This window comes from Macrotis lagotis, chromosome 1 (assembly GCF_037893015.1).
Source record: "Macrotis lagotis isolate mMagLag1 chromosome 1, bilby.v1.9.chrom.fasta, whole genome shotgun sequence".
In the NCBI taxonomy this organism is placed as follows: Eukaryota; Metazoa; Chordata; class Mammalia; order Peramelemorphia; family Peramelidae; genus Macrotis; species Macrotis lagotis.
Window position 1 is genome coordinate 512,559,659 of NC_133658.1, and position 144,179 is coordinate 512,703,837.

The 144,179-nt window shown below is 35.4% G+C and overlaps 1 long non-coding RNA gene and 1 pseudogene across 2 annotated transcripts; one reads left to right on the forward strand and one right to left on the reverse strand.

Moving 5' to 3' along the window:
- Window positions 1-7,502: 7,502 nt before the first annotated feature.
- Window positions 7,503-67,956, forward strand: LOC141520806 (uncharacterized). Of its 2 annotated transcripts, none has more exons than XR_012477747.1 (3): window positions 7,503-7,611; window positions 17,028-17,117; window positions 67,673-67,956. It is a non-coding gene; the product is annotated as an uncharacterized LOC141520806 (long non-coding RNA). The 2 variants fall into 2 exon arrangements; XR_012477748.1 differs by lacking the exon at window positions 7,503-7,611 and adding an exon at window positions 7,626-7,743.
- Window positions 14,753-15,144, reverse strand: LOC141520800 (ubiquitin-like protein NEDD8 pseudogene; annotated as a pseudogene).
- Window positions 67,957-144,179: the final 76,223 nt, after the last annotated feature.

The window sequence follows — 144,179 nt, forward strand, 5'->3', positions numbered from 1 at the left end:
AGTCAGAGAAATTTGGGGCCTATAAATCCCAAGAAGTCATACTAGACCTTTGGGCAAAACACCCAAAAGTACCAGAAGAAAAGGAGAATGAGAGAAAGAAAGGACTTTACTTAAAGAAAATAAAGGAAAGGTGGTAGCTAGGTGGCACAGAGGATAGAGCACCCACCCTGGAGTCAGGAGGACCTGAATTCAATCCAGTCTCCACACTTACCTAGCAGTGTGACCTTGAGCAAGTCTCTTAATCTCATTGTCTTGCAAAACCAAAAAAAAAAAGTAAAGGAAAAAATGAATATTAAAATTATTCTTTCTGTCAAGTATGTACCAGTATAGTCACTATTCTTCCCAATAAGGTAGGGATCAAGAGGCAACTTATAGAAATATTTAAACAGTAGACCCATAAATACACAATAGCATTTGAACAGCAGAAGGACAAATTAAATTTAATTGCAGTATTGGTTTTTCCCAGGTTTATTTTTCCCATTAGCAAGAATGAGGGGGGAACATATAGAAATGAAATTTTACCAAATACTCATTGGTAGAATGATCTCTGCCAATGGAGATCACTTGAGTTGATTCAGCCAGATTTTTTGCTTCCGAAGCAGTTTCCTGTTCTTAGAATCTATGCCCTTTTTAGTTTGCTTTTTGAAATCTTGCTTAGCTTCCAAGGTCTGTTTTTAATGCCACTTCATCAATGAAATCTTTGAAGAATCATTTATGACCCACTGAAAATAAATGATGGAGTGGGGATGAGAGAGGGGAAATCTATTGCAGGAAATGGGATGTAATGGGATTCCTTGAGCAGCATATTCCCTTGATTAAGCTACAATTCTGTGCTTTTGTACTGGCTGTCCCCATGCATGGATTGCTCTTTTTTACCTCACCTCTGTCTCCTGGCTTCCATCAAGACTTGGCTGAAAGCACACGTGTTTTAAATCAATTCTGCCTAGCTCCCCGCCCCCCCCCACCTTAGTACTATACGGGAAAAGCTGTAAACTAAGATACTTGGTAAATCATCTCTCAAGCTTGAGGGTTTTGTGAGTTATGTTAACAAAAGTAATGAGAGCAGAAAATTAAAATTAAAGAGACAGTTCTTATTAATTTCTTCCCTCAATATTGTTCAGGTTAATAGCAGTCTTGGCTACTTTAGAAATAAGATGATGTCAATATATGACAGTCTTTGTTCGAACAATGCTCATCTACAAGCCAAGTATTAGAGATATAATAACATATCTTAAATTGCAAAAGAGGCTAGCAAAGAAGATGCATTTCACAAAGAACCATCTAAAATAGTAAACAGCATTAGCTCAGCAAAACTGAATTAATAATTCCTATTATACTTAATCCAAAAGAATGAGTGAAAAACAAAGTGTTTTTAGACCGGCAAACAAGCATTGGAGTTGAATAAAACTTTCTTTCTTTTTTATTAGCCCTTTTCAGGATCAGCTGTGTAAGCAACAGAAATTATGTTCCAGGACCTTAATCCAAGTGATTTAGAACAGAGAACAATTTGAAATTGAGATTAAAGGTTTAAGTATATCTCTTCAGGCAATAAAATAGTGCTGAATGTTGATACAAACTATCACAGAATTTAAAAACTATATGGAGCTTTCTAATAAGAGGTACTCCCTTGGGGGATCTCCTGAGCTTTTCACTCCATATTAAAAGTAAACTAGGCAGAAAAAAAACAAACAACAACCTGTCACACTTGGGTTTTGTTTTGTTCTTTAACAGTAAAAACGTTTAAATATTTTCTCCCTGAAATTATATACTGCTGATTGAACATCTGGTTGAGGTATAACATAAGAAGGAAAGTAAAGCAGTCAATGATCATTTCTGATCTCATTTCAGATCCTAACTTTGTTAGCAAAGCAATTATAGTAAGGAGACCCCAAACATGAATTCTCTCGTTTTAGTCACTGGTGAGAGGAGTTATTTCTAAAAGTAAAAATTCAGATAAGTTTTATATATAAGACCAGGACCTCTAAGAAAATCAACAAAGTATTTCTTCTGTCACTCATTCCTACTTGTTTGAAATAATACTACTAGACAAGAATATTGGGGTCCCTTAACCACAACGTTCTAGGAAAAGAGGTTAATATATTCAGATTGATAGAAAGAGGAGAGAAATTATTACAAGAGATTAACTTTTTAAATTAAAGGGAGTAGAAAGTCAGTAAAACCTTTGATTTTTCCAAACCTCAGAAAGTTTTTATTGCCTTTTTTATCTTCTTTATATAGACTAACCTAGCTGGTCTGATGTCTAAATCCTAATGTTGCTGAAGTAACTGGAGTAGGAAAATCTGAGAGAGATAGCTTTGGTTTGTTTTAGGTGACAAAATCACCAGATTCTGACTCAGGGAGGTAAGAAAGGTTTAGACTTTGATTCACAGATTGCACAAAAGATTTATAAATTACTGTGGGAAAGAATCAATAGTTTTGCTTTCACAAGAGTGAGAAAGGGTATTGCCAGAAACTCTGTGAGGATAATACATTACAAAAACCAGGATCCTTGGTCTTTGTGTCAACTCAAGAGATGCCAACATGATTACTTTAAGGACAGAGTTAAGAAAAAAGGAAAAGGTTAAATAATTTTGCATAGGTTGAATAGAGAAGGAAGTAGCTGTTCTTGCTCATTAGTATATTGAGCAAGGTGGGGAGGATGTATGGGGGCTAATGTATCAATTAGATTTGTGACCCCAACCTATGATTGGTGTGAAGGAGCAGGAACCAAGCCTTTGAAAATACATATAACATCTAACATTTGGGGGTTTGGGAGCCCCTCTCCCTTGAGAGAGGTGTGTCTTTTTTAAAGATATCTTAATAAAAACCATTTTAATCACCCTGGACTAAATATTCACTAGCCATTTATAACAATTTGGGGGCTCTTGTGGGAAAGGAAAATGTAAATCTATTTTCCTGAAGAACATAAGAAAATAATGTATGCAAATGACTTGGGTTCAAGCCCACTTTCTTGGTGTTCTTTGCTAGGAAAATATCTCATAGATTCCTGGGAAGATTGGCATGGGTTTGAAGCTGAGAGTGATTAAAATGTTTGGGAGCAAGAACCTTAGTAAAAGGGTTGGGTGGCCAAAGCTGCCGTGGACTGTCTGAGAAGTCCTTCAAGAAGGAGAGGCTAGAGGATGATAGGGTGTCCCAAAGGGAGGGAGGGGGATTTGGAGTCCCTCTCAGGAAGTTCCCCAAAATCCAAAATGCGCAAAAGGGAAGGTTGCAAGCTGGGCACAGGAAGCAGGGAGCTTCATGGCCTGTAGCCAGGAGCTGGCAGCTGGTAGCTGGCAGACAGAAGGTGGAAGGAAGGAAGGAAGCCACCAATTAGATCCAATGTGAGCATGATCCCACAGGGGATATGTATGTTTAGTGTGTGTGGTGTTTCATGTGTGTTTTGTCTTGTGTGCAAGTGGTTTGTGTTAGTTATTTCTGGGTTGGGGGACTTAGCTTAAGTTTTAAACTGAACTGGGAGTTGAGCCCAGGGAGTTTGGGAAGTTAGAGAGGAGGAGGAAGGAAGATCTGCAGGTCTCAGTGTCTCCCTCATGGGGATCAGCCCCTCCCTCACTGATTCTAGCAGTAGTCAAGCTAGTGGATGGATCTGGAGAGAGAGAGAGAGAGAGAGAGAGAGAGAGAGAGAGAGAGAGAGAGAGAGAGAGAGAGAGAGAGAGGGAGGAGGGGGAGGTTCTTAAAGAGAAAAGCTGTGTGGGGGGAAAGTTTAAAAAGGAAGAGAGATAATTTTTTTTTAGTTTTTTGGGGTTTTTTTTTTTGCAAGGCAGTGGGGTTAAATGGCTTGCCCAAGGCCACACAGCTAGATAATTATTAATTGTCTGAGGTCACTTTGACCTCAGGTACATCTGACTCCAGGGCCGGTGCTCTATTCACTGCGCCACATAGCTGCCCCTACAGAGTGAGTTCTTATGTCAGAAGGTGTTCTCTTTGGGTTTATCAAAAGACAGATTATGTATAGGAGTTTCTAGCTATATAAGTGAATTGGGAATATTTTGGAGATATATCTATATGTGATTATATCTATATCTATATCTATATCTATATCTATATCTATATCTATATCTATATCATCTATCTATATCTATATCTATCCTCTATATCTATATCTAATCTATATCAACATATATCAATATCAATATCAATATCTATATCTATATCTATATCTATATCTATATCTAATCTATATCAACATATATCTATCTCTATCTCTATATCTATCTATATCATCATATATATCTATATCTAATCTATATCAACATCTATCTATATCTATATCTATATCTATATATCTATATCTATATATCTATATCTATATCTGCACCTGCATCTACACCTACATCTACACCTACATCTACATCTACATCTACATCTACATCTACATCTACATCTACAGCTACAGCTACAGCTACAGCTACATCTACAGCTACAGCTACAGCTACAGCTACAGCTACAGCTACATCTATCTATATCATCTATATCTATATCTATATCTATATCTATATCTATATCTATATCTATATCTATATCTATATCTATATCTATATCTATATCTATATCTCTGTATCTATATTTATCTATCATCATCTATATCTATATCAACATCTATCTATATCATCTATATCTATATCTATATCTATATCTATATCTATATCTATATCTATATCTATATCTATATCTATATCTATATCTATATCTATATCTATCTACCTACCTATATATTATATATGTCTATATGTCTATATGTCTGTTTATCTATCTATCCATCTATCTATCTATCTATCTATCTATCTATCTATCTATCTATCTATCTATCTATCTATATTCCAAAGCTGTAGTTTTTTGCCTTGAAGTAAAAGCACCATGTAGTATGAGAAAGATAAACACAAGATAATTTGAGGTTTTTCTGTGCAATATCCTGGACAAAGGAGATGTTTATTCGTTGTAAAATAATACTGGCTAGAAGGAGGATTCTCTAGCTAAGGGGAATCTGATACACCATCTTTATATAGAGATAGAGTAGATATGATTTCAGACAAAGGGATATCTCTAGTAAGAGATGGCAGACGAGGCCCGTAGGACCAGTCATAGTTAGAATACCTGGTTTTAGCAAAGACCCAGGAAGGATACTCAGAGCTTTAGGTAGGGGAGTCATTAATTGGCACTCCATTAAGATTATAATTAGAATTTAGTGAATTGTACTCACTGGAAGTTTTTGTTTTTGTTTTTTTTGCAAGGCAGTGGGGTTAAGTGGCTTGCCCAAGGCCATACAGCTACGTAATTATCGTGTCTGAGTCCTGATTTGAACTCAGGTACTCCTGACTCCAGGGCTGTTGCTCTATCTACTGCACCACCTAGCTACACCACTCTCACTGTTTTTAAAGTTTCTGAACTGGAATTTTGAGAATCACTCTAAGGATTTTAGAAGATAGTTGTTAGTATTGTTACATTCTGATAAAATTTGTACAGAATGGGAGGAATTAAATAACTTGGATTGTTAAATTGGTTTGATATCTTAATTAGGTGAAACAACTATTTTAGATTATGGAACTTTTAATCAATTTTCTCTTTTTATGTCAGATACCAGAATGGTCAACAAAAAAGAAATGTTATGTTCTTGGAGTCAAGGAAGCTAATGGGCTAAAGATGTCAGGTGACTGCAGCCAAAGGGGTAGCTTCTCAGTATAGCCTGAGGTTGGACCTTTTGACTTGATTTCCCCAAAATGACATTTGGATAATGTCTCACCTGGAAGAATAAATCTGGCCTAAGACATTTGATGACCTACATGACTTCTGCCTGGCCACTGAGATTCAATACTTATATCTATAAAGGAATTTTCCTTTAATGTCATGGATCTTTATAGCTACTAAGCAAACCAGAAAAAGAAGTTTAGGCGAATTGGATCTAATAGCCAGAGATAGGTCAGGTGTGTGGCTCTGACACCTGCTATCAGCTACATGTTAAGATAGGAATTAAGTTTCCTTAATTTTTATTTAGAGGGTATATTAAGGTAAGATGAAGAATGGGAAATTCTTAGGATAATTGCAGTTTCAAGGCCTAGTTTAAGGAAAAGGAAATTCCATGGTACATTTGGGGATGTTTTGGAAAAATAATTCATTTTGGTTAAGAATGTTTGAGTCATTATTGTAATGAAACCAAAGTTAAGATTGTTTTATTTTTAAACCATATTCTGGGTCCACTTTGAACTAAGATGATTGTTGAATGTATATGTTACAAGCTTAAGTCAATGTGTTAATTCTCATTGGGAGTTCACTCATGTAATAAAACACTAATGAAAGTTTATTGTGTTAAAGTGAAGTTTTTGCGTCAATATGGCAATAAGGCAAAATGTAAATTGTAATAAGCTCCAGAATCTCATTGTTTTGTGATGAACACTTGTTTTGATGTGAGTAAAATGTTAAGCAGTTTCTTTACCAGAAGACAAGGTGTCAACTAGTCACCTAAGCTGGAGAGGACTTTTTGGAACAGATTCAGAAGATGCAGAAGGACATCAGATATCTCCAGGGGAGAAGAGGAGAGGAGAGGAGAGGAGAGGAGAGAAGAGGAGAGGAGAGGAGAGGGGAGGGGAGGGGAGGGGAGGGGAGGGGAGGAGAGGAGAGGAGAGGGGAGGGGAGGGGAGGGGAGGGGAAGGGAGGAAGAGGAAGAGGAAGAGGAAGAGGAAGAGGGACACTGGACTAGTTCATTTCCACTATTTCTTGCCTATGTGTACATTGTATAGTCAGGGGATCTGTTTCTGTAACTTCCCCTTGATTCTGTATGTGTGACACCCCTACCTCTCCTCCTCCTTTTCATAAGGCAGGGTGAAGATGTTCTCTACTGAGAGAAAAGATGGGAGATTATTGGGTGGCATGATTATATCCTACATGAGTCTGTATATCCTCTCAAGGGATAGTCCTCTCTCTAATTTAGGGAGCAGGGTATTAGTATATTAGTGATGGTGGGAGGAGAATCTAGCTGACAGAAGATATTGTCCAGTTTTCTGCTATGGCTAACTTTTGGACTTGCAGTGGTCCACAGCAAGTTTGAGAATTGGCCTTGGGTACCATCCCCTTGAGTCTGGCCTAGATTCTCAGTTTCTAGTCAGAGATGCACTGTGGCACAGGATTCTGATCCAGAGGAGAGAAACACCAGTGGCATATGACTGAGTCAGTTCAGGTTTATTTTATTATTAAATATTTTTATTATAATATTGTTTACACTAATCTGGCCAAGATAGTTTCCTGGGGAGTAGCAAATTTCTGGACATGTCTAGCAGCAGTGTACATATATTCTGGACTGTACAATTTAAAGAGATAGGTGGGCTGAGACTTGTGTGAGATGTAATGATGGTACCTGAATCCCTTGTCGGGATGATTTATGATAAAGGAAATTATGATAATCACCAATCTGACAAGGGTTGGTTAGGGAGTTGTTATCTAGCAGGATGGGAGTTGGGGGCTATGGAACCCCAATTTATATCTTGATTAGATTCTAAACTGTAGTGGAAAAATTACCGATCAGACAGTTTAGGGTCCTGGACATGCTGGCTGCTTAAGGAATGCCAAGAAATCTGTTGATTAGAGAAGGAGGAGTTTGTGGTAAATTGAATCTATCAAGTGTCTGACTAAATATAGATGATAATAGGCAAGTAGTCAGGAAATAAGCAAGGACATCAAGAAGTTGATATGTGTTCCTGAACAAACTGGGTCCATGTCTCTGATAATGAGGAAGTAAGATCTTGATAGATAAAAGTCAGTAGTTATGTCAATAATAAAGATTATGATATGAAGGAGGAATTATTAGGAAGGTGTGGAAAGCACAATTGATAAGAAGAAAAAAAGAGGGAAATTGTGGGAAAGAATCAAGTGTTTTGCTTTCACAAAGATGAGAAAGGGTATTGCCAGAAACTCACAGTTGTCTGTGAGGCTAATACATTACAAAAACCAGCATGCCTGGTCTTTGTGGCAACTCAAGGGATACCAATCTGTTTACAGGAAGGACAGAGTTAAGACAGAAAGAAAAGGCGAAATAAGTTTATAACTTTGCATAGGTTGAATGAGAGTCTGAAAGGAAAGGCAGGAAAGCACTTTATGGAGAGGGAGAGGGAGAGGGAGAGGGAGAGGGAGAGGGAGAGGGAGAGGGGAGAGGGAGAGGGAGAGGGAGAGGGAGAGGGAGAGGGAGAGGGAGAGGGAGAGGGAGAGGGAGAGGGAGAGGGAGAGGGAAAGCCAATTTCAAGTTGGGGCTAGGTTCTTTAATAAGGAAAAGAAAATGAGTTTCTAAGAGGATAATAAGTCACAAGTTAGGTGCTTGAACAAGGTAAAGAAACTGAGTTTTTAAGAAAATAATAAAGTTAAAGAAGAGACAGCTGAGGATGGAATAGATAAGACAATTAATAAAGGGATAAAAGGAAGGGGAAAGGAAGCAGCCAAGAGATGGTGACTGAGCTTAGAACAACTTGGATCCAGCAGCATGGAGCTGGGATCAGATCACCTGGATCCATCAGCATGGAGCTGAGATTACATAGATTTGGCATGGAGAAAGGAAATGGCCCTGCTAAGTCACATAGGAGAAAAGGGAGGGCCAGAGGGTTGGACTCTTTAAATACACTTTAGTTGTGGAAGGAACAAGTTTAAGAAATGGTTATATATCTGGCAGCAGGTAGTATCCACTGCCTATACTCCATATACCACAGTTTATTAAGCCATTACCCAATTGATGGACATTCAATTTCCAATATTTTTGCCACCACAAACAGGGTTGCTATGAATATTTTTGTACAGGTGATGTTTTTACCCTTTTTCATAATCTCTTCAGGGTATAGAACCAGTACTGGTATTGCTGGATCAAAGGGTATGCACATCTTTGTTGCCGTTTGAGCATAATTCCAAATTGCTCTCCAGAAAGGTTGGATGAGTTCACAGCTCCTCCAACAATATATTAGTGTCCCAGATTTCCCACATCCCTTCTAACATTGATCATTGCCCTTTCTGGTCATATTGACAAGTCTGAGAGGTGAGAGGTGATACTTCAGAGATGCTTTAATTTGCATTTCTCTAATAATTAGTGATTTTAGTGCAATTTTTCATATTACTATGAATTGCTTTGATTTTCTCATCTGCAAATTGCCTTTGCATATCCTTTGACCATTTGTCAATTAGGGAATGGCTTGTATTTTTTTGAAAATTTCATTCAATTCTCTGTATATCTTAGAAATGAGTCCTTTGTCACAAATACTAGCTGTAAAAATTGTTTCCCAATTTACAACATTTCTTTTGATCTTGGTTAGTGGTTTTTGTCTGTGCAAAAGCTTTTTAATTTAATGTAATCAGAATTGTCTAGTTTATTTATTTTTTATTTTTTGCAAGGCAAATAGGGTTAAGTGGCTTGCCCAAGGCCACACAGCTAGGTAATTATTAAGTGTCTGAGACCAGATTTGAACCCAGGTAGTCCTGACTCCAGGGTCGGTGCTTTATTCACTACGCCACCTAGCTGCCCCTGTCTAGTTTATTTTTAATGGGGTTCTCCGTCACTTCCTTGGTCATAAACTGCTTCTCTTTCCATAGATCTGACAGGTAAACTATTCCTTGATCTCCTAGTTTGCTTATAATATTGTATTTTATGTCTAGATCCTGTCTCCATTTTGATCTTATCTTGGTATAGGGTGTGAGGTATTGGTCTAATCCAAGTTTCTTCCATACTAGTTTCCAATTTTCCCAACAGTTTTTTATCTAAGAGAGAGTTTTTATCCCAATAGTTCTTTGAGATTATCAAACAGCAGATTACTATAATCAATTCCTGCTATTGCTCCTAGTCTATTCTACTGATCCATCACTTTATTTCTTAGCCAATACCAGACAGTTTTCATGACTGATCTTTATAATATAATTTTAGATCTGGTAGGGCTAAGCCACTTTCTTATACTTTTTTTTCATTAAATCCCTGGAGATTATTGACTTTTTATTTCTCCATATGAATTTACTTACAATTTTTTCTAACTCATTAAAGTAATTTTTTAGAAATTTTGATTGGTAGGGCACTAAACAGGTAGTTTAGTTTTGGTAGAATTGTCATATTTATTATATTTCCTTGGCCTATCCTTGAGCAGTTGATATATGCCTAGTTATTTAAATCAGATTTTATTTGTTTGAGAAGTGTTTTGTAATTGTTTTCAAAAATTTTCTGAGTCTGCCTTGACAGATAGACTCCCAGGTATTTTATATTGTCTGAGGTTACTTTGAATGGGATTTCTCTTTCTAGCTCTTTCTGCTGCATCTTGCTAGTCATATATAGAAATCTTGAGGATTTATGAAAGTTTATTTTATATCCTGTGACTTTGCTAAAGTTGCTAATTATTTATAGTAGTATTTTAGATGATTTTTTGGGATTTTCTAGGTATACTATCATGTCATTTGCAAAGAGTGAGAGTTTTATTTCTTCCTTCACTATTCTAATTCCTTTGATGTCTTTTTCTGAAGCTAACATTTTACTGAAGCTAACATTTCTAATATGATATTGAATAATAGTGATCTTATTATGAATGCCTCTAGACTCTCCCCATTGAAAATAATGCTTGTTGATGGTTTCAGATAGATACCATCTATTATTCTAAGGAACAGTCCATTTATTCCTACACTGTCTAGTGTTTTTAGTAGGAATGGGTGCTGTATTTTGTCAAAAGCTTTTTCAGCATGTATTGATATAATCATGATTTCTGTTAGGTTTGTTATTGATATAATTAATTATACTGACAGGTTTCCAATATTGAACCAACCCTGCATTCCTGGGATAAATCCTACTTGGTCAAAATTTATTATCCAAGTGATAATTTGTTGTAGTCATTTTGCTAATATTTTACTTAAGATTTTTGCATCTATATTCATCAGGGAGATAGGTCTATAATTTTCTTTGTTTTAACTCTTCCTGGTTTATGTATCAGCACCATATTGGTGTCATAGAAAGAGTCTTCTGTTTTTGCAAAGTTTATATAGAATTGGAACCAGTTGTTCCTTAATTGTTTGATAGAATTCACTTGTGAATCCATCAGGTCCTGGAGATTTTTTATTAGGGATTTCAATAATGGCTTGCTGAATTTCTTTTTCTGAGATAGGGTTATTTAGATATTTAATTTCCTTTTCATTTAACCTGGGCAACTTATATCTTTATAAATATTCATCCATTTCATTTAGATTATCAAATTTATTAGCATAGAGTTGGGCAAAATAATCCTGAATTATTAGTTTAATTTCCTCCTCATTGGTGGTGAGTTCACCTTTTTCATTTATGATACTAGCAATTTGGCTTTCTTCTTTCTTTTTTTTAAATCAAATTGACCAAAGGTTTATCAATTTCATTGTTTTTTCATAAAACAAGTTCTTGGTTTTATTTATTAGTTCTATGGTTTTCTTGCTTTCGATTTTATTAATTTCTCCTTTAATTTTTAGAATTTCTAATTTGGTATTTATTTGGGAATTTTTAATTTGTTCTTTCTCTAATTTTTTAGTTGCATATTTAGTTCATTGATTTCCTCTTTCTCTAATTTATTCATATAAGCATTTAAAGATATAATGTATTCCCTGAAAGCCACTTTGAGTGTACCCCATAGGTTTTGGTATGTTGTCCCATTATTGTCATTCTCTAGCATGAAATGGTTAATTATTTCAATAATTTGTTGTTTGATCCACTCATTCTTTAAAATGAGGTTATTTAGCTTCCAATTAGTTTTGTGTCTATATCTCCCTGGCCCAATATTACATATGATTTTTATTTCATTATGATCTGAGAAAGATGTATTCACTATTTCTGCCTTTCTGCAACTGACTATTAGGTTTTTATGCCCTAGTACATGGTCAATTTTTGTGAAAGTGCCATGTACTGCAGAAATGAAAGTGTATTCCTTTCCATCCCCATTCAATTTCCTTCATAAGTCTATCATGACATCTAACAATCTATTTACCTTCTTAACTTCCTTCTTGCTTATTTTATGGCTAGATTTATCTAAATCTGAGAGCAGAAGGTTGAGTTCTCCCACTAGTAGAGTTTTGCTTTCTATATCTTCTGTTAACTCCTTCAACTTCTCCTCTAAGAAATTGGATGCTCTACCATTGGGTGCATACATATTTAGTATTGAAATTACTTTATTGTCTACTGTATCCTTTAGGAGGATATATTTTTCTTCCTTATCTTTTTTAGTGATATCTATTTTTGCAGCTGCTTTGTCTGAGATAAGAATTGCTACCCCTTCTTTTTTCACTTCAGGTGAAACAAAATATATTTTTGCTTCAACCTTTTACCTTTACTCTATATGTATCTCTCTGCTTAAAATGAGTTTCTTGTAGCAGCATATTGTAGGATTCTGGTTTTTAATCCAGTCTGCTATTCGCTTATGCTTTAAGGGAGAATTCATCCCATTCACATTCAAGGTTATAATTATTAACTCTTTATTGCCCTCCATGTTATCTTCCCTCTGTTTGTATTTTTCCTCTTTTTTCCCTTTATCCATATTCCCTGGTATTTTGTTTCTGAAAATGATCACATTCAGCGTGTTTTCCCTCTTATATCAACCCTGCTCCCTTTGCTTTCCCCTTTCCCTTTGTCCCTTCCTCCTTTCCTTCCTTCTGTTGGTTCCCCCTTTCCTCCCCATCCCCTTTTCACCCTTTAACACTTTAAAAGTAAGATAAGTTTCTTAACTTGAGTGTATGTTAACTTTAAGCCAATCTAATGAGAGTAAGGTTCAGGCAGTTCTCACCTCCTCCCTTATTCCCCTCTATTGCAATAAGTCCTTTGTACCTCTTATTGTAATGAAATGTACCCCATTCAGTATTCTCCATCCTCTCATCTCTTTACTGTCCTCCTCCTCCTTTGACAGGAGGTATTGTTTTTAAATCATTCTATCTGAGTCACAGAAAGGTCATGAGTGTCCATCACCTCTGCCTAAGTATATTCTCTTTATTAGAATTACAATTATTGAGTTATTAGAGTCTTTCTCCCAGGTAAGCTTATAGCAAGTTTCATCTTATTGGAATGCAGTTTCTTGAATAAGATGTGAGTATTCATCTCTTCTAGCTAATTAAATTCTTTCTAATAGAGTTACAGTTGTCTAGAATTATTAGTCTTTCTCCCAGGTAGGGGATATAGTCAGTTTCATCTTATTTGATAACAGTTTTTTTCTCCCTCTCCCTCCCCCATTTTATCTTACCTTTTCATGTGTCTCTTGAGTCTTCTTTTTGAAGTCCAAATTTTCTATTATGCTCTGGTCTTTTCATCAGGAAAAGTTGGAAGTCTCATATTTCATTAAGTGTCCATCTTTTGCCCCAGAAGAGAGGGCTCAGTTTTGCCAGATAATGTATTTTTTCTTAGGTTTTTGCAAGGCAAATGGGGTTAAGTGGCTTGCCCAAGGCCACACAGCTAGGTAATTATTAAGTGTCTGAGACTGGATTTGAACCCAGGTACTCCTGACTCCAGGGCTGGTGCTTTATCCGCTGTGCCACCTAGCCGCCCCTTGGATAATGGATTCTTGACTGCATTCCAAGCTCCCTTGCTTTTCTGAATATTGCATTCCATATCTTTCGATCCCTTAATGTTGATGCTGTGTAATCCTGACTGTGGCTCCTTGATATCTAAATTATCTGTTTCTGGCTACTTCCAGGATTTTCTCTTTTATCTGATAGCTCTGGAATTTGGCTATATCATTCCTTGGTGTTTTCATTTTGGGATCCCATTCCAGAGGGGATCAATATATTCTTTTAATAGCTATTTTGCCCTCTTCCATGATATCAGGGCAATTTTCCATTACTAAATCCTGTAATATGCAAGCCACCTTAACCCCACTGCCCTTCAAAAACCAAAAGAAAAAAGAAAAAAAAGACCTAAAATAAAATAAAATAGTAACAATAGTAGGGGTGGCTGGGTGGCAGACAGAGCATTTACCTGTGAGCCAGGATCACCTGGCCTCAGACACACAATGATCACCCTGCTATGCGGCCCCAGGCAGGCCACCCAGCCCCATTTGCCCTGCACCCTACCCCAAATAATAATAATAATAAAAAATGTGCTTGAGTCTTTGTTCCAACACCAACAACTCTGTTTTGGGTGGATCACATTCTTTATGATAAGTCCATGGCAAAAGTTACTTCCATATTTTTCCACCATTGCCATTGCAATTTTCCTGTAGTAATTCTTTGAAAATGATGTCAAGGCTCTTTTCCTGATCATGACTTTCAAGTATCCCAATAATTTTTAAATTATCTTTCCTAAGTCTGTTTTCCATGTCAGTTGTTTTTTCAATGAGATATTTCACATTTTCTTCTAATTTTTTATTTTTTTGGTTTTGAGGTATTGATTCCCGATTTCTGGTAAATTCATCAATCTCCCTGAATTCTCTTCTTTGTCTGAAGGATTTATTCTCCTCAGAGAGCTTTCTTATCTCTTTTTCCATCTGGCCAATTTGAGCAATTGAAGTTTTGAGAGAATTGTTTTCTTTTCCCATTTGTCTGATTGTATTTTCCTAGGATTTGTTTTCTTGTTGTAAGGTGTTAATCTTCTCTTGCATTTTTTTTCTCAAATTTTCCAAATTTTCAAATTGATTTTTAAACTCCTTCCTGATTTTTTTTTGAGGCTGGGAAACATCTTTATTAGCAACCAGGGCACAGACATGAGGGAAAGGGTGGGCGAGACTACAAACTAAAAACCAACAGCTAGTAAGGAGCCCCACAGGCCCAGAGGGCTTGATTCTGGGGTCCTCACAGACTTCCCAGCAACAGACAGAAACACCTGGGCATCTGTCCTGGGGAGGAAGTGGTGGTTCTCTTGTTCCAGGAAGTGGAAGGGTGTATGGTGCATCATTATGAGTGATGGGGTAAGGGGATAAAGTAAGGGGGAAATCCATCACCGCCCAAGGCCACCACCCCCATGAAGATCCAAAACCAAATGAAGGACTGAGCCCCCTTGGATCTTGTAATCAGCAGCTGTCTTCTCATCATTCATCTGTTTGCCATTGTAAATGAGTCCCTGCTGCTGTGGAGGAATTCCTTCTTTGTCTTCTACTTGCTCTTTGATTCGTTCCACCTTATCTGTGGGTTCAATGTCGATCTCAATTTCCTTTCCTGTCAGTGTCTTCACTTTGATCAGCATCTTCCCCCAGTAGCCAAGCCTCTTCTCCTTCCTGATTTCTTCAAGGAAGTCTTTCTGTGCTGGTGACTAAATAATGTTCTCCTCAGAGGTTCTATGTCTCTTTGAGTTAGGGTCTTTTCCTTCTAGTATTTTTTTCTATGCCCCCCCCACTTCTGGCCTTTCTTCATTTTCCTAAGATCTTGTGTTGGGGGTGAAGCTGGTTTACAGAGGTTTGGTGTTGGGATCCCTAGAAGCTTTACTCACTGGGTTTAGTAACTCCACGTGGGCCAGCCAGTAGGGGGATGCTAAAGGCTTTGTTCAATGAATGTAATATCTCCTCCTGGCCAGTAGGGGTGTTAGAGGTTTGAATTTATCTCTAGCCCTTCCAGTAAGTCTCAGACCATCAGTCCCACTGCCCCATCTCCACTTTCTGGTTGCTTTTTGGAGCGGTTCCCAAAGCAAAAGCCTCTGGGCCTGATCTTAGGCTATTCCGACTCTCACCCTGCCCCCACTGGCTGTCTGCTCTCTGTGCTGGGCACACCCAGGATCCCTGAAGACAGACCTTGAGGTAGGTGTTGTTCTCCTAGCTTCTCTTTCTTGATTTTGTGGATCAGATTTCCATTAAGAAGTTTATTTCATATTATATATGAAGGAAGATCAGGAAACCTTAGTACAGGGCGTGGCTTCCCTTGGACATCTTCTTTTCTCTATCCTGTCTGGAAGTGTATGATTCTCTTTTTTAAAGAGATTTCTTTCAAAAAGAAAATATCAATGGTAGCTAGGTAGTATAGCAGGTAGAACACCTGTCCTGGAATCAGGAGGATCTGAGTTCAAATGTGCCATAGACACTTACCACTTTTGTGATCCTGGGCAAGTGAATTAACCCCTAAAAAATAAAAGAAAGTAATAGGCTGTACCACACAGTATATATTTGAATATATGTGTACCTATATGATAGGGTTCCTTCATCTCTCCCTCTGATGATGGAGGGTGACCATTATTTATGGAGGTGGCCTAGGGCAAACACTTTTCTTTCATCAGTACCAGAACACAAATTCCAGATTCCGTCTGACTAGGGCAGAGAATTATGGCATTAAAATGTCTCTCATTTGGTACACTGCTTTTGAATGTAGCCTACAGTCATAAGCTGTTGGTTGTAGTAGGGAAACTGTTATATATCACTAAGATTGTGTTCTAGTAAAACATCCATTACCTTTCAGATAAACTCCCAACCCATGCTGACCTCATGATTTAATTCCAATATCAATCTCCCAGCAAACAGATAAATATGACAAAAATGTTCAATGCTGAAAATCATATAGAAAGATGGAAACACTACTACCTTTGCTGGAGTTGTGAATTGGTACAACCAGTCTGGAAAATAATTTGAAATTAAGTGAAGAAACGTGTGTGTGTGTGTGTGTGTGTGTGTGTGTGTGTGTGTGTATAAATTATGTGAAAATATATCTCTATCTCTATCATCTATCTCTTTATCTCTATATCAATCTATATTATATATCTATATCTAATATATATCTTTATCTCTGTCTCTATCTCTATCTCTCTATCTCTATCTCTGTCTATCTTTATATAATTATCTCTCTCTCTCTCTATATATATATATATATATATGTATATATATATATATGTATATATATATATGTATATACACATATGCCCTTTGACCAAGGAATCTCACTACTAAGCTTATACTTTAAGGAAGTCAGTGAAAATAAAAAAGGTCCTTTACCCTAGGTAATTATATAATGAACTTTTAATATCTACATGATTTCCTCTCCACCTTTAGGGAGTTTATTTTAACTTAGGTATTTATAGATACAGTCATAATCCTCTAATTATGTAAGATAGGCTCTCTGTGTAATTTGACATTTATATCTATCTCTAGAGAACTTCTGGTCCCTCTTGTGATTGAGGAAGAATTCAGTTTATTAGCAACTTCTTGTTAATGAAATAACGGAGATTGGAAGAAAGGAAGGTAAAGAAATAATCATTTATTACTTAAGTAATTTGATAGTCAAAGGGAACACAAATTTTATTTCGTTTCTTCACATAATTCCAAATTACTTTTCCAACTGATTGGACCAATTTACAACTCTATCAACAATATAAGTCTTTCTGTCTTCCCACAAGATTTCCTACTTTGATCATCTTTGTTATATATATTTGCCCATTTTCTGGGAGATTGATATTAGAATAAAATCATGAGTCAGGCATGGCTAAATAGTTTATCTGAGAGGTAATGGATATCTTACTAGAATGCTATCTCAAAGGGTGAGTGATATATAACAGCCTCCCACCACCAACCAAAAGTTGTAATGTATACCTATGATGTGCCAATCATTGTGGTAAGCACTTCACAAATATATTATTTGGTCTTCATATCAATCCTGGGAATTTTGTGTAAATATTACTATCCCCATTTTATAGTTGAGAAAACTGAGAAAAACAGACATTAAAGTGACCTGCCTTGGGTGACACATCAAATTATATTATGCTTGTGAATAGAAAGATAAGGGAGCAGAAGTTGGGTAGAGAAACAAGAATCTTCCTTGAAATCTTCCTTCTCTGTCCCACTCAGCCTTACTTTTTGTTTTTCAGGAGTGTGCTCCAACTTCTCAAGTTACTGTCTTGTAAACTTGATAATTTATAGATGACCCTTGGGGTATGGCTAAATTTTCTCAGCCTAGTCAAACATTCTTTTACAATTGTTTACTGTTATTCTTCTTTAAATTGTTTATAATTCTAGTTGGGACTTTTTAAAATTAATCTAAGTCTTTTGATAGAAGCTGATTAATAAGTATCTTAACATTTTAAGTAGGGAAAAGTTGAGTAAATCACCTTACCTTTATCGAGTAAAGAACTAGAGACAAAAATAGATGCCCATAGTTGGGGCATGGTTAAGCAGATGATGGTACAAGAATAATGGAACATTGTTGTTCTATAAGGAATAATATATATATATATATATATATATATATATATATATATATACACACACACACACATATATATATTATATATATATATATGTATGTATGTATGTATGTATGTATGTATGTATAGAAAGTGTGGTAAGCAGAATCAGGATAATAATATACATAACAAAAACTAACAAGGTTAAAAATGCTGGTTTTATCAATATGCCTCCAAACTCTGGCCAGAGCCTCATAGGTCATATAACACCTTCTATTCATTCTTTCCTTTCCTTTCCTTTGCTTTCCTTTGCTTTCCTTTGCTTTCCTTTGCTTTCCTTTGCTTTCCTCCTCTCCTCTCCTCTCCTCTCCTCTCCTCTCCTCTCCTCTCCTCTCCTCTCCTCTCCTCTCCTCTCCTCTCCTCTCCTCTCCTCTCCTCTCCTCTCCTCTCCTCTCCTCTCCTCTCCTCTCATTTCCTTGCATTTTTCTTTCTCTGTCCTTTCTCTATCTCTTTTTTGTGTATCTATCATCTATCTATCTATCTATCTATCTATCTATCTATCTATCTATCTATCTATCTATCTATCTATCTATCATCTATCTATCTCTATCTGTCTATCTATCTGGGATAAAAATCCACTTAAAATATATAGAGACTCCTCTGAGCCAAAAAAAAAATCATTTTGGCTTTTCCTGAGAAAAGGGCACACTCCAGGTCTCACAAAGGTAGTGAAGATCTAGGAGCTCCCCTGAACTGACAGTCAAGTAAGATTGCATGGCCTAAAGCAACCCCTCTTCCTTCCTATCATCCCTCTCACTGGTTAATCTTCAGAGTTCATTCTACTTGTGAAAATCTACCCCAGCAACAAAGAATGAAAGGTTTTCATAAAATATTACCTCACCATCCAGATGGTGAGAATGACCTTCAGGATTATCACTATCTTATTGAAGTAATGCAACTTGAATTGGGACACAAGGTCTAGGAATACTCTACTTATCAAACAATAGGAATCTTATGAGCTTCGTTGGAATGCAAGGTTTTTCTCATGGGAACAATCTACTGTTCTCCCAGTTAAGATAGTTTTATCATCAAATAGGTGACTAACTAAAAACGCAAGGTCTCTCTGGAAATAGTCTACTGCCCCCCCCCCAACAGAATTGGGGGGGGGTTCCTGGCTTGGAATACAAGGTCTCTCTCCCTTTTTCTTCTAAAAATAGTCTAAGAGTAATAGTCTCTTTGTTTTAATTATTTTTAACCCTGAGAGGACTTAACTAGGAATATTATTTCTTAAGAGGGAATATCCCACTTATATCTATCTAAAGATAATTTTATATTTCTTGATCTATCATGTACACCTTTCAATGACAGAGTCTGGCTAACAGGTATCTATTGTTTATTATAAATATGAATTTTTATAATGCCCCTTTCACATTTAAAAGTAGAAAGATAGAAAGTAGTGACTTGCAAGAAGTTGATAAACATTGTTGACTTACTATTTTTTAAACTTTAAAATGGTCCATTAATGATACTAAGTTTGCTTTTTCCATTCATGCAGTGAGCTTTTGAGAGCCCCAAATTAACCATTCTCTCACAGTCAGAGATCCTGAAATTTTACCCTAAAGAGAATTAATCTCATTCCTTACAGAGATATGCCCAAATGTTAGTAAACTAGCATTTTTTAGGTTGTAGTATTTTCCTGGGACTGTGCTGTGGGTATGAGTGTGAAATATGTCCTCCAGACAAAACACTATGACATGTGATAACTGAAAACAAGCACTGGTTATAAGTTATCACTTCACCTTGCTCACCAAGTAGCAGGACAAGTTGAGCAGTAGGCAAGAAGACTGACATGTATGCAGATATATGAAGAATATCAGTGATAAATGTTAACTATTTTGATACTATTTTAAACCAGAGCCAATATCACCAGTATGTTTTGCACTTCATGCTTCTTTCTCTTTTGTATTTTTTGGATTGGACCAAGTTCCAGTATAAAGGGGATATTTTTAAAGGGTCATATTTTTTTTCTCCCTTTCATTAAATAGTAGTGAATTCTCAACCTCCTTTCACATAAGTCCCCAAATTCCAACAATAGCAACAACTTCATAGCTGTTATTTTATTTTAATGCTCACTGATTCATACTAATAAATATTTTAAGCATTTAAAAATGCTTGACTTAGGCAGAAATTAATATTTTTTTCTATCACATAAGAAGTTAAATCATGTTTTCCTTGAATAAATGTGAAGGAAAAATATTGTTATTCTTTAATATTTAACAAAAATGGTATTCTTTTTTTCTAAACCTTTTAAAATGCATCTATTGCTATTTAATTTATAGATCCTTAATGTTGATTATTGTTCTAATACTGAGGCAATTTAATATTTTATGTCAATATTTAATAATTATAGTGGTCTAGCTTTTCTGTTTATTTTTAAGAGATTTAGAAAACAGAATCATATTTACTTTATAGAAAATAATTAGGTGGTAAATTGGTCCTTATTTGGAGCCAAGTTTGTTCTTTGTATTTTGGCAACATTCTTTTCAATTTCTTAAAATATTTTTACTTAAAGTTTTGAGTTAAAATTTTTATCTCTTCCCCTCCCCAAATATAGGTTATACATGTGCAATTATATAAACATTTCAATAATAATCTTGTATAAGAAGACTAAATAAAAGAAAAAAAGAAAGTGAATAATAACATGCTTTTGTCTATATTCCATCAATATTGGTTCTTTCTCTGGAGACAGTATACTTAGTCATGAGTCCTTTGGGATTGTCTCGGATCAATGTATTGCTGAGAATAGCTAAGTCATTCACAATTCTTAATCACACATTATTGCTGTTCCTGTGTACTGTATTACTCTCAATCTGCTTACTTCACCATTCATCAATTTTTATAAGTCTTTCTAGGTTTTTCTGAAATCAGCCTGATTGTCATTTTTAATAGCACAATAATAATATTCATTAAAATCATATTCCACAGCTTGATTAGCCATTCCCCAATTGATGGACATACCTTTGGTTTACTATTCTTAGCTATCACAAAAATAAGTGCTACAAATATTTATGTACAGATAAGTCCTTCCCCTTTTTTGGGATGTCTTTGAGATAAAAACTTAGCAATGCCATTGAGGGATCAAAGGGTATACACAGGAAAACCAATCATTTTTTAAAAAGAATTTTAATACATTTCTTCAGACTTATGGTAAAACAACAAAAATTTTCAATTAATTTCATGAAGTCATAAATGACCAATTCTGGTTTCAAAGAAGCCCCATCTTCTTTACAGATCTTTTTTTTCTCTCTTTGCCTTTTCCCTTAAGAAATAAGGTGATTAGGGCAGCTAGGTTGGTGCAGTGGATAAAGCACTGGCCCTGGAGTCATGACTACTAGAAGGACATATTCTTCTTTTCCAACTCATATATTTAAGATCATATATTTAGTTACAAAAGGATTTGGAACTTGTTAAATAAAGGGGACTGGACTAGGTAATTTAGAGATGAAATGACTCCCCCCCCCCCCCAGGTTTTCTAGCGTTGATGAATGTTGTAACTTTGTGGTCTGGGAAAAGTTTTGCAAAATGTGCTCTCAAATTAATTTGAGAGAATCTTAATGGGGTGGGAGTGAGGGAATCCCAGAATACCATGAGGTTAAGAGAAATACATTGTCATTCCCAAAGATATTAAAAGGGAAGAGGGAGGACCTATCTATACAACAAATATATATAGCAGCTATTTCTGTGATGGCAAAGGACTAGAAATTGAAGTGATACCCATCAATCGTGGAATGGCTGAACAAGCTGTTTGTTATATATGATCATGATGGAGTAGTATTGTGCCATAAAAAATTGATCAGTAGAATAGGTTCAGACAAACCTGGGAAGATATACATGAACTGGTGCAAAGAGAAGTGAGCAGAACTAGAACACTATATAAAGTAATAGCATCATAATGATCAGTTGTGAATTACTTGGCTATTCTGAGCAATGCATTGATCCAAGACAATTCCAATTGTAAAGAAAAGTGTTATCTACTTCTAGAGGAAGAACTGACTGAAGCTAAATACTGTTTGAAGCATAATATTTTCATTTTCTGAATTTTTTTTGAGTTTTTTTCCCTTTCTGTCTGTGTCTTCTTTTACAACATGACCAAAATGGTAATTTGTTTTGCATCAGTGAACATGTATAATCTATAACAAATTGCTTCCTGTCTCAGGGGGGGAGGTGGGGGAGGGAGAGAGAAAAGGACTTGGAAAATGAATGCTAAAATATCTTTATATGTAAATGGGGGAAAATAAATATTATTTTTTAAAAGAAAGATAAGAAAAGAAAAAGTCGACAAAGAAATTTACCTGAGATATGAATACTGAAGATGTATATCATCTGATTACTTATTCTAAATCATTTATTCTTGCTAGTTAGGTACTAAATTCAGTTCTTTTACTAAAGTATAAGTATTACCAATGGACTTTAAATTCAGAAAAATAGGGGCAAAGCCTCTGTTGCCAATTACAAATTAAGGTCTCAAGTCCATGTCCTCTAATTCCTTAATACCTTTTTGCCATTGAAGAGATTAATTCCTTTTGCTGCTGTTTTCCTGTTTCAATGTAGGAAAAAGCTAATCCTAAGGTGCCTAGTAAAATACTTATAATAAAAATAGCCTCTAATATAAATCTTCTTGGTTTGTTTGAGGTTTTTTTTTTTGGTTACTGTTCTTTTTGGAGATTTGGCATCATCCTATAAAGATAAAATTATGACAGCATTGGGAATCTTGAGTTCTGGTCCCAGTTGCCACTTTGGGGAGATTATTTCCCCTCTCTGGGCCTCAGTTTCCTGACCAGTTAAGTGAGAGACCTAGATTTAAGCTACTGAGATTTCTTCAGCCTGAGAGATGCTTCTCTCACTATTCACAGGGTGTGGGACTGTGATGCTATTGGGATTTTTTTTTTTATATTCTTGATTTGATTCTGTTAGAGTGGTGGTCTGAGATTCCCAGTTATATTGCTATAATTCTTTTCTGGGTTAGGGTCTTATCCAGAGATACATATACTATAATTTATTGTTGAATTGAATTGAATGTTCCTTGCTACAAAAACTAAGCCTGTGTCCAGAAGAAGCCAACCATGTATAACTTGGAAAAAAAGATTTAGGGAGAGGGGAAAATGGAAGGAAGTATCTAAACATTTAAGTTATAAGCATCCCAAGCCCATATAGCTATATTCTTCCCAGCTCAAATCTTTAGTTAGCCTACTCAACAGTGAGACCTGATTATGTCAAACTACTTTTTCCTCTATCCATATACAAGTCTACTTCAAAGCCAACTCCACACTGGGGTAAAGGCCACAGGTCCACTTGCCTTGTCATTTCTCCCAAAATGCAATATGAAAGTTGACTGAAAGGCAAGAGGTCATAGTGATTCAAAGTCAGTTCCTATAGCAACTAGAAAGTACTTCTTTCTTTTAGAGCCTGAACAGCCTGACAATATTTTTCCTCAAATAGAAAATGGCATATTGTTTAGGTGGCATATATGGTAAGACAGTCAGCAATGCTCTTTTTCTCACATTAAACTTAGTTTGTACAATGTGCAAATACAAAGATTGCAAAATGTCTTGAATGCATCCTTAAGTAGCAATAGGACAGAATATAGGGATTTTATACTCATATAACCTTGAGAGTTACCGTATAACTGAAAATAAGTAACTTAGGAAAATGGTCAGGTGATCTGCATCTGAGACTTGAGTACCATCAAATGAGGTTAAGCCTCTAAATGCTTTCTGGTGATTATGACCCTCTTTCCCCCCCTTTTTTTGCAAGGTAATGTGGTTAAGTGACTTGCCCAAGGTCATACAGGTAATCATTAAGTCTGGATTTGAACTCAGGTACTTCTGACTCCAGGGCTGATACTCTATCCAATGCCCCTGATTATGACCCTTTGCGGCAGAAGAATAAACTATTTAAAGGATTGAGCTTCAAATGCTTCATAGTTATAATCTTAACTGAGAACTCCTACCTGTAAGTGCTTTGATTTTATTTTTTGCTATTCTTATAAATGCAACTGCCATGGATACCATCATGAACCAAAATAAACCCTAATAGGAGAGATGTAATATATAAGAACATGCACATCACCCTGGTCCTCTTTAACTTGGCACCCGCACACTTGGAGCTACAGGAAACGGGGGAGGAATCACTTGATACAATGAGACAGCTCTCATTGGATCTACCCTTAAACGTTCAATTGCTTTTTACCAAAATCCTCAAAAAACATCTGACTAGAATGTATGTAGAGCAACAGGTTGTAATCTTCCTGGAGAAAAACCCCTGTTTTGAGTATTCCAGTCCCAGATTAGCCTAAGTTAGTCAATATACATTTATAAAATGCCTCCTTACCAGGTCCTGTGCTAAGCACTGGTAACACAAAAAGAAGCAAAAACAGTCCCTACCCTCAAGGAGAACCCAGACTAATGAAGGAGACAGCTTGCAAAAGAGCATAACTATATTTAGACAGATAGATAGATAGATGAATATATAGATCAATCGATAGATAGATAGACAAGCAAGCAATAGTCAAAGGACTTGCTATTTTTTTAAACTTAATTGAAAAAGCAAACATCTCTTTAATATATTATAAAAAAAGGTGATTTCATGGGAAAACAGAAATCTGTTAGGTACAACTTGCTATTCCTTTTAAATAATTAGTAATTTTCATTAAAATTTCTTTTCTTTTTTCTCACCACCACACCTTCCCCCCTGCCCCTAGATATTAGACACACACACATACATATATAATATGTGTATTATATATGTATATAATATATAAAATTGTTTTAGTATATAAATAATAGAAGCACTAGAATTAAGAGGTATTTGAAAACACTTCCTGTAAAAATTGGGTATTTAGTTGGGACTAACAGAAAAGCAAGGATGCCAGTAAGTGAAGATAAGGAAGGATATTCTAGATATGGGGTGAGGGTGGGAAGGGGTCACAGTCTGAAAAAATGCTCAGAGATAGAGATGGAGTGTCTTATTCATGGAATAACCAAAAGGCCAATATCACTGGATTGAATAGTACATAGCAGAGAGAATAAATCTATAAGAATGCTGAGAGAGAAGATTTTGTATTTGCTTTGTGTGTGTGTGTGTGTTTGTGTTTGTGTGTGTGTGTGTGTGTGTGTGTGTGTGTGTGAGAGAGAGAGAGAGAGAGAGAGAGAGAGAGAGAGAGAGAGAGAGAGAGAGAGAGAGAGAGAGAGAGAGAGAAATTTAGGGGCTGGAAGAAGGAAGGGAGAAAGCTGGAGCAGGTGGACCATCAGCATAGTCCAAGTATGAGCTGATGAGAGCTTGCACTACCATGATGGCATTGTCAGAGAAGGGAATGTATTTGAAATATCTTGCAAAAACTCTGACAACAATTTAAATATGGAGGGAGGGGGAGGTTTGAAAGACAGTCCAAGATGACAACTGAATTATGAGCCCAAGAGACTCAGAATATGGTGTTGCTCTCCATAGCAATATGGAAGATAGAAAGTAGGGGGTATTTAGGGAGTAAAATAATGAACTTGTTTTTTGTCTGCTATATAGACAGCTTGAGATGACTGAAAGTCAATTGGAGCTGTGAGATTGGAGAATCTCTCAACAGAGAGGTTATATTATGATATAGAGATTTAAGAATTGTTGGTATAGAGACAGTAATTAAATCCATGGGAGGCAATGAGAGTATCAAGTTGATGCTGGTCCTTCATTTTTGATGTCTTGATTTACTCCTCATTTTCAGATAAAATATAATACTCATGGAGGCTGTCTTTCTATCTGGCAATATGTAGGCTATAAATTAAAGATAAATGTGGTTCCAAGGTTTCCAGTCTTTCAATAATACAATTATTCATTTTACCCAGGGATGACATTGAGAAAGGGAAGTATATTTGAGCAATCAATAAATTATCTAAATTTAATATTAAATATTTGTTAGTATGGAATATATAAACTCCCATATATATTTAAATCAACTCTGGAGTCCTATCTCCATGCACAGATCATGTTCTCCCTCTGCATTACTGAACAGTCTTCTTTAGTTGCTGTGGTTAAAAAAAAATCTCAGATTTGCAAAAGTTGAGGCATTCATGTCAGCAAGGAGAGGGTCTAACAAATATTTACTTGACCATTGACTCTCCCAGTTGTTGCTACATTCTTCATCTAGGAATTACTTTACATCTACTTCATGTTATATATATGCATTTTGCATCTCATGCCCTAGGAAGAATTAGTTCTCATGAGAATAGGGATTATTCCTTTTTGTATATCTAGCAGAGTGCCTTGTACAAGGAAGGCATTTTGTCAATGTCTGAATAAATTTTCTCTTTGTAGGACTTTCCAGAGTTAGTACTTTGCTTAGTGAAGCCCTTAGGAAACCAGGCTCATTCAGGTCATGAAGCAGAAAAGCTAAGAACAGGAGCACAGATAGTTGTATGAATATGAAATTCAGAGCAGAGGGAGAAATTACACTTCACAGAATTATTCTTTTGATAGTCTACTATCCATTTGAGCAATGCTTTGAAAAGCTATGTCTTCTAGATTATCAAAAACATTAAGAGAAGTTCTAAGCTTACATTGTTCAGTCCTCAGCAGAAAAATTTATTTAAAAAAATACAATTCAACAAGTATAGTCTCTGGAATGTGTTAAGCACTAGCTAAACATATTCCCACTCTCAAGAGTTTACTACATTCTAAACACAAAAATAAAGAGAGGATAAGGAAAATTATACATAAACATATAGATACTCTAAACATGATGTATCCTAGAGACTCTAGGAAGGAATGGATGAATAGAGAAGGCCATAAAGCAGGTGATGTCTGAACTGAGCCTTGAAGCAGGAAAACAAAAGAAAGATCACATGTATTTTAGGCATGATAGGAGACTTGGGCAAATGAGCAGAAATGGGGGGGGGTTAGGAAACAATTAGATATTGTATATCATTTTTTCTCAATGAGAAGCATGTCATCAGGAAGGTGATGCCATGATATTTAAGTGAATTTGATTTAAGTGAGGGAGAGCTGTGTAAAGTCACTAGCCTCATGTTCTCCTCCAGAGCCATCTAGGTTCAATTTTTATGGAATGTAAGAACATTCAAAGAGAACTGAAAACTGGAGCTGGACGATGTAGAATTGTAAAAACCAGATTTATAGGATTTGCAATTTATTCCAGAGAGACTAGAAAGACTGAAGACTTTTTAATGTGGAAGTAAGAACACAGTCAGACTAATATCTGAAGAAATTACTTTGGCCATATGAAAAAAGATTAAAGCACTGAATGATGGGAAGAAAGGAGACAAATTATGGGTCTATTAGGATTGTCTAGTTCAGAGATGATGATAGCCTGAAATAAGATAGTGGTTATGTGAGTGCAAGAAAGGATCATATGCAAGTTGATTTTTTTTTGAGCTGTGGGGTATGGGGTGGGGAAGGTATAACCTAAAGGACTCTTAAACTTTTAAAAATCAAGCAATAACCAAAGGTTGTGAACTAGAAGGACAGAGGGGGAAGGCTCAAGGAACTTAGTTTTTTAATTTGAGTTTGAGGGAAATTCAAGAGAATACATTTAACAGAAGTTAGAGATGGAGGACTGGAATGCAGGATAGGAATTAGATTTTGCATCTAGATTTTATGTTATCTGGGAATAGATGATGAACCCATGGAAGTGTATGGAAGCACTAAGGGGGAAACATCATGACCAGGAAAAAAAGGAGAGGTAAGGACACTCTCATTTAATGGATAGGAAATGGAGTGCAAACCAGTCTAGAATCATACAGACCAGTCAGACAAAAAGGGAGAAGAAAGATTGAACAGTATCTGAGAAGCCTAGAGAAGAAAGGCGATCCAGGAAGGAAGGGTGCTCAATGATATTGAAAGCTATGAAGCAGTTAAAGATGAAAGCAGAAGATTAATGGAATTCATAGTTGAAAAGAAAATTGTTATTGTTGGGAAGAACAAGTTCTATAGAGAGGGGTAGGAGTCAGACTACAAGGGATGGACAAATGACCAGTAAGTCAACAAACATTTTTAATTGCTTACTAGAGGTTAGATACTGGGGTAAGCCCTGGAGATACAAAGATTATACAAATATTAATATACAAATATTAAGAGCATTCCTTGTCCTAAAAGAGCCCACAGTCTAATGAGAGATAATAGGGCAATATAGTTATCCCTTCCACATCTCAGGGGTTAGGAATGCCTCTATAGTCTGGAAAATTCATGTAAAATTTTTTGGCCCAGGCTTTGTACCAGAGAAGAAGTCTGGATTTTTTTCTTTTTATTTTATGGAGTGTTATTATTATATAACACACACATATAGTATATCTGTATATCTGTATATCTGTATCTATCTATCTATCTATCTATCTATCTATCTATCTATCTATCATCTATCTATCTATCATTAATGTATTTCTGAGTTCCTAAACTTTTCTGTGTCATCTACTGGCCTTCACAGGTCATCTGCAGTTTCTGCAAAACTCTAAAATATTTCCATTTATTTTCTTATGCCAATCCATGACATTGAAACTGTGATGGGGAAAGCTGTGATATGGAAGGGATAACTGTACTTAAATAACTATGTATTTATCAATCACATAAAACTGTTCCTCCTTCTCCCAGCCACAAGAACCAAGATTGAAATAAGGGACATTAAGCTGTCAAAAGTGATAGTACCAGGATTATTCAAATAACCAAGAATGAGAGATGCGAACTAGCTAGAGAGGGCTGAACTCTGTGATTTTGAAGTGACAAATAGCACATTGATAGCCTCATGTTGGATTATGTGGCAGCAGTATAATACTAATGGCTCATATTTACATAATTATTTGTACAACATAGTCCTTGCCAGCCCCTCAAGATGGTATCTGGTATAAGCAGAAAGGAGAAAACTTCTAATTTAATATTTCTTAGGAGACATTTCTTTTCCCCCCCAAAAGTTCATCTATTTTATTTTTTTAATATTCATCTATATGGATATGTATAATTTAAGTTCCAAAATTTCCTTCCAAACTCCTTTCCCACCCCTCTCCCCTCAGAGGCTAACAGTGAGGTTAGCATTGTACGTACTTTTTTTTTTAGGTTTTTGGCAAGGTGAATGGGATCAAGTGGCTTGCCCAAGGCTACATAGCTAGGTAATTATTAAGTGTCTGAGGCCGGATTTGAACTCAGGTACTCCTGACTGCAGGGCCGGTGCTCTGTGCCACCTAGCTGTCCCAATATACATATTTTTGATAAACATGTTTACAGATTAGTCATTTTTGATATGAGGTATTAGGATTAAGGGAAAGAGATACATAAGAGATAATTTTTATGAAGTGTTCATCATATTTTTAAGGTTTTTGTTTTGTTTTGTTTTGTTTTTCTTCCTATGGATGGAGACAGCATTATCCTTAGTCAGCCTAATAGAGCTGTCCTAGCTCTCTCAACAGCTGAGAGAAACTGCTCTACCAAGGCTGATCATCTCACAATGTTGTTGTTAATGTGTACATCATTCTCTTGGTTCTTCTCCTTTTGCTCAGCATCAGATCCCATAAGTCATTCTATACTTCTCCAGAGTCTGATCATTTGTGGTTTCTTATAGAACAATAATATTCCATAATTTGTTTAACCATTCCCTAATTGATGGGCATCCCCTCAATTTCCAATTCTTTGCCACTACAAAAAAAGAGTTGCTATGAATATTTTGGAACATGTAGGACTTTTGCCATTTTTTATGATTTTTTTTTATAATTTCTTCTGGATATAGACCTAGAATTGGAATTGCTGGGTCAAAGGGTATGAACAGTTTTTATTGCTCTTTGATTATAGTTCCATATTGCTCTTTAGAAAGGATAGATCTGTTCACAACTCCACCAGCAGTGCATCAGTGTCCTGATCCTTCCACAACCTCTCCAACATTCATCATTTTCCCTTTTTCTCATCTTAATCAGTCTAATAGGTATAATATGGTACCCCACTACTGTTTAATTTACATTTCTCTAATCAATAATGACTTGGAGCATTTTTTCATATGATTATATATAGCTTTAATTACTTCATTTGAAAACTGTCTGTTAATTTCCTTTGACCATTTATCAATTACAGAAATGACTTGTAACCTTATGAATTTGATACAATTTGATACAATTTTGATACAATTTTAGAAATGACACTTTTATTGGAACTCCTAGTTGTGAAAATGGTTTCCCAGCTTTCAGCTTTCCTTTTAATTTTGGCATCATTGATTTTATTAGTGCAAAATCTTTTTAATTTAATATAGTCAAAATCATTCATTTTGCAGTTTCTAAAGTACTCTAATTTGTGTTTGGTCATAAATTTGTCCCCTTTTCCATAGATCTGAAAGATAGAGAATTTCTTGATCTATTAATTTATCTATGATGTCACCCTGTATCCATTTTGACCTATTTTGGTATAGGGTGTGAAATATGGGTCTTTACCTAGTTTTTGCTGCACTATTTTCCAGTTTTTCCAACAATTTTTGTCAGATAATGAGTTCTTATCCTGGAAGCTGATGTCTTTGAGTTTGTCAAACACAGATTGCTGTAGACATCTACTGCAGTTTCTTTTGAACCTATCCTAATCCACCAATCCACTACTCTATTTCTTAACCAGTACCAGGCAGTTTTGATGACTGCTGCTTTATAGAATAGTTTTAAATCTGGTAAAATTTGATCACCTTCCTTTACATTATTCTTGCCCTCTTGTTTCTCCACATGAATTTTGTTACTATTTTTCTACCTCAGTAAAATAGTTATTTGGTAGTTTGATTAGTATGGCACAGAATAAGTAATTTAATTTGGATAAAATTGTCATTTTTATTATGTTGACCTAATCATGTGCATTTGACCTTTCCCCAATTATTTAGATCTAACTTTATTTGAGTGAGAAATGCTTTATAATTGTGTTTGAACAATTTTGTCTTGGTAGATAAATTACCAAGTATTTAATGCTGTCTTTAGTTACTTTAAATGGAATTTCTCTTTCTATCTCTTGCTCTTGGACTTTGTTGTATGTATATATATATATATGTACATATATATGTACATATATATATATATATATATATATATATATATATATATATATATGAATGCTGATGGTTTGTGTGGGTTTATTTTATATCTTGCTACTTTTCTGAATTTGTTGATTGTTTCAAGAAGTTTTTAGATGATTTTCTTGGACTCTCCAAGTATACCATAAAATCATCTGCAAAGAATTAAAACTTTGCTTCCTCTTTGCCAATTCTGATTGCTTCAATTTCTTTTTTCTTCTCTAATTGTTAGTATTTCTAATACTATATTGAAGAGTAATGGTGATAATGGGCATCCTTGTTTCACCCTTGATTTTATTTCAATGTTCTGAGTTTATCTCCATTACATATAATATTTTTGATGGCTTTAGATAGATACTATTTATTATTTAAGGAAAACTCTTTTATTCCGAAACATTCTAATGTTTTTAATCTTAGGAGACATTTCACTTTCTGAAATACCATAATATCTTGACAGACTTCAGACCTGAATGTTTTTGGATTAATTTGGAAAATTTTCTGTTATTCCTAGTTTGAGATTTATTGTTCTCTTTTAGTAGTTCTCTTTTATGCTTTCACAGGTAAATATGGCTTCTTATTTGGTATGAGGCTTACAGAACAGAGCAGTCAACTGTATCAGGTTAGAGAAGGATTTTTAATAACATCAGCTCCTTCACTACCAATATCCAGCTATATTCTTGATAGGTTAGCAAAGATTTTTAACTTGGTCTATGAACTTAAAAAAACCCAGTATAATTGATTTCCTAAAATTTTATAGATTTTTTTTTCATTTTAAACATTATTCTGAGAGGGATTCAATAATACAAAAACTGGTTAAGAACCCAGGGTTTAGTCTAGTTAACAATGGCAGTAGAGAGGTCAGAAATTTTTTACTAATATTGAGTTCTATTCTTTACCACTTTGTGTCTTGTTTTTTCTTCTCATTTTATTCTTTCAGCAAATTCTTAATTTGATTTGGAATTTCTTCATTTACCTTTTTTTTCTTCTCAAAGCTATTTCTCAGAGTTCAGTTTTGAACAGTGGAATCCAGGTATATTAATGATGTTTTTGGCATATCTTCTCAATTATTTGCAGCATTCCTCAATAATCTGTTGAGTTTTCCTAGTTACCTTTTAAATTAATCTTTTCTTCCTTGGCTAGTGCTTTAGATAGAGGATTGGTCAGGGAGTCAGAAAGACCTGAGTTCAAATCCTACCTCAGACACATACTAGCAGTTTGACATTGGACAGTCATAATTTCAATTTGCCTCAGTTTCCTCACCTATAACTGTAATAGATTATCATTCATCTTTGTTTGCTTATCTCACATTTAGTCTATAGTTTGATTTTCTAAAACAAGTCAAGTTTTCTTTCTTCATATTCTGCCTTTTTTTAACCCATCTTTTTTTAAAAAGAACACTTAATTTTTCCTGATAACCTGAAGAGGTTGAACTGATGGTTCTCTATTCCTTTTACCTTCCCTTCTAGGAGAGAAGTACCCATATTTTGAGCTTACAAGGAGGCTACATGGTTTGAATAGAAAAGACAACATGACCCTCTATAGGATCATCTTTCTTTGCCTCCATACTTGCCTCAAGTGAAATTCTCCATCTTTAGTTCTTTTATCTTCTCAATTAGGCCCAGACTCAAAACTAGGGTGAATAGCACTCTATAGAGTATACCTGTTCCAACCTATCTAGGGGTTCATTACATGATCATCATATCACCATATATGTACTAGCACTACATTTATCCCTTCATGACATGGTCTTTGGTGTTCAGATTTCTAAAAATCAGAAGCTTTTAAGATGATAGGAGGGGCAAGTAGGTGGTGTAGTGGAGAGCACCAGCCCTGGAGTCAGGAGGACATGAGTTCAAATGTGACCTCAGACACTTAATAATTGTCTAGGTTGTATGACCTTGGGCAAGTTACTTAACCCCATTGTTTTAAATAAAAAAAATTTAAAAAAGATGATAGGGACGTCCATGACATATGTATATATTTATGTGTGTATATATGTGCATAAATATATATATATATATGCATATACATATATTGTCTAATGCAATCAAAGAAATAGAATCAAACATAAAGAAAAATATGGACCTGTAATTTCTTTGTGTTGAAAGCTCCTTTATTAAAGAATATCTATAACTTATCTGTGGCTTATAGTTTTATAAATGATAACAAGAGGTCAAGCCACTAGTAACATAGCTAGTGATGTATATATCACAGACAAGATTTGAACTTAAAACTTACTGACTCTACACTAGGCTTTTTCTGATAAATAAAACTTAGTCTTCATTAGCTTGTGCCTCTGGCATTTTCTGAAGATACTTTGCTTGTACTGTCCTTTTGCCTGGAAGAAAATTGATCTGATAATTTACCATCAGGAGGTGCTGGTGACTGATAAAGCTGAATATGTTTTTTCTAGGATATATAGTTCCCTTAGGCTATTTTAAACTAGAGATAACATTAAGTCAATCTCTCTTGGTTGACTTTTCAGGCACATGACTGTCTCCTTATAACAAAGAATAGATATTTTCTTTTTTAAAAAAATCTGTAAAGTCTTTTGGGGGGAGGGTTAATTTTAATTTCCTAGCAGGTCTAATTACATTTTCCAAGTAGGCAGTCTTTACAAATGAACTATGATATACAGACTATTAGATTATCAACATGGTTAAGCTATATGTATTTAGGGCTATGTAGTTTTTGCTGAGACTACTGCTAGACAATACAGCTAAAGCTGTATGCTTTATCTAGTGAATGTAAAAATAAAGGGACATGTAACTTTGCAAAAATCAAGAAGAATATTCTCCTCACAATTCCTTAGATTAGGAAAAAATTGATCTCTAAATTCCCAGAAAGAAGAACTTAACAAAATCTACCAATTCAAAAAGTCATGTTTTCTTATTCTGTATTTTTGAGATGACTATTGAAATCATCTGAATGATCCAAAAATAATTTGGGCAGATTTTTTACCCTTACTTTTTTCTGCTTTTTGGTATATCTCATGCCCAATATGTAGAAGGCACTTAATAAATACTTATTTTTTGAGTAAACTATGTTGTTCCAGACATAGTAGAAAGTAGATAATTTAAGCTTGCTTGATAAGTAAAAACTTGTTTTGGGGAGAGAAAGTTAATTAGACCTGAAATGGTAGATGTAGTGTTCCTGTCAAGGAAAGGATTCTTGAGTTTCTAAGAAGCAAAGTAAGTTCAGTAGAAGCATAGTGAGTGCTAAAGGATGATGACAACCCATATCTGAAGATGTTAAGGTGAATTAGATTAGCATATCCCTTTCTGTAATATAAGGGAGTAATAAGTGCTCATAGGTATGGAATCAATAGAATTTTCTCATCCAAACTGACCTAATATAATGTTATTAGGAAGGAAATATTCTAATGTACAACTTAACTCAAACAGACTTTTGGGTACTTTAATACATTATTTTCCACCCTTAGTGAATTCACCCTATTATCAAGTTTAGGTCTTATGGAAGGTCTTTTACTTCAATGGTTATGCAAAAGCTTACTTATGTAAGCTTATACCAGCTTGGTGGTAAAAAGTAATGGAGGGGGGCAGCTAGGTGGTAAGGTGGATAGATTACCAGCACTTAGCTGTATGACCTTTGGCAAATCACTTATTCCCATTACCCTGCCCCCAACCCCCCCAAATATAATGGAGCACCTCAAATTTAGGATCAGCAGGGGGTTATTAACAAATAAATTTCTGTTTTCTTCCCTGGTACCTTTTCCACTCTTTCCACTGTTAATACTACATTGATTAGATTGTAAAGAGTTCCATTTTGCCATCTAAGTGGTGAACTTTACCTAGAGGAGACAGCAGACAGACTTGGGATAGAAGCAATAAGGCATTCCAAGCTTATGACACTTTTTGTCTTAAAGCTTAGAAACTTGTTGATAACAAGAATGGAAAGGAGTTCCAGGAAGTTCAGACAGCTGCACTTTCTTCGATCTTCCTTTCCTTTGAAGAAACTTGGCACCTCTCTCCAAGCTATAAATTGTTTTAACTGATAGCATTTTTTTTTTTTTGGTGTGCTTGGATATGTAGAAACTTCTGTGAAACTTAGGTGAGGGAGACTATGAATCTGAAATTCTTTCCTCAGTGTTCCCAAGAAAGGCTTGTTCTTAGACATAATTTTGTATTATAGGATATTTCCTTAATATACATTTAAAAATCAAAAGAATTTCAGATTCACATGTGGTCTTTTTTTGTATTAATTGGAATCCATAAGTTTGTAATATAAAAATAATACCTAAGAAGATGGGAAAGAAAATGATTAAGTCTGGATCCAAAGTCTGTCTACCTATCTTAAGTGTCTCTGGTTAGTTGATTTCTACTCTGAGACTACCATAGGTGCCCTGAAAAAAAAAAACACTACAAAACAAATTATTTTAGGGAGTAGATGATAAACAGTTTTAACTGGTGTCTCTTGCTTATTTAATTCATCATGCTATGGTAGTTAAGTACCTGGTTTAGATGGTCTCTGTAGAAGACTAACAGGAGGTATGCTATATTTCCTTCAGCGGAGTGAGATAAAGCTTCTGGTTTGTTCTTTTCAACTCTAGAGTATTTGGGGATATTCTTGAAGGTTGGAAAAAGGAGGGGGATGGAATTAGAGTTGAGGCTACAAAACTCAGGGTTGAGGAGAAACAGATTTATTTTTATCGCTAGTGGAACAATAATCTTGGAGAGCTGTTTAGTTGTATTTATGTATTTTTTCTTAAAAATTTAATAACAACCCAAATTGAAGTATCTAATAAAAATGACACTTTAGGTTACAAACAAACTATGTCATAAAAGGCAGTTTTTTGAGGTATTTTACAACTGTCATGGGCTATTAGTAAAATGCTCTGCTACAAAGTAGAGTGGTCAACTTTTTAATATCTGGAGAGTCATTGCTTTTGAACACTGGGCTTGTAATATAAATAAAGTTCAAACCAATTTGAACTCCCTTAGTAGAGGAAAACAAAACAAACTCTCAAACATTAGGCTAAATTATCAAGGCAAGGTAAGCTATGGAATCCTTCTTGGAGATTTTAAAGATAAAGATAGGTTTTTGGTTTTTTTGGTCACAGATGGTCAATGTGGCTATGCCTAAAGGCAGAGGCAGAATGACTTTCAGCCTCTTCACCTCAGCAGTAATAAATGTTTGAGCTGTTATGATATGGTACAGTATTTCTAAACAGACCTTTCATAAACCTGTTGAAAGTCTCATATGTTACAAAACAATGGCAGACTTCATAAAACCAACTTTTCCAGAAAGAAAACTGCCTAGAGGAATTTTTGTTTTGCTGAGACTTGGATGTTCTGATATTGTTTCCTCCTTCCCACAGAGATTAAAGGCAATCCATGCTTAAGCCATTGGGGAATATTGTTTGGAAAATAATTTGTGTGTTTTGTGTCTGTGTTTGTGTGTGTGTGTGTGTGTGTGTGTGTGTGTGCATGCTCAAGCTTAAATTGTGTGACAGCATAAAAAAGCTGAAATAAAGTACAGTCTGTTTCTTTCTAATCTTATATCTAATGGCAAACTACTGTGTCAACCAATTTACTTTGGAAGATTAACTATACTGCAGTGTTTTTATAGTTACATTATGTAACTTTCTGAAAGTTTAATGCTGTATTTGTACTTTCTTAGACCCAATTCTCATCCTTCTCTCATCATTTCTTGACTCTAATTTCTCTTAACATATATTGAATCTTCTCAATATCACATTCTTATGCATTACTCCTGGAAGTCCTCCTTTAATAGCTGTTTATTAAGAAATAAAGCTGTGGTGTTTGCTTTACTGATGTCCCCAGGAGTAAAAGGGCAGTGATCCTTATAAAGAACCAGGTTCTAGACACTACAACCTATGAGGAAGGGAAGATGAATCCCCTACCCTAAAGTGAATGGGGAAGAGCTCTTTGCCTATAAGAAATGAAATCATGGGATCAGGACTCCAACAACTTTGCCATAAATGTAAATGTTTGGTGCTTTGACTTCTAGAGTGGAGGCAACAGAGTGGACCATCTTGAGGATGAGGTCCATCCTTCTATTTGTAGTATGTACATTGGTTAGAAAGTTGTGAATTGAATTGAACTAAGATATATTTGTATGAGAGTGGATAGGTCTCATATTCTATTGCTTTCTTCACCCCAAGGAAAAAAGTCACAAATCTTCAGAATCAAGGAAAGGGCAAAGTTGCCACTTCTTTTCTGGATCTTAAATTGGGGTGTTGTGGAGGCAGATTGGACAGCTTTTGAGAGTCAATTACTAAAATTTCAGTTTGAGCATTGTTTTGTTGATTTATGAAATTTCAGTGATCTAGAAAATGTTAATACAAATTAAACTTAAAAGTGTATCTTGCATTTTTTAAAAGAGAGCTGGTTGTCAAACATTTACCAGCATATCGCTGATCATAAACCAAATTACATAGGCAGTATATGCTTCTTGGCAGTTACAAATTTATCTTAAAGATAATATCAAAAGGGGGGGGGAGGAGGTGAGGTAGAATCAGTATGTCTAGTGGAATGCCTTTTATTTTGTGGGAAAGAGTTGGATACAAAAATTCTTATCCTTATTATTTTCCAGGTTTTTCAGAAATAGTTAGAAGCTGCAGGGATATAATTGATTATATATATACCCTACCCTGATCTCTACTCTCAAACTTCATTTCCAATTCAAAAGCATTTATTAATCACTTAAGAGGTAAAATGTCCTGTTTAGACACTGAACAGTAAAGATAAAAATCATTATATGCTCTTTGAAATCAGGGCAGATAAGGCATAGGCACTAATAGTAACTGACATTTATCTAGCTTTCCCAGTAGACTGGAAACTTAAGAGGGTTTTTCACAGGCAAGCCAGTAAATGCCTAAAGCAATAGGCTTTTGATGACCATAAACAGAAAGGTTTAAGGACTAAGAAACAATAAAGAATCAGTAGAGGTTTTAGAGAAGAGATTACCATTGGGTTTCTTTCATCAGAAAGAGAAATTTACAATCAGATCTTGGTTGCTAGATCCTAGGTGTGATGATCTTCAGGGCACAGTGGGAGGAGGTATGTGTTTAGTTGTGATCTCACAAGAGGTTTTTCCTTAAACTTGTCACACCCAAGGGTTTTGTTTTGTTTTGTTTTGTTTTTTAGGGGGAAGGTGTTGTTTTTGATTTTTTTTTTCTGGTGACTAGTTCTCATCTCACCTAGGCAGAAAGTACAGGTGCCACACATAGACCAGTCCCAATGCTGATCAAGGTACTGTTATAAGCACTTAACAAATATCTCACTGGTTCCTTACAACAAACTTGTGAAATTTTTTTAATAAAGGGGGAAACTGAGACATATTGAAGTTAAGTAACTTGCCCAAAGTCACACAGCTAGTTTCTGGTGCCAAATTTGAGCTCTGGTCTTTCTGATTTGGGTCCTCCACTCTATCCACAGCACCACTTGGCTGACAAAGTGCTCTAAAAAACAGATCACTGGGGCAGCTGGGTGGCACAGTGGATAGAGCACTGACCTTGGAGTCAGGAGGACTTCAGACACTTAATAATTACCTAGCTAATTACCTAGCTATGTGACCATGACACTTGACCCCATTGCCTTAAATAAACAAAAATTTAAAAAATCACTTTCAGGTTTTTGTGGGGAGGGAAAATTGAGCAAGACTTCATGGAACTTATGGAACTAAGTTCAGCCTTGCAGGAAAAACATTCTAGAATGAGGTGTGGCAGGCACACATTTCAGGCATGCCAACGACTGATGGTCCAGAGGGAACAGGAAGGCAGAAATGTAAAATGTAAGAATGAATAGCCAAATTGGAAAATTCTCATGAAATTCTAAAAATCCATGAGATTAGGGACTGAAAAATTATGTTGGAATCAGTTTGTGGAGCACCTTAAATGAAAATCTGGGGAGTTTGTAGTTACCATAAAGGCACATGCCCAGAATCCCATCAATGAAACAAAGAGGAAGCTCTTACAGATCCAGTAGGATTAATAGCTTGTATTTATATAGGGCTTTAAAGCTTGCAAAGCACTTTAGCTTTCTCTTCCCAACAACCCTGGCAAGTAGGTATTATTATAGAATAATCCAGGACAGTTCTAAGACTCATGATGGAAAATGCTCTCCACATTTAGATAAATAACTGATGGAGTCTGAAGACAGATTGAGGTATATAAATTTCATTTTCTTTGGGGTTTTTTGTGTTTTTTCCATTTGATATTTTTTCTTCTTTCACAACATGACTAATGGGGTAATAGGTTTAACATGATTGCACATGTATAATCCATTTCAGATTGTTTATCTTTGAGAGGGATTGGAGGGGGAAGGGGGAGGAGAGGGAGGGAGAAAAATTTGAAATTAAAAATCTTTTAAAAAAATGAATGTCGAGGTGGCTAGGTGGCACAGTGGATAAAGCACCAGCCCTGGAGTCAGGAGTACCTGGGTTCAAATCCGGTCTCAGATACTTTCTAATTACCTAGCTGTGTGGCCTTGGGCAAGCTACTTAACCCCGTTTGCCTAGCAAAAACCTAAAAAAAACCCCCAAAAAATGAATGTTGGGGCAGCTAGGTGGTGCAGTGGATAAAGCAGTGGCCCTGGAGTCCGGAGTACCTGAGTTCAAATCCTACCTCAGACACTTAATAATTACCTAGCTGTGTGGCCTTGGGCAAGCCACTTAACCCTGTTTGCCTTGCAAAAACCTAAAAAAAATGAATGTCGAAAGTGGTCAAAGGATATACAAAGTCAATTTACAGATGAGGAAATCAAAGTGATCCATAGTCATATGAAAAATTGTTCTAAATCACTAATTATTAGAGAAATGCAAATTAAAGCATCTCTATGGTACCACCTCACATCTCTCAGACTGGCCAATATGACCAGAAAGGACAATGATCAATATTGGAAAGGATATGGGAAATCTGGGACACTAATACATTGTTGGTGGAGCTATGAACTCATCCAACCTTTCTGGAGAGCAATTTGGAATAAGCCCAAAGGGCAACATACTTTGAAGAGATGATGAAAAAGGGTAAAAACATCACATGTGCAAAAATATTCATAGCAGCCTGTTTGTGGTGGCAAAGAATTAGAAATTAAGTGATGTCTTTCAATAGGGGAATGGTTGAACAGATTGTGGGATGTTTGTGTGTGTATGTGTGTGTATGTGTGTGTGTGTGTGTGTGTGTGTGTGTGTGTGTGTGTGTGTGTGATGGAGCACTATTGTTCTTTTAGAAACCAGGAGGGATGGGAATTCAGCAAAGCCTGGGGGGATTTACATGAACTGATGCTGAGTGAAATGAACAGAACCAGAAGAACATTGTATGCCATAACAGCAACATGGGGGTGATTATCAACCTAAATGGACTTGCTCATTCTATCAGTGCAACAATCAGACACAATTTTGGGCTATCTGTGTTGGAAAGTACCATCTGTATCTAGAGAAAGAATTTTGGAGTTTGAACAAATACCAAAGATTATTACCTTTAATTTTTAAAAAAAAATTGTCTTATGTAAATTTTAAGTCCACCAGAGAAGTTGCTTCAATATTTTCCCCACAGTTGCTATCACTAGCTGTACCTCCACTCTATTCCTCCCCACTCTCATTTATTCTATTCTCTCTCTCCTTTCATCCTGACCCTGTCCAAAAGTGTGTCTTCCCTCTCTTCTATCACCTATTCTCACCTTTCCTTCTCCCATTCCCCCTTATCCTATCCCTTCTCATTTTTCTCTAGGGTAAGATAGATTTCCTCACCCTATTAAGTGTTTATGTTATTTCCTCTGTGAGCCATTTCTGATGAGAAAGAAAGTTCACTCATCCTTCTTTTCCTTCCTCCCAGTTCTTTCCTTTATCACCCATTGACTCCATCTTTTTACTATATTATACCATTATATTCTGCTCCTTCCTGTGCCTTGTCTATATATGCTCCTTCTAACAGCTCTTATAAATGAGAAAGTTGATATGAGTTATCAGTATCTTCTTCCCATGCAGGAATACAAACAGTTCAACATCATTAAGTTCCTCATAGTTAGTTCTTCTCATCCACCCTCTCTGTGGCTCACTTGAGTCCTGTATTTGGAGATCAAACTTTCTGTTCAGCTTTGGCTGTTTGAAGGAAAGTTTGAAAATTCCCTGTTTCATTGAAAGTCCATCTTTTCCCCTGAAAGAGGATGTTTAGTTTGGTGGGCAGTTAATTCTTGGTTGTAAACCAAGATCTTTTGCTTTCCAGAATATCATATTCCAATCCCTATGAGCCCTTAATGTAGATACTGCCAGATCCTATATAATCCTGACTATGGAGCCTCGGTAGTTGAATTGTTTGCTTCTGGAAGGTTTTAGAATTTTCTTTTTGATTTAGGAGTTTTGGAATTTGGCTATAATATTCCTGGAAGTTTTTCTTTTGGGATCTCTTTCAGGAGTTGACTGGTGAATTTCCTCAGTTTTTATTTTACCCTCTGTTTCTAGGATCTCAGGGAAATTTTGTTGTATCATTTCTTGAAAAATGAAGTCTAGGCTCTTTTCCTGTTTGTGGCTTTCAGATAGCCCAATAACTTTTAAATTATTTCTTCTGGATCTGTTTTTGAGGCCAGTTGTTTTTCCAGTGAGATATTTCACATTTTTTTCTAATTTTTTGGCTATTTTGTAAGAGTTTTATTTCTTCCTGATTTCTTGCAAAGTCATCAGCTTCCTTTAGTTCCATTCTGCATTTGAACGACTGATATTCTTCAGAGAGATTTTTTTATTTCCTTTTCTAGCTGGCCAATTCTGATGTTTAAGGCATTCTTCTCATTTGTCTTTTTTAGGTGTTTTTTTTTTTTTTTTTGCAAGGCAATGGGGTTAAGTGGCTTCCCCAAGGCCACACAACTAGGTAATTGTTAAGTGTCTGAGATTGTATTTTTAACTTAGGTCCTCCTGACTCCAGGGCTGGTGCTCTAACCACTGTACTACCTAGCCACCCCCCCAATTTGTCTTTTTTTTGCTTTTTCCATTAGGCTTAAACTGGTTTTTTAACCTATTATTTTCTTCAGTATTTTTTTGTATTTCTTTCACCAAGTTGTTGATTTGTTTTTCATGATTTTTCTGCATTGCTCTCATTTCTCCTCCCAATTTTTCCTCCACCTCCTTTAATTACTTTTCAAAGTCTTTTCTGAGTCCATCCACAATCTGAGCCCATTTTCTATTTCTCTTGGAGGTTTTAGATACAGAAGCTTTGATTTTTGTCATCATCTGAGTATGTGTTTTGATCTTCCATGGGACTAAAGTAATTTTCTATGGTCAGATTCTTCTTCTTCTGTTGTTTACTCATTTCCTCAGCCCAAGACTAATTTACAGCACTTCCAAGACTTTGGGGTATTTTTTGGGGGCGACACCCTACTGGGACTTTTATTCCTCCATGTTCTTATGCTTTCTTGCCTGTGCTTTGATATACAACACTCCCCTCTGCCCTGGAGTTGTAAGGAGGAGCACTGCTGGGGTATCTTAGTATGGAAGCCCAAATTGCAACCTGGATCTGAGTGTGGGCAAACAGCAGAGTCCTACCCCAAGGGAGAGCTGAGAAATTTCTGCAGTCTTCCCTGAACCCCTTACCATCTGTGGGCTGTGCTCTGGAGGTGCAGGCTGGTTTCTCCTGATTCTTGCTGCAGGTTCTGCAGCCTGTGCTCCCTCGCTCCACACTCATTCAGGTGTAGCAGAATTCTCTCCCCAGCCCTTCAAGCTGTTCTGAGGCTGTACTGCAACCAGTGATTTTTCAAACTCCTGATCCTAGTGAAACACACCTTTCCCAGGAAACATCTAAGTTATCTTGGACTGGGAAAATGTATTACTCAGTTTTTCTGTGGGTTTTGCCCCTCTAAATTTTGGCTACAGTCATAATTTGTTGGCTTTTTGAGTTTTTGGGGGAAAGTAATTCCTGGGAAATGCTATCTTCATGCTGCCATCCTGGCTCCACCCCTTCTATTATGTAATTTTGCTATCTCTCATACTTTATTTTTTTCCTTTAAGGATATGATTCCTCTCTCATCACATTCAATTTAGATCAATATATACCATGGAATCAATGTAAAGACTAACAGACTGACTTCTGTGGGGGGAGGGGGAGGGAAGTGAGATTGGGGAAAAATTGTAAAACTCAAAATAAATAAATAAACCTTTTAAAAAAGAAAGTATCAAGTGAGGCCAGCTTTGAGAGGTAAAGACTAAACTGATTTTATTCTTTTTTTTCCCTAGGTTTTTGCAAGCAAATGGGGTTAAGTGGCTTGCCTAAGTCCACACAGCTAGGTAGTTATTAAGTGTCTGATGCTGGATTTGAACTCAGGTACTTCTGACTCTAGGGTCAGTGCTCTATCCACTGTGCCACCTAGCCACTCCTAACTGCTTTTATTATAAAAAAATGAATGTCAAATGAGACATTTAGATGGTACAGAAGACTTTTTTCAAAGAGTATTTTCACCTTCCTTACATATTGAGAAACTTTTGGTCTCAGTTTCCCTATCTTCTAGCCAACTCATGTACTCCAGAGAGAGAGAGATACAAAAGGACACTTCAATTCCCTTTGATGCATCTCTACCTACTCTTTACCTATACTTCAGGAATCAAAGTCCCAAATTAACCACCTTGGCTGTTTTGTCCTGGCAGGAACCTTTGGCCTTGTCTCACTACCACAAATCTGATTTCTGTCTCTCTCCCTCTTTCCCCCATTTCATAACTTGGAAGCCTTCATCAAATTAATACTACTATTACTATTAGAAAGATTATGTTAATTTATTCCCATGACTGAAATCATCACCTGGTAATTTTCCAAACCAAAATACCTTTTCCTGGTCTAGACTCCCATCTGCTTCCCCCAACTCAGTGGTTGGCATATCATAAACACTTAAATAAATGAGTTTTTTATTTGCTCATTGCTTTTGCAATTTTTAAAATTTACTTTGAAAAAAGCATTAGGGAAGAGATGGAGGAATTGAACTAGACAAGTTAAACATTTCTGATTTCTTATGGTATGATTTTGAGAAATTGAGCATTAGAAGCAAAAGAAGCACAATGAGACTTTCTGCATGCATGGGGTGCAATTTGTCAGTGATAAAACAAGATTAAAATGAACAGTGTAGCAGTATATTCCGCTGAGGGTACCTAGTTTAGACCAGTTGCTGAGGAGAGCAAATTTAAGATGAGGTCAGTGCTCTTTGGGGTTTTATAGACTAGTGGAAGAGGCAGGACAAGACATGATTTCTGGGATACACAGAAAAGGAAAAATGCATGATTGCCCCCAAATTTATTCTATTATTGTCTTATTCTTCTATAACCTTAGTTTTAACTATCTCTTTCTTCCCCAAATTAGTCAACTTTTCCTGTCTGGAATAGAGTACTCAGGATTTACATTTTATTTTTCTGTTTGGGTCAAAATTTTATGATTCATATTTTTAAAATATTTCTAAAAATTTTAATTTAATATTTTATTTAAATTTAATGAATAACATTTAAATCATTTTAAAATCTTTAATTTTTATTTTATTTTTAAAATTATTATAAATTATAACAAATTCTATTAGTTATATAAATGAATAATTTAATTTAAATGTTTAAGATTCTTTTTAAAATGTTTAAATTTGGGGGCAGCTAGGTGGTGCAGTGGAGTCAGGAGTCCCTGAGTTCAAATCTGACCTCAGATATTTAATTATCTAGCTGTGTGATTTAATTATCTAGCTGTCACTTAAGTCACTTAACTCCATTGCCTTAAATAAATAAAATTTCAAAAATTTAAATTGAACTATTTTGATATGCAAATATAATGGAATTTAGCCAAATGAGAGGAAGAAAGTATTAGGAAGTTTTTGTTTCTTTCTTTGTCTTGTTTTCTCTTGCTTCAATGGACCAAAGATTAGAACAGCAGATAGCATACTCTTCTATAGTGAAATGTTTCTATCTAGATCTTAAAATCACTAAATCAATAGAAATGAAACTTCTGAGATGAAATAAGCATTTTGCAATATCAGTCCTCCAAAACAGTCTCTGATTATGACTTCTCTTTGTTGACTTCCTCTGTGACTATTTTATTCTTAATTTGATCCTAGAAACAAAAGTTTGAAGGCTAGAGGGGACTTCTATGGGATAATGAATAGTCAGGCAAATGGTTGTTCCATAAAATGAGGGCAATATTAATGAGTTGTGATTGTTGTGATTGGTCTGGTTTTTGTAAAATTTCTGAATCTTCTTCTTCTTTCCCTTTATCCAAATGGTATCATAAAAGTCTTCAATTATGTGTCCCACTACTATAAGCCTAAATATATTCGTGAGATAGTGGAAATCCAATATTTGTATATCACCCAAGGTAAGACTAATACTGTAGCTAGCATATCTGATTTTCCCTCTGACCTTGGTTATTAGTTTGCATATAATAGAAAAATGAGTGCCATGGTAAAGAGAACTAGGAAGTTCATCATGAAAATATGTTTTTGGGCATTATGATCAGATCCAACCTATCATGCCACACTTTATACTTTGCAATTCTTCTTTTCTTATCCTCTTCCTTAGACTGAAGATGTTGTATAGACAGACAAAGGGAGCCAAATATATATGAGCAAAGAATATTTTGGATAGGGGTTATGAGACCTAGGTCATAGAGTAGACAGAGATATAGAATTTCTATCAGGAATGCTTTCCAAAGGTAGATGAACCAGGAGTTGTACTCTGGATTTCATGGAGGAGGCTATATAAATTAAACAAAATTCCCCCAAAATATGATTTTAGATATCCTATAATCTGGGGGGGGGGAATTGTATAACGTCTGTTTATTTATTAGGTATTCTTGATTTTATTCTTCAGACATCTCATAACATCCTAGTGAATGGAAGGAAGGACTTCAAAACCATCTGCCATTTTAGGTGTAATGCTCTATAAGACACCTGTCTATCCTTGGCAGATTTTAGATTCAGAGAACCTGAATTCAGATACTACCTGAATACATATGTTGTATCACAATGGGCTTGACTATCTAGGCCCGTTTTCACATCTATGAAAAAGAAGAGGTTGCTCTCTGAGGTCCCTCCTTCCTTTTGATATGATCCTAAGCTGACACTGAACTAGGATGGAAGATTGCCTTTTTCAATGTAACAGCGCCCCCTGGTGGCTATCTGCTCCAGGCTATCTGCCCATATATAGTTTTTGCAAATTAACATCTGCAAGCATAAATTACTTAAATTTAATTAGTTGCCTAAATAGACAATTGCCTAAATTTAAAATCATTAGATCAGAGGAATTGAACAATGACATTTTGTTCATTTGCTGCTGTTTGCCAACAATAAATAATTGAGAAGTTATTATTCTCATTTCTGTTTTCTGGTCTTTTCATTCAATTTTTTTTCCATTCAGAGAAAATGCATTTAAAATTTTCGGTATGATTCGTTTCTGGCCCCTCCTTCTGGTTGTTGCTGTTGTTGAATTATTTTAGTCGTGTCCAATTCTCCAATGATTCCAATTTGTGGGTAACTTCTGATTATCTTATAAATTAATCATTCAAAGCCTTCATCACCACCTCACATACAATGTCTTTTATTTAGTTGGTCCAATTCAGGAGCTTTTCCTACTCTTTGTTTTCTCTAGTTCCACTTTCACATCCTTTATAAGTACTCAGTGAGGATTGTGTTGTAATATAATTGTGGTGGCTCCACTTTCCATGATGATGAGATTTGTCATAATCTTTGAGGATCTTTTCCTTCCTTGTCTTTCTGTTTCTTAATATAATGTCTTTAGAAGTGCCTTTCCTTTGCCAAGTGCAGTGATTGGTAAAGGGAATAAAAGTAGATAAACTAAATTTGGGATGATTTTGGTTATTTGGATCTCTTTCTAAACTGTGTTTAAAGTGATTTTAAACCTTATCATGGCAGAGATATTAGAGTGGTCCACTTTTTCCTTATCTAGCTAATTTTAAAGATGAGGAAACTGAGGCAAATAGTGCTAAATAACTTGTCCAGGAACACACAATTAGAAAATATCTGAGGCTGCACTTGATCCCAAAAGATGCTTTCTATCCATTTTGTCACCTGCTTGCCCTTCATTTATTTAGCCTCCATTACTGCTTAACTATTTTATGAAGTAATAATGCTTATAATCTTTTGCAATTCTTCTTAAGATTTTACACACAAGCTCATACTCTAAACCTTTGACTTTCTTATCTCCTTAACTAGATAGGTATTTGTTGATTAGAGAATTTTTAGATTCTTTTGATCTCCTGGTTATAATAATCAAAGGTTAAACTCTCCATAAAGTAATTGTTTTTGACATCAATTACTTAAATAAGTCAGGTTGGAATTCTATTCATTGAAGTTAATATTTTTCTAACTGTATAATCAATCAGATGGCCATCCAAATTTACAAAGATAGTTGATTTAAAATAAATGTATTTTTTTATTTTTATTTTTTTAATTTATTTTTTATTCTCATTTTGTACAAATTTTTTTTACATTAATAAAATATACTTGTTTACAAGCAAACAAAATACCCCTCCCCCCATGAATATAGATAGACTTGCTTGGGCAAAAAAGTAAAGGGGAGAGAAAAAAAATTAAAATTAAAAAAAATGGAAGAAGCACCAGCCCTGGAGCCACGAGCACCCGAGTCCATATCCAGCCTCGTAAAACCAATAATCACCCAGCCATGTGACATGCAAGCCACCCGATCCCCACTGCCCTGCAAAAACCAAAAAGAAGAAAAGAAAAGACCCAAAATAAAATAAAATAGTAATAATAGTAGGGGTGGCTGGGTGGCAGACAGAGCATTGGCCCTTGAGCCAGGAGCACCCAGGTCCCAATCCGGCCCCAGACACCCACAGATCACCCTGCTATGTGGCCCCAGGCAGGCCACCCAGCCCCACCTGCCCTACACCCTCCCCCAAATAATAACAAAAAATGTGCTTCAGTCTTTGTTCCAACACCATCAACTCTGTCGTGAGTGGATCACATTCTTTATGATAAGTCCATCACAAAAGTTACTTCCATATTTTTTCAACATTGCCATTGCTGATCGCAACTCCCTCCTTTCGTATTTCTCCACTACCATGTACTATATTTTCTCTCTCCTTTCACTCTGACTCTGCTGTAGGGTCGCTGAGTGGTGCAGCAGACAGATCCCTGGTCCTGGGGCCAAGAAGCCCTGAGCCCCCATACCACCCCTTAGGCCCAGAATCCACCTGGCCCTATGGTCCTGGGCAGGCCATCCAATCCCATCCCCTTGCAAGAAGTAAAAAAGAAAATGTGTTATATCTGACCACTGTTCCCCCATGGTCCATCCTCTCCTCCTTTATTCACATCCACACCCCTTACCCCTGCTCCCCACCTCCTTCTTACTCCAGTTGTCTATACCCCATTGAGTATATTTGCTGTTTCCTCTCCTAGCCATCTCTGATGAGAGCAAAGGTTTCCCTCATTCCCCCTTGCCTTCCCCCCCTTCCATATCATTGCAATAGCTCATTGTAATAAAACAATCTTATTATGTGAAATATTTTGGACTATTCCCCCTCTCCTTTTTCTTTCTCCCATTCCATTTCCCTTTTTTTCCTATTGACTCCATTTTTACACCATATTTTATCTTCGAATTCAGCTTTCTCCTGTGCTTCAACTATAAAAGCTCCCTCTACCTGCTCTATTAACTGAGATGGTTCATATGAATATTATCAGTATCATTTTTCTATACATGCAGTTCATCTTCATTAAGTCCCTCATATTTTCCCCCTGTCCTCCAATCTCCATGCTTCACCTGAGTCCTGTATCTGAAGATCAAACCTTCTGTTCAGCTCTGGCCATTCCAAAGGAACCTTTGAAATTCCCCTGGTTCATTGAAAGTCCATCTTTTTCCCTGGAAGAGGACATTCAGCCTTGCTGGGTAGTTCATTCTTGGCTGCATTCTAAGCTCTTTTCCCTTCCGGTATATTGTATTCCAAGCCCTACGAGCTTCCAATGTAGTTGCTGCTAAATCCTTTGTGATCCTGACTTCAGCTCCACAGTATTTGAATTGTGTCCTTCTGGCTGCTTGTAATATTTTCTTTTTGACTTGGGAGTTCTGGAACTTTTCTATAATATTCCTGGGGGTTGGTTTTTTGGGATCTCTTTCTCGGGGGAATCGGTGGTTTCTCTCCATTTTTATTTTGCCCTCTGCTTCTAGAATATCAGGGCAATTTTCCTGTAGTAATTCTTTGAAAATGATGTCAAGGCTCTTTTCCTGATCATGACTTTCAGGTATTCCAATAATTTTCAAATTATCTTTCCTAAGTCTGTTTTCCATATCAGTTTTTTTTTTCAATGAGATAGTTCACATTTTCTTCTAATTTTTCATTTTTTTGGTTTTGAAGTATTGATTCCTGATTTCTGGTAAATTCATCAATCTCCCTGAATTCTATTCTTTGTCTGAAGGATTTGTTCTCCTCAGAGAGTTTTCTTGTCTCTTTTTTCATCTGGCCAATTTTGCTTTTTAAAGCATTCTTCTCCTCAATAACCTTTTGAACTATTTTATCCATTTGACCTAAGCTGGTTTTTTGCATGCTATTTTCTTCAGCATTTTTTTTGGATTTCCTTGACTAACCTGCTGACTTCATTTTCATGTTTTTCCTGCATCTCTCTCCTTTATTTTCCCAGTTTTTCTTCCAACTCCCTCATTTGATTTTCAAAGTCTTTTTTGAGCTCTATCATAGCCTGTGCCCAATTTCTGTTTTTCTTGGAGTCTTTAGATGCAGGAGCTTGTGCTTCCTCATCTTTAGACTGAGTATTTTGATCCTTCTTGGGCTCATTTGCAAAATATTTCTCAATGGTCTTCCTCTTGTTTCTTTGCTTGTTCATTTTCCCAGCCTAAGCCTGTTTTTTGGGGTGCTTCCTGAGCTTTTGGAACACTCCCACAAGGGTCTCAGTGTGTGAGGTTCTGTCCTCCCTCCTGGTCTGTGAATGAACATAAGCTCCCCCCTCTGCCACAGGGCTGAGGTGGGGGGGCCCTGTTTTTCTATGGGGGGGCCTAGACTGGGATCAGGATCTGAATGTGGTCAGAGCCCCAGAGTCCTGTTCCAAGGGCAGAGGACAGAGCTCTGCAGTCTCTCTCTCTTCACTCCCCTCCCTCAGCTCAATGGGCTCATGCCCTGGGGGCTCCTGCTTATGGGGGCTGCCTGCTTCTGTTTCCAGGTCTGGACTGCCCAAAGACCAAGCTGCTTGCTGTGTGCCCTGAGGGCTGGGCTCCAGGTGCTCACTCTAGCAGAGGTCCCCACTGTTCCCCCCCACTTTGTGCCAGTGCTCCCCGGGGTGCAGCTCAGGTGACTGCCCCGCTGCTGTGAGCCTCGGCTCCCAGTGCCCTGGGGCTGCCTCTGGGAGGCTGAACTTCTTTGGCTGTGGCGGGCCACCCCTCTGGCAGGCCGCCCCTCCGATCCCGGGGAGCAGAGCCTTTCTGCTCTTTCCAGGTTTCCTTGTGTAGGAGAACTGCCTCAATGGGTCACTTTGTGGGTTCTGTCTCTCGAAAGTTTAGTTAGAGTCCTTAGTTTATGAGTTTTTATCAGAGAGCTCCTAAGACTCGATCCCTTCATGTCGCCATCTTACGTATTGTTTTTAAAATAGCATTTCTTTTCTTCTGCAAAGGTTCAAATTCTTTTTTTTTTACTTAAAAGCATAAATTAAAAAATTTTTAAATAGTTATTCTTTTTCCAAAACAGAGTCTTGAAGGTACCTATTTGTATTTGGATTGGGGCAATCAGTGAATTATTCCTTTGTGGTATTTCTTCAATTTTTTTCTATTGTATTTCACTTAAGTACTTTATTTTATTTATCATCCCTGCCTAGGTTAGTTAGGAATATAGCAAAGATACTAGCAATTGAATTCATCAAATAAGTCTTCTGAATTCTAATTATGAAGATATTGTCATTAGTCAACTCATTTATCTCATTTTAACTTATAAAGCACAGTTTAATATTCATTTAACTCTAAGTTTTTAATTTATATTTTACAAGTGAGGAAACTGACTCTGGTATCCAAAATCTTACAAGTAACAATAGGCAGAATTTGAAGACCTACATTTGAATCTAGACTCAAAGTTCTGTCTTCTTTTAATAGAGTTCACCATCAAGTTTTTTAGTTTTGTTATATTAGTATAAGAGAGGTTATTGAAAGTAAAAAAGAGACTATTGAAGCAGATTGACAAGGATTTGGTTACTTCTCTTTATTTAAAAAGTCTTTTTTGTTTCTGAGGTTTTTGCAAGGCAAATGGGGTTAAGTGGCTTGCTCAAGGCCACAAAGCCAGGTAATGATTAAGTGTCTGAGACTGGATTTGAACCCAGCTACTCCTGACTCCAGGGCCAGTGCTTTATCCACTGTACCACCTAGCTGCTCCTAAAAAGTCTTTTACTATGTATGTTGCATTCAGTAAATATTTGCATCTCATCTTCCTTAACACTATTCCTGAGTTAATATACTCTTTTATTCCAGAGTTTTGAGTTTTGACCTGTGTCTTGCCATGTAAAGTGTGGAAATAATTTTGATACTCCTCAATTTAATCAATATTTACTCAGTTCATTGTGATTTAATGAGTATCTGTGATTGTATTAGTGAATAAAGTATAATACACTTAAGTTTGATTTAGTTAATGCTGTAAGACTAATTCATTTAGGTTGCAATTAACCTATCATATACTGATGATAATATAATCTTTATTGGATTTATAGGTTGGATTTATACTGTATTAGGCCTATAATAAGGACTTATATTAACTTGAATTATGAATTTGCTGTATTAGCCATACTTCTACCCTGATTCCTAAGTGAATTATGCTAAAGAAAACCCCACAATTTCCTTGTCCTCATGTCATAATGTTCTTAAACCCCAGAATATTGGGGACTAAATATAGTAAGTTCGTGTGGATAGTCCAAAATGCTGCTGGCAAAGTAGTAGAGATTGATGCACATCTCCCTTAATCAAGAGTAGAAGTTTGCTGCTTCTGAACATGACTGATCGTGAATTATAATGCCTAATTTTATTTTTAGTACCCTCTGAAGAACTATAGCAACCCCCAATCAATGAGCAGAAGGATCTTTGATCATGAGAAAGGTCTTGGATTCCAATTGCTTAGGGATCACCAATGTTCCTAATAAATTTATTGTGTATGGACCTCTGCCTCAGTTTGTCTTTGTTGTAGCCTTGAATTTTTTCTGTCTAAGGAAAGGAATCCTCAATATTCCTACTCTATATGTATATGGAAAAAACACAAATGGATTATCCAGTAATGCTCATCTACTATGTGACATTATTAAGATAAGAGAACTAGATTCCTACTACTATTTCTACTATGGTAGAAATATGAATGCTGGTACATCTAAAAGATTCTTCTGATACTATAGAAGGCTGTTATCCAGAAATTAAGATCATTATATGCATCTGTATATTTTTGCATATGCACACACACAGAAATATATATATATTATATAATGTAAAATATTTTTTAAAATGTTCAATAAGAAGAAACATCAAAGTTTAGAAAAAAATTTGGGAAGTCAGGAAAATAAGTTCCTAACTTCAGGCCCAATACTCTATCTATTACACCACTACACCACTTAGCTGACCCCCTACATTTGGTTATTTCTTTCCCTAAAAACAAGTAAGAGTCCTTAAGACTTGAATCATGGCGCTAAAACTTAGCCCAAAGTCTCCTTTGATGAAACTGCTTGGTTGTCTCTGGTTGAATTGACCTGGCTTCCCACATGGAGTTGGAACCCTTCAAGATTTCCCAAGTTATCATCTCCCCCCCACCACCTCAGTTCTAGGGATTGCAGGATCCTTGTTGAAAATTCTTTCTGTACTGTGGTTAAGTAAACTTCCTTTTTCTAATTGTTGACTACTAGTATCTCATTTCATTCCAGTACCAAGTTCAAATTAACAATGTACTGACTTAAGTCAAACTGGTTGATTCTAGGTGCTGATTTTTGCTGTGTATTGATATTGTTAAAATATTTTGCAGACACCCTGTTTTCCAGACCTAAGGTCCAGCAAGTAGACTGTACTTGGCATAACAATAATCCTCTGCACCGTGGAATGATCTCACCCTCTGGCAAAGTGTATTTCTTGGATCAGCACCAGGTGCTCACTGAAGGATTTAACTCCCTGTGTTTTCCTGGGCTGATCATTATGTTCCCAATTCCTTTTCCTTGTAACTGCTAGATATAGTTACTCCTATACTGTCACAGACTTTGTTTCTGTGCCCGCAGAGTAATCATGTCTCCTAAGACTAGAGACAGTGAATATTTCCATGGGATTCAAGAACACCTGTATTATTTCAAAGAAACGTTTACCATAATCCAGAATCTAAGAGTGATTATATTATAGTCCAGTGCAGTGTACATATAAGATCTGTCTTTGTTTTAGCACATTAAGTCCTCCTCCTTTAAAGGGGGCGCTTCTGCCTACAGGTGTCATTTTCCTCATTCTGAAATTAATTAAACTTCTGTTTGTGTCCTGATGCTCCTGTCTCTAGCTCCAATCATCCCCAATTTAGAGAAGGATCCTATCCTGTAGATAATATCAACCTTCCTGACTATTCTGATTAAAGTTTTATATAGTAATTACCTTAAAGTAAACACAATGAGGAAGGATGAAAGGAGAGTTTTCCTTTTTGTTCTTGTTTCCTCCATACATTTTCAATGGGGTTCAAAGCAGGGTATTGAATTGTATTTATCTTTGATTCTTAGACAAATCTGTTAACCTTTCATGACAGGTAGCAAGGTGTGAGTTGATATCTCAGTATTGTACCTAGATATGAGAAGTTCTGTAATTTCAGAACAGTGCTACTTTCTAGCAGATGAACATATTTATCATATTTTAGCATTATTTCTATGGGGACAAGATTTTCAGGTCTAATAAAAACAAAAACAAACAACCAAAAATGTCCCCATTAGAGTGAATATTAAAGATGCCCATATAGGTCTCACCTAGATTTCTTCTGACAGTGGCTCTGGTATAGTTTTGAGTTAAAGAGTTTTATCATTAAGATACTACTTTACATGGGGCAGATAGGTGACACAGTGAATAGAGCACAGGCCTTGGAATTAGGAGTACCTGAGTTCAAATTCAACCTAAGACACTTTATAAGTGCCTAGCTGTGTGAACTTGGGCAAGTCACTTAACCCCATTACCTTAAATAAAAATAAAATTTAAAAGAAGATACTCCTTTACATTTGTCTTCTTAAAAATATTGCACCCATCTAATGAATTCTAACATTATTGTAGGGTTATAAGATACTGGTCTAAATCTATATTCTGCTTAGTGTTTCTAGCACTTTCCTAGCAGCTTTTATTGAGATTCAGCATATGTCTTTGGCTCATAAATAGCCTACAGGACATCATAAAAGCACTTTGCATTATTACTTGCATAAAAACTTAATTTCATCTGTATTCTTACTGTGCCAAAAATCTTGCATCTCTCTAAGCTTCACTTGATGGAATTAAATGCTTCCTTTTTAGAACTGAATAAACTATCCTGCTGACAAACCCTGTGGAGTTCTCATTTTTTCATTTAGCAACTTCTGTATTTTCCCATAATTGTCATGAAACCAGGCAAGTGTTCTATCCCAGATAAACAAATGCAGTACTGTTCACCAGGTCTCTGAAAGTTGACCACTCCTTTGCTCCTCCACTGTTGCCAACTGTGTGTTGGCTCAACTTTCCTGTAGTTTTTGTTAGCATTTTATTTAATAATTTTATAGTGGTATTTACTTGATATTTTCTTTCTTTGTTTCCTCTTTTAATTGGAATACTAGCATCATATTCATAGGAGTTTGGTAAGGTGTCCTTTTTCTATTTTTGCAAAGATATCATATTGCTTAGACTTTCTTGTCTTTTAAATATTTGGTAGAATTGGCTTTTAATTTCAACTTGCCCTATTTCCCCCTACCCCTCTTTGGAAGTTCATTTAGAACTTACACATCTTTTCATTCTAAAAACCAGTCATTTTGTTTCCATCCCTTGATTGGGAAATAGAAAATATTTACCTTTTCCATTTAAGTATTCTGTTTTCTTGGCATGTTATTGGATATAATCATTCTTGGTTTTATTTATTTCCTATTCATTCTCCAAATTGTCTTTTTCCTTTTTAAAAATAACTTCCCTTTTTTGGTACCAGATTGGTTTGCTTGTTGTGGATATTATAAAACATTTATTACAAAAGTTTATCTAATTTAATCAATAGAAAATATACATGAGATATGGACATGCTCTCAATCAGTTTGGCATTTTGATCACTGGATGAAATCAAATACTTACATAGGAAGATTTGTTGAAACAGAACATATGTCAGTTAACAGCAAACTAGTTTGAATATTCTAGCAAGAAACCATACTAGGGATGATTGAAGAAATTGCCCTTGTGGGGAGGAGGAAGATTGTATTTTCCCTCCTCTTCTCCCTGTCCTGAAGATGCTCTTATGACTTTGAATGGTTAGAAGATTTGAGCTTCATATCAGTGGCATCAGCAATGGTTGGTAGAAGTGCCTACATCTGGATCTGAGAGACAACAACATTCTAGATACTTTTGAGCAAAAGCAGCTTCAGGAATCCTAAAATCTTGAAAGGTACCTGTTCTCAAAAGTACACCAGAGAAAAACTAATGGAAACTCCATGAGGGCTTCCTGAAGGAAGATAAAGAATTCAATTAACCAGGAGCTGTCTCATGTCCTTATTAAACTTGAATCTATTTGTTATATAACTGTGGAAGAATGAATCCTAGAATTTGTTAAAGTGGAGAGGATTATTTTATACCCATTTCCCCTGCTATTTCTATCCAGTAAACATCCTTTCTACAAATTATTAATTGATAATTAAGTCAGTAGCCCACAGTAGGGACTCAAGAGCTATACTAGAAAATTCCTGTTCTCCCTTCAGTTAACTTTAGAACCTTCAGGAGAGAGGGAGCTATACTCATATGTATCTGGGAATCTGCCCTATTCATTTGGAGATGGAAAAGTAGCCCTAGAGAGAATCCATACATTTTATTGAAATCTTTTCACTCTTCTTTCACTTTTATCAACTCATCTGAGACCCATCCTTTTCATGAAGAAGAAAAATAGAAGGAAAGGGGAGGGAAACAATTCAACAAAACCAACCAAAACATCAAATAAGGCTAACAGTGATTTACAATAAAGTCACCTTCCCTTGTAATGAAGGGAGAGAGGTACATTCTGCTATATGTTTTGTGGGATGGAGCTTGATTGTTTTAATTGCAGTGTTTAGATTTTGGTTTTTGTCCTTCCCATTTATAGTTATATCTCTTGGTTCTGTGTGTCTCATTCCTAGAAATAAATTTGTGAGGAAAGTAATGTTGGATTGAAGCAGCATATGATAGAAGTTATTCTGTATCCCAAGTCATATAGCAGTCTCAACTCCTCCCAGTATGATCTGAATCTTCTCAAGATCATGCCAGTTTATCTCTCTTGCCCTTTCTTAAGGGCAAGGATATTATTCATGGAGGCACAGCATTGTCATAGAAGAAGCTTCCTAATGCACACAGACTTCTTTCATTTGGGCCCCACTTCTATACAATATCCCAGTTCCCCACATCAGATATACCCTCTTCTCCATGTTGGTGCTTCTTATTGGCAAGAACTTGTCTTTTCTATGCCTCCATCCCTGTCCCTCTCCTCCCCATGATCTTTCATCCTTCCATTTTCCCCCTTTTGCTGGACTACCAGAATGATTATCCATTTACTGTTCACTTTTGTTTTTAGGTGTATAGCATCTCCACTCTACATCTACTTCATAAAACATTAAGTCCCCTGTAGGGCACCAGTACATTTATTTCATTGTGTATCAGCTTAACTTTTAATATTCCCTTAAATTATTAGCCTCATATATGTTTTTAGTCTAAAATATTTTTATTATGGGACTGTTTTAACTGAACCCTATAATTTTCTTAATTATTATTTTCTTTCATTTATAATAGTTATTGTTTCAGTTTGTTCTTTGACCCACTCATTATTTATGTTCAAAGAGTAAATCTCCATTTCATTATGAATTAGTTTATTATTTCCTATTTTTAAAATTTTTTTCTTGCTTTATAGTCTATAAGGATATGTTTCACATTTGGCAGTCGGTTTTCCAGAGATGCCTAACTAAATTTAGAAATATATATGTATGTGTGTGTATGTATATTTTCCTTAAGCTTTACAATTATTAAAGTTTAATAATCTCTCTCTCTCTCTCCCTCCCTTCTTCTCTCTTTCCCCCTCTCTCTCTCCTTCTTGCCTCTTCCCCTCTCTTTCTCTCTCTTTTAAAACAAGATTGCATATTAGAATTTGGACTTTAGAGATCATCTTGTCACAGTTGATGTAAAAATTGTTTTTATGAATAAAATTTACATTTGTATTTGAATCCTAACACATTTTCTTATAAAATTTGGAGGATTTTTTTCCCCTCTCTTTTTCTTTTGAATCTCAAAACCATCTCCTTTAGTCTTTATTTTTACCTAGTCCTCGGTGATTGAATAGACAATATCTCAGGCAAACAAATAATTGTTGATTTACTGTATTTTTAAGGTTAAAATAATTTCCTTAGGAATACATAATTGTGCTTCACATTTGTTGTTAAGTGATTATAGTTTCCAAAACAACCCCTGGTTTGAGACAATGAGAGACATTTATCCATATAAGCATGTAAAGGGGGAAAAAAGTAAGTTTTTATTAAAAGCTGCCAAAATTGTTTTTAGATCTCTTAGATTTCCTTTACTACTTCATGTAGTCATTTTAGAAACACAGATGAAGAAAGTGCTACTGTTCCAATGGATGGATTCTGTTTTTGTGCCACTCCATTTGGGAATTTAGAAATTCCTCAATTATTATAAACCTGAATAAGTGTTGGAAAAATATTCTGTTTTTTTAAGGCAAATCAGGATTAAGTGACTTGCCTACTATCTTACAGCTATAAGGTTGGATTTGAACTCATGTTCTCTGGACTTCAGAGTCAGTGCCCTTGTCCCTACTCTGAATTCTCTGAAAGTTCTTGTCTATTATGTTCACAGGAATGTTTCAGATAAAGCACAAGGCTGTCCAGCCCTAGACTCAGTAAGAACTATATAGCCCTGGATACATATCATTTATGTGGGTAACGTTCTGATAACCCACATCTATATGCCATATTATGAATTGCCTACTTGGAATATATAATTAATTAGAAATGCTAATTAATTAGTATAGTTCCTTGAAGACTTGAGCTAGGGAATAATAATAATATTGATAAACCTCATGCAATTTATTTTTTTAAAAAGGAAATATCTTCTTTGTTTTAAAAGGGATTGAGGTGCCACAAGAGAGACTAGCTTAATGATAATGTCTTTATTTTAAGATAGCATAGAGGAAATAAGTGTCCTAGGTTGAACTTTGAATCCTAAAACAAATCAAAACCAAGTGATGAGGAATAAAGCATCTTTAATTGAGATAACAGGGTAGCAAACTTGCTACTCTGCAGGATATCCAGTGGATGCCAAGCAAAGAGACTCATGAAAAAAATTTTATAGTCTTAGAAGAAGAGAGGGAGGAGATAAATGAAATAGCAAGGCCTGGTCATGAGTCCCTTGGCAATCCAGGCAAGGAAAATCACTTCATTCTGGTTGTTTTACCCTTTTTATCATGAATCCTGTTGGAAAGGGGGCAAGGGCATCCTGAGATGCCTGAGATCCTGCTCCATCTAGATTCATTTACAAGGCAAAATCTCAAGGTAGGGTGCTTGGGGGTGCCTAACTCAGTAAACCCTAATTGTTATTGGCTTGCTGGGAGTGCTACTGACATTCTGACATTGGCAGTGTCACTTAGGAAGTAGTAGATAACATTATATTTGATATTAACTATTTCTGTCCTTAATAGTAACAATTTTCTGTTAAACTCAAGCTTTTATCAGCCACCAGCACCTCCTGGTGAGTTATCAGTGAGTTATCCAAGAAATATGCCAAAGACACTTTATCTACTGCCTAATTTAGTGAAATGCAAAATATATTTATCAGAAGTGGCCTGGTGTTGTGTAAGGAAGATTTAGGTTCAAGTCTTGCCTTTGACATATCAGAAGTCTGGATTTTTAAAAAAGCTTTCTTCTGTGCTTAAGTCTAGAAAACAATAAAACAAGTATTAATTTCCAAGGTATAAGTGCTCATACTAGAAATTCTGCCTGAGTTGGCTGCAGCACACTCATGGCAATTCTCTTTCTTTGCAATTCATTTTTCCCTTTAACACAAATAAATAAGGCACCTTAGAAGCTTCTAGGTTTTATTTTAAGTCTAGATAAAAGATTGACAAAAAGAGGCAAATGTAGTAGTACCAGTAGTTTGATAATAAGTGTCTAGCTAGATGAACTAATATGGTCAACCAGGCAACTTATACAACTCATCACAGTTTTAGTTATGCATCACCACTGTAGTCTACAGAGAATAAAAGACTGAGGATTTCACTACCAACAAGTAAGGAAGGAAAGAAGAATTTTGAGTGTCTGCTACACAGTAGATGCTTAATAAATGTTGATTGAAATGACCTTACACAAGATATCCACAGTGTTTGTCTTTCTGTATGTGCCCCCAATATGGGTTGGTTTCTCCTATAAGGGAAGGTAGAAGAAACAGAGCAGTAGCATTTCAACATCTCCAAGGAAGTTTATCAGGTATTTTATCAGGAAGAATGAAGTCTTCCCTAAAAAACTGGGGAGCAGCATCAGGGGTTTACCTCTACCCTATTCCCCCTTCACTGGAGTCTAGAGAATCTCTGCTTTTTCCCCAGAAGAGATAAATATCAGAGGACTAGCTAGAAGCTTCTTTTTTTAATTGATGTAGCTCCTAACCCACTGTTACTGTCCTCAAGGGAGGCTTAACCCAAGAATCACTCCTTAAGTCCTTTCAACTCTGGACTTAACAGCTGGAATATGATTTTTTTAAAACATCAATGACTTTGTCCCCTATTTATTTATCCTACAAATTGGAATCTTCCAGAAAACTAAGAACTCAATATTTTCACCCTAAAACCTCCCCTATTTCAAACTTCCTACTTGTGTTTATAATGCCACAATTCCTCCAGTCTTCTAGGTTTGGAAATTCAGCACCATCCTGGACTTCTCACTCCCTCCCCATCCTAGTCCAGTGCCAAATCTTGTTATCTCTACCTCCACAATTTCTCTTGCATTTGACCCCTTCTCTCTACTCTCATAAGTATCACTTTTATTCAAGCAATTGTCACCTCTCACTAGATTATAGAAATGGCCTCCTAACTGATCTCCCTGCTCCACCTCTTAGCAATCAAGTCCATCCTTCACATTGCTGCCAAGATATTTTTCCTTAAAAATGTATTTGATCATGTGATTTCCCATTCAGTCAACTCCAGTGTTTCCCTAATGCTCCCTGTTCTCACACTCTTAAGCTAATTAAACTCTTACCCTCCAGATTCAATTTACCTATAGTTTTAAGTTATGGCTCAAAGTTTCCCCCCTTAAAAAGGGGAAGTTGAAAACTATCATTATTTTATATGAAAAGCTTATGGGTTCAGGTATTTTCCCCTTACATACAGAATAAGTACAAAAAGACAAAAATGACTTACAAACATAAATTTATTAGTGACACTTAAATAGAATCAATAGCAGTGGTAACTGCTGTTATAACTATCCAAGACTTTTATACTTAAACTCTAAATGCAAATCAGTTGGGATTTATGTTTCTTCTTGGCTTTATACCATCCAAATAGCCCCTGGTACATGTCTTCTAATAAACTGGGGCAGGCTTGGGTCAGTTCTTTCATTGAATGACTGTCATATTTATTAGAATAGTTGAGTAATTTCTGGAGACTTCTCCCTTTGTTTCCATTTAGCTCCAACCACAGGGGAAAAAAGACTTTTAAGAGTCATGACTTTGCAGGGAGGCTAGGTGGCACAATGGATAGAATCATGACTTTGGAAATTCATAAAGTTGTTGGGGACTCTATGATAAATTAAAAATCTAAAATCAAGTTTGGATGAACCCCAAAGTAGAAAAAACAGCCAGAGGCCTAAGTGCAAGCTCAATTAATTGTGTACCTCTGCATTAGCTGCCATATGGATGAGGTCACCATGTTGCCAGATGGGAGAATGCCTAAAGCTTTCCAATTCCTCATTGGAAATTTGAGTTAAATGAGGTCACCTGGAGAATTGAAAGAAGGGGAAATCCAGCTGAAGCTGGCTCTTCTTTTAACTGGTGGTATCTAATCCTATCATCTGCTGCCACCCACCAGGAAAAAAGAAATAAAAGAATATTTGGGTATTTCTGGGTCAATGCAAAATCATGAATATTTTCAGAGCTTGGTCATTATATGTCTGGAAGCTGCCAGTAGCAACCTTATTTTCCGTGCATCCAAATGCTGAGTCACCCTGTCCTTAGAGCTCCTAGCAATTTTCAGAGGAAATCCAGGTTCACACTTCCTAGGAAGGCTTATGACCTATAGAAGCTAATTTAACCTCCACTATAGTTAGCATAAAAAATTGTAGAAATTGATGAACATTTTGAAGGAAAACTGTCCCTTGACTTTTGTGATCCTGTGCTAGAGTTTGTTTTCTGTAGTCTTTCATGCCTATTCAGGGTTTGGACACCAGATGGCATTAGTATGCCATAACATTCTGTTTTAAACTGCAAGGCATATGGTTTCCTTGAGATGCAAAATGGTGGATCTCAAAAATCACTATAATTTAATCACATTTGTACACCACATCATACTTTTTAATTTATTACAAAGGCAGTTAAATTTAAGCAAAGCTGAAAAAAAAGCATCTGACTATTTTGTGAATTTGCTTTGAAAAAGTTGCTTTAAGGAATTTTTTTATTAAATCTTTTCACATTAATATGGCATTGTGGGGATACTATCAGATTGGGGGTTACAAAGCCTCCAATATAATCCTGATTTTGATGTGTATTAGACCTGCTTCAAGGATTTGGAACTATACCAGCTGGAGGATGTCAATCACTTAAGTTCTCTGTATTTATCTGGCCTCAGACCATGTTTCACCCTCATCCAAAGGAACACTATAGTACAGTGGGGACCGATATATCACCATTAGTGTCATTGTACCTCTGTCTCCCTACTGGAGATCTTTCTTTACCCTGACTCAGGGTGAGTTATATTCATTTTGAGGGTGAGCCAGGATGGTGCTACCTAGATTGGAGATTGAATGCCACCTTGTTTCTCATATCTCACTCCAGACTATGTTTTATTTTACGTCTATGAAGAGAAAAAGGGGTCAATTAAGATATATTGACTAGATGTTGCATACATATAATCCTTATTGCTGTAAGACTAAAACTAGAGGGTGATTTGGATTCAGGAGATTTGAGCTACAATAGGAAGTAACTCCCTATAAGGTCCTCACTAAGCTTGTCATCAAAACAGTAAGCAAAAGAAGTGGAAGAAGGAAAGAGGTGTGAATCACCTGAATCTTACTTTCATCAGATTTTACTCAAAGAGGGATTAACACACACACACTCAGTTGAGTTTAGAAACTTATCTTACTTTCCATATATTAAGAGGGGAAAGGTAGAGTAAGGGAAGGAAGAAGGGGAAAAGGGAAAGAGGAGATAAAAAGGAGGAGGTTGGATAGAAGGAGGTAAACACACTGAAGGAGGGGGTATTCAGAAGCAACATACTGAGGAGTAGGGTTAAGGTGAAAAAAGGGGAAAATTACAAACAGAGAGGAGATAACATGGAGGGTAATAGTAATTATACCTTTGAATGTGAATGGGATGAATTCTCCTATAAAACAGAAGCAGATAGCAGAGTAGATTAAAAACCAGAATTTTATAATATGTTGCTCTCAAGAAACACATCTGAAGCAGAGAGATACATATAGAGTTAAAGTAAAAGCCTGGAGTACAATATATTATGGTTCAGCTGAAGTGAAAAAAGCAGTGATAACAGTCCTTATTTCAGATAGAAAAATAGATCTCCTTAAAAGAGATGAGGAAGGAAACTATATCCTCCTAAAAGATACCATAGACAATGAAGTAATTTCAATACTGAATATGCATACACAAAGTGATATCCAAATTCTTAGAGAAGAAGATGAATGAATTACAGGAAGACATAGATAGCAAAGTCCTATTGATGGGAGACCTTAACCTCCCTCTCTCAGAATTAGATAAATCTAAGCATAAAATTAACAAGAAGGAAGTTAAGGAAGTGAATATAATTTTAGAAAACTTAGATTATGATAGACCACTAGAGAAAACTGAACAGGGATAGAAAGGAATATAGTTTTTTTTTTTTCAGCAGTACATGGCATCTAACAAAAATTGACCATGTATTAGGTCATAAAGTTTCTTGCCAGTCAGCAATGAGATCAGACCAGTGAAGAGATGCTATACTTTCAACCCTGGCTCTAACATGACCTAGTCTTGGGGGGAAAAAATTAGGAAACATTGGTTTGATACTAAGGACAGGTAGACTCAGTGATGAGTTTTCTTCCACTGTTCTTATCCATTTCTACTTTTGAGAAGGTCAATTATGAGCATCATAGATAGTTCCTTGAATTCAGAAAGGATCACTTCTGGCCTTCTCATAATTTTGGATTTTTATTTATTTATTTTTAATTTTGGAATTTTTTAAGACAGCAAAGCATTAACTTGTATGAATATATTGCTTTCTCTATCTAAACCTGATATCTGATTGAATTTTTTCTTGTTTTTTTCCTTGCCACGATTTCTTCCTATAACTGGTTTATCAGTGGAGTGAATCAAGATACATTGTCAACAGGTTCCTGTAGTTCCTAGCTACTTTAACCTAGCAAAGTTCTATTTGGTAAAACCTCAAAGTTACAATAGCCCTTATTCAAGACATTGGCATAGTGTAATAGGACAAGCCAGGCTCAGCTGATGCCTCAGGTTCAAGAATGTAATGAAATGATACAGTACATATAAAGTTTTTTTATACTTAAACTCTAAGAAAGGCCTTCAAAAAGAAGGAAAAGTTATTTTTTTTTTTTAGGTTTTTACAAGGCAAATGGGGTTAAGTGGCTTGCCCAAGGCCACACAGCTAGGTAATTATTAAGTGTCTGAGACCAGATTTGAACCCAGATACTCCTGACTCCAAGGCCGGTGCTTTATCCACTATGCCACCTAGCCATCCCAGGAAAAGTTATTAATCAAGAATACCATCCTGATTTAGCAATTACAATTCTTGGTGTTGGCTACGATAGTGATCTTCTGGTCCAAAGCTCAGGGAAAACCCTAAGACCTTGGTTTTTCTGTTCAGGCAACTAAGAAATTATGTCAGTGGTCCAAAACTAATCTGGTATTAAGGAAATTTTCAGGACTTTTTAGGAAAAAAATGAGATTAATTTTCATGAATTAGGACTTTAGAGAAAAATTGACAACTCATTGGAAGAGAACTCTGGTGGATATTTAAGAGTATGCTGAGGAGTATAGTAAAAGGCTCTTTAAAAAATAAGCATGATGTTTAAGTTTAATATGCATTACTAAAGTTTTCTCCATCACTTTGTCAAGTCTAGACAATCAACCAAAAGAATCTAAGCCTGATTTGTAGTACTTGCCATTTTTTTCAAGTGTAAATGCCCTCGCTGGCAATCTATTTAGCAACTCTTGTACTAGTAAGAGCTGTCTCCAGTGCATCTCTTTGTTATTTCTCCTGTCATAGGTAGGAAATGGAAATGGAGATGAAGAATTTAATACATATGAGTTACCACTACACATAATCCCCCCCTCATTCACTTAAGCATGCATTTAGGATGCATGTCCCCTTTAGGATGTTTGCCCCTTTGCTTGATCCCATCCCTTCTTTCAAGGTCTTTTGTGAACTCTCAGTTTCTCATTAGTCACTAGTGTTTATGTTGCATTTAATGGCTCTGATGCTGTGTGTTTTTGGAGAGAAGTGGTGCTATAAGAAAAGTCACCTTTATGAGGTCAAGCCTCTCATTTTTGTATGTTGTGAGAGTAAAGAGAACTGTCATGTTTTACCAAATAATAAAATGACATACTAATGAAGAATAGGTGGCAAATTGCCAATGAAAAATATCATTATTTGTCCTTGCTGCCTGCCTTCTTGCCCTCCACCCCAAAGAAATTATTATTCATCTGTGTAACAATCTCCAGTTCTGTTTAGTGGGACAGAAGTCATTTGTCAGCAGCCAACCAAGGTTATTAAAAAAACCTAAAGCTTATTAAGTATGATCTGCTCCATGGATTATATCCTCATTGAAAAAGATGCTGAGCCAAAAGTTATAGCTCCATGCTTAAGTATTTTACAATTATCCTCTTGGAACTCTCTTAATTATGGACTTCTGTTTTTCTCTTGGATGTCACATTGGCAATAATGGATTTTCTTACAAATATATTCATCTGAGATTTAAAAAATTCTTACATATGAAACTAAGACTAGGTGAGCAAAATATAGAAAAGAGACTTCAATCCTATAAATGTTGGTGCCTGAAAAAATTCTAAAGTTGACTTTATTTCAATTTGGGAAAAGTCACTGACTATGTGGCATAATTAGTTCCATCTCCTGGTTGAATTAGTAACCAGAGAAAAATTATCCAGGCTGAAATAACACTGGGAAAAACCCATTCCTCAGGGGCTTAAATTCTTTTACTTGCTTAGAATTGACTCACTAGTTTCCCCCCCCCCCCCAGAATCAGGGTGAATTCATTTCCAATGTCACTATTTGCTATTTGGAGGATGGGGGAGGGAAATTACATAAATGTTTAAGGTTGGGAAAGACCTAATGCTTAAATTAAATGGCCTTTGAAATGAACTATTGCATGTCTGGCTTTAAAAAAAAGGCAACAAAAATTATTGTCCAATTTTCAGATTTGTTCACAGAATATTACTGGGTTCCAGTTTTCTCATTATCATGAATAACAGAGGTAAATTATCATTGTTATATTTTTACTTTGTGAAATAATTCATTGGATTCCTGCCAAAGAATAAGAGATCTGAGCTTTCCTGGGTAATCTTTCTTGAGATACCTTAAAGGCAGAGACTATGTCGTTTAGTTTACCCTTTTAACCCTTATTGTTATAGTGATTAATCAATCAACAAACATTTCTCAGCATATCATGTAGCTGGCATTACAAATCTTTCTCTACCCAGTTTATAGTTTTGTTTTTTTTTTAGTTTTTGAGAAGGGTAATTTGAATAATTCCACCACGCTATCAAGTGAATGGGAGGTGAGATAACAACCAGGGAGAGAATGGGGTGCTTAAAATAAATGGTATTATGAAAGAAACTAAATATAGTGAAGTACAGTTATCAAAATGTCAAAAAAAAATCACAAAAAATCAAGTTCATGGACTCAGATTAAGCTTCTCTACTTTTACACCCAGGGGAAAGCATAGATTCAAGCAGGAGCCACATATGACCCAGACATTAGGATAAAAGTATATAGATGGAAGTAGAGCTAGTCTTTTTGTGTGTGAGGATGGGAATTTTGATATTTTCTACTTCTACAACCATGGGCAAATAACTTAATTTTCTGAATTGAAAATAACTTTCTTTTTCTTTTTTTTTCATTTTTTTGCAAGGCAAATGGGGTTAAGTGACTTGCCCAAGGCCACATAGCTAGGTAATTATTAAGTGTCTGAGGCCAGCCAGGTTTGAACTCAGGTACTCCTGACTCTAGGGCCCATGCTCTATCCACTGCACTACCTAGCCACCTGAAAGTAACTTTCTTAAGTCTTATCTATTACCAAATTCTAGATTTGCTGTTGTAGTTGTCTAGTCATTTCAGTAGCACCCAACTCTTGGTGATCTCTTTGGAATTTTCTTGGCAAATATACTGGAGTGGTTTGCCATTTCATTTTCCAGCTCATTTTACAAATGAACTGAGGGCTAAAAATTACTTGACCAGGGTCACACAACTAGCAAGTACCTGAGGCTAGATTTGAACTCAGGAAGATTAGTCTTAATGATTCAAAACTCAGTACTCAATCCATGACACCACCTGGTTACCCCAGATAATTTATAATTAGTTTTTTCAACCTAGGTGCTGACCTAACATGGCCTATTATTCTAATTAAATCCTGAATCTTGTGCTGAGTTAAGAAACTGCTTAGGTGATGATATATATTTGACAAGACAAGGCTTCCCCCTCTCTTCCTGCAGCTTTTTGAAATTAGTCATTATTAAGGGCTTTAATACTGGGAAGTTTATGTACTTTAAATTTAAGACATATTTGGAAATCATTTGATCATAGGATTTAGAACTAGAAGGGCCCTTGGAGATTTTTTAGTCCAACCTCTTCGTTTTAGAGATTAGGAAATTGAAGCCTTTATAGCAAGGTGACTTGTCCAAGGTCATTCAACCAGGGTTTGAGTGGTGCCTTGAACTGCTCTTCCTACCGTAACAGACTTCCTTGTGGTTGGTTCAAACCCCTTCCTTCAACAGATGGGAATATTAAACCCCAAGAGAACAGGTGACTTGATCCAGATCAAAACTGAGACTAGATGATTTGTTTCCTAACCCCTTGGATAATGAGTGCCCTTTCTAACAGTGATTTGGGTGATGCACAGACAAAGTTATTTCTTGGTCTAATTTGAACTAATTTTTTCCTCTTCTAGGTAGAATGGAAAACTGGAAAAGCATCTCTCCTTTTTTTCTCTGCTGAGATCATTCTTCCTGGGACTTATCAATACAGAATAAAGCTTTCTGATGGACATATAATCAGTTTAATGGGAAGAGTCTGTTATTATCAGATGAACAAATAACTAACAGAAAAGTGAGACTCCATCAAGATAGGATGGTTAGTACCTAAAGAAAGACATATCTTATCTATGATATGAACTCCAATTAGAGAAGGGTAAGTTTGGATGTTACCCTGAGGAGGCACCCTAGAGAAATTCAACAATGTCATCTTTGGGTATCACATTATGCTGCAAGGCCCACTGGTGTTAAGTACCACAACTTTTGGATACTAACACATTGTTCTCACCTCCCTTTTCTACCTGCCTCACATTAAGGTTCCTTGTTAAAAACCTTATTTTCTCCTCAGGCAAAAAAATAACATGAACCATTTTGGATAGAAAATAAGGTGCAAAGAGTGACACTTAGAAGTAGAGGGTTTAAAAAAAGGAAAAAAAGCAAAGAGTTAAACTGGGGCCTGAGGATGTCAGTATTCTGCAGTTCTCAGTAAACAGATTTGATGTTCCTCTGATTTGCTCAGATAATTCACTGCAGCACAGCCTAAATTCTCCCTGGATCTTCACACTTGAAGTTCCAGCTTGTTCCTCAGTTTGGCAGTGTTCCCTTGCAGTGATATGAAATGGGTGCTGGGGGAATTTCCAGATCCTGATTGATTACCAGTTCTATACATCTTTCCCCATCCCTACTCAAATTAAAGAGAAGAGGCTGCTACCTGTTGGCAACTTTTGGCTGTTTCTTGACCAGCTTTGTAATGTCCCTCTGCTCCTGGGAGTAATCTTACGGGGAATGGACTTAGAAGTATTGCAACTCTGATTAACAAATACTATAAATAGGGAGGGAAGCCAAGATCCAGCCCTCCCTTTCTGCTTTTCCCATTATCTCCCTCCCTATTCTTTATCCCCCCCCCCCTTATTAGCAAGATTCCTGCAATTGCTCAGTCACTGGGGAAGAAAGATGAGGGACACCTCAAAAATCACTAGTGAGTTGATTGTAAAGTCAAGGAATTATTTTCCTCTTCTAGGTATAATGGAGAACTGGAAAAAACATCTCTCTTTTTTTTTTCTTCTCTGCTGAGCTCATTCTTCCTGGAACTTGTCAGTACAGAATAAAGCTTTCTGATGGACATATAGACATCAGATTAGTGGGCAGAGTCTGTCATTGTCAAGTCAACAAATAGCAAGTTTAATGAGGCATGAAAGGCATTATTGTAGGCTCCCCTTTCATATCCACCCCTTCTAATTTAAAACAAACATGGTTGCAGTCTTCTTTCTGGAGGTGGAGTAACCGAATACCTGCAATTCAATACAGCAGCTTCACAGATACAGCATTTTTGTGCATCAAACACAGCCCATGCTTCAAACAGAGAGCTTTACTGCCTTTCATCTGATGGATTACACAAACAGGTAGCACAGGCAGTGTCCAAGCCTGTTGATTGTGACAGAATGCCTCAGGCAATATTTTATGTCCTGGGGTGAATGTGAAATGATGATCTTGGAGTGGGGGGAGGGCAGACATCCCCTCAAACACACTGCTTGCAGAACTGCTTTTTTTTCCACTTCCTTTTCAAAATCAGAACACCTCCTGAGGAATACAGAAGTAGGTATGACATCAATCATAGCCAATGGGAAAGCCTCAGTCATGTTCTAGTCTCTAAAATGATTAAAGTTTTCATTATTTAATTTTTAAAGGAGGGTTTTTTCCTAGTATTGAGGTCCCCAGGATCCACTTGACCCATCATCCCTACAGAACATATGATTCTCCTATTCTATATAGGCACATATCTGGCACCACAGACTTTCCTCCTTCGGTGGAGGAAAGGTAGACAAAAGGACAAATATCAGCACCAGTTTCAGGTCAGTCATTTGCACTATCCCCATTCCTAAAGCTCATGTAATAATTTTAATTTTTAAAATAATGTTTTTTAAGCTATAACATTAGAACTACAATAAGAAGTCATCAGTGGTCCTAACACCCATAAAATAGGCAATAAAAGCAGTTTTGTAGTTTTCCACTGTTCTGCAACATTCTGATCCTGTGTCAGTAATAATCAAAGTTTCTGACTGATATGACTCCAGGCCTACCACAGTGGATGGTAAACCAACTACTTTCCTTTAGTCTTATCAAGTCAACTCAATTGCTAAACCTATATGAAAACTTCCTGCCCCCAAGCTTGATATCTAGAAATAACCCTGGAAATTTCCTTATCACATCTGGGTGTGATTAGAAGTGCCTGTTACCAAACCTGGAATCAATTACCTTTCCTCAAACATGCACATTTTAGGTATCAGACCGCCCTGCCCAGACGCCTAATCTGAGTATACATTTCCCCTAAGATTTTTATCTTATACATATCTTTTACATATATTATCTCTCCCTAGTACTGGTTGAGTTCCTTTGGATCCATGGAGTCAAACTACAATCAGTATTTTCATATGTTATACTTTTTTTTCCACTTAGTACCAATTTCCTTTAAACCCACAAACCCAGTTCTTTGTATTAACCCTGAGCAGTGAAACAAAATAAAGATAAAATAGTTGCCAGTAGCCCACTTATAAGAGGGTTCTTTAAGAATTAATTGCATTATTGTTTCCCTAGTTTTTAGAAACAAAAATGTTCTTATCAGCATAAATATTTTTCCAATTTCACATTAAATAGGTTTTCAATCTGTTTATTTTTAGAGGTGTTGTGCCTCATCGGGTCTTCTTTCCTAAAGGATAGCTACCCTTTTTGAGTTTTCTTTTTCTTTTTTTTAAGTTTTTGCAAGGCAATGGGGTTAAGTGGCTTGCCCAAGGCCACACAGCTAGGTAATTATTAAGTGTCTGAGGTCGGATTTAAACTCAGGTACTTCTGACTCCAGGGCCTGTGCTCTATTCACTGCTCCACCTAGCCACCCCCCCCCTTTTGAGTTTTAAAGGCAACTTTGTGAGTCTACAGTTTCACCACTATATTTCACAAGCCCTCCCGTGAACTTTTCTTTCTTTTTTTTAACAATGAGCCAGCCAAACTTGGGATGCAATAGTAGAGAGACAAAATGAAGTTTCTCTGTGTGTGTATGTCTATGTATAGGTGTGTGTGTATGTGTGTGTGTGTGTGTGTGTGTGTGTGTGTGTGTGTGTATGATAACAGCAACAAACAGCTCATACTGGAAGAAGTTCTTTTGGGGTCTGCAATGTATGTTTCTTTGCATTCTTATGGAATGCTCTTCTACATAGATGTGTTTTTTTTTCTATGCTTTCACAAGTTCCATCCTTTGAAGGGACTTTGTAACTCCCTTATCTATATCTATATCTGTCTGGAATGTGTTTCTCTTGGATATATTCTTTTTTTTTTTTTTTTTTAGGTTTTTGGCAAGGCAAAGGGGGTTAAGTGGCTTGCCCAAGGCCACACAGCTAGGTAATTATTAAGTGTCTGAGGTTGGATTTGAACCCAGGTACTCCTGACTCCAGGGCCGGTGCTTTACCCATTACACCACCTAGCGGCCCCTTGGATATATTCTTTATCCACTAGATTAGGTATTTCCTGTTCTTCTACTAGATGCCCTCCCTGGATGAAATGGTTTGAGAACTCCCCTGTCTCCCAGAAGGACTTCCCTCCACAAAGCACTGTGGAGCATACATCCCTCCAACTTCCAAAGCCCTTTTTAAGCTTTTAGGGGGTGTGGATATTTTTTCCCCCTCAGACAAATGAGTTTACTCAAGGGGTTTATTTGTACTTCTTTAATGCATGACCATAATTTTACAGTTAGTTTAATGATTTTCTACCACATTAAAATCTTATAATCTTTGACTAAATCCTGTGATCCCATCAACATAATTAAGAGGAAAAGCACATCCTCCCACCTTTATGTAGGAAATATCCTCATTTGGGAAAATTGACATTTTTTTATATTTATAAGGCCAGTTTTTTGGGGAGAGAGAGAAGGTAATATTCCATTTTATTAGGAAGAGTCTGACATGACTTATCATTTTAACTGCTTTGGCAGAACTTAATTATCTATTTCAATGAGGAAATGGTTAATGAGACCACCCCCCCCCCATTCTTAGAGTGTACATGATATTCCCAACTTTTTTCCAATCCAACATAGGAGAACTTCATCTACTCTTGAATGATGGAAGGGCTAATCTTGTGAAGAGTAGTTTTCTAGGTTGCTTCAAAACTGGAAGGACTGATGATGGAGCTGAACTGAATATGTATAAAAAAAGGGTAAGTATAACTCAGCCATTATCCTTCTTTCTTCCCTGGTATTTAGAGTAAGGAAAAATAGCCGTGAACTTTTAGAGAGTAAGGAGGGAATGTAGCTGCAACTATCTCATTATAAGCTTACCATGTAGCCCTGAAAATGATGACTATTTGCTTTGCATTTGTTCTTTCCTGATCTTAAGTGAATGAATATCCCTATATGGAAACCAGAATTTGACCTTAAGATCTTTGAAAAGTGAGAATTGTCATCATAATAGGTACTCTCAGCAAGTCAGGACAGAGTCAATGCATCAGGAGCCAAGCCCAGTGAATTTATCTTTAAGAGAAATTTTCTTTTTTAATAGTAATATTTTATTTTTTCCAATTACATATAAAGATAGATTTCATCTATTTATTTGTTTATTTGCTTGTTTCTTTCTTTCTTTATTTGTTTTTATGTTTTTTTGCAAGGCAATGGGGTTAAGTAGCTTGCCCAAGGCCACATAGCTAGGTAATTATTAAGTGTCTGAGGTTGGATTTGAACTGATATACTCCTGACTCCAGGGCCGGTACTCTATCTACTGCACCACCTAGCCTCCCCTCATCATTTATTTTTGTTAGATTTTGAGTTCCAAATTTTTTTCCCTCCCTTCCCAACTTTCCCCAAGACAACAATCTGATATAGTTCATATTTCCATATTAGTCATGTTGTAAAAAGAAGAATCAGAACAAAAGAGAAAAAAATGAAAGAAAAGCCAAAAAACAAGTTGAAAAAATTGAAAATGATGTGCTTCAGTCTGTTTCAGACTCCATAATTCTTTCTCTGAATGTGGATGTCAATTTTTTTTTATCAGAAGTTCTTTGGAATTGTCTTAGATCACTGAACTGCTGAGAAGAGTTAAACCTATCATAGCAGATCATTACACAAAGTTACTGGTGCTGTGTACAATGTTCTCCTGGTTCTGCTCATTTCATTCAGCATCAGTTACTGTAAGTCTTTCCAGATTTTTCTGAAATTCATCTGCTTATAATTTTTATACTACAATAATATTCCACTACAGTAATATATCACAACTTCTCAAGCTAGTTATTCCCCAGCTGATGGCATTCCCTCAATTTCAATTCTTTGCCACTACAAAAAAGAGCTGTTATAAATATTTTTGAATATGTGGATCCTTTTCCTTTTTTTTTAGAATTCCTTTGGAATACAGACCTAGTAGTAGTAGTATTGGATCAATGGTATGCACAGCTTGTTTTAGCACTTTGGCCACAGTGAAGAGTAACTTTCTTGACCCAGCATAGCAGTGGAGTGGCATGAGAGGCATTAAATCCTACCAAGACCTAGCCCACTTTTTCTCCTAACCAAATACACCCTTGTTTGACTGGTGAGGGGAATTTTATCTAACTTCCATATTTGGAATATTTCTTGAATAAATATCCTCTTATAAAAATTATTTTATATTTCTTGTTTTTTAGAGTTATTAGGGATCCCACTGGGTAAGTGAAGGTATTTGAAGCTATGACCCTTCAGGAATACCTTTAGAATCCTAAGGGGAAGATTAGTGAATCACTCTCTGAAGACCTAGACTGCCAATGCATGCTTGGGAAATTGAGAGAGTATGTTAGGGTATTGCACAAGTACTTTAGAAGCAAAATACCTAAAATGAAAAGAATAGAAGTTACCATTCAGTTGCAGGTTCTGAAGTAAGCTAGTAAATTAGAGAATGACTTCTATGGCAAAGGAACGGTAAACTTGGAATTTTTATCTTTCAACATTTAGAAAAGTAATGCAATGAATTCAAGACTTATGCAGACTGAAAATTATAGTGGATGCCAAAAAGAGTTAAGAATAGTTTGGACACTATGGGTAGCATAGTCAGATATGGAAAAATTGCTAGTATTTAAAAATTGTTAAATGTACCAAAAGAGAAAAAAAGAAAGAGAAAAAGCAATAAAATGGATAAAAGATAAACAAAATGATTCAAAAGGAGAGATATATGAAGCTAAGGATTTAATTCTCATGTGCCAGAAAGAAAGTGAAATACTGAAATACTGTGGAGAAGAGTGCAGTGACTTGCAGCAGTTTAGTTAATTAGGGTCAGGGCCTGAATGGAAGAAAGATTAAGAGAAATTAAAGTTCTTTTCAATTAACTAAACTTGGAGCTCAGTGAAAAGATATAAAAATGTACAGAGATACTCTTGACACTAGGAACAAAAGTAAATCTAAAGTAGGAAATTTAATATAAGAACTAAACTTAGGTTTCTAAGACCATGTACAAATAATTAATGATCTTGAGTTCAAACTAGTGATTCCAATGTCTAATTCTCCAATACCAAAATATAGGGACTTCATTTTACGTCAGTGATTGGAGTTTCAAGCAAAGGTCAAGTAAACAATAATAAAAAAAGGCAACAGACCCAGGCTTACAGAAATGACAAAATGATAATTTTTTTCTTTTTCAAAATTTCTTTAGGAATATAATAGAGGAGATGCCCAGGAGGTTGAGATAGCGATGCCTATAGAATTGTCAACTCCATCTGGAGAAATGCTTGTTTTAATGTAGCATGTTTTATTTAAATGGGGGAAAAAACGAACCCCATCACTGAATCCTCAAGAAGTTTAGCTTAGAAGGACAGTGGAGAAAAGTTAGGATAGATTGAAAAGGAATGACTTATTAAACTGGCAAAAAGTGGCACAAGAAATCTGTTTTAGGAAATATCTAGGACAGAAGACTTTGAAATAACAATTTCTCTAGGTAACCAGAGAGATTTAAGATTTCTAATGATTTTCAAGATCAAATTCATATAAGCTGTTATGCTATATTTGAAAAATAAGCTGAACTCATGGAGAAAGCTTTAGAATTGAAGAGTTTAAAATTTATATTTATATTGGGCTAGGTACATTACTTAATAGCATAGTTGAACTGTATTCTAGATAGTATTACTGGGGAATGGTGTGAGACCTTTGTAGTTGGGAGATCAACTATTTTATACAGGTTTTATAATGCAACCAGCATAGAAAGTCAAAACTCAGAAATATATACATGAGTTGTTTTTTATTTATGTGGATGACTCAAAGATTCATGCAACTCTGCTATTACTTTTAGATTGCTGGCAAAATAGTTTTTGATTTATATTTGTTGCTCACAAGAATGCTTTATGTTAGTTTTATATTTTTTCTTGCATTATACACTCTGGTAAAGATTTTTAGATGTTTCAAGTTGTGTTCAACTCTCTATGGCCCCATTTGGGGTTTTATTGTCAAAGATAATGGTGTGTTTTGCCATTTCCTTCTCTAGCTCATTTTCTAGATGAGGAACTGGGGTCAACAGGGTTAAGTGACTCATCTAGGATCACACACAGAGAGTAAATTTTTGAAGCTGAATTTGAATTCAGGTCCTCCTGATTCGAGGATCAGCACTCTATTCACTGAACCACATAATCTGCTCCCTTGGAAGCTATGAATAGGTTCTATTAATATTTATTTTCTTATATAATAGGAAAGCCTAGATAAATACTATTAATATTTGAGAATGATACTTCTGAGTGTGATACGTATGTAACATTAGAAGATTACATCCTCTTTGAGGATGTGTGTTAGGAATGATTTATGAATTAAAATTATCTTTAGTAGATAATCATATCAATTGTTTCTGAATGTATGTGACCCCATTTTAGTTATGTTGGCAAAGATATTGAAGTGGTTTTCCATTTCCTTCTACAGTTCATTTTGCAGATGAGGAAACCCCAAAAAGTGGTAGAGTGAAAAGAGTGCCAGGCCTGGAGTCAGGAAAATTACTCTTCCTGAGTTCAAATCTAGTCTTGGGTAGCTCTGTGACCCCAGACAAGTCACTTAATCCTGTTTGCCTCAATTTTCTCACCTGTAAAATGTGTTGGGAAAGAAAATGGCAAACTCCTTCAGTATCTTTATCAAGAAATCCCCAAATTAGATCACAGTCAGAAACAAATGACTGAAAAATAATGACAATAATAGTAGATAAACCTATCAACCCAGATAAGCCAGAAAAATGTTTTTAAGTAATTAAACTTGTTTTTCACACAGATATGCATATATATATATATACACACATACATGCATATTCATTTGCATATATATGTATATATATATATATATATATATATATATATATATATATATATATATATATACATAAATCTGTCCGGGAAGTTAAGAATTAACTTGATTTTGTCAAACAGTACAATAGACATTAAAAAGTTGGAAATCTCAACCAAAATATTTCAAGATTAAATTGAATCATAGAATTCTTCTGATGTCCTGGTCTAGCCCTCTATTTTTGATGTCTGGGTTTCTATATATCTGAACCATATTGCCTATACAAAAGCTTCAAAATTATCTCTACATTAACTTGTACCAATTGATGTTTGATAGGAGCTAGTTTATAGTCCCAGGCAATTTCAGACTGGTCTATGTTCTGAGTGTGGGATATCCCAATATGTGACATTCTGAGAAAAGAACTCTGAGTAAAGGTTAACCTGTTGTATTTGTAGTAAATGTTCTAGATAGATGAAGCCCTGGTTGAGGAAAGAAATGTGTTTCCAATTTAGAGACAGAAAAACTAGGTTGTCTCCATAGGCAAGGCCTTTTTATTTTCACTCCTAGACAGAATAATTATTACTGTCTCTACATTTCTATTAGCCAGCAGAGAAGACCTTGTGCTTCTGCAAGATTAACTTCTGGTTTCCATCTAAAGTGATTCTGTGATTCATAGAATATCGACTCTGAGCAAAGGGTGGCAGGGTTATGACACTTGAAGTGTTCTTGCTTTGTGTTGCAGTCCATATTGACTGAAGAGCATTAAATTTTCTTTTATCAATCCAATAATATTATTGTATCTGATTTATCTGCCAGGTATATAATGTTGAGAGAAATTAATAAAGACAAAGAAGATCCTGCTGTAAAAAATTTCAGGTGGTTTTAACTTCCTTGAATTATTTCATTTTTTAAAAAGTTCCTTTTTTTGAAATTAAGAAACTTGCATTTACCAAAATAAAGACTTGAGAAACATGACAGATATTATGATACTTTGAACTTCAACATTAAGATCAACCATAGAAGCTGCATCATGCAACAATAAACTTCATGACACAAGACTAACCTGCATAGTGAGCCCATTCAGGTTAAGGGGATAGTGACAGATAATACCTTCCACAGAAACCTCTTCCAATGGGTTTTCATTTGTGCTCATTGTATTAAATTGGCATTTATTGTCATATGTCTCATTATTGTTGTTTTTGATTTGATTTTTGTTTTCAATGAAAAAAGCACACACACACATATATATATATACACATGATTTTATATATACTTATACTTTTATACGCAAATATGTTTATATGTATGCTTATAATTAAATATTTCCACACATGAGTACTATATATGTATATTTTAGCGGGACTTATACTTTTAAAAATCCAATCCTTTTGGAGATTGCTTTCATGTTTTCTCTTCTTACACACAGAATGTTTTGCGACATCACACTGCCACTCCCAGTGTCCCATATTTTGAAAAACTGGAGCAAGAGCACTCCCAACTAACAGTTTCCCCTTTTCACCCCTTCTCTCTCTCCCAAGCTGTTTTACTATTCAAGTATTACCTGAGGTAAGGTCTTTATGGGATGAAGCTGGGGAGAAGAAGTGTAGTGCTAGGGAGGTTTAAGACTTGAAGAAAGTTTGAAACAACTGTTGTGTTGAGTGGAATAGGTAACTGAAGATTGACTTGCTGTGCTGAGGGTTTAAGTTGAACTTGATTAGCATCATTTTTGTAATGCACCCAGATGTCACGATTTAATGTTTTCTTCCAATTCTAATTATAAGAAGCTGAACTTCCTCTACTTTAGACTTATAAAACAGAGAGCTGTTATCTTCCATTTTCTAAAGCAATAATATGTTATCAGGCTCTAGAGGAGTTCCTAAACCTTTTTCGGAAGGTATGTCATGTATCCCTCTGATAGTATATTAAAACCTATGTTCCCTTTCAGATTTTCTAAATACACAACATAAAGTACATAGTTAACCCATAGTTTCCATAGAAACCATAGTACAAAGGAAATCAATCATATTAAAATACAGTTATCAAAATATTTTTTAGAAGCTCATGGATGTTAAATTGAGAAATCTTGTCCTTGGATTGTTATCCCAAATCTTCATTTACACTAGTAGGATGGGTGCCCAGAGGCTATATATAGCCCTGGGCTATGAAGGAACCACGAGCTTTCACTGATATGTTTCCTGTTGATATCATTTAGCTTTCAGAAATGTGTGTTTATTAAGGTAATATAAGAATAATTTGTGTAAAACATCTTCTGCCACTGTCTCCCCTTCCAATCTTTGCCATACTCTCCCACTAGTACAATACTACTGAAGAGCCTTGGTGATAGAGGGAATACCTGATCAAGGTCAGTCAGTGATCACCAGCTATCCTGATCTATGTCACTAGACTCACATGGAAGAGTGAGAATGACATTTTTTGCACAATGACACCTCACTTTAATCAATAATGTGTATGTCATAACAACATTTACCTGATATCAAGGTCTTCTTTGAAACTGAAGGACAACAACTAATTCTTACAGGCTCAGTCTTAGGGATTCTATAGAGTAAAAAGGAAACTTGCAGCTTCTGGTTGCCTAAAGTTCATGGGGTCCTCATGGAGCTTCCTTTTAGTATTTTGAGCTTCCTGTTGGGTTCCAGATTGGGGTCTGAAATCATATCACCTCAATATGTTTACTTCATCATTATGGTCCCAATGAAGATGTTTGTCGACCACTGATGTTTCAGGGACACTTCTAGGGTGCTACTGAGAAATCCAAATATTCTGATGTTCATAGGGTCACATTCTAGTTAAAGAGATGGTTGAGAAAAATAAAGGTTCTATCTTTCCCCCCATCACTCCCCCAAAATTCCTTCTTGACTTTTCCCCCTTTTTTACATATTTCCTTTTTATGTTTTGTAGGCAAAAAAGGATTAAGTGACATACCCAATGTCACACAATGAGTAAGTGTCTGAGACCAGATTTGAATTCAGTTTCTCATGACTTCAAGGAGAGTTCTATATTCACTGTACCACCTAGTTGCCCCCTTTTTGAAATGACATTTTTTTTGCAGAGCAATGGGGTTGAATGACTTGCCCAAAGTCACACAACTGAGTAATTATTAAGTGTCTAGGTTGGATTTGAGCTCAGGTCCTCCTGACTCCAGGACTTCTGCTCTATCCACAGTGTCATCTAACTGTCCCTAAAATGATATTCTTAAAAAATTTACATTCCAAATATTCTCCCTCAGATAAGCTCTTCTCCCATAAATTGAGAAGATATGTGATATGATATCCATTATACATGTGAAGTTATGTAAATTAGCTCCATCTAAGACATGCCTTTTGGGGTCTCCACAGCCATGACCATTTCTTCAGTCCTAGTAGATAGACCTCCTGTGTAGCATCTCATCATCTCATTTTGTCCAATGTCTTTTACTCCTTTCAAAATGAAGAAATGTTTTTTAAACACCTAGTTTTGTGTTTTTGATGATCAGGTAAGAAGAGGTCTTACCTGATAAAAGTATATCATGGGCATATAACATCTTTTACCTTAATTGGAGTGGAGAAAGAGGAGAGGGAACAAACGCTTATTAAGGGACTACCAAAATGCTGTGTTTTTTGCAAAATAAACAACCATTTAAGGTGCAAGCTATTATTATTATCCTCATTTTTTTTAGGTTTTTTTGCAAGGCAATGGGGTTAAGTGGCTTGCCCAAAGGCCACATAGCTAGGTAATTATTGTGTCTGAGGCTGGATTTGAACTCAGGTACTCCTGACTCTAGGACTGGTGCTCTATCCACTGCACCACCTAGCTGCCCCTATTATCCTCATTTTACATATGAGGAAACAAGCACAGAGAAATTAAGTGATTAAGAGAGGTTAAGAGTCACATAACTAGTAAGTGTCTGAGGCTCCTTTTGAATTTAGATATTCTTGACTCCAGGCTCCGTTTCCTATTCACTGTTCCACTTAGTTGCTTAGGTATAGGCAATTGAATCCTAGAGAAAGCAGGAAAAATAAGGAAAGGAAAAAGAAAAATACTTTAATAAATGTGCTGCTGGTGAATTAAATCTTAAAGTTCTAAAAATGATAATCACAGCAAAAAAACAAACGTGAGACTTAAAAAATACCCAGCATCATAGTTCTGCATTAACTTAAGTGCTCCTGGGAGAATGAAGCAAGAAAAAATAAACATGCAGCATTTGACTCTGAAAAATAAACAGCTTCATTATATATCAGTGCCGAAAATACACACTAGTGAACATTAACATTGCAAATGAAGAGGGTGAAGGCCAGGACAATCTGTAATCTTTTACATGGTTTTCTGTCACAGGGGCCTAGGGAATTTTTTTGAGGACAAAAAAACAAACCACAAACTATTTTCCATATCCCAAGAATGAGTGATTACCAAAAAATAGATTATTAAAAAGAATATAAAATAGCTTCTAAATGATATCTCAAAAGAAGAACGCAATTAATCTGATTAATGAGAAATTGAAACAACATCCAAGGCCACAATCTGCCATGTGTTGGGCACGAAATTTACTAAAAACTGCTACTCCGGGGGTATGGCCAGTAATGCAGAAACCTGGAGGACAGCCTAATCAATTAATTTATGCTTAGACATTGAAGGTCAATGAACACACAACCAACCACTCTCCCCCAGAACTCGGGGGGTGGGGAATGTTAGTATTCAGAAGTGGTCTGCAGAAACTGTGACTGTTGGTTATATTTTGTGTTAAAGAAATGAATAGAAATGGACATTTCCACTGAGGTTAAGATCACTATTCTTTGTAAAAATGAAAAAGCCAGGCACAGAGTTTTTAATGGGTTCATCATCCCACCTGGCTGAGAGTCGAGACTGTCTCTGTCACTCATTAATTATGTGACCTCAGGTAAGTCACTTAGATATCAACTTGTCCAATCCCATCATTGACAGATGGATAAACTGAGGGCAAAGAAGCTAAGTATCAACTCTTCACAACCTCAGGCAGATGGCAGTTATCAGCATAAAGAATGTTTTGTAATTGGAGCTCTTGCTTCAGGCAGAGGAAAAAGAACATGGATGTGGGGAGAGCAGTGGCAATTACACAATGATTTGACAATTGTCTTAGATCAACTTGAAAGACAGAGAGTATTCTTGAGTCAAAGAGATTTTTAAATTCACTTGTTTTTTCTTTAATACAATGGGCAACAGTGTTATGTGGTGAATACAGAGCATTATAAAGGAACTATTCTGGTCAGGACTCAGGATTGGAATTTCATTTTCAGAATTCTGCCAAATCATGATTTACAAGTGTACAAACATTACAAAATTGCAAACTTTAAAATTTTTTTCTCTCTCAAATTTGGAATACAAACCCTTTGAAATTCATAAGAAAATTTTAAGAATATTGTCACGATGAATTATGAGGGAGAGAAAGGGATAATAAAGACGGTTGTATCTTGGGACCATCTTCATACTTCTTCCTCATTCTTTAAGATATATATAGAAGAACTTTTTTTACTATTTTTTATTTCTATTTCTTTTTTCCTTGTCAATTGAGGATTATGCAAAGCATATCCATTTCATAATTTCTCTGTCTTAAAAATATATAACACTCATTTAGAAATTTAAGATTAAGTAATAATATATTTTATCATAAATATAACACAAACTAAACATTAATTCCATGACATAGCCAGCACCCCAGTCAGTCAATAAACATTTTTAAGGCTATATTAAGAGTGGAGGATACAAAGAGACAAAAAAGTCAAGAAGTTCGTAATACAATGGAAAAGACAACAGCAAATAAATACATATGAACAAACTATGTAAATAAATAACTCTAGAAATAAATATGAATAATCACAAATGCATGAATATGTATATAAAGATTCAAAATATAAATAATAGAAAATAAATAAGAGAAAGCACTAGAATTGAAGAGTGGGGAACTCTTCCTGTAGAAGATGGGATTTTACTTGGGGCTTAAGGGAAGCCAGGAGGTAGAGATGAAGAAGAATAACACTAGATATGGGGACAGCAAGAAAAAATGTAAGAAACAGTATCTTGTTCCTGGAATAATGAATTGGCCAGTGCTGCTGGATCAAAGATCTCAAGGGAGAAAGTATAAGAGGAAGACTGGAAAGATAGACAGGGGCTAGATTTTGAAAAGTTTTGAAAGCAAAAGATTTTGAAATACAAAGGATTTTGTATTTAATCTCAGAGGCAATAGGAAGCCAGTGGAGTCTGTGTAAAGGATGACATAATAAAAATTGGACTTTAGTACCATTGCTTTGCCTCTTCCATTAGAGATTGGACCATGACTATGAGGATCCAGATCTTGAGCTAGGAATGGAGGAATGTTTTTTTGCTTGATTCACTGATCACTGTCCATTAAAGAGAGAGATATACCAATTAAACCTTGGCAGCCTTTAATAGTGAAGGACACTGAGAGAAGAAGTGAAATTGTCTTTTTAACCATGGTAAATGAGAATTCACTTGAGACTAATAGCTTATTGTCAGTGAGCCTTTTTCCTTCTCTATAAATAATGCCCTACTGTGTACTTTACAAATTTATTATGAAGGTCAAAAGAAAGGAAGCATGAAAATTGTTTTGAGATCTCTTAGAACTGAAGATCTTTAAAGGTTAGTTGCTCAGAGAGTTGGTACGTGATAACATTAGAAGGAAATTCTATATCTACCTATTTCCTCCCTTTTCTGGGAAAAAATAAAGGGTTGCGGCTATCCTTCTTAAGATGCAGAGTCTCCTCTCCCTGGTTAAAAGGAGTACCTTTTTTTTGCACCCTTCCATTTCTGTAGTCTATTGAAAGAAAAGGCTTCTTATGAAAACTTATATATTTTAAAACAAACAATCAAAAAAAAAGATGCTTTTACTTAGAGACCAAGAACTGCTTTTGGTTCTGCAGAGTGTGTTTTGTGTGTGGAAAAGTTTAGATAGTTCTTTCTGCTCCTTGGATCAGTTAAAAGAATTCCTTCCCCCCCCCCAACCCCTCCCTCTCTTCCTTTTCTTCTCCCCACTCCCTCTCACTCCCTGTCTTTCTGTCTCTCAGTATTTCTGTCTCTCTCTGTGTCTGTCTGTCTGTCTGTCTGTCTGTCTGTCTGTCTGTCTCTCTCTCTCTCTCTCTCACCCCAAAAAAGGCTACTTATAATAGAAAATTTATAGGAAAAGTCTTGGAAATTTCACAGAAACACCCAAAGACTAGGTGGAGGTTGTGGCTAGGGTAGAGAAGATAGAAATAGAAAATATACCCAAATTAATGCAAGTATAGCCAGACTTTGTGTTGGCTCACATCACCTAGGTTTGAGGAGTCCGTGTAGGAGATTGCAGGAACCTATTTCTGGAAGGTGTCTTCTATTCCCTAACTCCATGGGTGGAAGCAACCTCTTTCCATTGACTGTGTAGCTGAAACAGGAGCTATACCTTTAAAATTGCAGATTAGGACAGACTTTGATTTATGAATGCCTACTCTTCAATGGCTATGAAAGTTGTCAAACAATGGCATTTTCTATTTCCTTAATGGAAGAGGAAGAGAATAAGCATTTATATAGTGTCTACTCCATAGCAGGTACTGTGATAAGCAATTTGCAATTATTATTGCATTTGATCCTCAAACAATCTTGTGAGGTAGGTGCTGTTCTTTCCATTTCACAATTGAGGTTAAGTGACTTGCTGAGAATATAGCTAGTAAAAATCTAGCCTGGATTTGAACTCAAATATTCTTAGCAGCCTTTATCTGTTTTTGCTTTAATTCTTATAATTACTTCAAAAAATAATCTCCCTGCCTTTAGTCTCTCCTTTCTTCAATATAGTCTGCATATGACAGATTTTCTCAAAGCATTATAGTTGTTGTTATCCTCTACTGTTTAAAGACCCAAAATAGTTTCTTATTACCTAGCATAGCAAGTCTAATCATAAGGCATTGCTATTCAGCATCCTCCATGATTTACCTGGTGAATTCACATTTCTCTATTTGATAAGATTAAGCTGGCTTTCTTTTTTGGCCTCTATACTTGCTCATTTGTATCTTTGCTTTGTCTCATGCAGTGTCTCTTGTGACCTAATTATAAATTAAAGGAAAATATAGCACTACTATTGAAGTGATTAATGATTGTAATCTTAATCAGAGTAGTGATTGTTAATTGTAATTCCAATCAAATGGAAAAGGTAGTTATTAATTGTGCAATCCAATTAAATAATTACTATATAAGCTCAATTCATCCAACCAAGAAGGTTAATGCAGGATAAAGAGTTAAACTTGGTTTCTTAGGCATGAATGTGTATCTGTCAACCTATGAAGAAAAACTAAGAGAATAGCCAAAGGATTTGTTAGTCTGACAGAAGTCATGTTTGTGTGACAAACATAGGAGCCCTCATTAGAATAAACAATGAATATAAATCTTTCCACAGGAGTGGAAAACAATACACCACATTTGCACCATCAAGGAATAAGAAACAAGGAAGGTAGCATTAAAAAAAAGAGTTGAAATAAGAAAACTTCAATTGATATCCACAATAAACTGAAAGTGCAAGAAGGCAATACTCTTCTGCTCCTAAGGGATTTGACTATTTCTAATCAGTAGAAAGCACCATTGGTGCTAACTATGAGAATTTATGTGCATCTGATTGTAGGACTGTAACAAAAATATATAGACTTAATGCTTTGTCTCAGGATACCATATCAGTACTATTGGGTCATAATCCATGGCTCTAGAATCTCTGACTTGGCCTCCCTTTTTTATTTTCCAAGTTTGGTCTATCAATCAATTAATCAAACAATCAATTTTATACCAATAATTACATGAATTTCTTTTAACTACTCTTGCCTCACCTTTAAAAAAATTCTAAAGTTCCTTAGATAATTTCACATATTCTACATTATTCTCCTCTTTTTTTGGACTGTGATTTCTATGGTATAAGGAACTTTCTGGGAGGACCCTGATTCTGCCATTTGGGGCAATATTTGGTTTGTGATGTATAGTCTTAGCGAGTTACCTGGGAGCAGTTGGAAGTGATGTGACTTACAGGCACACAGCAATACTGCCAGAAGACAGGTTAAAGACCTAACTAGTTCTTTACCACAATATGCTGCTTTTAATATACTACCATTAATTATTTTCATAAAAACACAATTTATAATATTTAGCTGTTTTTAAATATGGACTGCCCCAGAGTCGTATTATTGTGATTGGTTTTCTTCTATTACGAAATGATAAAAATCAATGTCTTTACTTTTGTCTCTCATTTTTTCTATCAAAATATTTCATTTAAATATATTGGGTTTTTATTCTTTGCAAGTGTATACACTATTTTCCTAATTTCATTGCTTTAATTTTGGTATTATTGTTGACCTTATTTCTAAATAATTATTTCATGGAGAGTCATTTCTTTAAAATCTTCTGTCTCATTCTTTTTCTGTTAAGATTTTATGTATTTTATTTTTTGTGATCTTTGGTGCTAGCCATGTCTAGCACCTTCCTTCTCTTTTCTTGAGGATAATATTCATGCTATATAAATTTCTTTTGCTCTAAAGGATTCAACAAGCCTCTCTCATTTTTTTACTCTTAACCTTATTTTTCACTGTAGTTTTTTTGCTGTTCTTTCCTGTCTTTACCTTTTCATTAAATCATTGAGCTCTCAGGATATATGATCTGGACCAGACATGACCCATGCCTGTTCATTCGTTTAGGTTTGGAATTAGAAAGAAATGAAACTCAGAGATAATAAAGTTTAACAAAAATAAGTTTACTAAGCAATAATCTGAAAAGGATATCCAATAAAGATAGTGCATTGATTTTCATTGAGTACAGTTCCTCTGCTGCTGCTGCTACACTCCACCCCATCACACCCCAACTTTAAAATCTAATCAATTCAAACATGAGAAAGCTCTTGATCCTCATACTCTGTTTTTTTCCCTATTTGGTTGTCTGATAGTAAACTATAACAATAGTACCTTAGCTCCTTGAACTAATTGAGTTTCAAATTAACCTAGCTTATGTAGCAAGGACCCTAACAGATGTTATTCTTACCAAAATAAATGTTGAAGTGGTTTGGAGAAGCTTGTCTAATTCTTCATAGAATTACTCATATTCTTTATCTTTTATAAAGATCATGATGCAGAAAACAATTTTATGATGATCTTCTTAGCTATTCTCATAAGCAATGAAAAGTAACATGTGCAAATATTTCATAGTTCCTTTGGAAGGTAAAAATCAGTTCTATCAATTTATTTGTCTAAGAATAATTGTTAGGCCCCCTTACAAGTTTTTTCTTCTTTTTTGTTTCATTTATAGCTAGAATGTCTCATAAGGATGATTTCTCCAGTAGACTTTGAACTCACTGTATTTGGGAGAAAGGTTTCATGCTTATAGCACCAACATTTTAAGAACTGTGATTCTGGACAACCTGTGGGTCTTTTCTGATATCCATCTGACAAACAGGCAGAATAGGTCTGATGATCACTTTCTATTTTTCATGTGTGTTGGTAGTACCAAATTTCTTCATGGATAACCTAATATTAATAGACTTTCTTTTTTTGTTTTTGTTTTTGCAAGGCAAATGGGGTTAAGTGCTTTGCCCAAGGCCACACAGCTAGTGTCTGAGGCCGGATTTGAACCCAGGTACTTCTGACTCCAAATCTGGTGCTCTATCCACTGTGCAACCTAGCCACCCCATTAATAAACTTTCTTGAATGTAGACTGGATTTCAAATAATCTGTGACCAGGTCAGTCCTTGAAACACGTCCAGTTTGTCAGAACATCATCATCATCATCATCATCATCATCATCATCATCATCATCATCATCATCATCATCAAATACCTTTCTGTACAAGGGGAAAAAAAGAGTATCCTACATATGATGCAAATGGCATAGTCATCATTTCCATGCCCTGAGGTCCTAGAGCAGAACCTGTTACAAATAAAAAACTGGATTAAAAATTCAAAAACATTCTGATTCTGATTTTTTTATTTGTTTTGTTTTTCTCTCTGTGTTCTTGGAAGCATCTGGGTAGAATATAAACTTCATGCTTCTTGTCCATGGGCCTGGCACGTAGAAGATTCCTTTTCTATATTTTTGTAATTGAATATTACAGAAAGAAATTGAACACTACACAAAGATGTAAGAATTAGGCATGAGTTGACCTATCTTTTGGAAGATGGCTCAGTTCTTGCCATATCTGGTACTTTCCCCCCCTTTTCTTGCTATTTATGCTATATATCAATGAACATTTATGAAGCTTCTACTATGTGCCATACACTGTGCTAAGCCTTCATTTATTAACTCTGAATGTTATTTTCATTTATAGTTTTTACTCTCTTTAAGATGTATATGTGGAGAGAATTTAATGAAAATAAAAAGGTATATTCCTTTTTTCACAGTGATTTATGATACCTTTTCAAAGACATGTATTAGGACAAAAACATTTTATATTTAAAAATAGAAGAATTAAAAGTATTCTTTTCAGATCACAATATAATAAAATATTTTAATAAGGGATCATAGAAACATAGATTAAAGACTAATTTGAGATTAAACAACCTAATTTTAAAGAATAAATGGATTAAAGAACCATTCATAGAAAAATCAATAATTTCATTAAAGAGAATTACAATGACACAATATATCAAAACCTATGGGATTCAGCAAAAGTAATAATAGAAGAAAATTTATATCTCTCAATGCTTCTATCAATAAAATAAAGAGCAGACCAATGAATTGGGTATGCAATTAAAAAAAACTAGAAGAAAAACAAACAAAAATCCCCAATTAAACACTAAATTGCAAATCCTAAGAAATTAAAGGTGGGAATAGAATTAAGTGTAAAAAGAACTGAATTAATAAGAGAGATAATTAATAAGAGAGATAATCAGGACAGCTTGATGCATACTATTCCAACAGGGCAGCCAGGTGGCAGTAGTGGATAGAATGCAGGGTCTGGAGTCAGGAAGATTCACCTTCCTAAATTCAAATATGGTCTCAGACACTTGTTAACTATATGACCCCGGACACATCAGTTAACCATCAGTTTCCTCATCTGTAAAATGAACTGAAAGAAGGAAAGAGTAAATCACTTTAACATCTTTGCCAAGAACACCCCAAATGGGATCACAAAGAAAACGAATGACTGAAAAAAAAGCAGTTCCTACTTTTTCATACAATATATTTGCATTGTTTCCCCAAAACTTCAAGCTTCACGTGATCAGGCACTAAAATGATGTTGATGACAAGTGCGTTTTGATAGCATTTAGAGACTTGCTAAGATCATTGCATGAATACATTATTTTATTTAATCTTTACAGCAACAATGTGCCATTGATATCCCTGTGTTATAGATGAAGAAAAGTAGGCTAAGACAGGTTAAATGATTAGCCTAGGGATCTTATTCATCCACAAATTAACTTCAAAAAACATGTAAAGAAAGATGCTATCTGAAACCCAAGAAAGAAATGACAAATAGAAATACATACAGAATATATATATATATATATATATATGTGTGTGTGTGTACACATCATACATTCACATGTATACACTTCTATTTGTGTCTAATGGCAGTCATTTCTAGGGTGAGGGAAGAAGAAAAAAGGAGGAAAAAATAATTTATTATATGTAAATTTTACATAAATTTATTGTCTATGTAAATAGAATAGAAATTGTTTCCAATAGATTTTCAGTAGAACTGAATGTGATATCAATTTTTATTATACTATGTTATGGAAATCCTTGTTTTATCACATAAATAAAAAAAAGGAAGGAAAAAAGACCTATTAAGTTTCCGTCAGGAAGACCTTTGTTTGAATTCTGCCAAAAAACAGTTTTCTATCTTCTATGCCACTGAGTTGCCTCTATGGTTTTGCTTGTAAACATCTGGTGACACAATAGCTTTTTAATAAATATTTGTTGACTTGATAAAACTGACATATTTGCATATTTTCAACACCTTAAAGTATGAATAGAAGACATGAATTCAATCAAGGCATTGATTTGTTTTGTATAACAACTTATTTCTTAGAAGAGAAAGTACTAAGGCAGGAGAGATCATTGCAAAGCCAAAATTATCCTTTTTTTTTTTAAAAAAAAGAGTTAATAAAGTTTTACAAGAAAAGAAATATGTACAAAAATTTTAAGATCATCATTTCACTGTACAAAATAATCTTGCTACTCAAGACCCAACAGACTGCAACAACCTCTGTCAAATCAAGGCAGTCATTTAATGAAGAAAAAAACCACAATTTTAAGATACTGAGGGAAGAAAGAAAAAATAGTAAACCATTCTCAGGAATCAGCGACCTGTTGTTTCTAATCTTTATCAAGAAGAAGATTTTTCAAAACAATGCAGCTGTCACTTTTGTTTGTGAACAAATGCATCTGACTTTTCTCCAGGTAAAGGTTTAGACAATAACAACAGGGGTGGTGAATAGAGAAGGTATTCAGGTTCCCTACCTTAAACTACCCAGCAGATTTTCTCAGTATAGACCTAACAAGCACCCTCTTCCCTAGGGTAAAATGCATCTGGGTCTCCCTATTAACTTGGGTCTTGAGCTTCTCAGTAGAATTTCAGTTTTTAGGTTTCTAACATATTCAGTTAAGTAGTAAAGCCTATGGTGTGTAATGGTTTTACCACACAGGTTAGAATCTGTAAGAGGCTTAAGAAGCAAATTATTTCTTTGCCTCCATGGAACATAGGAAATCAGAGTTAAAGTTGAGTCTGAACTGGAAAGTTCAATTTTCCATTCTTTGTAGGTGAAAGGCCACAGCTTTACTATTGGTATTCCCTGCTACTTTCATTGATTGACTTAAGTTTCGATTTGGTGAAATAAGGAGCTGCCTGGCCCACAAGAGTCATTTACTACAGTGCAAGTGAAACCTGCTCTTCTAAAGAAGCTAATGAATGAATAAAAACATAGATAATGATTGAATAAAAAAACCTAATGAAGGGGGAAAACCTAGATAAACCTAAAAAGCTATAAGATTTTAGTATATCTTCACCAGATCAAATCTAGCCTCAGATACTTACTAGCTGTGTGATCCTGGGCAAGTCACTTAACCCTATTTGCCTTAGTTTCTTTAGAAGTAAAATGATCTGGAAAAGGAAATAGCAAACCATCCTAAAAACAATCCCCCCCTAAAAAAACAACAAAGGGGTCATGAAGAGTTAGATGTGGCTGAAAAACACCATCACCCATGTTAAATAATGGGAGCCCTGCAATAATTTCTTATTCCAAAATACATTATTTTTGTGCTGGGTTGAGAAGCTTGAATTTATTGTACTAACCCTACTTTTTTGCCATAGTTACCTGTTTTGTGTGTATTGAGCATCTAAGGATGTGTGATGAGTGAATTTTCTCTGATGAGATTTTGTTAAATGTGAAAATGATACAGTTGTAGCAGCTGTGCCCTTCCCTTTTAAAATGTGATAACCAAACAAAAAAATTAATGCAAATAAATTATGGGCTAATATTCAACTAAGAAAGAGAGGATATAAAGACAGGACAAAACTGTCCCTAGCCTCAAGGAGTTCACAATGGCAATGAGAAGAAATGCAATTAACCAGGCACCTACATGATGTGAACAGAGAGAAGATAAGAGTTTAAAGAAGAGAAGGAACGGTATCATGTATGAAGAATAAAAATAAGCCTACATAGCTAAATTTTAGAGTGTATGGAGAGGATCAATTGTAAGAAGACTTTAAGGTAACATTGTAAATATAATACTTTTATGTTGGGTGGTCTCCATATCTAGCCAGGCTCAATTGATGGGAACAGAAGAACACAGGAGAGCCCAATAAATGAGCACAATCTCTCTCCTCTAGTCTTCTTGGTCCTTCCTTCCATACATATATGCACACATACATGTATATATTTTTATATCAGGGCATTTGAAACTGGAGTCTACGGGATCTCCAAAGAATAGACATAGAAATTTGGGTGGGGAAAATATTTTTTATTTTTTTATTATTTTATAACAACATCTATGTTGTTACCATTTAAAAAAATTTTGAAATAGCAATTTTTCCAATTACATGTATGATTTAAAGAGCATTTTAACATTCATTTAAAAAATATTTGAGTTCCAAATTTCTTTCCCTTCCCCCCCTAAAAAGTAAGCAATTTGATATAGATTATATATGTGTGGGGCCACCTAATTTCCATATTAGTCATGTTGTAAGAGAAGAAACAGACCAAAAAGAACTGGCACTGTTTACACTGTCATATTTGGAGAAGAACTTTTTTGAGGTAGCAAAGAATTGAAAATCAAGAAGATGCCCATCAGTATATGAATGGCTAAGTGACTGGTGAATATATAAATGTAATGTAATATGTTACAAGAAATGATGAATATGGTGACTTACAGAGAATCACATTAAGATTTACATGATGTAATGCAGAGTGAAGGAAGTAGAACCAAGAGAGAAAAATACACAATCACTTCAGTTGGTGGTGGAGTACAGAGATAGTATATAGAACGCTTAGGCTGGAATTAGGAAGATGAGTTCAAATCCATTCTCCGATACTGTATGACTTTGGGCAAGTCAGTTCAATCTCTTACCTCAGTTTCTTTAACTGTAAAATGGGCATAATAATAGCCCTTACTCTCAGCTTTGTTGTGGAGATAAAACATGATATTATTTAAAAAAAAATTCTTAGTATAGTGCCTGGTATATGGCAACCTTCCTCCTTTCTCTCTTTTCCCTACAACAATGGAATTGAGGATGGGGGAGGGAGCAACTGCTGCAAAACAATCAAAAGTCAATGTTGCAAAATTAAAAAAAGAACAAGTGTGGGTCCAAAAAAGAGATAGGGAAGACATCTTAGTTCTTTGCACTAGGAATTGTATAAAAGTATAGAACATTGCATATATATTCACACTTTATTTCTATTCATTGATTTGCTGATTTTTTCATTTTTTCTTTTCATAAAAAAATCCTTTGTTATATAGAGTGGCCCTCTGGGAACAGAGAGTGGAGAGAAAGTTATACAGGGATAAATTTAGAAAATGCAAAAAGATAACAGTATTAAAAAAACCTGAATGTTGCAAAATTACAAAGAATAAACTTAGTCCCAAATAAGAGCTGTAAAAATATACTTCATCTCATTATTTTGCAGAGCTAGGAGTAGGGAAGAGGTTAATCAATCAATTAATAAATATTTTTAAAGTGTCTCCTCCCAGGCATTCTGCTGGGGATCCAGAAAAGGACAAAAGTTACAGCTCCTGCCCTCAAATTCAAAATCTAAAGGGATTAGGTTATAGACTATTGTTCATATTTTCAAAATTCATTCATTGGTATTGTTAATTCCTCTCCCACTCATTTTTCTTCTTTTTTCTTCCCCTGCCCCAAATATCATGCATGAGTTGACTCTGTGAGGGTGGGAAGGGAAGAAAATGGAACAAGGTGGGGTAACAATATCTTCCCCACAAATGTGCTCCAAAGATGGAGGAAGCACTCCAGTTTTCTTCTCTCACATTCTACCTTCTTTCTCCCAGAATTCTCCATGTACTAAACACAAAGAGTTGTCTAAGAGTTTTTATTTTCAAATTCCTGATGTACATCTAGGGTTTCTGTCCTGTAGCTGCAGAAGGAGAGGACAGTCAGGGGTCTTAAAAGTCATTCTGTTGGATGTGTATGACCAGAAGAGAATTGGAGTTATTTATGTGGGCATGTTGGTTGAGTCAGAATGCTGAGTTTGGAGTCAGGAATACCTGAGTTTACATCCTACTGTTAATAGTAACTTTGTGATCTTCAACAAGTTACTCTGACTCTGTGTCCTCATTTGTGAAAAGTAGAAATTGGATTAAATGACTTCAGAGGTCTCTTCCTGCTCTGGGCCTATGGTCATAATGAGACTCTTAAAGAAAATTCAAGTTTAGTGCAACCATTGTGATTGTTTATATCCAAAGTCAGCAGGAATGACTACATTTCAGAAAGAATGACCAGAATCCCTATTCAGGCACCACATTGGGTTTTTAGTAGAGCAAGATGAGTCTCTTTCATGTAAATCAGAATTTCCTAGGCTGTAGGAAGATAAATAATAAATTTTACTCAATAATAGCACATACACTTACTCTTAATTGTAAATTCTACAGCACACATAGAAAAAAGAAGCAATGTAAGAAACTAAGGGATTTTACAGCTAATGAAAGAATAATTTATTAAGTAAATTCCTCCTATGTCTCAGGTACTATGTTAAGTGCTTTAAAGGACAAATATCATATTAAGTGTTTTATGAATAGATTCTTTTGTTTCTCATTAGATTTTATACGCCTCAAGGGAAACTATTTTTTTCTGGTCTTTCTTTGCATCCCTAACCTTTAGCATAGTGCCTGGACATAGTAGGCACTTAATGAATGCTTATTGATTGATTGATTGATCAATAACTCTTCCATTTAGGTGCTACTATTATCCACATTTTAAAGCTGAGGAAACAGACAATAAGAGGTTAAGTGATTTACCTAGGATCACACAGACAGCAAGTGTCTAAGGCTGGTTTTGAACTCAACTCTTCTCGACTGCAACTCCATTGTTTTCTCAAACATTTCTTCAACTCACCTAAGGACACTAAAAGCTAGAGTTGAAATGACCTGTTCCAATCCTCAAAGCAAAGCCAGGATTTTAACTGTGGTCCTCTGATTCCACTTTAATACTCTTCATAGATAGAGCTACCTCTACCCAGGCCAATGAATTTCAACACTACTCTGTAATTTACAATCTTAGATTATAGATTAGATGGTCACAGTCAAGAGATGTTAAGCAAATTGGCTCAGAGTCACACAAACACTGAATATCAGACAGGTCTTGGACATAGGTCTTCCTGACTCAGAGAATGATCCTTCTTCATCCATTACTCATAAAACTTCTCACTTAGTTTTTGCCAGGGGCCAAGAAGCCCCCTGTCAGATAAGATAAAAGGAGCAAACAAAATTCCAGGCATACCAAGGGCCAAGATAAAGAAAAGAGGCCTCACCCTCCATTATCAAGAACAAACAGATCACAGACTATCCCTTCTCTCAGGCCAAGGCATACCAACTCCACCCCTAAGCTAATCCCCTTGTTCCTTCTCTACATTATAAGCATGTACTTTCTCAAATAAACTCAGACCTTATCCACCATCCTTGGGTCTCATTCTCCTTATTCTCACCCATTCCTTTTCAGGCTGGGTCCTCCTCGACACCCCACTTTTCTGGCCCGCGGGTCGGGGCACGTGGCGCCCATCATGCGGCTCGAGGCACGGACTCTTGCCAGGCAGACCCCGTAAAGAAGAATCGTCGTGACCCCCTCTGATCGCTCCGGAGAGCCCCACAAACAGGTAAGTGACGTCTGCCTCATTCTTTTCTCATGGGTTCCAAGCTGTCTAAAGAACAGGTCTTTATATGGGACCTCAAACTGGCACTTAAAGACAGGGGAGTTAAAGTAAAGAACAAGGATGTTGTTAGATTCTTCCTTTTTATAGATGAAGTATGCCCGTGGTTTCTGGTAACAGGACCTGAGATCCACCCAGGCAAATGGCAGAAAGTAGGAAGAGATCTTAATCAGAAATTGAAAATAGAAGGACCCGATGCCGTCCCTGTTTCAGCCCTTTCTTACTGGGGTCTTATAAGAGACATAGTGGAAAGCACCACCGGGGACCCCACAAAACAACAGCTTCTTTCAGTTGCGGAGTCCTGCCTTCGCCCTCTTTCGTGTACAGCCTCTATAAAGTCTTTGAAAGAAGAGGAAGCGAAACCCCCTAAAACTCCAGCTAGATCTCCCTCAGCAGCTATTGAAATCCCCACAAGCAAATCCCTCTATCCTCCTCTCCCTTCTGAGATAACACCAGCAGAGGAGCCCATAACCTGCCCAGTGTTTACAAGAAATAAGAATCTCCGGTCCAGTCCAGAAATGGACCCAGATTCAGAGCCTCCAGACCCAGGCAATGAGGCAGAACTTGAGGAAGAAGCTGCTAGATATAATAACCCAGACTGGCCCCTAGCCTCCGCTCCCCCTCCATACCTAACTGCCCCTGCCTTCCTGCCCCTGGGGCCTAATGCCCCCTTTACTCTCTCCGCACTAGAAGCCATCTCCCGTGGGGGATATCTTCTCCCCTCTGAGTGGCTCAGGGTCGTCCAGGCAGTACTTACACGAGGACAGTTCCTCACCTGGAAGGCTGATTTTTTTGATCGTTGTCAAACCATTGCTTCAACTACCTATAAAACTTCTAAGGGAGCTTATGAAAAACCCTCAAGGACAGGGCATTGTAGAAAGAGCCCACCAAACGCTCAAAAACATGATTACTAAATTACAGAAAGGGTCAGAGACACTCTACCCCAAGATTAACAATGCTAAAACTATTCTTAACCATGCCCTCTTTGTCCTCAATTTCCTCTCCCTTGATGCTAATGCCAAATCTGCAGCAGATCGCCTTTGGCATCCCACTACTGAACACAACTATGCACAGGCTATGTGGAGAGATCCCATCTCCAACAAATGGCAAGGACCTGACCCAGTCCTTATCTGGGGTAAAGGACATGCCTGTATTTATGATTCATCAGCTCAAAATGCTAGATGGCTACCCGAGCGTCTAGTAAAATCACATAATCCACCCAGGGAACCCCCTGAGGAATCCCCCTCTGTGCTCTCTTGTAGATAAAAGATCCAGCATGAAGGCACTCATCCTGTGCCTGCTCCTTCCGCTGTCCTGCTCATACCAACTACTTAACTACACTTGGGTCAGTCGAAGATGCTCAAGGATTCTGCATCTGGAGTACCTCGAAAGTTGACTCCACGACACCCTGGCTTCCCCTGTACCCAGATCTTTGTCGATTATCCGAATGGAACAGTGGATGGGACGCAGTATGGGGGTCCAATGATCGCATGACAGGCTGTGGCTCTCAAGATAGAAAAGAGAGGCTTGGGACCCTCTCCTTTTATGTTTGCCCGGGATACCATCGCTCATCAGCCCCACAATGTGGTAGAACGGGGGACTTCTATTGTAAAAAATGGGATTGTGAGACGACAGGAACTGGGTACTGGATCACCTCATTAATGCCTCTGTACAAGCTTTGACCCAGATACAGAATTCTTCATTGGAAGAATGCTGGATCTGCTATTCCTCTTCCCTTCCCTTCTATGAAGGTATTGCTCAATTCGGGAACATCACACACTCCAACAGAACAGATGATCTCAGATGGGGCACTGGGGAATCCCAAGGCCTCACTCTTGCAAAAAATCTCCGGTCAGGGAAATTGTCTCCTTGGCCCACAAATGCTCCCCCCTCTTCAGCTAGACACAGTATGTAACCAAAGTACCCTTATTAATACTTCCTATAGATATGCTGTAGCCCCTCCTAATACCTATCTTGCCTGCTCCTCAGGACTAACCACCTTTGTGGACACCAAACAATTCCTTGAGAAAAAGGACTATTGTGTCCTTGTCTCCCTTTTTTCCTCACCTAACTGTCCACTACCCGGAGGAATTCCTCCAATTTTGGGAACATGGAAGGGGTACCCTTATCAGAGACAAAAGAGAACCCCTGACAGCAGTTACACTCGCAGTCCTGATTGGACTTGGGTTTGTTGTCTCTGGTACAGGTATTGCTTCCTTAGTCTCCTGCAATGCACAGTACACCCAGCTTAGCTCCGCTATTGATAAGGATCTCTCAGAACTTCAAGCAGGGTTAGAACACCTAAAAGATTCTGTTGCCTCTCTAGCTGAAGTAGCATTACAAAATAGACGCGGTCTTGATTTGTTATTTTTACAACAGGGGGGGACTCTGCGCGGCACTAAAGGAAGAATGCTGTTTTTTTAAGGATAAACTTGGCCTGGTAGAAGACAGTCTGCAAAGGGTTAAGGATGGCCTGGAAAAAAGAAAAAGGGAGAGAGAGAAAGGTGAGGCATGGTATAAAAATTGGTTTTCCACATCCCCCTTGCTCTCTACTCTGCTCCCAAGCCTTCTAGGCCCATTAATTGGCTTCCTAATTCTAATTTCTTTTGGACCATGGGCCTTCAGGAGACTGACCAACTTTTTCAAATCCCAAATTGACTCAGCCCTTGGAAAACCAGTTTCGGTCTTATATCACCAATTGAAAAGCCAAGGGTCCTGTGAGGACCCCCAAATGGAACCCTTGAGGTTCGCTGCTCTTATACCTCGCCCACCTTGGTATGCTTGCATCTGCTCAAGTAAAGGCACCCCCTAAGGGCTGCAGTGATACCCAATGATGGGATTTAGTGCAACTCCATGACTTGGGAACATCAGATCCTACAGGAGATAACAAGGACCTCGCTAAGGTCCCCTCCTGGTCATGGATACCAAGCATGAAAATCAAGTTGCACAGCCTAAGACAGGGATCCTGCCCATAAATTTAAAATAAAAAAGGGGGACATGCCAGGGGCCAAGAAGCCCCCTGTCAGATAAGATAAAAGGAGCAAACAAAATTCCAGGCATACCAAGGGCCAAGATAAAGAAAAGAGGCCTCACCCTCCATTATCAAGAACAAACAGATCACAGACTATCCCTTCTCTCAGGCCAAGGCATACCAACTCCACCCCTAAGCTAATCCCCTTGTTCCTTCTCTACAATATAAGCATGTACTTTCTCAAATAAACTCAGACCTTATCCACCATCCTTGGGTCTCACTCTCCTTATTCTCACCCATTCCTTTTCAGGCTGGGTCCTCCTCGACACCCCACTTTTCTGTCCCGCGGGTCGGGGCAAGTTTTGTGCTTTCATTGTTCAATCATTTCAGTCATGTCCAGTTTTCTATAAGACCAGAGTAGTTTGCCTTTTTCTTCTCCATTTCATTTTACAGATGAGAAAACTGAGGCAAAGAGTGTTAAGTGGTCTACTCAGAGTCACACACCTGGTAAGTATCGGAAGCGTTATTTCAACTTAGGTTTTCCTGACTCCTGGGCTGGTACTCTATCCACTGTATGACCTAGTTGCTCAGGCACAATCCTTTTTATTTTATTTTATTTTATATTTTATTTTATTTTATTTCATTTTATTTCATTTCATTTTATTTTATTTTATTTTATTTTATTTTATTTTATTTTATTTTATTATTTTTTTTTTAGGATTTTGCAAGACAAATGAGGTTAAGTGGCTTGCCCAAGGCCACACAGCTAGGTAATTTTAAATGTCTGAGGCCGGATTTGAACTCAGGTACTTCTGACTCCAGGGCCAGTGCTCTATCCACGTCACCACCTAGTTGCCCTCATGATCCTTTTTAGCAAATAGAAATGGATCAAGACTAACCTTGTCCAAAAGCAAAGACCATTAACTTAGTTTTTTCCTCCTTTTCCAAATTCCTACATCAGAAGAACCACACAATAAGAGCTCCAGTTAATCTTCTATTACTTATATGTTTTTTTTAATCTCCCAGGAAGTTGTTAATAGTTCCACTTGCTATGACCAATTGAATTTGTGTGTTGCTTCCAACGCTTCTACAATCGCTCATTATAGTTTGCTGCCTGCCCATCTGATGCTGATGAGACCTGTGTATATTCTTTCATACACTTCCCCATTGTTTTCATTCTAGATAAAGTTAGTTTATTTTTGTTGTTCAGTCATATCTGACTCTATGTAACTCTATGGACTTCTCCATGAGATTCTTTGACTAGGATATTTCAGTATGTCCCCATTTTATAGAAAAAGAATTAAGGCAAATTGTGTTTAAGTAACTTTCCTAGAGTATCTGAGGTCAAGATCTTGATTCCAGATGTGCTGCTTAACTGCCCTAAAGTTCCTCTTATCTAATCTTATCCTGGTTTACTGATCATAGCTTTATTTATTTTTCTGATTTCATGTCTTATTCTTGGGCCTGTAATATCTGCATAGCTTCTTTTCACAACTTGATGAAGGCTCATCTCATACCATAGCTTACTTTGCTAATTGGATTGTTTCCTTTCCCCATCCCAGGAATATCCTATCTCATTCCTTTCATTTTGATTTCAATAATCCCCTTCCTGACAGTGTTCTATGGATGCTACCTCTTCATAGGAATGTTTGAATTTTACACAATAGGATCAAAGAATTTTTCCTCCTAAATATCACAATTCACATTCCTATAGTGTTTTTAGCTTTAAAAGGTGCTTTCCCCAAAATAACTTTGCAAGGTCAAAAGAACAACTATAGTAAGAACTGGGAAAGATCTGAGATTCATATAATGCAATTTCATTATTTTATAGATTATGAAACTTGAGGGTCAGAGAAGACAAATGACTTTACCAGAGACACATCTAGTTGATGACAGAGACCGGAATAGGAACCAGGTCACTGACATTCAGTTCAAGTATTTTGAATGAAATCTGTTTGTTGAGGATATTGTAGAGTGGGAATTGATCCAAATGGGCATTTGGATTTGATGTTTGCTAAGATCACTTATTTTTTAAAGTTTCAAAACTGGGGGAGAAATTTTATGCTTCAAAAGTTATTTAAAAACAACTACAAAGAAACAAAAATATGGATAGTGAGCAGAACATAATTTTGATTTTTTAAGCTCTTATGAGGATATGACATTTTCTTTAGTACTTAGCATATTGGGATGCATTCAGAATTATTAATAGATGATTTGTTCTGCTTCAAAGCCCATAAATCACAGTTACATTTATAGTTTTCATTCAATTAATCTTTTTTTGTAATTTATTCTGTCTATGGAAGTATAATAGTATCAGAGGCAGTATAATATAACATTTGAAAGAATTTCCATAGTTTCTCATCATCTTCCACCCCTTGTACAGTAATGACTTTCTTCATTCATCTGGGATTACATGTTTTCTTCCTACATGTAACAAGTAATGACAGATAAGTTGAATCAAAAAACTAAGTTGCTTGGAAATTGTTGTGGTATAATTGGGATATGTTATAGAAGATATGCAGAGGGTTTCTCAACAGGAGAAGGTATAATGACTATCTTCAAATATTTAAAGACCATCATATAGAAAAAGGATGAAATTATGTTTGTTCCCAGAGTGGACAATTTGAAATGATAGTTTAAAGATTCAGAGGAGGAGACTTTTATTTTTTATAAAGAAAATTAATAATTTTTAATAATTGAAGTGGCCCCAGAGTGATATAAACTGCCTTAAGGAGATATTGCCACAATTAAAAATGGTGTTGGGGTGGATAGTTAGATTTTTTGCAAAGTACAGACCAATGAACCTTACTCTAATTCCCATAAAAATTTTTGAACGAAGCAAGCATTCATGAAAGGAAGTGGTGATCATTAGAAGATAACATGACTTTAAAAAAAAACTGTTCATGTCAAACTCACTCCATTTCCTTTTTTGATAGAGTCTTTGTACTTGCATCTTTAGGGAAATTCAATAGATCTCTCTTATACTACCATGGAGGAGAAGCTAGAGAGAATACTCTAAATGAGAATTGCTGCCAGTAATTACATCAGCTCTGGATCTCTCTTAACTTTACCAAAAGAAATCATTAAAGAGTTGATAGCAGCTTATAGTGATATCTCTAATGGAGTCCCACAGGGATCACATTTGAACCACTGCTGTTTAATATTTTTAATGACTTGAATGAAAGCAAGATGAAATAATAGTCTTATAAGCTTTTCAGATAGAATGAAATTGTGAGGAAAAATGACAAGTTGAATGACAAAATAATGATATAGAAATGATTATTAGGATAGAAAGGGGTCCAAATGTAAGAAAGTGAAATTTAATAGCTATACAAGGCCTACCTGGCATTAAAAAAATTCAACTTCAGAAATACAAGATGGGGGATGTATGGCTACATGGTAGTTCATATGAAAAACAGCTTGGTGAGACTGTAAATTCAAAAGGATTCAATAGGATGACATAGAAATAAAAAAGAGCAAAGAGTAATTATAGGGATTATAAAGAGTGACAATTTCCCTCTACTCTGCCCTCCTGATATATAATTTGGAAAACTGGGCTTGGTTCTTGGAATTTCATTTAATTTGGTATATTAGCAAACTATATCAAGTCCAGAAAATAGCAGAAATTAGGGAGATATCCTCTTGTTTGAAGGCAGACTGTGGAGAAGAATTGGAGGAATCATGAGGGCAAGTGGCAAATATTTGAAAAGTTGCCCTGTAGGAGAAGGATGAGGCATTTAGCTTGACCTGGGAAAGAACTAAGAGGAATGAAAATGTGTAGAGAAACATTTTATGTGTTTATAATGAAAACTTCCTAAAACTACAGCCATCCCAAAGTAAAATTAGTTTACTTCAGGAAGCAGGGCATTCTTCTTCAATATAGGTCTTCAAGTGGCCATTTGTAGGGGAAATAGTAGAAAGGATTCTTGCTCTTATGTGGATAGGATCATCTCTGGATTGTCTCTGAAGTTCCTTTCAATCAGGATTTTTTCTATGTCTTCTGAATCCAGCCAATTGGAATCTGTGAACTCCTTTTCAGAAAAATATTTTTAAATGTAAACATTAAGATACATAAATATTAAATTAATACTAATACTATATAGGACTATATAGGGCAAACCATTTCTAGTCAATAGTCTGTAGACCAGAAGACTGCAAGGTAGTGATGGTTATAAATACTAGTTTGAGGTTATCTAATACAAATCACAGAATTTCATATTATATTGAAGTTGTGGTTTATTGCTTTATTTTCATGATATGCTCATTTTCAATTTGAAATTAGTGTAAATTTTTTTTCATTAAGTTCATTTGGGGACCATGATTTCAGGTTAAGAATTCATTCATGGGTAGCAAGGTGGCACATTGGATAGAGCATCAACCCCGAAGGCAGGAGGACTCGAGTTCAAATCTGACATCAGATGCTTGTAAATTACCTAGCTATAGCTAGGTAATTTTTCTCCACTAATACACAAGATACACACTACTTTGTATAGTGAAGGAGATGGTAAGTGAAAATGACAAGAGGATTATTCCTCTTAGACAAATAGCTTTGTTAATTAAGAGAGCTGTGAACTCCACACTTCTAAGTTACATCTTGGCAAAGGAGTAGATATTCAGACCTTGAACAAATTGCTTAACCTCAATGCCTTGCAAGAACCAAAAAAAAGAATTCATCTCTTCTTTACATTGATTTTATTCTTTTTAATACATAATAGTGATTTCATCATCCTTCATCCTCAGAAACTATTGGTGGCACTCCATTCCTTTTCCAGTATAAAACAAGCACCTTTGGCCTTCAAGGTCCTTTATATCATGGCTCCACAACTTCCTTTCTAGCCCTATTTAAAATCATTTCTATTATTGTTTATTTACTATTACTTCCTTCCCATTACTTTACCCTTGATATTTTCCCAGTTCTCTCTAATCAAAATGGACCTCACTTTTCTCCTAACATTTCCATATGTATCCCCCTTGTTTAGAATGGATTCTTCTCTCTTTTGCTTTTAGAAAAACTTCTTTTTTTAAGCCCATGTAAGTGTTGTTTTCCATGAAGGTTGCTCTGATGCTGGTTGTCCTTCCATTTTGAAATTCTATTTTACCTCTCTTATTCATGTTCTCATTTTTTAATGTTTATTTGTTATATTTGTGTACATAACTTATCTACTCTAAGATTATAAACTTTTTTAAGGATTTGAGTATTTTTTCATTTATATCCTTTTAGTTGTGACATAGGACTTTGCATATTATAGGTTGCTTATTTCCAGTTTGATTCCTAAAATAAAAATGTTTATTGAATTAATTGAATTTTGAATCATACATTTTTCTCCACTAATACACAAGATACACACTACTTTGTATAGTGAAGGAGATGGTAAGTGAAAATGACAAGAGGATTATTCCTCTTAGACAAATAGCTTTGTTAATTAAGAGAGCTGTGAACTCCACACTTCTAAGTTACATCTTGGCAAAGGAGTAGATATTCAGAGATATGAATTCAAAGTCTTTACCTTTACTCTTAGTAGCTCTGTAACCCTGGCAAATCAATGAAATGTTCTGTGTCTTGATTTCTCATCTGTAAAATAAAACTGCTAATACTTGGGTAAATTCTCACATAGGATTCTAAAGTTTATTGAAGTCTTGTTCAATAGGGTTTTGAGATTGTATTTTGTAATGTAGAAGGACAAACATTCTCTTTCAGTTCTGAGAGAAATTTCTGATTATTGAGATCTTCTAGCTTTAGTCAAACCTGGGAGTTGTTATAGGGACAATATCTGAGAGAAAAAGATAGGAATGCTGGCTTCACTATCTTTGTCAGAAAGATTCCACAGCATAAGGTGAAAGTGGGTGGGTGGGGGGAAGATAGCAAGATGGAGGAGAAAGAAAAAAAATTAGGTAGAGTTGAACTGTGAGGAGTTCCGCTGTCTTTCTACTGCCATCTCAGGCCCGAAAACGCTGACTGAAGCTAAGCTGTATCTACCTCTTCAATAAATCAGGCTCTGAGAATAAAAGATCTGCTCTTCCTGTGACTATAGAGACACTATATTGCAAACTCTACTTACGTTTTTTATCCAAACATTTCTGGTAACTGAATTTTGACTTTTACCACAATGAGACCAAGGGTTAGTTAGAGACAAATGTTAATTAATTTAAGACAGAAAATCAAATTCTATATTGGGTATTTTTCTAATTGGGGGCTGTGAGCTATTTTGTAGTTCTAGCTGACCAAGGCAATAAATTCCAGTAACTGCTCCCTATCATGTTGAGGATCAAACAGAAAATCTTTTGTTGGGTTTGGAAAGCTTTCCATAAGCTGGTCCCCTCCTACCTTTCTAGGCTCTCATGTACTCTAATGATACTCAAAGACTTTCATCCATCTCTTAGTTTCAGTATTTTCTTCGGTTGTCCTACCCCTGTCTTAGATGCTTTCCCTCTTCATCTCTGCCTCCCTGCTTCTTTCAAGTTCTAGCCAAAAATCCCACCTTCTATAAAAAGCCTTTCCTAAAGTCCCCTTACTGTTCATGTCCTCTCTCTATTGCTCATCTCCAATTTATCCTATATATAGTTTGTAGCTGCTTCTACGTTGTCTCCCTCATGAGTCTGTGAACTTGTTTTCTTTAATTTTCTTTTTTAAATTTATAAACTAAAACAAAAATTTCCATTACATAGAATCAAAAAAGATGATTGCACATGAAACTGCAAATTTATTAAATAGAACTTCCTATTATTTTAAAATATATAATGAAGCTATCTTTCAAAAATTATTATTAATTTAAATATTAATAAATAAAGTATTTTTTTCTAAAACAGGGACTTTTTTCCACTACTGTGTATTCCTAGCACTTTCCACAGTATCTGTCACATGCTAAGTGATTGTTAAATGCTTGTGACTGAGAAATCTCTTTAATATATACCCAAGTAATATTAGAACTGCAAAGTTTTTACAAGTTGATTAGCTCCAAATAATTCAGTTTAAAGAAGAAATAAACAAAGCTCAGGGAAGACAAATGATTGCCCAAGGTTCCATCTAGTTTTGGTGATTTCATGGACTAGTGTTAGAACTGGGACAGGGATATGGGGTGAAGGGGCAGCAGGGAGAAGTAGAAGTGAACCTCACCTCCACCTTACCTGCTGCCGCATGTCCTTGCTTTGGAGCCCCTTCCATTGGCAATACATTAAAAAATGGGATAGAGATCTTGACCTATGATTTTATTGGTATTGGAAATCTCTTGACAGAAAATTCTCTCAACCAGTGTAAGGTTGAGAGGTGGGCAACTTTTCTAATTTAGTCTTCCAGATTAACCTGGAGCAACTCAAGCTTTGAGAGGTGACTTGCCCAAGGTCTAGCCACAAATATATGTGTGTGTGTGTGGGGTGGAACTTGAATACAGATCTTGACTCCAAGGCCAACTCTATTTACTATCTTATCCTGCTTCTTTAGGAACAGAATTTTTATTATTGTTGTTGTCCTTAGATCCAGGGAGCTCTTTCATATTTGGGGGGAGGTTAAACATATTTAAATTTGATGGTAGTTCCTTTGCTCGTGGGATGATGCTGCATTTTGCATGCTTCCTAACAAGTCACTGAAAGTTCAACCTTCTACCATCAAGATGTTAAGAAGTAGGGTTGAAAAATCAACATCAACCCATATTCTTTCCTCATTAAAACCCAGGTGACATTTAAAAGCAGTCATTTCATCCAAATATGCCACCCATGAAACAATCTTTGAAAAGAAATGAGCTGCCTACTTTCTAAATTTCCAAATCATAAAAAATCAGCTGTGGCTCACAAAGAAAACATTTTAACTCATAAACATCTTTATCCAGAAAAAACTAAAGGATGGATCAATAAATAAAATTACCTTTGGTCAGCTGTAATCTTTCAGGGAGCCAGGCTCATCCCAGACAGTTGCCTCTTCACAGGCAAATGCATGGAGAATGGCTAGAAAATCTTGGAGAAAATTGGAGATTTGTGTCAGACCAACATTGATTGCACTGAAAACTGTAACTATTACTGACCCAACTTTTCTATTCAAGAGGATTATTACATAAGACACCATCCCATGCACATGGGTGTAAAGAAAATTGAATTTTAATACACTTTTGAGTCCTCTGACCTTCAGGGAAAATCAAAGTAAAATAAACAAATGGTAATTTGCACTTGTACTCCTTCATGCAATTCCATTTTCTCGAGCTTTTCATTTTTATTATTTTCAGTGGGTCATTGAAAAGTAATATGCTTGGCTTATTTTAAAAAATAATAACTTCCTATCATTCTCCCCTTAGCATCCCTTTAGGTCACCTTACTGTTAATTGAGATCTCAAGACTATTTGTGTTTTAATTGTTATTGCTGTGTTTCTGCCTATCTTCTTCTCTTTAATTATTAGAGCTGAGAGAGAACATATCCTCTTTGTAGTTTGTATTGAAGAGCCTGAATGTAATAACATAATCCCTTTATTCTTTTGTTTGCCAAGTATTTATATCTTGTTTACAAGACTTCTTTCCCTCCAGTTTTTGTCAAGAATTGACAAAGTTCCCTGTACCCCAACCCTTCCCCTATTATATTTTCTTCCTGATCAGATTTTGGTCTATAATTTTTACTTTTAATTGTATTCATAGAATTGGGAGAGCAGGATAGAAGGAACTGGTTAATCTAAGCTGCTTATACTCTTGTAACCATGACAACCTTGATGACATCAGTGAGGGGTCTCATCCTTGCAGTAAGGATTCCAGGCTAATTGAAAGCTAATGATGGTTTCCCAATTGTAGCTTAAATATTTTCTATGCTTAAAAAAATTAGTGTGGGAAGGAGAAAAGAAGCTCCTTGTCCTCCCTGGGGGATGCTTATAGAATAATAGCATGTGTTTTCTAGTGCTATTTTTCTGTTATGAAATATCCTTCTAACATTAGATACTTATCTCTAAGTGACTTCACTTCTCATCCAAAGATGGCTATACTGCCCTAATTTTTGATATATCATTGAAATGAGTAGACTAAAAAGCTAAGATATAATCTTTTTATCTCCCACAAAAGAGAAAAGACATTGATACAAAGAATAGATTTTTGTCACTGAGTGTCTTTCCTCTCTGCCCACATGTGAAGAATGAGTTTTAGATAGTCTGTACGGACTGGAAGCAGAGCAAGAGGGGGTGAGGGACAACTTCCCACACTCCACTTAGTTTTCTCTTGACTTGAAATGAAAAAAAAATCCAGTTGCTGTGTTCCCTTGCTGTTTGGCTTTTCTGTTGTATACTGGAGCACCCAGCCTGTTCTGGGGAGAGGACTTTGGGCCATAAGATTTTAATGATTCTAGGGAAAATGACCTAGAGGAACTGCTGCCCTGAGATCAACAATCATGAGTATGAGTCTTCCCTGATGATAATTTCACTTTGCAAAGTATCAGTTTCCTCATAATCAAAGTTTTTGGTTTTTGCACTGATTGCATATAATCTGTGTGGATTTCCACTTAAAACTGTTGTTATTTTTTTCCATTTGTGTCTCTGTTCAGAGTTTTATATGGGAAATTCAGAATTTGACCCAAGTCTAGGTCTCTTGCCAAAATGAAAAGGGCCTTCATTTCCCATGGAAGTATTTGGGACAACATAATAAAAAATATGGGACAGGTTATATTTAATCTGGCAAAAGAAAGATGTAAGGAACCCATAAATAGGCAAGACAATACTTTTTTTTTCCTCTCCAATATGCTCTACCATCTGATCCATATAATCCTAAAGACTTATAGTATTATTCTTAGGTTGGTTCCCAATAGGGGAAAGGGAAAGCACTCAAGGTGCTCATTGACCTCACTCCTTGGACATATATAGTCCAAATAATTCACACTACCATTAAAGGTCAAGGCTCTGGTTTGCACCTCACTGTATCTCTGTCCCTTTCTACTCTTGTGTTCCAAGACTTAATTTTTCCAGAGACTCCTTCTGGGTCCAAGAGTTTTGGTACAGAAATGTTTTCATCATACCACAGTGCAATTCTTCTATTTATCTTTTATATTATTATACTCTTTTAAAGGATTCACCAATGCTTTATTTTATGCCTTTGCTTCTATGTACTGCCATTTTGAGGCCACATTCTCTCATGGAGCTTCATAGATACACATTTCTCCTCTGAGGAGAGATTACAACCTATTTCTCTTTTATTTAAGACCATCCTTCCTTCCATTATCTCATGTTAACTCTCTGGAATCATTAGACATCTTATGTTTGAGTGTCTATGAGTATATCATTTTTCTTTGGCATCTTTAATATTGTTGTTCTTTCATTTAAATGTTAAAAGTTTGGTGAGGTGGTTGGAGAGGGATAGGAATTGAATGTGAATGAATCATGCTTAGTGTGGTATTAAATGAGCAAGACCTTATCATGTAATGTCCTTATTGTGAAAAAATAATCTTCTCAATGAAAGTTAGTATTTTAATACATAACAGAAGGACTCAGGGCAGCCTCTGCTAGTCTGGATCTTTGTACACCTTCTACATAAAATGGGGGTGATACTATTCATTGGACAGAATTATTGTGAGGAAAATTTTGTGTAAACCTCAGAGCACTATATCATTGTACTATTATTATTGATATAATTGATCTCAAATCTGAGTCAGTGAAGTTAGATAGTTACTATTCCAAGTAAAAGTCAAAATGAGTAACATAGGATGTAGTATATTGGAGTTACCAGGCACTGAGGAAATGACCAAGTTCAACCTTTTCATTGTATTAAAAAAGGAAATGGAGGACAGAGAAGAAAATATTAATTTTTCTAAAACCAACCCAGCGAGTGGCAGAATCTAGAGCAGAATTCATGTCCTCTGGCTCCATTAAGGTCCAGTATTCTGTTTTCTTTAGTTTCCCCCATCTATAAAATGGGTTTGATAATAATGTATCCACTTCCCAGGGTTGTTGGAATAAAATGATAATGCTTATAAAGTATTTTGTAAATTTTGTGAAAGTGTAATATAAATACTATTTTTGCTGTTTCTCCTTCATCCCACTGCTTTCATTTGGATGATCTATTCCAACTATCTCATTTTATAGTTAAATTTATTAATAATTACTTAGTAATTACTTAGCTTTGTGACCTTGGGCAAGTCACTTAACCCCACTGTCTTGCAAAAACCAAAAAAAAAAACAAAAGAAATTGAGGGCCCATTAAAGACAAAGTCACTTTTCCCTAAGGCATCCATGTAGTTAGACAATAAATCTACATGCATTTAAGAAAAATATAGTAATATTTATATAGTCCTTGAAGATTTGTGATGCACTTTAAAAATCTTAAAGGGAGCTGCCATTATTATCCCAGTTGACAGATGAGGAAAATGAAACAGATTGGAGAAGTGATTTGGCCAGCATCACAGCTTGAAAGGGTTAGAGCATGGATTTTCACTTCAGACCTCAGGTCCCCTGTAACATTTAGATGGCTAATAAATTAGCATTTATTTAGCACTTTAAAGTTTACAAGGAACTATTCAGGTTATCTCATGCTCTGATGAGATAAGTGCCATTTCACCTCTGATTTATGGGAGGGAAACTGAGACTGAAAGAATTCAAATGGTTTGCCCAGGGTTAGACAACTAGTAAAGTGTCACTGTTGGTGTTTGGATTTTTGTCTTCTTGACTAGACATTGTGCTAAGAGCTAGGTATCCAAAGAAAGGCAAAAACACACTTCTCCTGAAGAAGAGGAAGATAACATTCAAACAATTATGTGGATCCAAGATCTACAACATAGTCTGTCTAGGATTCTAGCACTCTTCCTCGTACCTGTTTCCTTTACTCTCTCAGTCTCCTTTATTTGATGTTCTTCCAAGTTATTATGCCTGCTAACCATGAGTGTTCCCTAAGGCTCTGTCCTAGATTCTCTTCCCTTCTTTCTCTATATCCTTTTGCTTGGTGATCTCATCCGCTCCAATGGATTCAATTATCTCTATTGTGAAATTGAATATTGATTTATTAATTTTTCTCTTTCCCTGTGTGTGGGTCTAAATACCTTACCCCTGCAAGTTTATTCATGTAACCTCTGATTTCTTGGGTCACCATTCCATTCTTGTGCCTTTTAACTTCATCCTTGTCTTGTGATTTGGACCTCTGCCCTTAGAATTTGATCTATTGTCCATATTTTGGAGAAACTTTCTTAAGTAACAGTCAAACTTATTCAATCTGTGCTATTGTCGCAACTTAAAAATTCCCTGAATCACATCTTATTTGTGATTTAGGGGGATTTGAGAAGAGAGTGTGCAGGAAATATCAAGCTAATGTTAGTGTCAATCAGAAGAAAGCACATCTATATTAGTCAAGATTTTGTCCTGTCATCTGATAAGTCACTATGAAAGAGCCTGTTGGTCTTCACTTGGGGTCTTTCTTCATTTTGAGGCCATTAACTTCTTTTATTGGTAATTACTAGCCTTACTAATAAATAGATCATGCTAATAAATATACCAATAAATTGATGATTGGCCTTTGGCTCAGAATTACTCTTATTCATCATCAACATGATGCCCTATTTAGACCTTTTAAGATAGCTCTTCAGAAGAACTTCCCAGAAAGCACACCTATTGATTTCATCAAGGGACTTTTTTTTTTTTTGGAAAGGGGCAGCCCTGAAAGCTGAACTCTACCTCACATTCATTCCAATTCTACTGAGTCAAGGTAAGATCCACAATGGGTGGGTACAGGAATCTTACTCAAGAGAAAGGGAATAAATTCTCTCTCTGGCTCTTTTTGTCTCTCTGTCCCCTCTGTCTCTGTTAGGGAAACTCCACAGTCTTACTCCTGGTAGGACCCAGAGTATAACAGGATCCTATAATAATACAAAGTAGAAGCAAAAATTGAACTCTTACATTCCATCATTAACTTGTAATATGCAGAATCTTTTAAATCCTCAAATTTCACCTAAGGACTTTAATTTACTAATACTTAGTGATTTATTTTAGCATCAGTTGTATGTTTGCTTAAACCTATAGATGGCAGAGTCTAGAAGGGTGAAGTTAATTTTCTCCCAACTAGCAAGGATTTAACTATCAATAAATAGAAATTAAGGATGAAGACTTTGCTAGTTATTGCTTCTGTGGCTGTATTTTAGTTGAGTGAACTTAGCTTTACTTGACTTTAGACATAAAGTGGCCAACCAACTATGATTGATAACAGCTGCTCTGAGGCTCTTGAGAATGGCACTGTGATATGATGGCCTTAAATACCAGGGTTGTCAATTGGAATACCATGGACTGCCAGGAGGCACAAGCTCTGTCAGGGTTTCTTGAATATTATTTAGCTGAGGACTAGGTCTATGATTAGGTTCCTTGAAGAAAACTGATCCTTTAGACCAGCTGACTTACTCTTAATGGAAAGGAAGAGCTGTCAGATTCATCTAAGCCATGTGGTCCCTTAATCAGGAAAAATCTGGGTTGAAAAAAAAAGATAAAGGACTTTAGAACTTTGCCAATAAATCTTTGTTCATCTGTGATACTGTCTGACTTGTAAAAGTGCATATGACATCCAACCCTCAATTAGGGGAATTCTTGTTGTGGGTGGAGCAACATCTCTTACAAATTGAGGTATCAGTTCCATTTCTTTCACATACAGGTAAAAATCCATCTGGAGGTAGAACAGCATCTCATACAAGCAGAAGAATATCTCCAGAATGAAGAAAGATCACCCTATAAGTCAAAACAAATTGATTCTTTGATAATTAATATTTTTTGCTCTTTTTTTGTGGTCTGACCAGCCAAAGGAAAAAAGGAAGCAAAATGAATTTTATAATTGGTAATTTAAAAAATTAATTTAAATTAATTTTTTAAAAATTAAAATTTGTAATTTTAATTTTACACTTAAGTACAAAATGAGAAAAGCAAAATGTACACAGCAGACCATAAGAGAGGATTCAAGTCAATGTTTCCATTTCAAAATAACCTATCAAATAAATACATTGTTTTCAAAGCTGCCCAGCTTTTCTTTGCTTCCATTTTGGTTTTCTTTTGTTTTCTGCTGTGCATTTTAAATTTTTTTTCTTTTTCTGCCCCACGAAGACTACAACTAAACATGGATATATCCATAAACACAATACATATTTATATATACATATATACACAAATATTTATGCATATAAATATATACTCATATATATTTATATATGTATACTACATTTGCACATACCCATATAAAAGCACATATATAGATACATATACACATATATATTCATGGATATATAATAATTCACATATGTACCCCTATACATTTATAGATCTCTCTCTTTGTCTATGTATCTATGTTATCTATGTATATGTATCTATGTATCTATCTATCTAAAAGTACATACTATTTTTATTTTCACTTATCCTCTGTTGTTCTGAAGGTGAATAGTTTCTTCCTTCATAAGTCTAAATCTTTACATATTTTTCTAAATCCCCCAGCTACTCATTTTCTTCTCCACAGCAATCTTTCTTCCTTAATCTATCTAGTCATTTAAAATAATCTAAAACAGTATTGATTAATATTGCTGACAGAGTACAGATTTCCTATTTTTCTCTTTTTGATTAAATCTACTTTTGCTTTAGCTTTATCTGAAATCAGACTTAGTATTCCTATTTTTAACATGATAAATTCTACCTCTGATATTTATTTTATTTGTGTCTCTCTCATTTTTATTACTTTCTTAAAAGCAACAATCACTCCTCTCTCCTGCTTTACTTCTATTTGAAACCTTGCCCTTCTATTCCTTAACCTACCACCTTTCCAAGAATCCTTCCCTTACACAACCTTCTATAATTCCCTCCCCAGTGGTCTACGCTTCCATCTATATGCCCCTTATCCTAGTCCTTCACCCTCTTACTCAGTACTCTCTCTATCCAATTGTCTTATTTCTTTATGGATTTAAAAGGCTTTTATAACTTTCTAGATAAATGTGTATTTTTCTATCTTTAAACCATTTCTGATGACAATAGGTTTCTAGAACTACCAGTCCTCCTTCCCCATATATTCTTACAATTTAAATTATTTCTCTCACACCTCATTTGTTAAAAATGATAACTTTTTTATTTTTCCTACACCATTTAATTTTTAGAGTCCCATCCTACTCAGTTCTACCCCAGTCTTTCCTTTGAGCCACCCAATTACTAAGAATAAGTTTGAATATATGATTTACATTTCCACATATAAATAGTAAACAATTTGTCCTTAATGAGTCCTTTGTAATTAGTCTTTGATATTTATCTTAATGATGTGATGTTTGTCCTGCTCTCAAAGAAGACCACAACATCAGGCAGGTGATGCCATGACAAGCATGTGAATTGGATTTGAGTGAGGGGCGCTGTGCTAAATCACCAGCCTTACTTTCTTCTCAATAGTCATCTGGGTCCAGTGGTCAGATATGAATCAGGATGACTGGAGATGGTCTGAATGTAAGGCATGCAGGTTTATGTGACTTGGCCAAGGTCACATAGCTAGTAAGTGTCAAGTATCAGAGACTGTATTTGAATTCCCAACCTCCTAATTCCAAGGTCAATGTTCTATACACTCCACCATCTATATTTCTCTTGGATCTTGTCAGTCAAATGTTCTACTAAGTTCAGATCTATTTTACTACAAAATTCTGAAAGTTTGGTAATTTGTTGAATGTTCTTTTTTTTTCTTTTTAGGATTATTCTTAAGTTTGATGATTATCATATTTTCAACTGCACAGTTCTTTTACTCTTCAATATGTAGTATTTTAAGACCTACTGTGTTTTAATATAGCTGCTACTAGCACTTGTATAATTCTAATTGTAGCTACATCATATTTGAATTTTTTTTTTCTTCTTGCTCTCAACATTTTCTCCTTAACCTGGGGATATTTAAATTTGGCTATGATATTCCTGTCAGTTTTCTTCCTAGAGTCCTTTTCAGCTGGTGATTGGTAAATATTTTTCCATTTCTATTTTTCTCCTCCTGTTCTTTTTTATTGATAATTTATTCTTACAAATACATATTATGAAAGTACTCAACATTAATCTAAATGCATATAGATATTTTTAAGTTACAAATTTTCCCTCCACCGTCCCTTCCCACCCCTCTCTTCTCAGCAGCAAATAGTCAGGTTAGCATTGTACATACATATTTGTGATAAATATGTCTACAGATTAGTCATTTTAGTGTGAGGAATTAGGATTAAGGGAAAGAGTTACATAAGAGATATTTTTATAAAGTGTTCATCAGATTCTGGAGGGTTGGTTTTTTTGGTTTGTTTTGTTTTGATTTCTTCTCCTGGATAGGGATAACATTGTCCATTGCTGGTCTAATATGGTTGTCCTAGCTTTCTGAACTAGAGATGCTGCTTCCTTCAAAGTTGATTATCTCACAATGTTGTTGGCAATATGTATATTGTTCTCTTGGTTCTGTTCACTTCATTCAGAATCAGATTCTGTAAGGCATTCCATATTTTTTTTGTTCCTTTGTCACTTTTTATTTTTATTTTTATTATTTTTTATTTTTTAAAAGATTTTATTTGAGTTTTGAGCTTTACAATTTTTCTCCCAATCTTACTCACCCCCTGCCATGGAAAGCAATCTGTCAGTCTTTATTTTGTTTCCATGTTGTACATTGATCCAAATTGATTGTACAAACAATGTTTTTTATACATTAATAAAATATTCTTGTTTAAGAGTAAACAAAATACGCCCCCCCAAAATATAGACTCACTTGTGTGATAAAGTAAAGGACAGAGAAAAAATATTAAAATTAAAATAAAAAAAATAGTAATAATTGTAGGTATGGCCAGGTGGCACAGTGGACGGAGCACCAGCCCTGGAGCCAGGAGCACCCAAGCCTATATCTGGCCGTCGTACAACCAACAATCACCCAGATGTGTGACATGCAAGCCACCCCAACCCCACTGTCCTGCATAAACTAAAAAAAAGGAAAAAAAGACCTAAAATAAAATAAAATAGTAATAATAGTAGGGGTGGCCCAGTGGCCCAGTGAACAGAGCACTGGCCCTTGAGCCAGGAGAACCTGGGTTGGAATCCAGCCTCAAACACCTGACGATCACTCTGCTATGCAGCCTCAGGCAGGCCACCTAGCCCCATTTGCCCTGCATTGCTCCCCCCCAAAATAATAATAAAAATAAAACATAAAAAATGTGCTTCAATCTGTGTTCCAACACCACAAACCCTGTTGCAGGTTGATCACATTCTTTATGATAAGTCCATCACAATAATTACTGCCATATTTTACCACCATTGCCATTGCTGATCACAACTCCTTCCTTTCATATTTCTCCACTACCATGTACTATATTTTCTCTCTTCTTTCACTGACTCTGCTGTAGGGTCGCTGAGTGGCACAGCAGACAGATCCCTGGCCCTGGGGCCAAGAGGCCCTGAGCCCCCTACCACCCCTTAGGCCTAGCATCCACCTGGCCCTATGGTCCTGGACAGGCCATCCAATCCCAGCCTCTTGCAAGAAGTAAAAAAGAAAATGTGTTATATGTGACCACTCTCCCCCCATGGTCCATCCTCTCCTCCACTCACATCCCCACCCCTTCCCCCTGTCCCCGTCTCTCTCCTTCCTACTCCAGATGTCTATGCCCCATTGAGTATATATGCTGTTTCTTCTCCTAGCCACCTCTGATGAGAGTGAAGATTCCCTCATTCCCCCTTCCATATCATTGCAATAACTCATTGTAATAAAGAAAAATCTTATTATATGAAATATCTTGGCCTACTCTCCCCTCCTTTTTCTTTCTCCCATTACATTTCTCTTTTTCTATTGACTCTTTTTACACCATGTTTTATCTTCAAATTCAGCTTTCTCCTGTCCTTCATCTATAAAATCTCCTTCTACCTGCTCTGTTAATTGAGAAGCTTCATATGAGTATTATCAGTGTCATTTTTCTATACAGGAATAAATGCAGTTCATCATCATTAAGTCACTCATATTTTCCCCTTCTCCTCCAATCTCTATGCTTCACCTGAGTCCTGTATTTGAAGATCAAACCTTCTGTTCAGCTCTGGCCATTCCAACAGGAACATTTGAAATTCCCCTGGTTCATTGAAAGTCCATCTTTTTCTCTGGAAGAGGACATTCATTTTTGCTGGGTAGTTGTTTCTTGGTTGCATTCTAAGCTCTTTTGCCTTCTGGTATATTATATTCCAAGCCCTATGAATGTTTAATGTAGTTGCTGCTAAGTCCTGTGTGATCCTGACTGCAGCTCCACGGTATTCGAATTGTGTCCTTCTGGCTGCTTGTAATATTTTCTCTTTGACTTGGGAGTTCGGGAATTTGGCTACATTATTCCTGGGGGTTGGATTTTTGGGATCTCTTTCTCGGGGGATCAGTGGATTCTCTCCATTTCTATTTTTGCCCTCTGCTTCTAGGATCTCAGGGCAATTTTCCTGCAGTAATTCTTTGAAAATGATGTCAAGGCTCTTTTCCTGATCATGACTTTCAGCTATTCAATAATTTTTAAATTATCTTTCCTAAATCTGTTTTCCATATCAGTTGTTTTTTTCAATGAGATGTTTCACATTTTCTTCTAATTTTTCATTCTTTTGGTTTTGAAGTATTGATTCCTGATTTCTTGTAAATTCATCAACCCCCCTGAGTTGTAATCTTTGTCTGAAGGATTTGTTTTCCTCAGAGAGTTTTCTTATCACTTTTTCCATCTGGCCAATTCTGCTTTTAAAAGCATTCTTCTCCTCAATGACTTTTTGAACTGTTTTATCCATTTGACCTAAGCTGAATTTTAGCATGCTATTTTCTTCAGCATTTTTTTGGATTTCCTTGACTAAGCTGCTGACTTCATTTTCATGTTTTTCTTGCATCTCTCTCCTTTCTTTTCCCAGTTTTTCTTCCAACTCCCTCATTTGATTTTCAAAGTCTTTTTTGAGCTCTGTCATAGCCAGAGCCCAATTTCTGTTTTTCTTGGAGTCTTTAGATGCAGGAGCTTGTGCTTCCTCATCTTCAGACTGAGTATTTTGATCCTTCTTGGGCTCATTTGCAAAATATTTTTCAATAGTCTTCCTTTTCTTTCTGTGCTTGCTCATTTTCCCAGCCTGGGCCTGGTTTTGGGGTGCTTCCTGAGCTTTTGGGGCACTCCCACAAGGGTCTCAGTGTGAGAGGCTCTGTTCTCCCTCCTGGTCTGTGAATGACCATATGTTGCCCCCCTCTGCCATGGAGCTGAGGTGGGGGGGGGGGGGCTGCTGTTCTATGGGGGGGCCTAGACTTCAATCAGGATCTGAATGTGGTCAGAACCCCAGAGTCCTGTTCCAGGGGCAGAGGACAGAGCTCAGCAGTCCTTCTCTTCACTCCCCTCCCTAGGTTCAATGGGCTCATAAGCTGGGGGCTCCTGTTTACTGGCTCTGCTTACTTCTGTTTCCTGGATTAGGACTTCCTTGGTCACTGCTGCTCCCTGCTTACTGTGTGCCCTGAGGGCTGGGCTTCATGTGCTCATTCTGGCAGAGGTTCCCCCGCCCTGCTGTTCCCTCAATTTGTGCTTGATGCTCCTCCTGGTGTAGCTCAGGAAACTCCCGTGGCTTCCAGCGCCATGGGGCTGCCTCTGGGAGGCTGAAGTTCTTTTGCTCTGGCAGGCCACCCCTCTGGTGGACCACCCATCTGGTGGGCCACCCCTCTGACCCTGGGGAGCAATGCCTTTCTGCTCTTTTCTAGGTTTCCTTGAGTAGTAGAACTTCCTCACTGGGTCCCTCTGTGGGCTCTGTCTCTTGAAAATTTAGTTAGAGTCCTTAGTTTAGAAGTTTGATGAGAGAGAGCTTAAGACAGGATCTGTTCTTGTCATCATCTTGGCTTCCCCCTACCCCATTCCAAACTTCTTTAGAGTCTGACCATATTTGGTTACTTCTAGAACAATAATATTCCATAATATTCAAAACTTTTTTAGCCATTCCTCAATTAATTCCTCAAATTCTAATTCTTTACCAGTATAAAATGAGCTGCTGTAAATATTTTGTAACATGTGGGTCTTTTCCCCCATTTTTTTATGATTTCTTCTGGTTATAGGCCTAGAATTGGAATTGTTGGGTCAAAGGGAATGAATAGTTTTATTGTTCTCTGAGCATAGTGCCGTATTGCTCTCCAGAATGATTGGTTCATTTCTCAACTCCATCAGCAATGCATTAATGTCTCAATCCTCCCACAACCTCTCCAACACTGATCATTTTCTGTTTTTCCTCATTTTTAGCCAATCTAATAGGTGTGAGTGATACTTCAGTGTTTTCTTAATTTGCATTTCTCTAATCAGTGATGATTTGGAGCATTTTTTTCATATACTTATATATAGCTTTAATTTCTTCATTTGAAAACTGTACTTATCCTTTGACCATTTATCAATTGGGGAATGACTTGTAACCTTATAAATTCGATGCAATTCTCTATATATTTTAGAAGTTAGAATTTTATTAAAACTGGTTGCGAAGATTGTTTCCCAGCTTTCTGCTTTGCTTTTAATTTTGGCAGTATTGAGTTTATGAGTGCAAACCCTTTTTTAATTTAATATAGTCAAAATCATTCATTTTGCAGTTTATAATATAGTCTATTTCTTGTTTGGTCATAAATTTGTCCCCTTTCCATAAATCTGATAGATGCAGCATTTCTTAGTCTATTACTTTATCTATGGTGTCTCCCTTTATGTCTAAATCCTGTACCCATTTTGACCTTATTTTGGTATAGGATCTGAGATGGATCTATGTCTAATTTTTGGCATACTATTTTCCAGTTTTCCTAACAATTTTTGTCTGATAGTGAGTTCTTATCCCAGAAGCTAATGTCTTTGGGTTTGTCAAACAGTAGATTATTGTAGTCATTTACTATGATTCCTTTTGAACCTATCCTAATCCACTGATCCATAACTCTAATTCTTAACCAGTACCAGGCAGTTTTGATGACTGCCCCTTTATAGTATAGTTTTAGATCTGGTAGTGCTAAACTACCTTCTTTTACACTTTTTCATCAGTTCCCTTGCTCTTTGTGCACTTTTGTTTCTCCAGATTAATTTTGTTACTTTTTTCTAGTTCAGGAAAATAGTTATTTGGTAGTTTGATATGGCACTGAATAAGTAATTTAATTTGAATAGAATTATCTTTTTTATTATATTAGCTTGATCTAACCATGAACAACTGACATTTTTCCAATTATTTAGATCTGACTATATTTGGATGAGAAGTGTTTTTATAATCATATTCATACTGCTTCTGGGTTTGTTTTGGAAGTATCCCCCCCGCCCCGCTCCTCCCATTCTAACCTTTCAGGACAATTTTAATTAATTATTTCTTGTATTATTGTATCAATATTCTTTTTTTGATCACAGCTTTTATGCAGTGCAATTATTCTTGTTTTCTCTTCTTGTTCTGTTCTCCAGAATATTCCCTTCTATTTCAGTCTATATATTTTGTTTTTTTATTTCTTGGTTTCATAACTTTGCTGGCTTCCCATTGTCTAAATCTAATTTTCAAGAAGTCATTTTCCCCCTTAAGATTCTTCTTCTTCTTTTCTAGTTGTTTACTTTCTGTTCATAATCTTGCTATTCTTGAATTGTTCTTATTATTTGGTATATGATATGATGGATTATTACTATACTTTAAAAAATAAATGATGAGCGCTATGATTTTAGAAAAACATCAAAAGACTTACATAAGGAACAAAATAAGCAGGACCTAGAGAACAATTTATACAGTAAAATAATATTGTTTTAAGAATGACTTTGGGGGTGGCTACTTTGCACAGTGGATAGAGCACTGGCCCTGGAGTCAGGAGTACCTGAGTTCAAATCTGGCTTCAGACAATAATTACCTAGCTATGTGACATTGGGCAAGTCACTTAACCCCATTTGCCTTGCATAAGACCCCCCCAAAAAAAGAATGACTTTATAATAAAGTGGTACATATATATATATATATATATATAAGATAATAAATACCACAAATTAACTATAAGGAACATATAAAGAAGAAGCTTTCAGCCTCCAGAGAAAGAACTGATAAATAAAAGTACATACAGAATAATTTTGCTCACATGTGCATGCAGGAGTCTGTGTATATTTATGTACATATTTATATTAAATATATATATATGTATATGTATATTTGTAGGGGAGCAGAAAGGGAAGAAAAATAAATTTACATGAGAATGTATGCTTGAAAACAATAGCAAGTTGTACATAGTACATTTGCAGTTTCAGGTACAATCATCTTTTTTTATTTTACTATGCTATAGAAATGCTTATTTTATTACATAAGTAAAATAAATAAAACAAAGTACTTTCAAGCATTCATAATTAAAAGACCAAGCATGGAGAAAAATAATCATCAAATACAAGAGAGGCACAAAAGAAGGTAAGTAAAAAAGAGTAAACATATGAGATTTACTATGGTTAAACTGTTTATATTTATACATGGGGAGATGATACTTGTAACTCTTAAGAACTTTATCACAATTAGGGCATTTAGGAGTATATATAGACAATAAAATTATACTAGTGGAGGACTTTCAATTTTTCCCTTCATAAATAGATAAATCTAACCACAATTTAAAGAAGAAGCCAAGAGATGAATTACATTTTAGGAAATTTAGATGTGATAGATCCGTAGAAAACTGAATGGGAATAGAAAGGAATATACCTTTTTTAGTGAAATATTGCACCTACAATATAAAACAAAAGTCTATCATTTATTAGGGCATTAAAAACTCACAATCCAATTAAGAAAGACCAAGATGTTACATTCGTCATTTTTAGACCATAATGCAATAAAAATTATATTCAATAAAGGACTATGAAATGGTAGATTAAAATTGATTGGAACCTAATTCTAAAGAATAAGTGGGTCAAAAAACCAAATCTTTAAAACAATAATTTCATTAAACAGAATGGGACCAAAGAAAATACAAAAATTAATTATTACAACTCTATTTTGACCAAGTATAATACAATCTAAACAAAATGGATGAACTTTTTTTTTAGGTTTTTTGCAAGTCAAATGGGGTTAAGTGGCTTGCCCAAGGCCACAAAGCTAGGTAATTATTAAGCGCCTGAGACTGGATTTGAACCCAGGTACTCCTGACTCCAGGGCTGGTATTTTTTCCACTGCACCACCTAGCTAGCCACCCTGGATGAACTTTTTTTAAAAAAAAAATTAAAAATTACCCAGATTAGCAGATGAGAAAATAGAATGCCTGAAAAACTCCCTACCAGAATTTAAACTTTAAATTTTAAAGAAAAATACAAACAACATATATGTGTGTATGTAATATACTGTGACTCAGATGTGGTAACATACCTAAGCTGAGAAGATTGAAAAAGTAAATATAGACAAATTTCCCTAATGGATATTGGTGAAAAAAATTTAAAAACTATCAAATAGATTACATTAATTTTTCCAAAGTATTGTACACTATGAACTGATGGAATTTATACCAGGAATGAAGGACTGGTTCAAAATTAGGAAAACAACATATTTACAGAAATTATATGATTATCTCAATAGATGCAGGAAAAATCTTTCACAAAATATGCCCAGTCCTTTTGAAAACACTACAGAGCAAAGGAATGATAAGTAGTATAATCATGACTATATTGTATAGTATAGTATAACCATAACCATGAGCCAGCATTGCCAGAAATGGGGATGTTAGAAGCCTTCCCAATAAAATCAGGGGTGAAGCAAGGATAACCAGTATCACCCCTATTCAGTGTTGTACTGGGAAGCTAAATATGTTCCCCATTTGATAAATGGTAAAAGGCTATTAACAGAAAGTTTTCAAAGAAAGAAATTAGAGCTATCTATAATTATATGAAAAAAAGTTTCTATATCACTATTGATTAGAGAAATACAAATTAAAATTATCACATCTATCAGCTTGGCCAATACAACAGAAAAGAAAAATGAAAAATATTGAAGATGTAGTAAAATAGGATTACAAAGGCATTGTTTAGTGGTGCAGTGATCTGAATCAACCATTTTGGAGAACAATTTGGAACTCTGCCCAAAGTAAAACTGCAAAATCTTTGATCCAGCAATAGTATTTCTTGGTGCATATCCCAAAGAAATCATAAAAAAGGGGAAAGAATCCACATGTACAATAATTTTTATAGTAACTCTTTGTGGTGGCAAAGAATTGGAAAGTAAGGGGATGCCCATCAGTTGTGGAATGTCTGGATAAATTGTGGTATATGAATGTAATAGAATATTTCTGTATTCTTTATTCTATTATTCTATATTATTTCAAAAAAATTATTCTATGTTATTCTCTAATTATGTTGAGCATAGGAGGTAGCTAGGTGGTGCAGTAGATAGTACACTGATCCTGGAATCAAGAGGACCTGAGTTCAAATTTGACCTCCGATATTTAATACTTGCTAGATGTGTGACCTTGAGCAAGTCCCTTAATCCCATTGCCTCACAAAAAACAAAAACAAAAACAAAAGAAATGCTGAGCAGGCAGATTTCAGAAAAACCTGGGAAGACTTATATAAAGTGATAGTGAAACGAGCAGAAGTTGGAGGATATTGTATACAATAACAGCAACCTTGCTTGATGATCAACTAAGATATACTTGGCTTTTCTCAGCAATACGATGATCCAAGATAATTTCAAAAGACTCAATATACTATCCACAGCCAGAGAAAGAACTATGAAGTTTGAATGCAAATTGAAACATACCATTTTCTCTTTTGTTTTTCTTTCATATGCTTTCCCCCTTTTGTTCTAATTCTTTCTTTACAACAAGATTAATCATTAAGGGGCGGCTAGGTGGCATACTGGATAAAGCACAGGCCCTGGAGTCAGGAGTACCTGGGTTCAAATCCGGTCTCAGACACTTAATAATTACCTAGCTGTGTGGCCTTGGGCAAGCCACTTAACCCCGTTTGCCTTACAAAAAAACTCTAAAAAAAAGATTAATGTTTCAATATGATTAATATGATCGTATATTTATAACCTAGAAACAAAGTAATTATAGTAATAATAAGAAAAAGGAAATTGAAGAAATAAGAATAGTCACTGAACAAATAAAGCTACGACTCTTTGCAGATGATATAATGGTGTATATGCTTAGAAAACCAACTAAAAAATCAAGTTGAAAACAACTGTAAAGAATATGAAATATTTGGAAGTCTACATGCCAAGTGAAACCCAAGAACTATGTATTGTTAGTGGTGCAGTGATCTGAAACAAGCATTCTAAAGAATAAGTGGGTGAAAAAACCAAATCTTTAAAACAATAATTTCATTAAACAGAATGGGACCAAAGAAAATACAAAAATTAATTATTAGGAAATATATTTTGACCAAATATAATAAAATCTGAACAAAATGGATGAATTTAAAAAAATAATTATCCATATTAATAGATGAGAAAATAGAATGCCTGAAAAACTCCCTACCAACACTTTTCATAAAAATAAAGTCTTAATGATTGGAAAAATAGTAATTGCTCACAGTTAGGCTAAGACAATATGTTGAAAATCACAATTTTACCTAAATTAATACTTCAGTGCCATACAATCAAACTATCAAAATATTGTTTTATACAACTAGAAAAAAAATCACAATAAAATTCAACTGGAAAAATGAAACACTATGATATCAAGGGAATTAAAAAGCTGTGAAGGAAGGTGGCTTAAATGTACTAGATCTCCAACTATTAAAAATTGTTAATCATCAGGGGAAGCTAGTCAGATAGAGCACCTGCTCTGGAGTCAAGAGGGCCTGAATTCAAATTTGACCATGTATACTTAATACTTACTCAGCTGTGTGATCTTGGGCAAGTCACTGAATTCCATTGCCTTGAAAATTTTAAAAAATCATTAACCATCAAAATGATCTAATGCTGGCTAAGAAATGTAGAGGTGAATCAGTGGAACAAATTATGTATACAATATGTTGTTGTAAATGAACATAGTTTGGATCTTTAGATGGATCTTTATGGGACAAGAACTCACCATTTGACAAAAACAGCTGAGAAAATGGGAAAGCAGTTTGGCTGAAACTAGGTAAATCACTATCTCCCACAGTATACTAAGATAAGCTCAAAATGGATACAGTATATATATATATATATATATATATATATATATATATATATATATATATATATATATATATATACTTACATACGTATATACGTATATATGCACACACACATGTATGTATATATATATATAAATATGGGATATAAGAAAATTATGAGAATATGGTTTAGTTTACCTAGATGGTGCAGTAGATAGTGTACTGATCCTAGAATCAAGAGGATCTGATTTCAAATTTGACCTCAGATATTTAATACTTGCTGGCTGTATGACCTTGAGCAAGTCCCTTAATCTCTTTGCCTCACAAAAACAAAAGAAATGCTGAGGTATGGCTAAGGGAAAAATTGATTACTAAACAAGAGAAAGAGAACGTAAAGAAGTGTAAAATGGATAATTTTAATTATATTAACTTGAAATGTTTTTGCACAAATATAGCCAATGCAACAAAAATCAGAAGGAAAGTAGAAAAGTTAGGTAATTTTTTGGTAGCAAGATCTGTCAGAGGCCTCATCTCCCAAATATATAGAGAATTGATAATATATAGAAACATCAATATTATATGACGATGAATTGTGAATGACTTAGTTATTCTCAGAAATATAATCTTCCAAGACAATCTGAAGGGACTCCTGAAAAATTCTATTTAACTCTAAAGAACTAATGCAGTCTGAAAAACCCCCCAAACAAACCAAAGCTAGTTTTCTTTGCTCCTTCCTTCCTTCCTTCCTTCCTTCCTTCCTTCCTTCCTTCCTTCCTTCCTTCCTTCCTTCCTTCCTTCCTTCCTTCCTTCCTTCCTTCCTTCCTTCCTTCCCTCCCTCTTTCCTCTCTTCCTTCCTTCCAAATTGGAACTAACAGTACTTCAGTTTTCCCATGCACAAATTGGAGCTAATACCATCTATCTGCCAAGGTAGTTTCTTTGGATTAAATGAGATAACATACAAGAAAAGAAAAGTTTAAAGTACTTCACAACCCTTAAGATATGAAATCTGGTTTATATTCATATTTTCTTCTAGAGATTTTTCTCTTCTAGTTATCTCTAGTTTTCTATTTACATATATGGATCATTTTCTCTTGAATGATGATAAATCTCCTTAATGTAGTTTTCTAGGACTTAGTATAATTTCTGCAAAGTTAACTTTTTTTCCCCAATTCTTTTTTTCAATATTTCCCCATTTTTGTCTTTCATTTTTCTAAATAAATTTGATTTTTTTCTAGCTCTAATAAGTAATTCTTTGGTATTTTCATTGGTGTGACATCGGAGAAATAAACAGATAGTATTATCAATTTTATATTGACTTTATCCATGAATTGTTAATTATCTAGGTCTTTATTTGTACAAAGAGATTTTATAAATTACATTCCTACAGTTCTTATTTGTATCTTGTCAGGTATACTTCCTGGAATTGTTTTTTCCTGGAGTTATTTGAAATGAATTCCTTCTTTACATTCTTTCTTTCTTCTATTCTTCTTATTCAGAAATGTTGATGATTTATGTATTTTATGATTTATTTTTATCTTGTAATGTTGCTGAAATTATTGCTTAAATTAATTTTAGTTGGCTCTATTATTGTATAAATAATCCATCATATCATCAAAAGTGAAATTTTTAATTTCTTCTTATCGACATAGCTAAGGTTTCTTGGACTACTTCAAATAATAGAAGGAACAATAGACATCCTTTCTTTAGTCTTTATCTAAATTGACAGGGCTCTAATTTATCTCTATTCTATATGATGTCAGCTCAGAATTTTAGAGATGAAATATTTACAATGTCAAGGAAATCCATTTATCCCTGTATTTTCTTGTCTTTTTATTTTTTTAACATTAGAATTGACTGTTGAATTTTATCAAAATCTTCTCTCACTACTGAAAGATCCACATGATTTTCATCAATCTTGTTATTAATATGGTCAATTATATTAATATTTTTTCTAATATTGATTTAGTTCCCACTATTAGGAACTACTACTAATTCCCTTAGTTCCTACTAAAAGTTTAGCTTAATAATATAGAAAATTTGAGGTATGTTGCTTTAGTTTACTTGAAACATTTTAATTTAAAATTTTTATATCAATATTCATTAGAGATATTAGTCAATATTTACTTTCTATATTTCAACTCTCTCTGGTTTAGGTATCAAGATCATACTATTATCATAGAAAGATAGAATTCCTTCTTCAAACAATATTTTTATAATATTGGAATAAATTCTTTGAATGATTTCTAAAATAAGATTATATATCTACCTTATTAATTCAGAGTTCCCTTTTGTCTCTTACTTTTAGGATTTCATATGGCTTTATCAATTTATCTTTCTGAGATTAAGGTTGCTTATCTTTTCTATTTTTGTTTTATTGATCTGAGTATTTTATATTTTTATAAATATTCATCCATTTCTTTTAAGTTGTTGGTGTCTTGGTACATCATTTGGCAAATGGTTTCAGGTAAGATTTTTATTTTGTATTTGTTATACACACAACTTTTTTCTCTTTGAAAGTTTCATTTTTATCTTTATTTTAAAAATCATATTAAACAATTGCTTACCTTTTATTTACAAACCTACTAGCCTTATTCAATTTTTACTTTAATTTTTGTTAATTTATACTCTGATTTTTAGGATTTCTACTTTTGGTATGCTGTTTCACTGTTTTCACATATCATTTTTGTCACCTAGGTAGTGACATAGCATGGTAGATAGGGTTCTTTGATGTGATAATGAATCACTTTTCTTTCCTTATCTGGTCTTCCCTTTTGAATTCTTTTCTTTTCTTTTAAACTAAGTTTCCTCCCTTACAGCCATCACATCAGAACAAAATTAGGCCCAATACACATGCTTGTCTAAATTCCCTCTGTGACCCTTGAAAATGACAGGTTTTCTGAAGGGACATGGCTTTTTCCCCGTTTAGAAATACGAATGTTCCATTTAACACTTTCTGATTATTCAAATGTATTTTACTTTCTAGATGACATCAGAGAGGTGATGTCAACTTACATTCTAATATGGAAGACAAGAAGGACATACACGTGTTTATATGTGGATATATTTCTATATATGCACACACACACATACACACACGCATATTTATATTTTTTCAAAGTATTTTCAGAAAGGTTCAGAATAGCCTTTAGAAGAACACTTTATTTTCCCCCATTCATATATAAAGACAATTTTTAACATTCACTTTTTAGATAATTTTGAGTTCCAAATTTTATCTTTTTCCCTCACTTCCAACTATCCCTGAGACAGTAATCAATTTGATATAGGTAATACACTTGCAATCATGCAAAACATATTACCATATTAGTCGTGTTATAAATGAAGTCACAGTCCCAAAGAGGAAAAAAAAAACATGAAAAAATACAGAAAGTGGAAAAAAGTATGCTTCAATCTGCATTGAGATTCCATCAGTTATTTCTTTGGAGATAGAAAGCACTTTTCATCATGTATCCTTTGCAATTTTCTTGAATCAGTGTATTGCTGAGAATAGAAGTTTTCACAGTTGATCATCATGCAGTATTGCTGTTCCTACGTACAATGTTCTCCTGGTTCTTATCACTTTGCATTAGTTCATTTAAGTCCAGGTTTTCTGAAATCATCCTTTTCATCATTTCTTATGACTTATTAATATTCATTTATAATCATATAATACAACTTGTTCAGCTATTGTCCAATTAATGGGCATCCCCTTCATTTCCAGTTCTTTGCCATCACAAAATGAATTGCTAGAAATATTTTTGTACCTTCCTCCTTACCTCTCTTTTCCTTAGATCTCTTTGGGTCTATATCCCTCAGTTGTATGGCTCTCTGGGCATAGTTCCAAATTGCTCTCCAGAATGATTGAATCAGTTGAATATAGTCTTAAAAGAAAAGATGGATTCCAAGAAGTGAAGGTGGGAAAGGAATGCCTTCAAGGCAAGGGGTTCTACCAGTGGAAAGACAGGGTGATAGGAAGTAGCAGATCATGAAAGTAACACAGGGAAGGACAGTGAGTTTGGAAGGACAATTTTTAAATCCCTTTACAAGTTAGTCCCTAACCTAAGTAGAGGAATTTACATTTCTAGAGGTAAAATGAAATCACTATTTTTTTAAAAAAGTATTTATTTTCATCCATTTTCACATGCATATTTTTAAGTTACAAAATTTCCTTCCACCCTCTCTTGCAACACCCTCCCCTCAGCTGCAGAAGTTAGCTTAGTATTGTATATACATATTTTGCTATGTTTACAGATTAGTATTAATTATTTTCAGTATGAGGAATTAGGATTAAGGGAAAGAGATACTTAAAAGATAATTTTTATTAAGTGTTGATCAGATTCTGGAGGTTTTGCCTGTGTGTGTGTGTGTGTGTGTGTGTGTGTTTTGTTTTGTTTTGTTTTTCTTCCTTTGGATGGTAAAAGCATTGTCCATAGGTGGTCTAATACAGTTGCCCTCGCTCTCTAAACTGCTGAGAGGAGCTGCTTCCATCAGGTTTGATCATCTCACAATGTTGTTGTTAATGTGTACATTGTTCTCTTGGTTCTGCTCCCTTTGCTCAGCATCAGATCCTATTATTCATTCCATGCTTCTCTAGAGTCCGACCATTTATGATTTCTTATAGAACAATACTATTCCATAGTATTCATGTACCATTACTTATTTAATCATTCCTCAATTGATGGACATCCCTTCAATTTCTGGTTCTTTGCTACTACAAAAAGGGTTGCTACGAATATTTTGGAAGAAGTGGGTCTTTTCCCTTTTTTTATAATTTCTTCTAAATATAGACCTAGAATTGGAATTGCCAGGTCAAAGGGTATGAACAGTTTTATTGCTCTTTGGGCATAGTTCCATATTGCTCTCCAGAAAGGTTAGATCCATTCACAACTCCACTAGCAATGTATCAATGTTCCATTCTTCCCAAAACCTCTCCAACATTGATCATTTTCCCTTTGTCTCATCTTGGCCAATCTGATAGGTATGAGATGATACTTCACTGTTGTTTTAATTTGCAATTTTCTAATCAACAATGGTTTGGAGCATTTTTTCATATGATTATATATAGCTTTAATTTCTTCATTTGAAAACTGTCTGTTCATATACTTTGACCATTTATCAATTACTGAAATGACTTGTGATCTTATAAATTTGATGCAATTATCTATATATTTTAGAAATGGGACCTTTATCAGAACTCCTAGTTGTGAAGTTTTCTGCTTTCCTTCTAATTTTGGCAGCATTTATTTTATTATAAAACCTTTTTAATTTAATATAGTCAAAATCATTCATTTTGCAGTTTATAATGTTCTCTAATTCTTGTTTGGTCATAAATTTATGCCTTTTCCATAGATCTGATTGATAATTTCTTGGTCTATTAATTTATCTATGGTGTCACTCTTTATGTCTAAATTCTGTATTCATTTTAATCTTATTTTGGTATAGTATATGAGAGGTGGATCTATGCTTATTTTTTGGCATACTATTTTCCAGTTTTCCCAACAATTTTTGTCAAATAGTGAGTTCTTAACCGAGAAGCTGATGTCTTTGGTTTGTCATATAGTAGATTGCTGTAGTCATTTACTGTGGTTTCTTTTGAACCTATCCTAATCCATTGATCCATTACTCTATTTCTTAACCAATACCAGGCAGTTTTGATGACTTCTGCTTTATAATATAGTTTTAGATCTGGTAGAGCTAGGGACACATTCATTTACATTTTTTTCCTATCAGTTCCCTTGCTTTTCTTGCCCTTTTGTTACTATTTTTTCCTGGCTCAGTAGAATAGTTATTTGTTAGTTTGATTGGCATGGCACTGAATAAGTAATTTAATTTGGGTAGAATGATCAGTTTTATTATATTAGTTCAACCTAACCATGAGCATTTGACATTTTTTCCAATTATTTAGATCTGACTTTATTTGGGTGAGAAGAGTTTTATAATTGTCCTCATACAGTTTCTGGGTTTGTCTTTAGAGGAAGATTTCCAAGTATTCAATGTTGTCTATAGTTATTTTAAATGGAATTTCTCTTTCTACCTCTTGCTCTTTGGCTTTGTTGTTCATATATAGAAATGCTAATGATTTATGTGTGTTTATTTTGTATCCTGCTATTTTGCTGAATTTGTTGTGTTTTTTAGAAGTTTTTAAGATGTTTTTCTCAGGTTCTGTAAGTATACCATAATATCATCTGCAAAGAGAAAAAGTTTTGCTAAAAGAACTCACTGTTGAGAGAAGTGGTCAAAAGTGCTCCAAAGATAAAATTTGATAATACTATGGAAGGTAGATTGAAGTGGGAAGAGAGTTGAGACTGGATTATTGCAGAGATTCTTGGCAAGAGATTTGGGTAATATAGTCCCTATTTTCCTTAGCATTGTGATGAGTGTTTAACAACCACCCCATCAGGCTGGTGCTGCTAAAACCCTTTTTTTTTACAGTTGAAGATTAAGTGACTTACTCAGTAGGTATGTCAGGCTACATTTGGGGCTTCCTGACTCCTCAAAGTGATGCCATTGGGCCATCTGATTGCATCTAGGTGTAAGAGGTTGTGAGGATTTACACTAAGGTGATAGATTTGTGAGAAGAAAGATTGTATTAAATTGAGGTACAAATGGCAACATTTGGTAACTAATTGGATGTAAATAGATTAAAAAACCTGGAAGAATTATAGGCAATAATTATAAGCTCTGTTTTGACCCCATTGATTTTGAAATGTCCCCAGCATATCCAGTTTGCAATGTCCAAAAGACAATTGGGAATGCAGGACTGAAACTGAGCAGAGAAATAGGGCTGAATCATCAGTGCTTTGAGCCATCTGCATAGAAATGATAATTAAACCAATGGGAGCTGATGAGGTCACCAAGAAAGGTCAAACAAAAGGAAAAATTATAGGGTTACAGTGTATCAGTTTAATCTGGGGACCATATTCAAATATATGTGGAACAAAGCTTCATTATCATTTAGTTTCCCATTTTCATTGTCTAATTCTCCTTTATCTTTTTCCTTTTTAAAATTTGCTTTTAGTCAGCCTTTTCCAAAGCTTATTCTTCTTTAATCTCTCAGTCAGAGAGACCCTGAAATTTCCCTCTCTCTTGTCCTGGATATACTAATCTCTTGTTAGTTCTTGCCACTTTGTCAGCCCCTTTTATTCTCCACTTGGGGCAGGCCAAAGTGCATAAACATAAAAATTTGAGGCAGAGAAACATGAAACAATAACATAAAATGAAATTACCTATTTAGAAATCTATCCACTTTGTTTCATCTTTCCATTGATCAATAAATGGCTCCCTCCATTTCATTGCCTATTATAATCTCTGTTACCATTTGGGAAAGGTGGGATATAAGGAAATAAAATGAAATCCAATTGTTTAATGAGATGTATCCAACTTGTTTGTACCTTATCACTTATGCTCAGACAGATAACTGGACATAATCACTAATACTTTCTAAATCACAAATAATCCCCTTTAATCCTCTGCCAAGTAGGTTCTCTGATTTGCTATTATAATGATTCTCCTGGTCATCTGGGAAATATACCTATGCATGCATCCACATCTGAAAAAGCCAGTCACTTTTCATGCAAAGACAAAGATGTCCAAGGGCTAATTAAGTATGGTGGAATTTGTAGTTCAGTGTGTCAGAGCATCTTCACCAGCTTGACAATAAATGAATTATTTTAAGACTCGGACTGGACTAGATGGGGCAGAATAGATCTTGGGTTGCTTTTGGAACTGGTCTGTGAGAGTGGACAGAGATGGGAGAACACATTGAGAACTGAGCATTAATAGCTTTCTCTTCTGGCACTTGAGCAAATGAAGGAGAGGAAGAGTATCAAAGAAAATCAGAGACTCATCCTGATTGGAGTGGGGTGTGTCCTCTGACATCTTCTAATCATGAAGAGATACTTCTGAGAGAAAGGTAGCTGAAGTTCTGTCTCTTTAAGAGATAAGGATACTCAAAATGTTGTTTTCCCCCTCTTTAATCCCTCACCTTGCCCTATATAAATAGTATCCATTATCTTGTATCCTTAAGGTTTTTTGTGTTTGTTTGTTTTCATTGAGAATCTATGGTTGACTATGAAAGTTGTATGTTATACATTCATACATTAATTGGAGCACTCAGTAACTTAATGCTAGATACTTTTGATCATTTAAAATTTACAGAGGAATGAAAAATGATTAGAAAGTCAATCCTGCTCTAGTTATTAATCTTGAGGCTCTTGTGAGATCTCATAGATGTGAATTTAGTAAAAAATAATAATTGCATAAATTTCCCAACAAGCAGAGCAAAGCAGACCTGGTTTTTTTTTTTTTTTCTTTCACTCATATCTAGCAGGCTTATTATTGAAAAAAGGGTGTGGATGATTGACTCTCCAGTTTTAACTCCAAAAAGAGCAGGAGGATGTGTGGGATAGGAGCAGAATGGGGTAGGTAAAAGCTCTAATTTGTGTTACTCTAGGGAGAAAGGGAGAAAGAACTTTACTAAAAGTTCAAAACTAAGCCCCAGAGGTAGAGACTGCCTCTGTGGGTGGATTTAGACTTCTAGAAGTGAGGAGGAAATGGAAAGAAGTAAGTTCAGTCAGCTGATTTGTTTCCACAGCAACAACTTATTGATTATATTATATTTCTGTAAACTGATTCCAGAAAAGTCAAAGTTGTAATTGTGATATTGAATAAAACTGAATTCAAATTAGAAAGCTTTAAGTAAAGTATCTACAGTAACTATATTATCTTAGAAAGTACCATTGACAATTAAAGAAGATTGATATTTACTAATACAATAGAATAGCAACTACAATTTTTCTTTTGGCTTTTGCAAGGCAATGGGGCTAAGTGACTTGGCTAGGGTCACACAGCTAGGTAAATTATTTAGTGTCTGAGGTTGGATTTGAGCTCAGGTTGTCCTGACTTCAGGGTCAATATGCTATCCACTGTGCCACCTAGTTGCCCTAGTAACTACATTTTTTTATTATATAAATATTTTATGTGTTTTCCAATTATATACAATAGTAGTTTCTACCTTTCATTTTTGATAAGTTTTTGAATTTTACAGTTCCCCCCAGTTCCTTCCCTCCCGCTCATCCCCACAGAAGGCAAGGTCATAATCTTTACATTGTTTCCATGTTATGCATTAATCAAAATTGAATGTGTTGAGAGAAAAAAACATATCCTTGAGGAAAAGAAAAAATATTAGAGATAGCAAAATTATGCAGTACATAAACCAACTTTAAAAAAATGAAGGTAATAGTCTTTGGTTTTTGTTTAAGCTCCACAATTCTTTCTCTGGATACATGTGATATTCTCCCTTGCATATATTCTAAAATTATTCCTGATTATTGCACAGATGGAATGAGCAAGTTCATTAAGGTTGACAATCAGCCCCATGTGCAACTACATTTTTAAAAGAAAATTCATCTGCATTTCAAAAGCAAATAAGCAAGAGTACTAGGACATTTCAATATTGCACTAACAGAATAGGACAACTCAAACAAAAAGTTAAAAAACAAAGAAATTACAGATTTGAATAGAAGACTGAAATTATCTTAAATTTGACAGATAAAAGGAAATACCTGTAGAAATATTAGGGAATATACTTTTCCTTCAGATGCATATAGAAGATTTAAAAAATGGATTATGTACAAATGAATTAAAATATTAAAAATGACATACATTTTAAATTTATTTTTTTAATCTATATGCACATGTATATTTTTAAGTTATAAAATTTCTCTTCCCATCCCCTCCCCTCAGCAGTGAACAGTCAAATTAGCATTGTATGTACTTATTTTTGATAAACATATTTAACAGATTAGTCATTTCTGGTATGAAGAATTAGGATTAATGGAAAGTGATACATGAGATAATTTTTATAAATTATTTATCAGATTCTGAAAAGTTGTTTTTGTTTTGTTTTGGTTTTGGTTTGTTTTGCTTTTTTTCCTCTGGATGAGGAATAACATTGTCCATAGCTGGTCTAATATGGTTGTCCTAGCTTTCTGACCTGCTGGGAGTAGCTGCTTCCATCAAGGTTGATCATCTCACAAAGTTGATGTTAATGTGAACATTATTCTCTTGGTTCTTCTACCTTTGCTCAGCATAAGATCCCATAAGTCATTTTATACTTCTCTAGAGTCTGAACATTTATGGTTTCTTATAGAATAATATATAACCATTCCCCAATTGATGGGCATTCCCCTCAATTCTTTGCCACTTCAAAAAGATCTGGTATGAATATTTTGAGACCTGAGAGACTTTTCACATTTTTTAATGATTTCCTCTAGATATGAGTCCAGAATTGAAATTTCTGGGTGAAAGGGGATGAACAGTTTTATTGCTCTTTGGTCATAGCTCCATATTGCTCTTCAGAATGGTTAGATCCATTTACAACTCCACCAACAAAGCATTAATGTCTCAATTCTCCCATGACATACATATTAAATATATTTCCCTTCAGAGGTCTCTGTGACTGGTTCATGGCATAATATTTTTTGAGTTTTCATGTTCTCTGCCCCCCCTTCACAAAATAAGAAAGATCACTGTCCCTTAGTATAAAAAAACCTGATATAGTTAGAGATAATGAAGATAGTAGTTGATGTGATTTCTTATCTGAAAAATGTTAAAACAAGCAAAATTATCTTAAAAATACAAATTTCAAATAAAATTTATCAAAAGTTTGAGTTCTGACTTCTGTTCAAGATGGCAGAGAGAAACTAGGCACTTTCATAAAGTCTCCTGTCTTTCCCTCACAACTAATATGAAATGAGCCTCTGAATATAATTCAAATCTACAAAAGCAAGAAAGAGCAAGGGAGTAGAACATCTACCAAAAAGGTCTGTCTCAGGAGAATGTGGATGAACTGGGGGCAGAAAGCAGAGAACCAGCCCAGGGGTGGTGGAGTGAGATCTGGATATAACTTCCCAAAAGCTTAGGGAAGCTTTTGGCTTTGTAATTGGGCAGGAAAGATCCAGCAAAGCTGGAGGGAGAATTCCAGTACAGTGGGTGGGAGAGCAACACAATGGCTAGACATCAATCTGGTCAGCTTGCTGGCCTGGAAGACACTGGCTTTGGGTCCTGTATTTTCAGTAGATTCCCCTTGTTACCAAATGAGCACTCCCCCATCCCTTTGAGAGACAGTGATTCCTTCCAGAACAAACAGAGCAACAACCTCCCCTGCCCCCCGCCCCCAACTCAGGTTGTGGACAGCAGATCTCTCTCACTACTGAGTGAATATTGAGATTAAGTATATATCCTGAGGGCCCAGCCCACATTGTTCCAGGATAATTCAGACCCTGCTGCTCTCCCCACCCTGCTCCAGGCCTAGGGAGTGGACAACAAATAAAAATCACAGACACTCCAGAGAATATTCTAGCACCCCCTACTGGCCAGTCCACTTGGAGTTACTAAGCCCAGACAACAAAGCCTCTAGCGATTTCAAAATCAAAGGTCTGTGAACCAGTACCTCCCCAACACAAGATGCTAGGAAAATGAAGAAAGGACAGTATTAATGGGTCTCCATTGAAAACTACCATGAAGACAAAGACCATAACCTAGAGAGAGCTAGAACTTCTGAGGAGAATATGAATTGGTCTCCAGACCAGAAAACTTCTTAAGAGGTCAGGAAGGAGTTTAAAAATCAATTGTAAAAACTTGGAAAAGAAACCCAAGAGAAAATTAACCTTGCAACAAGAAAAGAAATCCTTGGAAAATACAATTGGACAAGTGCAAAAAGAAAATAATTCTCTCAAAAACTAAAATTGGGCAAATGGAAAAGTAATTGCAAATGGTAAATGAAGAAAATTCTTCTCTAAAAGAAGAATGGAATCTATGGAAACTAATGACTTCATGAGATAACAAGAATCTGCTAAACAAAACCAAAAAAATTGAAAAAATAGAAAAAAATGTAAAATACCTCATCAGCCAAACTACTGACCTAGGTTTTCTAATTTTTTAGAAGAGGCAACTTAAGAATCATTGGGTTTCCTGAACACACTGAGGACAAAAAAATCCTGGATCAATATTTTAGGATCTTTCGAATGAAACTTGCCCTGATATTAGGAACCACAAGGCAAAATAGTTATTGAAAGTATACATCAATCCCTTCCTGAAAGGGATCCCAAATTGGAAACACCATGGGATATTGTGGACAAATTTCAGAACTATCAGATAAAAGAGAAAATCCTGCAAAGCAGCCAAAAAGAAACAATTTAGATATCAGGGAGCCACAGCAAGGATTACACAGGACCTGGCTGTATCAACATAAAGGGATTGAAGGACCTGGAATGAGATATTTCAAAGAGCAAGGGAGCTTGAAATGCAGCCAAGAATTCACTATCCTGCAAAACTGAGGCTTCTCTTCCAGGGGAAAAGATGAATATTTAATGAAATAGGAGACTTCCAATTTTTCCTGAAGAAAAGACCAGAGCGAAGTAGAAAATTTGGACTTCAAACAGAGGACTCAAGAGACACATGAAAAGGCCAAAAAGGGAAAAGAAAAAGAAATTGCTATACAATACGATGAAACTGGCTATATCCCCACCTGGAAGAAGGATTCTCATAACTCTTGAAAACGGTAACTATTAGAGAGAATATACTTAGAAGTAAAGGACAATAATGACCTGTCTGTGACTCAGAATGATTTAAAAATACTATTTCCTTAAAAGGTGGGGGGACAGTAAAGAGACAGGAGGATGGAGGAGATTGGATGGGATAAATCACATTACATGAAGAGGTACAAAGGACCTATTGTAATATAGGGGAAGAAGGGAGGAAGTGAAAATCTCCTGAATCTTTCTCTCATCAGATTTGGCTCAAAGAAGGATTAACATACATTCACTCAGTTAAGTTAAGAAGCTTATTAACCTTTCAAATATTAAAAGGGGAAAGGGGGGAGAGGGAGGAAAGTGGAGCAATAAGAAGGAAGGGAAGCAAGGAGGGGCAAAGGGAAAGGAGAAAGATAGGGGAAGAGGGTAGATATATGTGGGCAAACACACTGAAGGAGGTGGTATTCAGAAGTAAAATAGTGAGGAATATGAATAAAGTAAAAAAGTGGGAAATAAAAACAGAGTGAAGATGACATTGAGGGCAACAAAAAGTTAGTAATTTTAACTTTGAATGTGAATGGGATGAACTCTCCCACAAAATGTAAGCAAATAGTAGAGTAGATTAAAAACCAGAATCCTACATTATGCTGTTTACAAGAAACTCATTTGAAGCAGAGAGATACATTAGAGTAAAGGTAAAGGTAAAAGGTTGGGGTAGAATATATTTCACTCCAACCAAAATGAAAAAGGCAGGGGTAGCAATCCTTATCTTAGATAAAGCAGCAGTTAAAATAGATCTCATTAAAAGAGATAAGGAAGGAAACTTTATCCTATTGAAAGGTACCATAGACAATGAATCAATTTCAATACTAAATATGTATGCACCAAGTGGTATAGTATCCATATTCTTAGAGGAGAAGTTGAATGAGTTACAGGAAGACATAAACAGCAAAACTCTACTGGTGGGAGATCTCAATCTCACTCTCTCAGATTTAGATAAATCTAACCATGAAATAAACAAGAAGAAAGTTAAGTAGGTAAATAAATGGAATGTTAGAAAACCTAGACATGATAGACTTTTGGATAAAGTTGAATGGGGATAGAAAGGGATACACATTTTTTTTTCTGCAGGACATGGCACTTACATAGAAATTGACCATGTACTAGGGTATAAAAACCTTTTAATCCAATGCAGAAAGGCAGAAATAGTAAATACTTCCTTCTCAGATTATAATGCAATAAAAATCACATGCAATAATGGACCATGGAGAGACAGACCTAAAGCTAATTGGAAACTATATAACCTCATTTTAAAGAATGAGTGGATCAAACAACAAATTATAGGGTAAATTAATGATTTCATCCAAGAAAATGACAAAAATGAGACAACAGTCCTAAACTTTTGGGATACAGTCAAGGCAGTTATTAGGGGATGTATTATATCTTTAACTACTTACATGAATAAAATAGAGAACGAGGAAATCAATGGACTAAGCATGCAAATAAAAAATTAGAGAAAGAACAAATCAAAACCCCCCAATTAAACAGCAAATTAGAAATTCTAAAAATTAGGGAAATTAATAAAATTGAAAACAATAAAACTATTGAACTAATAAATAAAACCAAGAGTTGGTTTTATGAAAAAATCAATAAAATTGACAAAACTTTGGTTAATGTAATTTAAAAAAGAAGAAAATTAAATTGCTTGTATCATAAATGAAAAAGGTCAACTCACCACCCATGAGGAGGAAATTTAAATAATAATTTGGAATTATTTTGCCCAACTATATGCCATTAAATTTGATAATCTAAGTGAAATGGATGAATATTTACAAAAATATGAATTGCCTAGGCTAAATGAAGAGGAAATTGAATATCTAAATAACCCTATCTCATAAAAAAATTCAACAAGCTATCATTGAATTACCTAAGGAAAAAATCTCCTGGACCAGATGGATTCACATCAAACATTTAAGGAACAATTCTATACAAACTCTTTGGGAAATTAGGTGAAGATGCCCAAATCCTTCTATGACACCATTATGGTTCTGATACCTAAACCAGGAAGAGTCAAAACAGAGAAAGAAAATTATAGATCAATTTCCCTAATGAATATGGATGCAAAAATCTTAAATAAAATATTTGCTAAGCCATTACAGCAAGTTATCACTAGGATAATATACTATAACCAAGCAAGATTTATCCAAGGAATGGAGGGTTGGTTCAATATTAGCAAAACTGTTAGTATAATTCACTATATCAATAACAAACCTAACAGAAATCATATGATTATTTCAATAGATACTGAAAAAGCATTTGACAAAATACAGCACCCATTCCTTCTAAAAATAATAGAGAACATAGGAATAAATGGATTGTTTCTTAGAATGAATAGCAGTATCTATTTGAACCCACCAACAAGCATTATATGCAATGGGGATAAGCTAGAGGCATTCCCAATAAGATCAGGGGTGAAACAAAGATTCTGGTTATCACCACTACTATTCAATATTGTATTAGAAATGTTAGCTTCAGCAATAAGCAAATAAAAAGAAATGGAAGGAATTAGAACTGAGAAGCAAGAAACAAAATTTTCACTCTTTGCAGATGACATACCTAGAGAATCCTAAAAAATCATCTAAAACTACTAGAAAAAATTAGCAACTTTATCAAAGTCATAGGCTATAAAATAAACCCCTCATAAATCCTCAGAATTTCTATATATTACTAGCAAGATACAGCAGTGAGAGCTAGAAAGAAAAATTCCATTTAAAGTAACTTCAGACAACATAAAATACTTGGGAGTCTACCTGCCAAGGCAGACTTGGAAATTATGAAAGCAACTATAAAACACTTTTCACACAAATAAAATCAGATTTAAATAACTGGACAAATATCAACTACTCATAGATAGGCTGAGCTAATAAAAATAGACAATTCTTCTTAAATTAATCTACTTATTTAGGGCCTTACCAATCAAACTTCCAAAAATATTTTAATGAGCCAGAAAAAATTGTAATTAAATTCATATGGAGAAACAAAAAGTCAAGAATATCCAGGGATTCAATGAAAAAAAGTGCAAAAGAAGGTGGTTTAGGCTTACCAGACATAAAATTATACTATAAAGCATCAGTCATCAAAACTATCTGGTATTGGCTAAGATATAGAGTGGTGTACCCGTTGAATAGACTGGGTGCAAAAGAGACTTCAGGAAACAATTATAGTAATCTGCTGATTGATAAACTCAAAGAGTCAAGCTTCTCTCTTCAATAAAAATTGCTGGAAAAATTGGAAGTTAATATGGCAGAAACTTGGATTAGACCAACATTTCACATGCTATACCAAGATAAGATCAAAAATGGGTACTGGATTTAGAAATAAAAGACAATATTATAAGGAAACAAGGAGATCAAAGAATAGTTTACTTGTCAGATCTATGGATAGGGAAGCAGTTTATGATCAAGGAATAAATGGAGAATATCATTAAAAACAAATTAGATAATTCTGATTACATTAAATTAAAAAGCTTTTGCACAAACAAAACCACTGTAACCAAGATCAAAAGAAATGTAGTAAATTGGGAAACAATTTTTACAACTAGCATTTCTGACAAAGGACTCACTTTTAAATATATAGAGAACTGGGTCAAATTTATAAAAAAAAAACCCCAAACCATTTCCCAAGTTAAAAAATGGTCAAAGAATGTGCAAAGGCAATTTACAGATGAAAAAATTAAAGTTATCCATAGTCATGCAAAAAAATTGCTCTAAATCATTACTTTTTTGAAAACTGCAAATTAAATTAGATCTGAGGTACCATCTCACACCTATCAGATTGGCCAACATTACCAGAAAGGATAATGTTCAATGTTGGAAGGGACGAAGGAAATCTGGGACACTAATACATTGTTGATGGAGCTGTGAAATCTTCCAATCCAGCAACCTAAATTTATGTCCAAAAGGTAATAAAAATACATACCTATTGATCCAGCACTACCCCTGCTGGGTCTATACCATGAAGAGATCATGCCAAAGGGTTAAAAACATCACTTACACAAAAATATTCATAGCAGCCTTGTTTGTGGTAGCAAAGAATTGGAAATCGAGTGAATGTCCATCAATTGGGAAATGGTTGAGCAAATTGTGGTATATGTATGTTATAGAACACTTTTGTTCTCTTAAAAAACAAAAAGGATGGGAATTCAGAGAAGCCTGGAGGGATTTGCATGAACTGATGTTGAGTGAGATGATCAGAACCAGAAAACTTTGTACACCCTAACAGCAACATAGGGGTGATGATCAACGTTAATGGACTTGCTCATTCTATCAATGCAATAATCAGGGACAATATTAGAGTGCTTGTGATGGAGAATGCCATCTCTACCTAGAGGAAGAATTGTGCAGTTTAAACAAAGAACAAAGCTTATTACCTTCAATTTTATTTTTATTAAAAAAAGTGTCTTGGGGGTGGCTAGGTGGTGCAGTGAATAGAGCACTAGCCCTGGAGTTAGGAGTACCTGAGTTCAATGTGACCTCAGACACTTAATAATTACCTAGCTCTGTGGCCTTGTGCAAGCCACTTAACCCCATTTGCCTTGCAAAAAAAAAACTTAAAAAATAAAATAAAAAGTGTCTCATGTATTACATAATTTTCTATCTCTAATATTTTATTTTCTCCTCAAGGATATGATTTCTTTCCCAACACATCCAATTTTGAACAATGTATGGCATGGAAACAATGTAAAGATAATCAGCTTGCCTTCTGTTGGGAGATGGGATGAGGGAAGGGAGGGTAGAAGAAAAATTGTAAAATTCAAAACCTGACAGAAAATAAATAGACTATTGTATACAACTGAAAAACAAATAAAATATTATTAATAAAAGAAAAGAAAAAGAAAGTTTGAGTTCCCTGTTTACTGATTGTCCAAACCAGAAATGTACATAGTTCTTCCCTTCTCACAATCTCCGAGGGAAAAACAAAAAACAAAACAAAACAAAGCTCAGAAGAGAGGTATTTTTTTCTTCCATTTATCTACTAAACTGCTATTTTAAAATGTAAATATCGTTAAGCAAAAATTTTAAAGAACAAAGTAATCATTAATAATTGACTTTCCTACCAAATTGCTTGAGTCATTAAACCAAGAAACAAAATAGAAGTTGGTGGTAATTCATCCTCAATTCATCATTTACACTTGATTTGATTGTTTTAATAAAATGACCTGCAAAGTAAAAAGACTCTAGTCATTATAATGCTTAGAATCAGTGTTGGGAAGGGCTCTCCATGTCTTGCTACACTACCTTTGCTATTGTCATTGAAGTTCCTGTGATCTTTCTTCACCTATCTTATCATCTTTCTCCAATAAAATTTATTAACATCTTGTGGTCAAAAATTATTTCTTCCACGTCTAATCCTCCACTAAGAGTCCTCTCTTTTTGTATTTGGAAGAGGTAAAACTCCTGGAAATTTTAAAAATCCTCAGGTCCACTCAGAGACAGTCAGTCCAAACCTTGAAATATTAGTCATTATATTTTAAGATCCTAACATAATAAACATCTACACTTTAAGTCAGGAAGACCTTAGTTCTAATCTTTCCTATGGTACATATTGTTTGATAGAATAAGTCACAACACTTGAATACTAAAAAAATCATAGTAATTAAGAAAAAATTGATCAAAGGAGTCCTCCTGTCCAAAGATTATAACTTAAATTATTTAATAATTATTTATGTAAATATAAAACTATATAATAGTAAAAATTATAGGACATATGTAAAGGAATGACAAATCATTTCAGTACAGGTCATGTACTGAAGTACATGGTCATGTACCAAAGAATTGGACATGATTTAAAACAACTAAACAGCAACAATAGTGAAGATGACTTTTACATAGAATATAATCATATTTGAAAAATAGCTAAAGAATTCTTAGATTCAAATTTCTATCTCTAAATATTGACATATAGGAGAGACATAAAGAGAAGTTTAATAAGTTAGAATTGCAGCTTAAAATTTAGAAAAGGTTTAAAAAGCACAAGATTAAAGTTAAAGGAGAAATGAGCAAAGTAGAAAAGCAACTGAATTAATAAGCAAAAGAACTATTAAAATCTAGCAAAATAGGTGACATTAACAAAAATAATCCAAAAAAGAGAGGAAAAAATGACCATAGTGAAAACATAAAGGATGAATGGCAAGGAATGAATTCACAAAGAAAAATATCAGAATACATCTACCTATATACCAATAAAACTCAGAATATGAAAAGTTACAAATATATAAAACAACAAAAAAAGAAAATGTTATCTCTCAAAATCCCTATCAGAGAAATCAAATGGACCATTTATGAACTGACATGTTAAAAAGTCATGAGGACCAGGTGCATTCACAAGTAACTTCTGTCAACATGAATGCAACAGCTTGCATTAAATATAATGGTGAAACATTAGAGCTTTTTCTTTTAAGAAAAGGAGAAAAAAACCCTTTCCCTTTCATTAGTTCTGTTAAACTAAGCAATTGTCTTCTCTTCTTTGAGAATCCTTTTCCTTCCAATAAAGTTTTAAAAATCTCTTTTGGCCTAATCTAGAAGAATAAAGTGTCTTTAAACTAGTGTTTAGAAATTCACCCAATATTCTAAATGCACGATGACTGGATAGAATATAAAGGGATTATTACTATTTTTCTCTTAAAGTAGTCTAAGTTCACTACAATATTTTTGATTGCCACAACATATTGACAAAAATATTGAGTTTTTCTGAAAATATATGGGGGCTTTTATTGGATTGCAAGCTGGTACCTAATAATGTTTTCTCCTCTCCTGTCTTCTACTTGTTAAGTTTTTTTTTTTTATTTCCCCCAGGTAAAATGTCAAAATATAACATTTTTTTGAGTTTTATCTTAGTAGATTCAGTTTAGTTCTAGTCAGTTGAGTTTGTTCTGAATCCTAAATGTTATCTAGCATGTGAATTTTTTGTTTTGGTGAGCATGTGCCTCATCAGTGTCTTTATTTGCCATTAGTAAAAATGTTAAACATGATAGGTCTAAGTTCACACCCTTATAGCATTTCTGTAGATTATCTCTCAAATTTGCATCAAATCATTTCCTTTTGAGCTATATTCAACTGGTTTCAAATCCATTTAATTCTATTGTTGCCTAGTAACATCTTTACATCTCTTTTGCAAAAGAGTTATGACAAGTTTTTATCAGATGTTATGATAAAATCTAGATAAAATATAGCATTCTCCTGCCATATAATCTTTGTAGGTATTTTATTCCATTCTATTTTCCAGGAAGTCTGCTACTTAAATGAAGATTTTTTAAACTATTTATTCTCCTTTCAAATTTTTCCTCAGAGTTCTATTTAAAACAAACCAAAACTCTTGTTTCCCAGAAGACCTAAGTTCAAATCCTATCTCAGATACTTGTCAAGCGATATGATCCTGAGCAAATCACGTAACCTCCATCTACCTCAATTTCCTCCTCTGTAAAATGGGAATAATAATAACATCTATGTCAGAGGGTTGTTATAAATATTAAATGAGATAATAGATATATATTTTTTTAAAAATAATCTTTTGTTTCATATCTTCCAGCTACTTTTGGTCATTTAGGGCATATACTCTATCTTTTAAATGCTCTATCTATCTATCTATCTATCTATCTATCTATCTATCTATCTAACTATCTGTCTTTCTATTCACATACCTATTCATTTACCCATCTATCCATTCATCCATCCATCCATCCGTCTGTCTAGAATTTAAAAATATATTTCTATTTATTATGGAATTATTCTCTTTTTAAAAATTTATCCCTTGAACTTCTCCAAACCCATAGTATTTCTCCATTATATTTGGAATCGTCTTCAATTGAATCATATCTCCAGTCTCAATTCCAAGACTTGGACTTTGTGCCAGATCCCTCCTGAACCTATGAATGATATAATTAGGTCTTACCTATTTCTGAATTATCTATCTAGATGATGCTGAAGCTACCCCATTTCTGCTCTGAAGGAGGTTTCTTGAATAAGGTCCACCCTCTGTTATAACACCTGGTTTCTGCCTCTGTGTCTTGTTGATCAGTAAGGGTGCTATCTATGCCCTTCTTGTAAAATCATCAACAGGTCATTGACTTTATCCTCTTTTGGTGCTCCTCTGATGACTGAGCATATCTCAGACCTCCATGGGGACCACCTTGCATGGGAGCCAGTGTGTTTGGTTCTTTCTTATTTTGGAAGTAAACCCCTGAGAGATTCTCTTGCCTCTTGCTGAGACTCTGAAAGAAGCAACATATGTGTTGCTTGGGAAAAATGATCTGTGGCTATAAC